At 46.3% G+C, this 142,201-nt stretch overlaps 1 pseudogene; it reads left to right on the top strand.

The window, feature by feature from the left end:
- Positions 1-87,160: 87,160 nt before the first annotated feature.
- Positions 87,161-88,048, top strand: LOC137381557 (N-myc proto-oncogene protein-like; annotated as a pseudogene).
- Positions 88,049-142,201: the final 54,153 nt, after the last annotated feature.

The raw sequence follows: 142,201 nt of genomic DNA, 5'->3' as shown, positions 1-142,201 counted from the left end.
TGATTCTCTCTCTGGGTGTCAGTGTGTCTGATTCTCTCTCTGGGTGTAGGTGTGTCTGATTCTCTCTCTGGGTGTCAGTGTGTCTGATTCTCTCTCTGGTGTCAGTGTGTCTGATTCTCTCTCTGGGTGTCGGTGTGTCTGACTCTCTCTCTGGTGTCAGTGTGTCTGATTCTCTCTTTGGGAGTTGGTGTGTCTGATTCTCTCTCTGGGTGTCAGTGTGTCTGATTCTCTCTCTGGGTGTAGGTGTGTCTGATTCTCTCTCTGGGTGTCGGTGTGTCTGACTCTCTCTGTGGTGTCAGTGTGTCTGATTCTCTCTCTGGTGTCAGTGTGTCTGATTCTCTCTCTGGGTGTAGGTGTGTCTGATTCTCTCTCTGGGTGTCGGTGTGTCTGACTCTCTCTCTGGTGTCAGTGTGTCTGATTCTCTCTCTGGTGTCAGTGTGTCTGATTCTCTCTCTGGGTGTAGGTGTGTCTGATTCTCTCTCTGGGTGTCGGTGTGTCTGACTCTCTCTCTGGTGTCAGTGTGTCTGATTCTCTCTCTGGTGTCAGTGTGTCTGATTCTCTCTCTGGGTGTCGGTGTGTCTGACTCTCTCTCTGGTGTCAGTGTGTCTGATTCTCTCTCTGGTGTCAGTGTGTCTGATTCTCTCTCTGGGTGTAGGTGTGTCTGATTCTCTCTCTGGGTGTCAGTGTGTCTGATTCTCTCTCTGGGTGTAGGTGTGTCTGATTCTCTCTCTGGTGTCAGTGTGTCTGATTCTCTCTCTGGGTGTCGGTGTGTCTGATTCTCTCTCTGGGTGTCGGTGTGTCTGACTCTCTCTCTGGTGTCAGTGTGTCTGATTGTCTCTCTGGGTGTCAGTGTGTCTGATTCTCTCTCTGGGTGTCGGTGTGTCTGACTCTCTCTCTGGTGTCAGTGTGTCTGATTCTCTCTCTGGTGTCAGTGTGTCTGATTCTCTCTCTGGGTGTAGGTGTGTCTGATTCTCTCGCTGGTGTCAGTGTGTCTGATTCTCTCTCTGGGTGTCAGTGTGTCTGATTCTCTCTCTGGGTGTCGGTGTGTCTGATTCTCTCTCTGGGTGTCGGTGTGTCTGACTCTCTCTCTGGTGTCAGTGTGTCTGATTCCCTCTCTGGGTGTCAGTGTGTCTGATTCTCTCTCTGGGTGTCGGTGTGTCTGACTCTCTCTCTGGTGTCAGTGTGTCTGATTCCCTCTCTGGGTGTCAGTGTGTCTGATTCTCTCTCTGGGTGTCGGTGTGTCTGACTCTCTCTCTGGGTGTCAGTGTGTCTGATTCTCTCTCTGGGTGTCGGTGTGTCTGATTCTCTCTCTGGGTGTCGGTGTGTCTGACTCTTTCTCTGGTGTCAGTGTGTCTGATTCCCTCTCTGGGTGTCAGTGTGTCTGATTCTCTCTCTGGGTGTCAGTGTGTCTGATTCCCTCTCTGGGTGTCAGTGTGTCTGATTCTCTGCCTGGATGTAGCTTTGTCTGATTCTCTCTCTGGTGTCAGTGTGTCTGATTCTCTGCCTGGATGTAGCTTTGTCTGATTCTCTCTCTGGTGTCAGTGTGCCTGATTCTCTCTCTGTCGCCAGTGTGACTGATTCTCTCTCTGGGTGTCAGTGTGTCTGATTCACTCTCTGGTGTCAGTGTGTCTGATTCTGTCTCTGGGTGCCAGTGTGTCTGATTCTGTCTCTGGTGTCAGTGTGTCTGATTCACTCTCTGTGTGTCAGTGTGTCTGATTCTGTCTCTGGTGTCAGTGTGTCTGATTTTCTCTCTGGGTGTCAGTGTGTCTGATTCTGTCTCTGGTGTCTGTGTGTCTGATTCTGTCTCTGGTGTCAGTGTGTCTGATTCACTCTCTGAGTGTCAGTGTGTCTGATTCACTCTCTGGGGGCCAGTGTGTCTGATTCTGTCTCTGGTGTCAGTGTGTCTGATTCTCTCTCTGGGTGTCAGTGTGTCTGATTCTCCCTCTGGGTGTCAGTGTGTCTGCTTCTCTCTCTGTGTGTCAGTGTAACTGATTCTCTCTCTGGGTGTCAGTGTGTCTGATTCTCTCTCTGGTGTCATATGTGTCTGATTCTCTCTCTGGGTGTCAGTGAGTTTGATTTTCTCTCTGGGTGCAGCTGTGTCTGTTTCTCTCTCTGAGTGTAGCTGTGTCTGCTTCTCTCTCTGGGTGTCAGTGTGTCTGATTCTGTCTCTGGGTGTCAGTGTGTCTGTTTCTCTCTCTGGGTGTAGCTGTGTCTGATTCTCTCTCTGGTGTCAGTGTGTCTGAATCTCTCCCTGGGTGTCATTGTGCCTGATTCTCTCTCTGGGTGTCAGTGTGTCTGATTCTGTCTCTGGGTGTCAGTGTGTCTGATTCTCTGCCTGGATGTAGCTGTGTCTGATTCTCTCTCTGGTGTCAGTGTGTCTGAATCTCTCCCTGGGTGTCATTGTGCCTGATTCTCTCTCTGGTGTCAGTGTGTCTGATTCTCTCTTTGGGTGTCAGTGTGTCTGATTCTCTCTCTGGGTGTAGGTGTGTCTGATTCTCTCTCTTGGTGTCAGTGAGTTTGATTTTCTCTCTGGGTGCAGCTGTGTCTGTTTCTGTCTCTGGGTGTAGCTGTGTCTGCTTCTGTCTCTGGGTGTCAGTGTGTCTGATTCTCTGCCTGGATGTAGCTGTGTCTGATTCTCTCTCTGGTGTCCGTGTGTCTGAATCTCTCCCTGGCTGTCATTGTGTCTGATTCTCTCTCTGGTGTCAGTGTGTCTGATTCTCTCTCTGGGTGAAGGTGTGTCTGATTCTGACTCTGGTGTCAGTGTGTCTGATTCTGTCTCTAGCTGCCAGTGTGTCCGGTTGTCTCTCTGGGTATCAGTGTGTCTCATTCTCCCTCTCGGTGTAGGTGTATCTGATTCTGTCTCTGGGTGCCAGTGTGTCTGATTCTTTCTCTGGGTGTCAGTGTGTCTGATTCTCTCCCTGGTGTCACTGTGTCTGATTCTCTCTCTGGGTGTCAGTGTGTCTGATTCTCTGGTGTCACTGTGTCTGATTCTCTCTCTGGGTGTCAGTGTGTCTGATTCTCTCTCTGGTGTCAGTGTGTCTGATTCTCCCTCTGCTTTTCAGTGTTTCTGATTCTCTCTCTGGGTGTCAGTGTTTCTCATTCTCTCTCCGGTGTCTGTGTGTCTGTTTCTCTCTCTGGTGTCATGTGTCTGATTCTCGCTCTGGGTGTAGCTGTGTCTGATTCTCTCTCTGGATGTCAGTGTGTCTGATTCTCTCTCTGGGTGTCAGTGTGTCTGAATCTCCCTCTGGGTGTCAGTGTGTCTGATTCTCTCTCTGGGTGTAGGTGTGTCTGATTCTCTCTCTGGGTGTCAGTGAGTTTGATTTTCTCTCTGGGTGCAGCTGTGTCTGTTTCTCTCTCTGAGTGTAGCTGTGTCTGCTTCTCTCTCTGGGTGTCAGTGTGTCTGATTCTGTCTCTGGGTGTCAGTGTGTCTGTTTCTCTCTCTGGGTGTAGCTGTGTCTGATTCTCTCTCTGGTGTCAGTGTGTCTGAATCTCTCCCTGGGTGTCATTGTGCCTGATTCTCTCTCTGGGTGTCAGTGTGTCTGATTCTCTCTCTGGGTGTCAGTGTGTCTGATTCTCTGCCTGGATGTAGCTGTGTCTGATTCTCTCTCTGGTGTCAGTGTGTCTGAATCTCTCCCTGGGTGTCATTGTGCCTGATTCTCTCTCTGGTGTCAGTGTGTCTGATTCTCTCTTTGGGTGTCAGTGTGTCTGATTCTCTCTCTGGGTGTAGGTGTGTCTGATTCTCTCTCTTGGTGTCAGTGAGTTTGATTTTCTCTCTGGGTGCAGCTGTGTCTGTTTCTGTCTCTGGGTGTCAGTGTGTCTGATTCTCTGCCTGGATGTAACTGTGTCTGATTCTCTCTCTGGTGTCCGTGTGTCTGAATCTCTCCCTGGGTGTCATTGTGTCTGATTCTCTCTCTGGTGTCAGTGTGTCTGATTCTCTCTCTGGGTGAAGGTGTGTCTGATTCTGACTCTGGTGTCAGTGTGTCTGATTCTCTCTCTGGGTGTCAGTGTGTCTGAATCTCCCTCTGGGTGTAGGTGTGTCTGATTCTGTCTCTAGCTGCCAGTGTGTCCGGTTGTCTCTCTGGGTATCAGTGTGTCTCATTCTCCCTCTCGGTGTAGGTGTATCTGATTCTGTCTCTGGGTGCCAGTGTGTCTGATTCTTTCTCTGGGTGTCAGTGTGTCTGATTCTCTCCCTGGTGTCACTGTGTCTGATTCTCTCTCTGGGTGTCAGTGTGTCTGATTCTCTCTCTGGTGTCACTGTGTCTGATTCTCCCTCTGGGTGTCAGTGTGTCTGATTCTCTCTCTGGTGTCAGTGTGTCTGATTCTCCCTCTGCTTTTCAGTGTTTCTGATTCTCTCTCTGGGTGTCAGTGTTTCTCATTCTCTCTCCGGTGTCTGTGTGTCTGTTTCTCTATCTGGTGTCATGTGTCTGATTCTCGCTCTGGGTGTAGCTGTGTCTGATTCTCTCTCTGGATGTCAGTGTGTCTGATTCTCTCTCTGGGTGTCGGTGTGTCTGACTCTCTCTCTGGTGTCAGTGTGTCTGATTCTCTCTTTGGGAGTTGGTGTGTCTGATTCTCTCTCTGGGTGACAGTGTGTCTGATTCTCTCTGTGGGTGTCGGTGTGTCTGATTCTCTCTCTGGGTGTCAGTCTGTCTGATTCTCTCTCTGGTGTCAGTGTGTATGATTCTCTCTCTGGGTGTCGGTGTGTCTGATTCTCTCTCTGGCGCCAGTGTGTCTGATTCTCTCTCTGGGTGAAGTTGTGTCTGATTCTGTCTCTGGTGTCAGTGTGTCTGATTCTCTCTCTGGGTGTAAGTGTGTCTGATTCTCTCTCTGGTGTCACTGTGTCTGCTTCTGTCTCTGGTGTCAGTGTGTCTGATTTTCTCTCTGGGTGTCAGTGTGTCTGATTCTGTCTCTGGTGTCTGTGTGTCTGATTCTGTCTCTGGTGTCAGTGTGTCTGATTCACTCTCTGGGTGCCAGTGTGTCTGATTCTGTCTCTGGTGTCAGTGTGTCTGATTCTCTCTCTGGGTGTCAGTGTGTCTGATTCTCTCTCTGGTGTCAGTGTGACTGATTCTCTCTCTAGTGTCAGTGTGTCTGATTCTCTCTCTGGCTGCTGCTGTGTCTGTTTCTCTCTCTGGGTGTCAGTGTAACTGATTCTCTCTCTGGGTGTCAGTGTGTCTGCTTCTCTCTCTGGGTGTCAGTGTGTCTGATTCTGTCTCTGGGTGTCAGTGTGTCTGTTTCTCTCTCTGGGTGTAGCTGTGTCTGATTCTCTCTCTGGTGTCAGTGTGTCTGAATCTCTCCCTGGGTGTCATTGTGCCTGATTCTCTCTCTGGGTGTCAGTGTGTCTGATTCTGTCTCTGGTGTCAGTGTGTCTGAATCTCTCTCTGGGTGTCAGTGTGTCTGATTCTCTCTTTGGGTGTCAGTGTGTCTGATTCTCTCTCTGGGTGTAGGTGTGTCTGCTTCTCTCTCTGGGTGTCAGTGTGTCTGATTCTCTCTCTGGTGTCAGTGTGTCTGATTCTCTCTCTGGGTGTCAGTGTGTCTGATTCTCTCTTTGGGTGTCAGTGTGTCTGATTCTCTCTCTGGGTGTAGGTGTGTCTGCTTCTCTCTCTGGGTGTCAGTGTGTCTGATTCTGCCTCTGCATGCCAGTGTGTCTGATTCTCTTTCTGGTGTCAGTGTGTCTGATTCTCCCTTTGGGTGTCAGTGAGTTTGATTATCTCTCTGGGTGTAGCTGTGTCTGCTTCTCTCTCTGGGTGTCAGTGTGTCTGATTCTCTCTTTGGGTGTCAGTGTGTCTGATTCTCTCTCTGGGTGTCAGTGAGTTTGATTTTCTCTGTGGGTGTCAGTGTATCTGATTCTCTCTCTGGGTGACAGTGAGTTTGATTTTCTCTCTGGGTGCAGCTGTATCTGCTTCTCTCTCTGGGTGTAGCTGTGTCTGATTCTCTCTCTGGGTGCAAGTGTGTCTGATTCTCTGACTGGATGTAGCTGTGTCTGATTCTCTCTCTGGTGTCAGTGTGTCTGACTCTCTCTCTGGGTGTAGGTGTGTCTGATTCTCTCTCTGGGTGTCAGTCTGTCTGATTCTCTCTCTGGTGTCAGAGTGTCTGATTCTCTCTCTGGGTGTCGGTGTGTCTGATTCTCTGCCTGGATGTAGCTGTGTCTGATTCTCTCTCTGGTGTCCGTGTGTCTGAATCTCTCCCTGGGTGTCATTGTGTCTGATTCTCTCTCTGGTGTCAGTGTGTCTGATTCTCTCTCTGGGTGAAGGTGTGTCTGATTCTGACTCTGGTGTCAGTGTGTCTGATTCTCTCTCTGGGTTTCAGTGTGTCTGAATCTCCCTCTGGGTGTAGGTGTGTCTGATTCTGTCTCTAGCTGCCAGTGTGTCCGGTTGTCTCTCTGGGTATCAGTGTGTCTCATTCTCCCTCTCGGTGTAGGTGTATCTGATTCTGTCTCTGGGTGCCAGTGTGTCTGATTCTTTCTCTGGGTGTCAGTGTGTCTGATTCTCTCCCTGGTGTCACTGTGTCTGATTCTCTCTCTGGGTGTCAGTGTGTCTGATTCTCTCTCTGGTGTCACTGTGTCTGATTCTCTCTCTGGGTGTCAGTGTGTCTGATTCTCTCTCTGGTGTCAGTGTGTCTGATTCTCCCTCTGCTTTTCAGTGTTTCTGATTCTCTCTCTGGGTGTCAGTGTTTCTCATTCTCTCTCCGGTGTCTGTGTGTCTGTTTCTCTATCTGGTGTCATGTGTCTGATTCTCGCTCTGGGTGTAGCTGTGTCTGATTCTCTCTCTGGATGTCAGTGTGTCTGATTCTCTCTCTGGGTGTCGGTGTGTCTGACTCACTCTCTGGTGTCAGTGTGTCTGATTCTCTCTTTGGGAGTTGGTGTGTCTGATTCTCTCTCTGGGTGACAGTGTGTCTGATTCTCTCTGTGGGTGTCGGTGTGTCTGATTCTCTCTCTGGGTGTCGGTGTGTCTGACTCTCTCTCTGGTGTCAGTGTGTCTGATTCTCTCTTTGGGAGTTGGTGTGTCTGATTCTCTCTCTGGGTGACAGTGTGTCTGATTCTCTCTGTGGGTGTCAGTCTGTCTGATTCTCTCTCTGGTGTCAGTGTGTATGATTCTCTCTCTGGGTGTCAGTCTGTCTGATTCTCTCTCTGGTGTCAGTGTGTATGATTCTCTCTCTGGGTGTCGGTGTGTCTGATTCTCTCTCTGGTGTCAGTGTGCCTGATTCTCTCTCTGGCGCCAGTGTGTCTGATTCTCTCTCTGGGTGAAGTTGTGTCTGATTCTGTCTCTGGTGTCAGTGTGTCTGATTCTCTCTCTGGGTGTAAGTGTGTCTGATTCTCTCTCTGGTGTCAGTGTGCCTGATTCTCTCTCTGGGTGTCAGTGTGTCTGATTCTCTCTCTGGTGTCAGTGTGTCTGATTCTGTCTCTGGGTGCCAGTGTGTCTGATTCTGTCTCTGTGTGTCAGTGTGTCTGATTCACTCTCTGTGTGTCAGTGTGTCTGATTCTGTCTCTGGTGTCACTGTGTCTGCTTCTGTCTCTGGTGTCAGTGTGTCTGATTCTCTGCCTGGATGTAGCTGTGTCTGATTCTGTCTCTGGGTGCCAGTGTGTCTGATTCTTTCTCTGGGTGTCAGTGTGTCTGATTCTCTCCCTGGTGTCACTGTGTCTGATTCTCTCTCTGGGTGTCAGTGTGTCTGATTCTCTCTCTGGTGTCACTGTGTCTGATTCTCTCTCTGGGTGTCAGTGTGTCTGATTCTCTCTCTGGTGTCAGTGTGTCTGATTCTCCCTCTGCTTTTCAGTGTTTCTGATTCTCTCTCTGGGTGTCAGTGTTTCTCATTCTCTCTCCGGTGTCTGTGTGTCTGTTTCTCTCTCTGGTGTCATGTGTCTGATTCTCGCTCTGGGTGTAGCTGTGTCTGATTCTCTCTCTGGATGTCAGTGTGTCTGATTCTCTCTCTGGGTGTCGGTGTGTCTGACTCTCTCTCTGGTGTCAGTGTGTCTGATTCTCTCTCTGGGTGTCAGTGTGTCTGATTCTCTCTCTGGGTGTCGGTGTGTCTGACTCTCTCTCTGGTGTCAGTATGTCTGATTCTCTCTCTGGGTGTCAGTGTGTCTGATTCTCTCTCTGGTGTCATTGTGTCTGATTCTCTCTTTGGGTGTCAGTGTGTCTGATTCTCTCTCTGGGTGTAGGTGTGTCTGATTCTCTCTCTGGGTGTCAGTGAGTTTGATTTTCTCTCTGGGTGCAGCTGTGTCTGTTTCTCTCTCTGAGTGTAGCTGTGTCTGCTTCTCTCTCTGGGTGTCAGTGTGTCTGATTCTGTCTCTGGGTGTCAGTGTGTCTGTTTCTCTCTCTGGGTGTAGCTGTGTCTGATTCTCTCTCTGGTGTCAGTGTGTCTGAATCTCTCCCTGGGTGTCATTGTGCCTGATTCTCTCTCTGGGTGTCAGTGTGTCTGATTCTCTCTCTGGGTGTCAGTGTGTCTGATTCTCTGCCTGGATGTAGCTGTGTCTGATTCTCTCTCTGGTGTCAGTGTGTCTGAATCTCTCCCTGGGTGTCATTGTGCCTGATTCTCTCTCTGGTGTCAGTGTGTCTGATTCTCTCTTTGGGTGTCAGTGTGTCTGATTCTCTCTCTGGGTGTAGGTGTGTCTGATTCTCTCTCTTGGTGTCAGTGAGTTTGATTTTCTCTCTGGGTGCAGCTGTGTCTGTTTCTGTCTCTGGGTGTCAGTGTGTCTGATTCTCTGCCTGGATGTAGCTGTGTCTGATTCTCTCTCTGGTGTCCGTGTGTCTGAATCTCTCCCTGGGTGTCATTGTGTCTGATTCTCTCTCTGGTGTCAGTGTGTCTGATTCTCTCTCTGGGTGAAGGTGTGTCTGATTCTGACTCTGGTGTCAGTGTGTCTGATTCTCTCTCTGGGTGTCAGTGTGTCTGAATCTCCCTCTGGGTGTAGGTGTGTCTGATTCTGTCTCTAGCTGCCAGTGTGTCCGGTTGTCTCTCTGGGTATCAGTGTGTCTCATTCTCCCTCTCGGTGTAGGTGTATCTGATTCTGTCTCTGGGTGCCAGTGTGTCTGATTCTTTCTCTGGGTGTCAGTGTGTCTGATTCTCTCCCTGGTGTCACTGTGTCTGATTCTCTCTCTGGGTGTCAGTGTGTCTGATTCTCTCTCTGGTGTCACTGTGTCTGATTCTCTCTCTGGGTGTCAGTGTGTCTGATTCTCTCTCTGGTGTCAGTGTGTCTGATTCTCCCTCTGCTTTTCAGTGTTTCTGATTCTCTCTCTGGGTGTCAGTGTTTCTCATTCTCTCTCCGGTGTCTGTGTGTCTGTTTCTCTATCTGGTGTCATGTGTCTGATTCTCGCTCTGGGTGTAGCTGTGTCTGATTCTCTCTCTGGATGTCAGTGTGTCTGATTCTCTCTCTGGGTGTCGGTGTGTCTGACTCTCTCTCTGGTGTCAGTGTGTCTGATTCTCTCTTTGGGAGTTGGTGTGTCTGATTCTCTCTCTGGGTGACAGTGTGTCTGATTCTCTCTGTGGGTGTCGGTGTGTCTGATTCTCTCTCTGGGTGTCAGTCTGTCTGATTCTCTCTCTGGTGTCAGTGTGTATGATTCTCTCTCTGGGTGTCGGTGTGTCTGATTCTCTCTCTGGTGTCAGTGTGCCTGATTCTCTCTCTGGCGCCAGTGTGTCTGATTCTCTCTCTGGGTGAAGTTGTGTCTGATTCTGTCTCTGGTGTCAGTGTGTCTGATTCTCTCTCTGGGTGTAAGTGTGTCTGATTCTCTCTCTGGTGTCAGTGTGCCTGATTCTCTCTCTGGGTGTCAGTGTGTCTGATTCTCTCTCTGGTGTCAGTGTGTCTGATTCTGTCTCTGGGTGCCAGTGTGTCTGATTCTGTCTCTGTGTGTCAGTGTGTCTGATTCACTCTCTGTGTGTCAGTGTGTCTGATTCTGTCTCTGGTGTCACTGTGTCTGCTTCTGTCTCTGGTGTCAGTGTGTCTGATTTTCTCTCTGGGTGTCAGTGTGTCTGATTCTGTCTCTGGTGTCTGTGTGTCTGATTCTGTCTCTGGTGTCAGTGTGTCTGATTCACTCTCTGGGTGCCAGTGTGTCTGATTCTGTCTCTGGTGTCAGTGTGTCTGATTCTCTCTCTGGGTGTCAGTGTGTCTGATTCTGTCTCTGGTGTCAGTGTGTCTGATTCTCTCTCTGGGTGTCAGTGTGTCTGATTCTCTCTCTGGGTGTCGGTGTGTCTGATTCTCTCTCTAGTGTCAGTGTGTCTGATTCTGTCTCTGGGTGCCAGTGTGTCTGATTCTGTCTCTGTGTGTCAGTGTGTCTGATTCACTCTCTGTGTGTCAGTGTGTCTGATTCTGTCTCTGGTGTCACTGTGTCTGATTCTGTCTCTGGGTGCCAGTGTGTCTGATTCTGTCTCTGTGTGTCAGTGTGTCTGATTCACTCTCTGTGTGTCAGTGTGTCTGATTCTGTCTCTGGTGTCACTGTGTCTGCTTCTGTCTCTGGTGTCAGTGTGTCTGATTTTCTCTCTGGGTGTCAGTGTGTCTGATTCTGTCTCTGGTGTCTGTGTGTCTGATTCTGTCTCTGGTGTCAGTGTGTCTGATTCACTCTCTGGGTGCCAGTGTGTCTGATTCTGTCTCTGGTGTCAGTGTGTCTGATTCTCTCTCTGGGTGTCAGTGTGTCTGATTCTCCCTCTGGGTGTCAGTGTGTCTGATTCTCTCTCTGGCTGCTGCTGTGTCTGTTTCTCTCTCTGGGTGTCAGTGTAACTGATTCTCTCTCTGGGTGTCAGTGTGTCTGCTTCTCTCTCTGGGTGTCAGTGTGTCTGATTCTGTCTCTGGGTGTCAGTGTGTCTGTTTCTCTCTCTGGGTGTAGCTGTGTCTGATTCTCTCTCTGGTGTCAGTGTGTCTGAATCTCTCCCTGGGTGTCATTGTGCCTGATTCTCTCTCTGGGTGTCAGTGTGTCTGATTCTGTCTCTGGGTGTCAGTGTGTCTGATTCTCTCTTTGGGTGTCAGTGTGTCTGATTCTCTCTCTGGGTTTAGGTGTGTCTGCTTCTCTCTCTGGGTGTCAGTGTGTCTGATTCTCTCTCTGGTGTCAGTGTGTCTGATTCTCTCTCTGGGTGTCAGTGTGTCTGATTCTCTCTTTGGGTGTCAGTGTGTCTGATTCTCTCTCTGGGTGTAGGTGTGTCTGCTTCTCTCTCTGGGTGTCAGTGTGTCTGATTCTGCCTCTGCATGCCAGTGTGTCTGATTCTCTTTCTGGTGTCAGTGTGTCTGATTCTCTCTCTGGGTGTCAGTGTGTCTGATTCTCTCTTTGGGTGTCAGTGAGTTTGATTATCTCTCTGGGTGTAGCTGTGTCTGCTTCTCTCTCTGGGTGTCAGTGTGTCTGATTCTCTCTCTGGTGTCAGAGTGTCTGATTCTCTCTCTGGGTGTCGGTGTGTCTGATTCTCTGCCTGGATGTAGCTGTGTCTGATTCTCTCTCTGGTGTCCGTGTGTCTGAATCTCTCCCTGGGTGTCATTGTGTCTGATTCTCTCTCTGGTGTCAGTGTGTCTGATTCTCTCTCTGGGTGAAGGTGTGTCTGATTCTGACTCTGGTGTCAGTGTGTCTGATTCTCTCTCTGGGTGTCAGTGTGTCTGAATCTCCCTCTGGGTGTAGGTGTGTCTGATTCTGTCTCTAGCTGCCAGTGTGTCCGGTTGTCTCTCTGGGTATCAGTGTGTCTCATTCTCCCTCTCGGTGTAGGTGTATCTGATTCTGTCTCTGGGTGCCAGTGTGTCTGATTCTTTCTCTGGGTGTCAGTGTGTCTGATTCTCTCCCTGGTGTCACTGTGTCTGATTCTCTCTCTGGGTGTCAGTGTGTCTGATTCTCTCTCTGGTGTCACTGTGTCTGATTCTCTCTCTGGGTGTCAGTGTGTCTGATTCTCTCTCTGGTGTCAGTGTGTCTGATTCTCCCTCTGCTTTTCAGTGTTTCTGATTCTCTCTCTGGGTGTCAGTGTTTCTCATTCTCTCTCCGGTGTCTGTGTGTCTGTTTCTCTCTCTGGTGTCATGTGTCTGATTCTCGCTCTGGGTGTAGCTGTGTCTGATTCTCTCTCTGGATGTCAGTGTGTCTGATTCTCTCTCTGGGTGTCGGTGTGTCTGACTCTCTCTCTGGTGTCAGTGTGTCTGATTCTCTCTCTGGGTGTCAGTGTGTCTGATTCTCCCTCTGGGTGTCAGTGTGTCTGCTTCTCTCTCTGTGTGTCAGTGTAACTGATTCTCTCTCTGGGTGTCAGTGTGTCTGATTCTCTCTCTGGTGTCATTGTGTCTGATTCTCTCTTTGGGTGTCAGTGTGTCTGATTCTCTCTCTGGGTGTAGGTGTGTCTGATTCTCTCTCTGGGTGTCAGTGAGTTTGATTTTCTCTCTGGGTGCAGCTGTGTCTGTTTCTCTCTCTGAGTGTAGCTGTGTCTGCTTCTCTCTCTGGGTGTCAGTGTGTCTGATTCTGTCTCTGGGTGTCAGTGTGTCTGTTTCTCTCTCTGGGTGTAGCTGTGTCTGATTCTCTCTCTGGTGTCAGTGTGTCTGAATCTCTCCCTGGGTGTCATTGTGCCTGATTCTCTCTCTGGTGTCAGTGTGTCTGATTCTCTCTTTGGGTGTCAGTGTGTCTGATTCTCTCTCTGGGTGTAGGTGTGTCTGATTCTCTCTCTTGGTGTCAGTGAGTTTGATTTTCTCTCTGGGTGCAGCTGTGTCTGCTTCTGTCTCTGGGTGTCAGTGTGTCTGATTCTCTGCCTGGATGGAGCTGTGTCTGATTCTCTCTCTGGTGTCCGTGTGTCTGAATCTCTCCCTGGGTGTCATTGTGTCTGATTCTCTCTCTGGTGTCAGTGTGTCTGATTCTCTCTCTGGGTGAAGGTGTGTCTGATTCTGACTCTGGTGTCAGTGTGTCTGATTCTCTCTCTGGGTGTCAGTGTGTCTGAATCTCCCTCTGGGTGTAGGTGTGTCTGATTCTGTCTCTAGCTGCCAGTGTGTCCGGTTGTCTCTCTGGGTATCAGTGTGTCTCATTCTCCCTCTCGGTGTAGGTGTATCTGATTCTGTCTCTGGGTGCCAGTGTGTCTGATTCTTTCTCTGGGTGTCAGTGTGTCTGATTCTCTCCCTGGTGTCACTGTGTCTGATTCTCTCTCTGGGTGTCAGTGTGTCTGATTCTCTCTCTGGTGTCACTGTGTCTGATTCTCTCTCTGGGTGTCAGTGTGTCTGATTCTCTCTCTGGTGTCAGTGTGTCTGATTCTCCCTCTGCTTTTCAGTGTTTCTGATTCTCTCTCTGGGTGTCAGTGTTTCTCATTCTCTCTCCGGTGTCTGTGTGTCTGTTTCTCTATCTGGTGTCATGTGTCTGATTCTCGCTCTGGGTGTAGCTGTGTCTGATTCTCTCTCTGGATGTCAGTGTGTCTGATTCTCTCTCTGGGTGTCGGTGTGTCTGACTCACTCTCTGGTGTCAGTGTGTCTGATTCTCTCTTTGGGAGTTGGTGTGTCTGATTCTCTCTCTGGGTGACAGTGTGTCTGATTCTCTCTGTGGGTGTCGGTGTGTCTGATTCTCTCTCTGGGTGTCGGTGTGTCTGACTCTCTCTCTGGTGTCAGTGTGTCTGATTCTCTCTTTGGGAGTTGGTGTGTCTGATTCTCTCTCTGGGTGACAGTGTGTCTGATTCTCTCTGTGGGTGTCAGTCTGTCTGATTCTCTCTCTGGTGTCAGTGTGTATGATTCTCTCTCTGGGTGTCAGTCTGTCTGATTCTCTCTCTGGTGTCAGTGTGTATGATTCTCTCTCTGGGTGTCGGTGTGTCTGATTCTCTCTCTGGTGTCAGTGTGCCTGATTCTCTCTCTGGCGCCAGTGTGTCTGATTCTCTCTCTGGGTGAAGTTGTGTCTGATTCACTCTCTGTGTGTCAGTGTGTCTGATTCTGTCTCTGGTGTCACTGTGTCTGCTTCTGTCTCTGGTGTCAGTGTGTCTGATTTTCTCTCTGGGTGTCAGTGTGTCTGATTCTGTCTCTGGTGTCTGTGCGTCTGATTCTGTCTCTGGTGTCAGTGTGTCTGATTCACTCTCTGGGTGCCAGTGTGTCTGATTCTGTCTCTGGTGTCAGTGTGTCTGATTCTCTCTCTGGGTGTCAGTATGTCTGATTCTCCCTCTGGGTGTCGGTGTGTCTGATTCTCTCTCTAGTGTCAGTGTGTCTGATTCTCTCTCTGGCTGCTGCTGTGTCTGTTTCTCTCTCTGGGTGTCAGTGTAACTGATTCTCTCTCTGGGTGTCAGTGTGTCTGCTTCTCTCTCTGGGTGTCAGTGTGTCTGATTCTGTCTCTGGGTGTCAGTGTGTCTGTTTCTCTCTCTGGGTGTAGCTGTGTCTGATTCTCTCTCTGGTGTCAGTGTGTCTGAATCTCTCCCTGGGTGTCATTGTGCCTGATTCTCTCTCTGGGTGTCAGTGTGTCTGATTCTGTCTCTGGTGTCAGTGTGTCTGAATCTCTCCCTGGGTGTCATTGTGCCTGATTCTCTCTCTGGGTGTCAGTGTGTCTGATTCTCTCTCTGGGTGTCAGTGTGTCTGATTCTCTCTTTGGGTGTCAGTGTGTCTGATTCTCTCTCTGGGTGTCAGTGTGTCTGATTCTCTCTTTGGGTGTCAGTGTGTCTGATTCTCTCTCTGGGTGTCAGTGTGTCTGCTTCTCTCTCTGGGTGTCAGTGTGTCTGATTCTGTCTCTGGGTGTCAGTGTGTCTGTTTCTCTCTCTGGGTGTAGCTGTGTCTGATTCTCTCTCTGGTGTCAGTGTGTCTGAATCTCTCCCTGGGTGTCATTGTGCCTGATTCTCTCTCTGGGTGTCAGTGTGTCTGATTCTGTCTCTGGTGTCAGTGTGTCTGAATCTCTCCCTGGGTGTCATTGTGCCTGATTCTCTCTCTGGGTGTCAGTGTGTCTGATTCTCTCTCTGGGTGTCAGTGTGTCTGATTCTCTCTCTGGGTGTCAGTGTGTCTGATTCTCTCTTTGGGTGTCAGTGTGTCTGATTCTCTCTCTGGGTGTAGGTGTGTCTGCTTCTCTCTCTGGGTGTCAGTGTGTCTGATTCTGCCTCTGCATGCCAGTGTGTCTGATTCTCTTTCTGGTGTCAGTGTGTCTGATTCTCTCTTTGGGTGTCAGTGAGTTTGATTATCTCTCTGGGTGTAGCTGTGTCTGCTTCTCTCTCTGGGTGTCAGTGTGTCTGATTCTCTCTCTGGGTGCAGCTGTGTCTGATTCTCTTTCTGGGTGTCAGTGTGTCTGATTCTCTCTTTGGGTGTCAGTGTATCTGATTCTCTCTCTGGGTGTCAGTGAGTTTGATTTTCTCTCTGGGTGCAGCTGTGTCTGTTTCTCTCTCTGGGTGTAGCTGTGTCTGATTCTCTCTCTGGTGTCAGAGTGTCTGATTCTCTCTCTGGGTGTCGGTGTGTCTGATTCTCTCTCAGGGTGTCAGTGTGTCTGATTCTCTGCCTGGATGTAGCTGTGTCTGATTCTCTCTCTGGTGTCAGTGTGTCTGATTCTCTGCCTGGATGTAGCTGTGTCTGATTCTCTCTCTGGGTGTAGCTGTGTCTGATTCTCTCTCTGGTGTCAGAGTGTCTGATTCTCTCTCTGGGTGTCGGTGTGTCTGATTCTCTCTCAGGGTGTCAGTGTGTCTGATTCTCTGCCTGGATGTAGCTGTGTCTGATTCTCTCTCTGGTGTCAGTGTGTCTGATTCTCTGCCTGGATGTAGCTGTGTCTGATTCTCTCTCTGGGTGTAGGTGTGTCTGATTCTGTCTCTGCGTGCCAGTGTGTCTGATTCTCTTTCTGGTGTCAGTGTGTCTGATTCTCTCTTTGGGTGTCAGTGTGTCTGATTCTCTCTCTGGGTGTCAGTGAGTTTGATTTTCTCTCTGGGTTCAGTGTGTCTGATTCTGCCTCTGCATGCCATTGTGTCTGATTCTCTCTCTGGGTGTCAGTGAGTTTGATTTTCTCTCTGGGTTCAGTGTGTCTGATTCTGCCTCTGCATGCCAGTGTGTCTGATTCTCTCTCTGGGTGTCAGTGTGTCTGTTTCTCTCTCTGGGTGTAGCTGTGTCTGATTCTCTCTCTGGTGTCAGTGTGTCTGAATCTCTCCCTGGGTGTCATTGTGCCTGATTCTCTCTCTGGGTGTCAGTGTGTCTGATTCTGTCTCTGGTGTCAGTGTGTCTGATTCTCTTTCTGGTGTCAGTGTGTCTGATTCTCCCTTTGGGTGTCAGTGAGTTTGATTTTCTCTCTGGGTTCAGTGTGTCTGATTCTGCCTCTGCATGCCAGTGTGTCTGATTCTCTCTCTGGGTGTCAGTGTGTCTGTTTCTCTCTCTGGGTGTAGCTGTGTCTGATTCTCTCTCTGGTGTCAGTGTGTCTGAATCTCTCCCTGGGTGTCATTGTGCCTGATTCTCTCTCTGGGTGTCAGTGTGTCTGATTCTCTCTCTGGGTGTCAGTGTGTCTGATTCTCTCTCTGGGTGTCATTGTGCCTGATTCTCTCTCTGGGTGTCAGTGTGCCTGATTCTCTCTCTGGGAGTCAGTGTGTCTGATTCTCTCTTTGGGTGTCAGTGTGTCTGATTCTCTCTCTGGGTGTAGGTGTGTCTGCTTCTCTCTCTGGGTGTCAGTGTGTCTGATTCTGCCTCTGCATGCCAGTGTGTCTGATTCTCTTTCTGGTGTCAGTGTGTCTGATTCTCCCTTTGGGTGTCAGTGAGTTTGATTATCTCTCTGGGTGTAGCTGTGTCTGCTTCTCTCTTTGGGTGTCAGTGTGTCTGATTCTCTCTCTGGGTGCAGCTGTGTCTGATTCTCTTTCTGGGTGTCAGTGTGTCTGATTCTCTCTCTGGGTGTCAGTGAGTTTGATTTTCTCTGTGGGTGTCAGTGTATCTGATTCTCTCTCTGGGTGTCAGTGAGTTTGATTTTCTCTCTGGGTGCAGCTGTGTCTGATTCTCTCTCTGGGTGTAGGTGTGTCTGATTCTCTCTCTGGGTGTCAGTCTGTCTGATTCTCTCTCTGGTGTCAGAGTGTCTGATTCTCTCTCTGGGTGTCGGTGTGTCTGATTCTCTCTCAGGGTGTCAGTGTGTCTGATTCTCTGCCTGGATGTAGCTGTGTCTGATTCTCTCTCTGGTGTCAGTGTGTCTGATTCTCTGCCTGGATGTAGCTGTGTCTGATTCTCTCTCTGGGTGTCAGTGTGTCTGATTCTCCCTCTGGGTGTAGGTGTGTCTGATTCTGTCTCTGCGTGCCAGTGTGTCTGATTCTCTTTCTGGTGTCAGTGTGTCTGATTCTCTCTTTGGGTGTCAGTGTGTCTGATTCTCTCTCTGGGTGTCAGTGAGTTTGATTTTCTCTCTGGGTTCAGTGTGTCTGATTCTGCCTCTGCATGCCATTGTGTCTGATTCTCTCTCTGGGTGTCAGTGAGTTTGATTTTCTCTCTGGGTTCAGTGTGTCTGATTCTGCCTCTGCATGCCAGTGTGTCTGATACTCTTTCTGGTGTCAGTGTGTCTGATTCTCCCTTTGGGTGTCAGTGAGTTTGATTTTCTCTCTGGGTTCAGTGTGTCTGATTCTGCCTCTGCATGCCAGTGTGTCTGATTCTCTCTCTGGGTGCAGCTGTGTCTGATTCTCTTTCTGGGTGTCAGTGTGTCTGATTCTCTCTTTGGGTGTCAGTGTATCTGATTCTCTCTCTGGGTGTCAGTGAGTTTGATTTTCTCTCTGGGTGCAGCTGTGTCTGTTTCTCTCTCTGGGTGTAGCTGTGTCTGATTCTCTCTCTGGTGTCAGAGTGTCTGATTCTCTCTCTGGGTGTCGGTGTGTCTGATTCTCTCTCAGGGTGTCAGTGTGTCTGATTCTCTGCCTGGATGTAGCTGTGTCTGATTCTCTCTCTGGTGTCAGTGTGTCTGATTCTCTGCCTGGATGTAGCTGTGTCTGATTCTCTCTCTGGGTGTAGCTGTGTCTGATTCTCTCTCTGGTGTCAGAGTGTCTGATTCTCTCTCTGGGTGTCGGTGTGTCTGATTCTCTCTCAGGGTGTCAGTGTGTCTGATTCTCTGCCTGGATGTAGCTGTGTCTGATTCTCTCTCTGGTGTCAGTGTGTCTGATTCTCTGCCTGGATGTAGCTGTGTCTGATTCTCTCTCTGGGTGTAGGTGTGTCTGATTCTGTCTCTGCGTGCCAGTGTGTCTGATTCTCTTTCTGGTGTCAGTGTGTCTGATTCTCTCTTTGGGTGTCAGTGTGTCTGATTCTCTCTCTGGGTGTCAGTGAGTTTGATTTTCTCTCTGGGTTCAGTGTGTCTGATTCTGCCTCTGCATGCCATTGTGTCTGATTCTCTCTCTGGGTGTCAGTGAGTTTGATTTTCTCTCTGGGTTCAGTGTGTCTGATTCTGCCTCTGCATGCCAGTGTGTCTGATTCTCTCTCTGGGTGTCAGTGTGTCTGTTTCTCTCTCTGGGTGTAGCTGTGTCTGATTCTCTCTCTGGTGTCAGTGTGTCTGAATCTCTCCCTGGGTGTCATTGTGCCTGATTCTCTCTCTGGGTGTCAGTGTGTCTGATTCTGTCTCTGGTGTCAGTGTGTCTGATTCTCTTTCTGGTGTCAGTGTGTCTGATTCTCCCTTTGGGTGTCAGTGAGTTTGATTTTCTCTCTGGGTTCAGTGTGTCTGATTCTGCCTCTGCATGCCAGTGTGTCTGATTCTCTCTCTGGGTGTCAGTGTGTCTGTTTCTCTCTCTGGGTGTAGCTGTGTCTGATTCTCTCTCTGGTGTCAGTGTGTCTGAATCTCTCCCTGGGTGTCATTGTGCCTGATTCTCTCTCTGGGTGTCAGTGTGTCTGATTCTCTCTCTGGGTGTCAGTGTGTCTGATTCTCTCTCTGGGTGTCATTGTGCCTGATTCTCTCTCTGGGTGTCAGTGTGCCTGATTCTCTCTCTGGGAGTCAGTGTGTCTGATTCTCTCTTTGGGTGTCAGTGTGTCTGATTCTCTCTCTGGGTGTAGGTGTGTCTGCTTCTCTCTCTGGGTGTCAGTGTGTCTGATTCTGCCTCTGCATGCCAGTGTGTCTGATTCTCTTTCTGGTGTCAGTGTGTCTGATTCTCCCTTTGGGTGTCAGTGAGTTTGATTATCTCTCTGGGTGTAGCTGTGTCTGCTTCTCTCTTTGGGTGTCAGTGTGTCTGATTCTCTCTCTGGGTGCAGCTGTGTCTGATTCTCTTTCTGGGTGTCAGTGTGTCTGATTCTCTCTCTGGGTGTCAGTGAGTTTGATTTTCTCTGTGGGTGTCAGTGTATCTGATTCTCTCTCTGGGTGTCAGTGAGTTTGATTTTCTCTCTGGGTGCAGCTGTGTCTGATTCTCTCTCTGGGTGTAGGTGTGTCTGATTCTCTCTCTGGGTGTCAGTCTGTCTGATTCTCTCTCTGGTGTCAGAGTGTCTGATTCTCTCTCTGGGTGTCGGTGTGTCTGATTCTCTCTCAGGGTGTCAGTGTGTCTGATTCTCTGCCTGGATGTAGCTGTGTCTGATTCTCTCTCTGGTGTCAGTGTGTCTGATTCTCTGCCTGGATGTAGCTGTGTCTGATTCTCTCTCTGGGTGTCAGTGTGTCTGATTCTCCCTCTGGGTGTAGGTGTGTCTGATTCTGTCTCTGCGTGCCAGTGTGTCTGATTCTCTTTCTGGTGTCAGTGTGTCTGATTCTCTCTTTGGGTGTCAGTGTGTCTGATTCTCTCTCTGGGTGTCAGTGAGTTTGATTTTCTCTCTGGGTTCAGTGTGTCTGATTCTGCCTCTGCATGCCATTGTGTCTGATTCTCTCTCTGGGTGTCAGTGAGTTTGATTTTCTCTCTGGGTTCAGTGTGTCTGATTCTGCCTCTGCATGCCAGTGTGTCTGATACTCTTTCTGGTGTCAGTGTGTCTGATTCTCCCTTTGGGTGTCAGTGAGTTTGATTTTCTCTCTGGGTTCAGTGTGTCTGATTCTGCCTCTGCATGCCAGTGTGTCTGATTCTCTCTCTGGGTGTCAGTGTGTCTGATTCTCCCTCTGGGTGTCGTTGAGTCTGATTCTACCTCTGCATGCCAGTGTGTCTGATTCTCTTTCTGGTGTCAGTGTGTCTGATTCTCTCTCTGGGTGTCGTTGAGTCTGATTCTACCTCTGCATGCCAGTGTGTCTGATTCTCTTTCTGGTGTCAGTGTGTCTGATTCTCTCTCTGGGTGCAGCTGTGTCTGATTTTCTCTCTGGGTGTCAGTGTATCTGATTCTCTCTCTGGGTGTCAGTGAGTTTTATTTTCTCTCTGGGTGCAGCTGTGTCTGTTTCTCTCTCTGGGTGTAGCTGTGTCTGATTTTCTCTCTGGGTGTCAGTGTATCTGATTCTCTCTCTGGGTGTCAGTGAGTTTTATTTTCTCTCTGGGTGCAGCTGTGTCTGATTCTCTCTCTGGGTGTCAGTGTATCTGATTCTCTCTCTGGGTGTCAGTGAGTTTTATTTTCTCTCTGGGTGCAGCTGTGTCTGTTTCTCTCTCTGGGTGTAGCTGTGTCTGATTCTCTCTCTGGGTGCCAGTGTGTCTGATTCTCTCTCTGGTGTCAGTGTGTCTGTTTCTCTCTCTGGTTGTCAGTGTGTCTGTTTCTCTCTCTGGGTGTCAGTGAGTTTGATTCTCTCTCTGGGTGTAGCTGTGTCTGATTCTCTCTCTGGTGTCAGTGTGTCTGATTCTCTCTCTGGGTGCCAGTGTGTCTGATTCTCTCTCTGGTGTCAGTGTGTCTGTTTCTCTCTCTGGTTGTCAGTGTGTCTGTTTCTCTCTCTGGGTGTCAGTGAGTTTGATTCTCTCTCTGGGTGTAGCTGTGTCTGATTCTCTCTCTGGTGTCAGTGTGTCTGACTCTCTCTCTGGGTGTAGGTGTGTCTGATTCTCTCTCTGGGTGTCAGTCTGTCTGATTCTCTCTCTGGTGTCAGAGTGTCTGATTCTCTCTCTGGGTGTCGGTGTGTCTGATTCTCTCTCAGGGTGTCAGTGTGTCTGATTCTCTGCCTGGATGTAGCTGTGTCTGCTTCTCTCTCTGGTGTCAGTGTGCCTGATTCTCTCTCTGGCGCCAGTGTGTCTGATTCTCTCTCTGGGTGAAGTTGTGTCTGATTCTGTCTCTGGTGTCAGTGTGTCTGATTCTCTCTCTGGTGGCAGTGTGTCTGATTCTCTCTTTGGGTGTCAGTGTGTCTGATTCTCTCTGGGTGTAGGTTTGTCTGATTCTCTCTCTGGGTGTCAGTGTGTCTGATTCACTCTCTGGGTGCCAGTGTGTCTGATTCTGTCTCTGGTGTCAGTGTGTCTGATTCACTCTCTGTGTGTCAGTGTGTCTGATTCACTCTCTGGTGTCAGTGTGTCTGATTCTGTCTCTGGTGTCAGTGTGTCTGATTCACTCTCTGGTGTCAGTGTGTCTGATTCTCTCTCTGGGTGTCAGTGTGTCTGATTCTGTCTCTGGGTGCCAGTGTGTCTGATTCTGTCTCTGGTGTCAGTGTGTCTGATTCTCTCTCTGGGTGTCAGTGTGTCTGATTCTGTCTCTGGTGTCTGTGTGTCTGATTCTGTCTCTGGGTGCCAGTGTGTCTGATTCTGTCTCTGGTGTCAGTGTGTCTGATTCTCTCTCTGGTGTCAGTATGTCTGATTCTGTCTCTGGTGTCAGTGTGTCTGATTCTCTCTCTGGTTGTCAGTGTGTCTGATTCTGTCTCTGGGTGCCAGTGTGTCTGATTCTGTCTCTGGTGTCAGTGTGTCTGATTCTCTCTCTGGGTGTCAGTGTGTCTGATTCTGTCTCTGGTGTCTGTGTGTCTGATTCTGTCTCTGGGTGCCAGTGTGTCTGATTCTGTCTCTGGTGTCAGTGTGTCTGATTCTCTCTCTGGTGTCAGTGTGTCTGATTCTGTCTCTGGGTGCCAGTGTGTCTGATGCTGTCTCTGGTGTCAGTGTGTCTGATTCACTCTCTGTGTGTCAGTGTGTCTGATTCAATCTCTGGTGTCAGTGTGTCTGATTCTGTCTCTGGTGTCAGTGTGTCTGATTCACTCTCTGTGTGTCAATGTGTCTGATTCACTCTCTGGTGTCAGTGTGTCTGATTCTGTCTCTGGTGTCAGTGTGTCTGATTCACTATCTGTCTGTCAGTGTGTCTGATTCACTCTCTGGGTGCCAGTGTGTCTGATTCTGTCTCTGGTGTCAGTGTGTCTGATTCTCTCTCTGGCTGCAGCTGTGTCTGTTTCTCTCTCTGGGTGTCAGTGTGTCTGCTTCTCTCTCTGTGTGTCAATGTATCTGATTCTCTCTCTGGGTGTCAGTGTGTCTGATTCTCTCTCTGGTGTCAGTGTCTCTGATTCTCTCTCTGGGTGTAGGTGTGTCTGATTCTCTCTCTGGGTGCCAGTGTGTCTGATTCTCTGCCTGGATGTAGCTGTGTCTGATTCTCTCTCTGGTGTCAGTGTGTCTGAATCTCTCCCTGGGTGTCATTGTGCCTGATTCTCTCTCTGGCACCAGTGTGTCTGATTCTCTCTCTGGCTGTCAGTGTGTCTGATTCTGTCTCTGGTTTCAGTGTGTCTGATTCTCTCTCTGGGTGTCAGTGTGTCTGATTCTCCCTCTGGGTGTAGGTGTGTCTCATTCTGTCTCTGGGTGACATTGTGTCTGATTCTCTCTCTGGTGTCAGTGTGTCTGATTCTCTCTCTGGGTGCAGCTGTGTCTGTTTCTCTCTCTGGGTGTCAGTGTGTCTGATTCTCTCTTTGGGTGTCAGTGTGTCTGATTCTCTCCCTGGTGTCAGTGTGTCTGTTTCTCTCTCTGGTGTCAGTGTGTCTGATTCTCTCTCTGGGTGTCAGTGTGTCTGATTCTGTCTCTGGGTGACATTGTATCTGATTCTCTCTCTGGTGTCAGTGTGTCTGATGCTCCCTCTGGGTGTCAGTGTGTCTGATTCTGTCTCTGGGTGACATTGTATCTGATTCTCTCTCTGGTGTCAGTGTGTCTGATTCTCCCTCTGGGTGTCAGTGTGTCTGATTCTGTCTCTGGGTGACATTGTATCTGATTCTCTGTCTGGTGTCAGTGTGTCTGATTCTCTCTCTGGGTGTCAGTGAGTTTGATTTTCTGCCTGGATGTAGCTGTGTCTGATTCTCTCTCTGGTGTCACTGTGTCTGTTTCTGTCTCTGGTGTCAGTGTGTCTGATTCTCTCTCTGGTGTCAGTGTGTCTGTTTCTCTCTCCGGGTGCCAGTGTGTCTGATTGTCTGCCTGGATGTAGCTGTGTCTGATTCTCTCTCTGGTGTCACTGTGTCTGTTTCTGTCTCTGGGTGCCAGTGTGTCTGATTCTCTCTCTGGGTGTCAGTGTGTCTGATTCTCTGCCTGGATGTAGCTGTGTCTGATTCTCTCTCTGGTGTCAGTGTGTCTGATTCTCTGCCTGGATGTAGCTGTGTCTGCTTCTCTCTCTGGGTGTCAGTGTGTCTGATTCTCTGCCTGGATGTAGCTGTGTCTGATTCTCTCTCTGGTGTCAGTGTGTCTGAATCTCTCCCTGGGTGTCATTGTGCCTGATTCTCTCTCTGGTGTCAGTGTCTCTGATTCTCTCTCTGGGTGTAGGTGTGTCTGATTCTCTCTCTGGGTGCCAGTGTGTCTGATTCTCTGCCTGGATGTAGCTGTGTCTGATTCTCTCTCTGGTGTCAGTGTGTCTGAATCTCTCCCTGGGTGTCATTGTGCCTGATTCTCTCTCTGGCACCAGTGTGTCTGATTCTCTCTCTGGTTGTCAGTGTGTCTGATTCTGTCTCTGGTTTCAGTGTGTCTGATTCTCTCTCTGGGTGTCAGTGTGTCTGATTCTCCCTCTGGGTGTAGGTGTGTCTCATTCTGTCTCTGGGTGACATTGTGTCTGATTCTCTCTCTGGTGTCAGTGTGTCTGATTCTCTCTCTGGGTGCAGCTGTGTCTGTTTCTCTCTCTGGGTGTCAGTGTGTCTGATTCTCTCTTTGGGTGTCAGTGTGTCTGATTCTCTCCCTGGTGTCAGTGTGTCTGTTTCTCTCTCTGGTGTCAGTGTGTCTGATTCTCTCTCTGGGTGTCAGTGTGTCTGATTCTGTCTCTGGGTGACATTGTATCTGATTCTCTCTCTGGTGTCAGTGTGTCTGATGCTCCCTCTGGGTGTCAGTGTGTCTGATTCTGTCTCTGGGTGACATTGTATCTGATTCTCTCTCTGGTGTCAGTGTGTCTGATTCTCCCTCTGGGTGTCAGTGTGTCTGATTCTGTCTCTGGGTGACATTGTATCTGATTCTCTGTCTGGTGTCAGTGTGTCTGATTCTCTCTCTGGGTGTCAGTGAGTTTGATTTTCTGCCTGGATGTAGCTATGTCTGATTCTCTCTCTGGTGTCACTGTGTCTGTTTCTGTCTCTGGTGTCAGTGTGTCTGATTCTCTCTCTGGTGTCAGTGTGTCTGTTTCTCTCTCCGGGTGCCAGTGTGTCTGATTGTCTGCCTGGATGTAGCTGTGTCTGATTCTCTCTCTGGTGTCACTGTGTCTGTTTCTGTCTCTGGGTGCCAGTGTGTCTGATTCTCTCTCTGGGTGTCAGTGTGTCTGATTCTCTGCCTGGATGTAGCTGTGTCTGATTCTCTCTCTGGTGTCAGTGTGTCTGATTCTCTGCCTGGATGTAGCTGTGTCTGCTTCTCTCTCTGGGTGTCAGTGTGTCTGATTCTCTGCCTGGATGTAGCTGTGTCTGATTCTCTCTCTGGTGTCAGTGTGTCTGAATCTCTCCCTGGGTGTCATTGTGCCTGATTCTCTCTCTGGCACCAGTGTGTCTGATTCTCTCTCTGGTGTCAGTGTGTCTGATTCTGTCTCTGGGTGCCAGTGTGTCTGATTCCGTCTCTGGTGTCAGTGTGTCTGATTCTCCCTCTGGGTGTAGTTGTGTCTGATTCTGTCTCTGGCTGCCAGTGTGTCTGATTCTCTCTCTGGGTGTAGGTGTGTCTGATTCTCCCTCTGGGTGTAGTTGTGTCTGATTCTGTCTCTGGTGTCAGTGTGTCTGATTCTCCCTCTGGGTGAAGGTGTGTCTGATTCTGTCTCTGGATGTAGCTGTGTCTGATTCTCTCTCTGGGTGACAGTGTGTCTGATTCTGTCTCTGGATGTCAGTGTGTCTGATTCTCCCTCTGGGTGTCAGTGTGTCTGATTCTCTCTCTGGGTGTCGGTGTTTCTGATTCTCTCTCTGGGTGTCAGTGTGTCTGATTCTCTCTCTGGGTGTAGGTGTGTCTGATTCTGTCTCTGGTGTCAGTGTGTCCGATTCTCCCTCTGGGTGTAGTTGTGTCTGATTCTGTCTCTGGTGTCAGTGTGTCTGATTCTCTCTCTGGTGTCAGTGTGTCTGATTCTCCCTCTGGGTGTAGGTGTGTCTGATTCTCCCTCTGGGTGTAGGTGTGTCTGATTCTGTGTCTGGTGTCAGTGTGTCTGATTCTCCCTCTGCGTGTAAGTGTGTCTGATTCTCTCTCTGGATGTCAGTGTGTCTGATTCTCCCTCTGGGTGTAGGTGTGTCTGATTCTCCCTCTGGGTGTAGGTGTGTCTGATTCTGTGTCTGGTGTCAGTGTGTCTGATTCTCCCTCTGCGTGTAAGTGTGTCTGATTCTCTCTCTGGATGTCAGTGTGTCTGATTCTCTCTCTGGGTGTAGGTGTGTCTGATTCTCCCTCTGGGTGTAGGTGTGTCTGATTCTGTGTCTGGTGTCAGTGTGTCTGATTCTCCCTCTGCGTGTAAGTGTGTCTGATTCTCTCTCTGGATGTCAGTGTGTCTGATTCTCCCTCTCGGTGTAGTTGTGTCTGATTCTGTCTCGGGTGTCAGTGTGTCTGATTCTCTTTCTGGTGTCAGTATGTCTGATTCTGGCTCTGGGTGGCAGTGTGTCTGATTCTCTTTCTGGTGTCAGTGTGTCTGATTCTCCCTCTGGGTGCCAGTGTGTCTGATTCTCTTTCTGGTGTCAGTATGTCTGATTCTGGCTCTGGGTGCCAGTGTGCCTGATTCTCTCTCTGGGTGTCAGTGTGTCTGATTCTCTCTCTGGGTGTCAGTGTGTCTGATTCTCCCTCTGGGTGCCAGTGTGTCTGATTCTCTTTCTGGTGTCAGTATGTCTGATTCTGTCTCTGGGTGCCAGTGTGTCTGATTCTCTCTCTGGGTGTCAGTGTGTCTGATTCTCTCTCTGGGTGTCAGTGTGTCTGATTCTCCCTCTGGGTGCCAGTGTGTCTGATTCTCTTTCTGGTGTCAGTATGTCTGATTCTGGCTCTGGGTGCCAGTGTGTCTGATTCTTTTTCTGGTGTCAGTATGTCTGATTCTCCCTCTGGGTGTAGGTGTGTCTGATTCTGTCTCTGGCTGCCAGTGTGTCTGATTCTCAGTCTGGTATCAGTGTTTCTGATTGTCTCTCTGGGTGTCAGTGTGTCTGATTCACCCTCTGGGTGTAGGAGTGTCTGATTCTCTCTCTGGTGTCAGTGTGTCTGATTCTCTCTCTGGGTGTAGGAGTGTCTGATTCTCTCTCTGGGTGCCAGTGTGTCTGATTCTCTCTCTGGTGTCATTGTGTCTGATTCTCTCTCTGGTGTCAGTGTGTCTGATTCTCTCTCTGGGTGCCAGTGTGTCTGATTCTCTCTCTGGGTGTCAGTGTGTCTGATTCTCCCTCTGCTTTTCAGTGTTTCTGATTCTCTCTCTGGGTGTCAGTATGTCTGATTCTCTCTCTGGGTGTCTGTGTGTCTGATTCTCCCTCTGCTTTTCAGTGCTTCTGATTCTCTCTCTGGGTGCCAGTGTGTCTGATTCTGTCTCTGGTGTCAGTGTGTCTGATTCTCTCTCTGGGTGTCAGTGTGTCTGATTCTCCCTCTGCTTTTCAGTGTTTCTGATTCTCTGTCTGGGTGTCAGTCTGTCTGATTCTCTCTCTGGGACTCAGTGTGTCTGATTCACTGTCTGGGTGCCAGTGTGTCTGATTCTCTTTCTGGTGTCGGTGTGTCTGATTCTCTCTCTGGGTGTCGGTGTTTGTGATTCTCTCTCTGGATGCAGGTGTGTCTGATTCTCTCTCTGGGTGTCAGTGTGTCTGATTGTCTCTCTGGGTGTAGGTGTGTCTGATTCTCTCTCTGGGTGTCAGTGTGTCTGATTCTCCCTCTGGGTGTATTTGTGTCTGATTCTGTCTCTGGAGTCAGTGTGTCGGATTCTCCCTCTGGGTGTAAGTGTGTCTGATTCTCTCTCTGGGTGTCAGTGTGTCTGATTCTCCCTCTGGGTGTAGGTGTGTCTGATTCTGTCTCTGGGTGACATTGTATCTGATTCTCTCTCTGGTGTCAGTGTGTCTGATGCTCCCTCTGGGTGTCAGTGTGTCTGATTCTGTCTCTGGGTGACATTGTATCTGATTCTCTCTCTGGTGTCAGTGTGTCTGATTCTCCCTCTGGGTGTCAGTGTGTCTGATTCTGTCTCTGGGTGACATTGTATCTGATTCTCTGTCTGGTGTCAGTGTGTCTGATTCTCTCTCTGGGTGTCAGTGAGTTTGATTTTCTGCCTGGATGTAGCTGTGTCTGATTCTCTCTCTGGTGTCACTGTGTCTGTTTCTGTCTCTGGTGTCAGTGTGTCTGATTCTCTCTCTGGTGTCAGTGTGTCTGTTTCTCTCTCCGGGTGCCAGTGTGTCTGATTGTCTGCCTGGATGTAGCTGTGTCTGATTCTCTCTCTGGTGTCACTGTGTCTGTTTCTGTCTCTGGGTGCCAGTGTGTCTGATTCTCTCTCTGGGTGTCAGTGTGTCTGATTCTCTGCCTGGATGTAGCTGTGTCTGATTCTCTCTCTGGTGTCAGTGTGTCTGATTCTCTGCCTGGATGTAGCTGTGTCTGCTTCTCTCTCTGGGTGTCAGTGTGTCTGATTCTCTGCCTGGATGTAGCTGTGTCTGATTCTCTCTCTGGTGTCAGTGTGTCTGAATCTCTCCCTGGGTGTCATTGTGCCTGATTCTCTCTCTGGTGTCAGTGTCTCTGATTCTCTCTCTGGGTGTAGGTGTGTCTGATTCTCTCTCTGGGTGCCAGTGTGTCTGATTCTCTGCCTGGATGTAGCTGTGTCTGATTCTCTCTCTGGTGTCAGTGTGTCTGAATCTCTCCCTGGGTGTCATTGTGCCTGATTCTCTCTCTGGCACCAGTGTGTCTGATTCTCTCTCTGGTTGTCAGTGTGTCTGATTCTGTCTCTGGTTTCAGTGTGTCTGATTCTCTCTCTGGGTGTCAGTGTGTCTGATTCTCCCTCTGGGTGTAGGTGTGTCTCATTCTGTCTCTGGGTGACATTGTGTCTGATTCTCTCTCTGGTGTCAGTGTGTCTGATTCTCTCTCTGGGTGCAGCTGTGTCTGTTTCTCTCTCTGGGTGTCAGTGTGTCTGATTCTCTCTTTGGGTGTCAGTGTGTCTGATTCTCTCCCTGGTGTCAGTGTGTCTGTTTCTCTCTCTGGTGTCAGTGTGTCTGATTCTCTCTCTGGGTGTCAGTGTGTCTGATTCTGTCTCTGGGTGACATTGTATCTGATTCTCTCTCTGGTGTCAGTGTGTCTGATGCTCCCTCTGGGTGTCAGTGTGTCTGATTCTGTCTCTGGGTGACATTGTATCTGATTCTCTCTCTGGTGTCAGTGTGTCTGATTCTCCCTCTGGGTGTCAGTGTGTCTGATTCTGTCTCTGGGTGACATTGTATCTGATTCTCTGTCTGGTGTCAGTGTGTCTGATTCTCTCTCTGGGTGTCAGTGAGTTTGATTTTCTGCCTGGATGTAGCTATGTCTGATTCTCTCTCTGGTGTCACTGTGTCTGTTTCTGTCTCTGGTGTCAGTGTGTCTGATTCTCTCTCTGGTGTCAGTGTGTCTGTTTCTCTCTCCGGGTGCCAGTGTGTCTGATTGTCTGCCTGGATGTAGCTGTGTCTGATTCTCTCTCTGGTGTCACTGTGTCTGTTTCTGTCTCTGGGTGCCAGTGTGTCTGATTCTCTCTCTGGGTGTCAGTGTGTCTGATTCTCTGCCTGGATGTAGCTGTGTCTGATTCTCTCTCTGGTGTCAGTGTGTCTGATTCTCTGCCTGGATGTAGCTGTGTCTGCTTCTCTCTCTGGGTGTCAGTGTGTCTGATTCTCTGCCTGGATGTAGCTGTGTCTGATTCTCTCTCTGGTGTCAGTGTGTCTGAATCTCTCCCTGGGTGTCATTGTGCCTGATTCTCTCTCTGGTGTCAGTGTCTCTGATTCTCTCTCTGGGTGTAGGTGTGTCTGATTCTCTCTCTGGGTGCCAGTGTGTCTGATTCTCTGCCTGGATGTAGCTGTGTCTGATTCTCTCTCTGGTGTCAGTGTGTCTGAATCTCTCCCTGGGTGTCATTGTGCCTGATTCTCTCTCTGGCACCAGTGTGTCTGATTCTCTCTCTGGTTGTCAGTGTGTCTGATTCTGTCTCTGGTTTCAGTGTGTCTGATTCTCTCTCTGGGTGTCAGTGTGTCTGATTCTCCCTCTGGGTGTAGGTGTGTCTCATTCTGTCTCTGGGTGACATTGTGTCTGATTCTCTCTCTGGTGTCAGTGTGTCTGATTCTCTCTCTGGGTGCAGCTGTGTCTGTTTCTCTCTCTGGGTGTCAGTGTGTCTGATTCTCTCTTTGGGTGTCAGTGTGTCTGATTCTCTCCCTGGTGTCAGTGTGTCTGTTTCTCTCTCTGGTGTCAGTGTGTCTGATTCTCTCTCTGGGTGTCAGTGTGTCTGATTCTGTCTCTGGGTGACATTGTATCTGATTCTCTCTCTGGTGTCAGTGTGTCTGATGCTCCCTCTGGGTGTCAGTGTGTCTGATTCTGTCTCTGGGTGACATTGTATCTGATTCTCTCTCTGGTGTCAGTGTGTCTGATTCTCCCTCTGGGTGTCAGTGTGTCTGATTCTGTCTCTGGGTGACATTGTATCTGATTCTCTGTCTGGTGTCAGTGTGTCTGATTCTCTCTCTGGGTGTCAGTGAGTTTGATTTTCTGCCTGGATGTAGCTATGTCTGATTCTCTCTCTGGTGTCACTGTGTCTGTTTCTGTCTCTGGTGTCAGTGTGTCTGATTCTCTCTCTGGTGTCAGTGTGTCTGTTTCTCTCTCCGGGTGCCAGTGTGTCTGATTGTCTGCCTGGATGTAGCTGTGTCTGATTCTCTCTCTGGTGTCACTGTGTCTGTTTCTGTCTCTGGGTGCCAGTGTGTCTGATTCTCTCTCTGGGTGTCAGTGTGTCTGATTCTCTGCCTGGATGTAGCTGTGTCTGATTCTCTCTCTGGTGTCAGTGTGTCTGATTCTCTGCCTGGATGTAGCTGTGTCTGCTTCTCTCTCTGGGTGTCAGTGTGTCTGATTCTCTGCCTGGATGTAGCTGTGTCTGATTCTCTCTCTGGTGTCAGTGTGTCTGAATCTCTCCCTGGGTGTCATTGTGCCTGATTCTCTCTCTGGCACCAGTGTGTCTGATTCTCTCTCTGGTGTCAGTGTGTCTGATTCTGTCTCTGGGTGCCAGTGTGTCTGATTCCGTCTCTGGTGTCAGTGTGTCTGATTCTCCCTCTGGGTGTAGTTGTGTCTGATTCTGTCTCTGGCTGCCAGTGTGTCTGATTCTCTCTCTGGGTGTAGGTGTGTCTGATTCTCCCTCTGGGTGTAGTTGTGTCTGATTCTGTCTCTGGTGTCAGTGTGTCTGATTCTCCCTCTGGGTGAAGGTGTGTCTGATTCTGTCTCTGGATGTAGCTGTGTCTGATTCTCTCTCTGGGTGACAGTGTGTCTGATTCTGTCTCTGGATGTCAGTGTGTCTGATTCTCCCTCTGGGTGTCAGTGTGTCTGATTCTCTCTCTGGGTGTCGGTGTTTCTGATTCTCTCTCTGGGTGTCAGTGTGTCTGATTCTCTCTCTGGGTGTAGGTGTGTCTGATTCTGTCTCTGGTGTCAGTGTGTCCGATTCTCCCTCTGGGTGTAGTTGTGTCTGATTCTGTCTCTGGTGTCAGTGTGTCTGATTCTCTCTCTGGTGTCAGTGTGTCTGATTCTCCCTCTGGGTGTAGGTGTGTCTGATTCTCCCTCTGGGTGTAGGTGTGTCTGATTCTGTGTCTGGTGTCAGTGTGTCTGATTCTCCCTCTGCGTGTAAGTGTGTCTGATTCTCTCTCTGGATGTCAGTGTGTCTGATTCTCCCTCTGGGTGTAGTTGTGTCTGATTCTGTCTCTGGTGTCAGTGTGTCTGATTCTCTCTCTGGTGTCAGTGTGTCTGATTCTCCCTCTGGGTGTAGGTGTGTCTGATTCTGTGTCTGGTGTCAGTGTGTCTGATTCTCCCTCTGCGTGTAAGTGTGTCTGATTCTCTCTCTGGATGTCAGTGTGTCTGATTCTCTCTCTGGGTGTAGGTGTGTCTGATTCTCCCTCTGGGTGTAGGTGTGTCTGATTCTGTGTCTGGTGTCAGTGTGTCTGATTCTCCCTCTGCGTGTAAGTGTGTCTGATTCTCTCTCTGGATGTCAGTGTGTCTGATTCTCCCTCTCGGTGTAGTTGTGTCTGATTCTGTCTCGGGTGTCAGTGTGTCTGATTCTCTTTCTGGTGTCAGTATGTCTGATTCTGGCTCTGGGTGGCAGTGTGTCTGATTCTCTTTCTGGTGTCAGTGTGTCTGATTCTCCCTCTGGGTGCCAGTGTGTCTGATTCTCTTTCTGGTGTCAGTATGTCTGATTCTGGCTCTGGGTGCCAGTGTGCCTGATTCTCTCTCTGGGTGTCAGTGTGTCTGATTCTCTCTCTGGGTGTCAGTGTGTCTGATTCTCCCTCTGGGTGCCAGTGTGTCTGATTCTCTTTCTGGTGTCAGTATGTCTGATTCTGTCTCTGGGTGCCAGTGTGTCTGATTCTCTCTCTGGGTGTCAGTGTGTCTGATTCTCTCTCTGGGTGTCAGTGTGTCTGATTCTCCCTCTGGGTGCCAGTGTGTCTGATTCTCTTTCTGGTGTCAGTATGTCTGATTCTGGCTCTGGGTGCCAGTGTGTCTGATTCTTTTTCTGGTGTCAGTATGTCTGATTCTCCCTCTGGGTGTAGGTGTGTCTGATTCTGTCTCTGGCTGCCAGTGTGTCTGATTCTCAGTCTGGTATCAGTGTTTCTGATTGTCTCTCTGGGTGTCAGTGTGTCTGATTCACCCTCTGGGTGTAGGAGTGTCTGATTCTCTCTCTGGTGTCAGTGTGTCTGATTCTCTCTCTGGGTGTAGGAGTGTCTGATTCTCTCTCTGGGTGCCAGTGTGTCTGATTCTCTCTCTGGTGTCATTGTGTCTGATTCTCTCTCTGGTGTCAGTGTGTCTGATTCTCTCTCTGGGTGCCAGTGTGTCTGATTCTCTCTCTGGGTGTCAGTGTGTCTGATTCTCCCTCTGCTTTTCAGTGTTTCTGATTCTCTCTCTGGGTGTCAGTATGTCTGATTCTCTCTCTGGGTGTCTGTGTGTCTGATTCTCCCTCTGCTTTTCAGTGCTTCTGATTCTCTCTCTGGGTGCCAGTGTGTCTGATTCTGTCTCTGGTGTCAGTGTGTCTGATTCTCTCTCTGGGTGTCAGTGCGTCTGATTCTCCCTCTGCTTTTCAGTGTTTCTGATTCTCTGTCTGGGTGTCAGTCTGTCTGATTCTCTCTCTGGGACTCAGTGTGTCTGATTCACTGTCTGGGTGCCAGTGTGTCTGATTCTCTTTCTGGTGTCGGTGTGTCTGATTCTCTCTCTGGGTGTCGGTGTTTGTGATTCTCTCTCTGGATGCAGGTGTGTCTGATTCTCTCTCTGGGTGTCAGTGTGTCTGATTGTCTCTCTGGGTGTAGGTGTGTCTGATTCTCTCTCTGGGTGTCAGTGTGTCTGATTCTCCCTCTGGGTGTATTTGTGTCTGATTCTGTCTCTGGAGTCAGTGTGTCGGATTCTCCCTCTGGGTGTAAGTGTGTCTGATTCTCTCTCTGGGTGTCAGTGTGTCTGATTCTCCCTCTGGGTGTAGGTGTGTCTGATTCTGTCTCTGGGTGCCAGTGTGTCTGATTCTCTTTCTGGTGTCAATGTTTCTGATTCTCTCTCTGGGTGTAGGTGTGTCTGATTCTCTCCCTGGGTGTCAGTGTGTCTGATTCTCTCTCTGGGTGTCAGTGTGTCTGATTCTCTCTCTGGTGTCAGTGTATCTGATTCTCTCTCTGGGTGTCAGTGTGTCTGATTCTCTCGCTGGTGTCAGTGTGTCTGATTCTCTCTCTGGGTGTCGGTGTTTGTGATTCTCTCTCTGGGTGCAGGTGTGTCTGATTCTCTCTCTGGGTGTCAGTGTGTCTGATTCTCTCTCTGGGTGCAGGTGTGTCTGATTCTCTCTCTGGGTGTCAGTGTGTCTGATTCTCTCTCTGGGTGTAGGTGTGTCTGATTCTCTCTCTGGGTGTATTTGTGTCTGATTCTGTCTCTGGAGTCAGTGTGTCTGATTCTGTCTCTGGGTTTAGGTGTGTCTGATTCTCTCTCTGGGTGCCAGTGTGTCGGATTCTCCCTCTGGGTGTAAGTGTGTCTGATTCTCTCTCTGGGTGTCAGTGTGTCTGATTCTCCCTCTGGGTGTAGGTGTGTCTGATTCTGTCTCTGGGTGCCAGTGTGTCTGATTCTCTTTCTGGTGTCAATGTTTCTGATTCTCTCTCTGGGTGTAGGTGTGTCTGATTCTCTCCCTGGGTGTCAGTGTGTCTGATTCTCTCTCTGGGTGTAGGTGTGTCTGATTCTCTCTCTGGGTGTCAGTGTGTCTGATTCTCTCTCTGGTGTCAGTGTGTCTGATTCTCTCTCTGGGTGCCAGTGTGTCTGATTCTCCCTCTGCTTTTCAGTGTTTCTGATTCTCTCTCTGGGTGTCAGTATGTCTGATTCTCTCTCTGGGTGTCTGTGTGTCTGATTCTCCCTCTGCTTTTCAGTGCTTCTGATTCTCTCTCTGGGTGCCAGTGTGTCTGATTCTGTCTCTGGTGTCAGTGTGTCTGATTCTCTCTCTGGGTGTCAGTGTGTCTGATTCTCTTTCTGGTGTCAGTGTGTCTGATTCTCCCTCTGGGTGTAGGTGTGTCTGATTCTGTCTCTGGGTGTCAGTGTGTCTGATTCTCTCTCTGGGTGTCAGTGTGTCTGATTCTCTTTCTGATGTCAGTATGTCTGATTCTGTCTCTGGGTGCCAGTGTGTCTGATTCTCTTTCTGGTGTCAGTATGTCTGATTCCCCCTCTGGGTGTAGGTGTGTCTGATTCTGTTTCTGGTGTCAGTGTGTCTGATTCTCTTTCTGGTGTCAGTATGTCTGATTCTGTCTCTGGGTGCCAGTGTGTCTGATTCTCTTTCTGGTGTCAGTATGTCTGATTCTCTCTCTGGGTGTAGGTGTGTCTGATTCTATCTCTGGGTGCCAGTGTGTCTGATTCTCTTTCTGATGTCAGTATGTCTGATTCTGTCTCTGGGTGTAGGTGTGTCTGATTCTCTCTCTGGGTGTAGGTGTGTCTGATTCTGCCTCTGCGTGCCAGTGTGTCTGATTCTCTTTCTGGTGTCAGTATGTCTGATTCTCTCTCTGGGTGCCAGTGTGTCTGATTCTCTCTCTGGGATCAGTGTGTCTGATTCTCCCTCTGCTTTTCAGTGTTTCTGATTCTCTCTCTGGGTGTCAGTATGTCTGATTCTCTCTCTGGGTGTCTGTGTGTCTGATTCTCCCTCTGCTTTTCAGTGCTTCTGATTCTCTCTCTGGGTGCCAGTGTGTCTGATTCTGTCTCTGGTGTCAGTGTGTCTGATTCTCTCTCTGGGTGTCAGTGTGTCTGATTCTCTTTCTGGTGTCAGTGTGTCTGATTCTCCCTCTGCTTTTCAGTGCTTCTGATTCTCTCTCTGGGTGCCAGTGTGTCTGATTCTGTCTCTGGTGTCAGTGTGTCTGATTCTCTCTCTGGGTGTCAGTGTGTCTGATTCTCTTTCTGGTGTCAGTGTGTCTGATTCTCCCTCTGCTTTTCAGTGCTTCTGATTCTCTCTCTGGGTGTCAGTGTGTCTGATTCTCTTTCTGATGTCAGTATGTCTGATTCTGTCTCTGGGTGCCAGTGTGTCTGATTCTCTTTCTGGTGTCAGTATGTCTGATTCCCCCTCTGCGTGTAGGTGTGTCTGATTCTGTTTCTGGTGTCAGTGTGTCTGATTCTCTTTCTGGTGTCAGTATGTCTGATTCTGTCTCTGGGTGCCAGTGTGTCTGATTCTCTTTCTGGTGTCAGTATGTCTGATTCTGTCTCTGGGTGCCAGTGTGTCTGATTCTCTTTCTGGTGTCAGTATGTCTGATTCTCTCTCTGGGTGTAGGTGTGTCTGATTCTATCTCTGGGTGCCAGTGTGTCTGATTCTCTTTCTGATGTCAGTATGTCTGATTCTGTCTCTGGGTGTAGTTGTGTCTGATTCTCCCTCTGGGTGTAGGTGTGTCTGATTCTCTCTCTGGGTGCCAGTGTGTCTGATTCTCTCTCTGGGTGTCGGTGTTTCTGATTCTGCCTCTGGGTGTAGGTGTGTCTGATTCTCTCTCTGGGTGCCAGTGTGTCTGATTCTCTTTCTGGTGTCAGTATGTCTGATTCTCTCTCTGGGTGTCAGCGTGTCTGATTCTCTCTCTGGTGTCAGTGTGTCTGATTCTCTCTCTGGGTGTCAGTGTGTCTGATTCTCTCTCTGGTGTCAGTGTTTCTGATTCTCTCTCTGGATGTCAGTGTGTCTGGTTCTCTCTCTGGGTGTCAGTGTGTCTGATTCTCTCTCTGGTGTCAGTGTTTCTGATTCTCTCTCTGGATGTCAGTGTGTCTGGTTCTCTCTCTGGGTGTCAGTGTGTCTGATTCTCTCTCTGGTGTCAGTGTTTCTGATTCTCTCTCTGGATGTCAGTGTGTCTGGTTCTCCCTCTGGGTGTAGGTGTGTCTGATTCTGCCTCTGGGTGTAGGTGTGTCTGATTCTCTCTCTGGGTGCCAGTGTGTCTGATTCTCTTTCTGGTGTCAGTGTGTCTGATTCTCTTTCTGGTGTCAGTATGTCTGATTCTCTCTCTGGGTGTAGTTGTGTCTGATTCTCCCTCTGGGTGTAGGTGTGTCTGATTCTCTCTCTGGGTGCCAGTGTGTCTGATTCTCTTCCTGGTGTCAGTGTGTCTGATTCTCTCTCTGGGTGTAGTTGTGTCTGATTCTCCCTCTGGGTGTAGGTGTGTCTGATTCTCTCTCTGGGTGCCAGTGTGTCTGATTCTCTTTCTGGTGTCAGTGTGTCTGATTCTCTCTCTGGGTGTCGGTGTTTCTGATTCTGCCTCTGGGTGTAGGTGTGTCTGATTCTCTCTCTGGGTGCCAGTGTGTCTGATTCTCTTTCTGGTGTCAGTATGTCTGATTCTCTCTCTGGGTGTCAGCGTGTCTGATTCTCTCTCTGGTGTCAGTGTGTCTGATTCTCTCTCTGGGTGTCAGTGTGTCTGATTCTCTCTCTGGTGTCAGTGTTTCTGATTCTCTCTCTGGATGTCAGTGTGTCTGGTTCACCCTCTGGGTGTAGGTGTGTCTGATTCTGACTCTGGGTGCCAGTGTGTCTGATTCTCTTTCTGGTGTCAGTGTTTCTGATTCTCTCTCTGGATGTCAGTGTGTCTGGTTCACCCTCTGGGTGTAGGTGTGTCTGATTCTGACTCTGGGTGCCAGTGTGTCTGATTCTCTCTCTGGTGTCAGTGTGTCTGATTCTCTCTCTGGGTGTCAGTGTGTCTGATTCTCTCTCTGGTGTCAGTGTTTCTGATTCTCTCTCTGGATGTCAGTGTGTCTGGTTCACCCTCTGGGTGTAGGTGTGTCTGATTCTGACTCTGGGTGCCAGTGTGTCTGATTCTCTCTCTGGTGTCAGTGTTTCTGATTCTCTCTCTGGTGTCAGTGTGTCTGATTCTCTCTCTGGGTGTCAGTGTGTCTGATTCTCTCTCTGGTGTCAGTGTTTCTGATTCTCTCTCTGGTGTCAGTGTGTCTGATTCTCTCTCTGGGTGTCAGCGTGTCTGATTCTCTCTCTGGTGTCTGTGTGTCTGATTCTCTCTCTGGGTGCCAGTGTGTCTGATTCTCTCTCTGGTGTCAGTGTTTCTGATTCTCTCTCTGGATGTCAGTGTGTCTGGTTCACCCTCTGGGTGTAGGTGTGTCTGATTCTGACTCTGGGTGCCAGTGTGTCTGATTCTCTTTCTGGTGTCAGTATGTCTGATTCTCTCTCTGGGTGTCAGCGTGTCTGATTCTCTCGCTGGTGTCAGTGTGTCTGATTCTCTCTCTGGGTGTCGGTGTGTCTGATTCTCTCTCTGGGTGTCAGTGTGTCTTATTCTCCTGTTGCCTTTCAGTGTTTCTGATTCTCTCTCTGGGTGTCAGTGTGTCTGATTCTCTCTCTTTTGTCAGTGTGTCTGATTCTCTCTCTGGGTGAAGGTGTGTCTTATTTTGTCTCTGGGTGCCAGTGTGTCTGATTCTCTCTGTGTGTAGGTGTGTCTGATTCTCTCTCTGGGTGTGAGTGTGTCTGATTCTCTCTCTGGGTGTCAGTGTGTCTGATTCTCCCGCTGGGTGTCAGTGTGTCTTATTCTCCCTCTGCTTTTCAGTGTTTCTGATTCTCTCTCTGGGTGTCGGTGTGTCTGATTCTCTCTCTGGGTGTCAGTGTGTCTTATTCTCCCTCTGCTTTTCAGTGTTTCTGATTCTCTCTCTGGGTGTCGGTGTGTCTGATTCTCTCTCTGGGTGTCAGTGTGTCTTATTCTCCCTCTGCTTTTCAGTGTTTCTGATTCTCTCTCTGGTGTCAGTGTGTCTGATACTCTCTCTGGGTGTCAGTGTGTCTTATTCTCTCTCTGCTTTTCAGTGTTTCTGATTCTCTCTATGGGTGTCAGAGTTTCTCATTCTCTCTCTGGAGTCAGTGTGTCTGATTCTCTCTCTGGTGTCAGTGTGTCTGATTCTCTCTCTGGGTGTTAGTTTTTTTCATTCTCTCTCTGGGTGTCAGTGAGTCTGATTCTCTCTCTGGGTGTCGGTGTGTCTGATTCTCTCTCTGGGTGTCTGTGTGTCTTATTCTCTCTCTGCTTTTCAGTGTTTCTGATTCTCTCTCTGGGTGTCAGTATGTCTGATTCTCTCTCTGGGTGTCTGTGTGTCTGATTCTCCCTCTGCTTTTCAGTGCTTCTGATTCTCTCTCTGGGTGTCAGTGTTTCTCATTCTCTCTCTGGTGTCAGTGTGTCTGTTTCTCTCTCTGGGTGTCACTGAGTCAGATTCTCCCTCTGCTTTTCAGTGCTTCTGATTCTCTCTCTGGGTGTCAGTGTTTCTCATTCTCTCTCTGGTGTCAGTGTGTCTGTTTCTCTCTCTGGGTGTCACTGAGTCAGATTCTCCCTCTGCTTTTCAGTGTTTCTGATTCTCTGTCTGGGTGTCAGTCTGTCTGATTCTCTCTCTGGGACTCAGTGTGTCTGATTCTCTGTCAGGTGTCGGTGTTTCTGATTCTCTCTCTGGGTGTCAGTGTCTCTGATTCTCCCTCTGGGTGTAGTTGTGTCTGATTCTGTCTCTGGGTGCCAGTGTGTCTGATTCTCTTTCTGGTGTCAGTGTGTCTGATTCTCTTTCTGGTGTCAGTGTGTCTGATTCTCCCTCTGGGTGTAGGTGTGTCTGATTCTGTCTCTGGGTGCCAGTGTGTCTGATTCTCTTTCTGGTGTCAGTGTGTCTGATTCTCTCTCTGGGTGTCGGTGTTTCTGATTCTCCCTCTGGGTGCAAGTGTGTCTGATTCTCTCTCTGGGTGTCAGTGTGTCTGATTCTCTTTCTGGTGTCAGTGTGTCTGATTCTCCCTCTGGGTGTAGGTGTGTCTGATTCTGTCTCTGGGTGCCAGTGTGTCTGATTCTCTTTCTGGTGTCAGTGTTTCTGATTCTCTCTCTGGGTGCAGGTGTGTCTGATTCTGTCTCTGGGTGCCAGTGTGTCTGATTCTCTTTCTGGTGTCAGTGTTTCTGATTCTCTCTCTGGGTGCAGGTGTGTCTGATTCTGTCTCTGGGTGCCATTGTGTCTGATTCTCTCTCTGGGTGTCAGTGTGTCTGATTCTCCCTCTGGGTGTAGGTGTGTCTGATTCTGTCTCTGGGTGCCAGTGTGTCTGATTCTCTTTCTGGTGTCAGTATGTCTGATTCTCTCTCTGGGTGTAGGTGTGTCTGATTCTATCTCTGGGTGCCAGTGTGTCTGATTCTCTTTCTGGTGTCAGTATGTCTGATTCTCCCTCTGGGTGTAGGTGTGTCTGATTCTGTCTCTGGGTGCCAGTGTGTCTGATTCTCTTTCTGGTGTCAGTGTTTCTGATTCTCTCTCTGGGTGCAGGTGTGTCTGATTCTGTCTCTGGGTGCCAGTGTGTCTGATTCTCTCTCTGGGTGTAGGTGTGTCTGATTCTATCTCTGGGTGCCAGTGTGTCTGATTCTCTTTCTGATGTCAGTATGTCTGATTCTCCCTCTGGGTGTCAGTGTGTCTGATTCTGTCTCTGGGTGCCAGTGTGTCTGATTCTCTTTCTGGTGACAGTATGTCTGATTCTCCCTCTGGGTGTAGGTGTGTCTGATTCTGTCTCTGGGTGTAGGTGTGTCTGATTCTGTCTCTGGGTGCCAGTGTGTCTGATTCTCTCTCTGGGTGTAGGTGTGTCTGATTCTATCTCTGGGTGTAGGTGTGTCTGATTCTGTCTCTGGGTGCCAGTGTGTCTGATTCTCTTTCTGGTGTCAGTATGTCTGATTCTCCCTCTGGGTGTAGGTGTGTCTGATTCTGTCTCTGGGTGCCAGTGTGTCTGATTCTCTTTCTGGTGACAGTATGTCTGATTCTCCCTCTGGGTGTAGGTGTGTCTGATTCTGTCTCTGGGTGTAGGTGTGTCTGATTCTGTCTCTGGGTGCCAGTGTGTCTGATTCTCTCTCTGGGTGTAGGTGTGTCTGATTCTATCTCTGGGTGCCAGTGTGTCTGATTCTCTTTCTGATGTCAGTATGTCTGATTCTGTCTCTGGGTGCCAGTGTGTCTGATTCTCTCTCTGGTGTCAGTGTTTCTTATTCTCTCTCAGGATGTCAGTGTGTCTGATTCACCCCCTGGGTGCAGGTGTGTCTGATTCACCCTCTGGGTGCCAGTGTGTCTGATTCTCTTTCTGGTGTCAGTCTGTCTGATTCTCTCTCTGGGTGTCAGTGTGTCTGATTCTCTCTCTGGTGTCAGTGTGTCTGATTCTCTCTCTGGGTGTCGGTGTGTCTGATTCTCTCTCTGGGTGTCAGTCTGTCTTATTCTCCCGTTGCCTTTCAGTGTTTCTGATTCTCTCTCTGGGTGTCAGTGAGTCTGATTCTCCCTCTGGGTGTCAGTGTGTCTGATTCTCTCTCTGGGTGTCAGTGTGTCTTATTCTCCCTCTGGGTGTGGATGTGTCTGTTTCTGTCTCTGGGTGCCAGTGTGTCTGATTCTCCCTCTGGGTGTCAGTGCGTCTGATTCTCTCTCTGGGTGTGGATGTGTCTGTTTCTGTCTCTGGGTGCCAGTGTGTCTGATTCTCCTTCTGGTGTCAGTGTGTCTTATTCTCCCTCTGGGTGTCAGTGTGTCTGATTCTCCCTCTGGGTGTGGATGTGTCTGTTTCTGTCTCTGGGTGCCAGTGTGTCTGATTCTCCCTCTGGGTGTCAGTGCGTCTGATTCTCTCTCTGGGTGTGGATGTGTCTGTTTCTGTCTCTGGGTGCCAGTGTGTCTGATTCTCCTACTGGTGTCAGTGTGTCTGATTCTCCCTTGGGATTTCAATGTGTCTGATTCTCTTTCTTTTGTCAGTGTGCCTGATTCTCTCTCTGGGTGTAGGTGTGTCTGATTCTCTCTCTTTTGTCAGTGTGTCTGATTCTCTCTGGGTGTCAGTGTGTCTGATTCTCTCGCTGGGTGTCAGTGTGTCTTATTCTCCCTCTGCTTTTCAGTGTTTCTGATTCTCTCTCTGGGTGTCAGTGAGTCTGATTCTCCCTCTGGGTGTCAGTGTGTCTGATTCTCTCTCTGGGTGTCAGTGTGTCTTATTCTCCCTCTGGGTGTGGATGTGTCTGTTTCTGTCTCTGGGTGCCAGTGTGTCTTATTCTCCCTCTGGGTGTCAGTGTGTCTGATTCTCCCTCTGGGTGTGGATGTGTCTGTTTCTGTCTCTGGGTGCCAGTGTGTCTGATTCTCCTACTGGTGTCAGTGTGTCTGATTCTCTCTCTGGGTGTAGGTGTGTCTGATTCTATCTCTGGGTGCCAGTGTGTCTGATTCTCTTTCTGGTGTCAGTATGTCTGATTCTCCCTCTGGGTGCCAGTGTGTCTGATTCTCCCTCTGGGTGTAGGTGTGTCTGATTCTGTCTCTGGGTGCCAGTGTGTCTGATTCTCTCTCTGGGTGTAGGTGTGTCTGATTCTATCTCTGGGTGCCAGTGTGTCTGATTCTCTTTCTGATGCCAGTATGTCTGATTCTCCCTCTGGGTGTAGGTGTGTCTGATTCTGTCTCTGGGTGCCAGTGTGTCTGATTCTCTTTCTGGTGTCAGTATGTCTGATTCTCCCTCTGGGTGTAGGTGTGTCTGATTCTGTCTCTGGGTGCCAGTGTGTCTGATTCTCTCTCTGGGTGTAGGTGTGTCTGATTCTATCTCTGGGTGCCAGTGTGTCTGATTCTCTCTCTGGGTGTAGGTGTGTCTGATTCTATCTCTGGGTGCCAGTGTGTCTGATTCTCTTTCTGATGTCAGTATGTCTGATTCTGTCTCTGGGTGCCAGTGTGTCTGATTCTTTCTCTGGTGTCAGTGTTTCTTATTCTCTCTCTGGATGTCAGAGTGTCTGATTCACCCTCTGGGTGTCAGTGTGTCTGATTCTCTCTCTGGGTGTAGGTGTGTCTGATTCTATCTCTGGGTGCCAGTGTGTCTGATTCTCTTTCTGGTGTCAGGATGTCTGATTCTCTCTCTGGGTGTCAGTGTGTCTGATTCTCTCTCTGGTGTCAGTGTGTCTGATTCTCTCTCTGGGTGTGAGTGTGTCTGATTCTCCCGCTGGGTGTGGATGTGTCTGATTCTCCCTCTGGGTGTCAGTGCGTCTGATTCTCTCTCTGGGTGTCAGTGTGTCTTATTCTCCCTCTGCTTTTCAGTGTTTCTGATTCTCTCTCTGTGTGTCAGTGTGTCTGATTCTCTCTCTGGGTGTCAGTGCGTCTTATTCTCCCTCTGCTTTTCTGTGTTTCTGATTCTCTCTCTGTGTGTCAGTGTGTCTGATTCTCTCTCTGGGTGTCAGTGAGTCTGATTCTCCCTCTGGGTGTCAGTGTGTCTGATTCTCCCTCTGGGTGTCAGTATGTCTTATTCTCCCTCTGCTTTTCTGTGTTTCTGATTCTCTCTCTGGGTGTCGGTGTTTCTGATTCTCTCTCTGGGTGTCAGTGTGTCTGATTCTCTCTCTGGGTGTAGGTGTGTCTGATTCTCTCTCTGGGTGTCAGTGTGTCTGATTCTCTCTCTGGGTGTCAGTATGTCTTATTCTCCCTCTGCTTTTCTGTGTTTCTGATTCTCTCTCTGGGTGTCGGTGTTTCTGATTCTCTCTCTGGGTGTCAGTGTGTCTGATTCTCTCTCTGGGTGTAGGTGTGTCTGATTCTCTCTCTGGGTGTCAGTGTGTCTGATTCTCCCTCTGGGTGTCAGTGTGTCTGATTCTCTCTCTGGGTGTCAGTGTGTCTGATTCTCTTTCTGGTGTCAGTGTGTCTGATTCTCCCTCTGGGTGCAGGTGTGTCTGATTCTCTCTCTGGGTGTCAGTGTGTCTGATTCTCTTTCTGGTGTCAGTGTTTCTGATTCTCTCTCTGGGTGCAGGTGTGTCTGATTCTCTCTCTGGGTGTCAGTGTGTCTGATTCTCTCTCTGGGTGTCAGTTTGTCTGATTCTCTTTCTGGTGTCAGTGTGTCTGATTCTCCCTCTGGGTGTAGGTGTGTCTGATTCTCTCTCTGGGTGTCAGTGTGTCTGATTCTCTTTCTGGTGTCAGTGTTTCTGATTCTCTCTCTGGGTGCAGGTGTGTCTGATTCTCTCTCTGGGTGTCAGTGTGTCTGATTCTCTCTCTGGGTGTCAGTTTGTCTGATTCTCTTTCTGGTGTCACTGTGTCTGATTCTCCCTCTGGGTGTAGGTGTGTCTGATTCTCTTTCTGGTGTCAGTATGTCTGATTCTCTCTCTGGGTGTAGGTGTGTCTGATTCTATCTCTGGGTGCCAGTGTGTCTGATTCTCTTTCTGGTGACAGTATGTCTGATTCTCTCTCTGGTGTCAGTGTGTCTGATTCTCTCTCTGGGTGTCAGTGTGTCTGATTCTCCCTCTGGGTGTAGGTGTGTCTGATTCTGGCTCTGGGTGCCAGTGTGTCTGATTCTCTTTCTGGTGTCAGTGTGTCTGATTCTCTCTCTGGGTGTAGGTGTGTCTGATTCTGTCTCTGGGTGCCAGTGTGTCTGATTCTCTCTCTGGGTGTAGGTGTGTCTGATTCTATCTCTGGGTGCCAGTGTGTCTGATTCTCTTTCTGATGTCAGTATGTCTGATTCTGTCTCTGGGTGCCAGTGTGTCTGATTCTCTCTCTGGTGTCAGTGTTTCTTATTCTCTCTCAGGATGTCAGTGTGTCTGATTCACCCTCTGGGTGTAGGTGTGTCTGATTCACCCTCTGGGTGCCAGTGTGTCTGATTCTCTTTCTGGTGTCAGTATGTCTGATTCTCTCTCTGGGTGTCAGTGTGTCTGATTCTGTCTCTGGGTGTCAGTGTGTCTGATTCTCTCTCTGGGTGCCAGTGTGTCTGATTCTCTCTCTGGGTGTCATCGTGTCTGATTCTCTCTCTGGTGTCAGTGTGTCTGATTCTCTCTCTGGGTGTCACTGTGTCTGATTCTCTCTCTGGGTGCCAGTGTGTCTGATTCTGTCTCTGGTGTCAGTCTGTCTGATTCTCTCTCTGGGTGTCAGTGTGTCTGATTCTCCCTCCGCTTTTCAGTGTTTCTGATTCTCTGTCTGGGTGTCAGTCTGTCTGATTCTCTCTCTGGGACTCAGTGTGTCTGATTCTCTCTCTGGGTGTCAGTGTGTCTGATTCTCTCTCTGGTGTCAGTGTGTCTTATTCTCCCGTTGCCTTTCAGTGTTTCTGATTCTCTCTCTGGGTGTCAGTGTGTCTGATTCTCCCTTGGGATTTCAATGTGTCTGATTCTCTTTCTTTTGTCAGTGTGCCTGATTCTCTCTCTGGGTGTCAGTGTGTCTGATTCTCTCTCTTTTGTCAGTGTGTCTGATTCTCTCTGTGTGTAGGTGTGTCTGATTCTCTCTCTGGGTGTCAGTGTGTCTTATTCTCCCTCTGCTTTTCAGTGTTTCTGATTCTCTCTCTGGGTGTCAGTGAGTCTGATTCTCCCTCTGGGTGTCAGTGTGTCTGATTCTCCCTCTGGGTGTGGATGTGTCTGTTTCTGTCTCTGGGTGCCAGTGTGTCTGATTCTCTTTCTGGTGTCAGTATGTCTGATTCTCCCTCTGGGTGTAGGTGTGTCTGATTCTGTCTCTGGGTGCCAGTGTGTCTGATTCTCTTTCTGGTGTCAGTATGTCTGATTCTCCCTCTGGGTGTAGGTGTGTCTGATTCTGTCTCTGGGTGCCAATGTGTCTGATTCTCTCTCTGGGTGTAGGTGTGTCTGATTCTATCTCTGGGTGCCAGTGTGTCTGATTCTCTTTCTGATGTCAGTATGTCTGATTCTGTCTCTGGGTGCCAGTGTGTCTGATTCTCTCTCTGGTGTCAGTGTTTCTTATTCTCTCTCTGGATGTCAGTGTGTCTGATTCACCCTCTGGGTGCCAGTGTGTCTGATTCTCTTTCTGGTGTCAGTATGTCTGATTCTCTCTCTGGGTGTCAGTGTGTCTGATTCTCTCTCTGGGTGTCGGTGTGTCTGATTCTCTCTCTGGGTGTCAGTGTGTCTGATTCTCTCTCTTTTGTCAGTGTGTCTGATTCTCTCTGTGTGTAGGTGTGTCTGATTCTCTCTCTGGGTGTGAGTGTGTCTGATTCTCTCTCTGGGTGTGAGTGTGTCTGATTCTCCCGCTGGGTGTGGATGTGTCTGATTCTGTCTCTGGGTGCCAGTGTGTCTGATTCTCCCTCTGGGTGTCAGAGCGTCTGATTCTCTCTCTGGGTGTCAGTGTGTCTTATTCTCCCTCTGCTTTTCAGTGTTTCTGATTCTCTCTCTGTGTGTCAGTGTGTCTGATTCTCTCTCTGGGTGTCAGTGCGTCTTATTCTCCCTCTGCTTTTCAGTGTTTCTGATTCTCTCTCTGGGTGTCAGTGTGTCTGATTCTCCCTCTGGGTGTGGATGTGTCTGTTTCTGTCTCTGGGTGCCAGTGTGTCTGATTCTCTCTCTGGGTGTCAGTGTGTCTTATTCTCCCTCTGCTTTTCTGTGTTTCTGATTCTCTCTCTGGGTGTCGGTGTGTCTGATTATCTCTCTGAGTGTCAGTGTGTCTTATTCTCTCTCTGCTTTTCAGTGTTTCTGATTCTCTCTATGGGTGTCAGTGTTTCTCATTCTCTCTCTGGAGACAGTGTGTCTGATTCTCTCTCTGGTGTCAGTGTGTCTGATTCTCTCTCTGGGTGTCAGTGTTTCTCATTCTCTCTCTGGAGTCAGTGTGTCTGATTCTCTCTCTGGTGTCAGTGTGTCTGATTCTCTCTCTGGGTGTTAGTTTTTCTCATTCTCTCTCTGGGTGTCAGTGAGTCTGATTCTCTCTCTGGGTGTAGGTGTGTCTGATTCTGTCTCTGGGTGTCAGTGTGTCTGATTCTCTCGCTGGCTGTAGCTGTGTCTGATACTCTCTCTGGGTGTCAGTGTGTCTGATTCTCTCTCTGGTTGTCAGTGTGTCTGATTCTCTCGCTGGATGTAGCTGTGTCTGATACTCTCTCTGGGTGTCAGTGTGTCTGATTCTCTCTCTGGGTGTCAGTGTGTCTGATTCTCCCTTTGGGTGTCAGTGTGTCTGATTCTCTCTCTGGTTGTAGTTGTGTCTGATTCTCTCTCTGGGTGTAGGTGTGTCTGATTCTCCCTTTGGGTGCCAGTGTGTTTGATTCTGTCTCTGGGTGCCAGTGTGTCTGATTCTCTCTCTGGTGTCAGTGTGTCTGATTCTGTCTCTGGGTGTCAGTGTGTCTGATTCTCTCTCTGGGTGCCAGTGTGTCTGATTCTCTCTCTGGGTGTCATTGTGTCTGATTCTCTCTCTGGTGTCAGTGTGTCTGATTCTCTCTCTGGGTGTCACTGTGTCTGATTCTCTCTCTGGGTGCCAGTGTGTCTGATTCTGTCTCTGGTGTCAGTCTGTCTGATTCTCTCTCAGGGTGTCAGTGTGTCTGATTCTCCCTCCGCTTTTCAGTGTTTCTGATTCTCTGTCTGGGTGTCAGTCTGTCTGATTCTCTCTCTGGGACTCAGTGTGTCTGATTCTCTGTCTGGGTGCCAGTGTGTCTGATTCTCTTTCTGGTGTCGGTGTGTCTGATTCTCTCTCTGGGTGTCGGTGTTTCTGATTCTCTCTCTGGGTGTAGGTGTGTCTGATTCTCTCTCTGGGTGTCAGTGTGTCTGATTCTCTCTCTGGGTGTAGGTGTGTCTGATTCTCTCTCTGGGACTCAGTGTGTCTGATTCTCTGTCTGGGTGCCAGTGTGTCTGATTCTCTTTCTGGTGTCGGTGTTTCTGATTCTCTCTCTGGGTGTAGGTGTGTCTGATTCTCTCTCTGGGTGTCAGTGTGTCTGATTCTCTTTCTGGTGTCAGTGTTTCTGATTCTCTCTCTGGGTGTCAGTGTGTCTGATTCTGTCTCTGGGTGCCAGTGTGTCTGATTCTCTTTCTGGTGTCAGTATGTCTGATTCTCTCTCTGGGTGTCAGTGTGTCTTATTCTCTCTCTGCTTTTCAGTGTTTCTGATTCTCTCTATGGGTGTCAGTGTTTCTCATTCTCTCTCTGGAGTCAGTGTGTCTGATTCTCTCTCTGGTGTCAGTGTGTCTGATTCTCTCTCTGGGTGTCAGTGTTTCTCATTCTCTCTCTGGAGTCAGTGTGTCTGATTCTCTCTCTGGTGTCAGTGTGTCTGATTCTCTCTCTGGGTGTTAGTTTTTCTCATTCTCTCTCTGGGTGTCAGTGAGTCTGATTCTCTCTCTGGGTGTAGCTGAGTCTGATTCTGTCTCTGGGTGTCAGTGTGTCTGATTCTCTCGCTGGCTGTCGCTGTGTCTGATACTCTCTCTGGGTGTCAGTGTGTCTGATTCTCTCTCTGGTTGTCAGTGTGTCTGATTCACTCGCTGGATGTAGTGTGTCTGATACTCTCTCTGGGTGTCAGTGTGTCTGATTCTCCCTTTGGGTGTCAGTGTGTCTGATTCTCTCTCTGGTTGTAGTTGTGTCTGATTCTCTCTCTGGGTGTAGGTGTGTCTGATTCTCCCTTTGGGTGCCAGTGTGTTTGATTCTGTCTCTGGGTGCCAGTGTGTCTGATTCTCTCTCTGGTGTCAGTGTGTCTGATTCTGTCTCTGGGTGTCAGTGTGTCTGATTCTCTCTCTGGGTGCCAGTGTGTCTGATTCTCTCTCTGGGTGTCATTGTGTCTGATTCTCTCTCTGGTGTCAGTGTGTCTGATTCTCTCTCTGGGTGTCACTGTGTCTGATTCTCTCTCTGGGTGCCAGTGTGTCTGATTCTGTCTCTGGTGTCAGTCTGTCTGATTCTCTCTCTGGGTGTCAGTGTGTCTGATTCTCCCTCCGCTTTTCAGTGTTTCTGATTCTCTGTCTGGGTGTCAGTCTGTCTGATTCTCTCTCTGGGACTCAGTGTGTCTGATTCTCTGTCTGGGTGCCAGTGTGTCTGATTCTCTTTCTGGTGTCGGTGTGTCTGATTCTCTCTCTGGGTGTCGGTGTTTCTGATTCTCTCTCTGGGTGTAGGTGTGTCTGATTCTCTCTCTGGGTGTCAGTGTGTCTGATTCTCTCTCTGGGTGTAGGTGTGTCTGATTCTCTCTCTGGGACTCAGTGTGTCTGATTCTCTGTCTGGGTGCCAGTGTGTCTGATTCTCTTTCTGGTGTCGGTGTTTCTGATTCTCTCTCTGGGTGTAGGTGTGTCTGATTCTCTCTCTGGGTGTCAGTGTGTCTGATTCTCTTTCTGGTGTCAGTGTTTCTGATTCTCTCTCTGGGTGTCAGTGTGTCTGATTCTGTCTCTGGGTGCCAGTGTGTCTGATTCTCTTTCTGGTGTCAGTATGTCTGATTCTCTCTCTGGGTGTCAGTGTGTCTTATTCTCTCTCTGCTTTTCAGTGTTTCTGATTCTCTCTATGGGTGTCAGTGTTTCTCATTCTCTCTCTGGAGTCAGTGTGTCTGATTCTCTCTCTGGTGTCAGTGTGTCTGATTCTCTCTCTGGGTGTCAGTGTTTCTCATTCTCTCTCTGGAGCCAGTGTGTCTGATTCTCTCTCTGGTGTCAGTGTGTCTGATTCTCTCTCTGGGTGTTAGTTTTTCTCATTCTCTCTCTGGGTGTCAGTGAGTCTGATTCTCTCTCTGGGTGTAGCTGAGTCTGATTCTGTCTCTGGGTGTCAGTGTGTCTGATTCTCTCGCTGGCTGTCGCTGTGTCTGATACTCTCTCTGGGTGTCAGTGTGTCTGATTCTCTCTCTGGTTGTCAGTGTGTCTGATTCACTCGCTGGATGTAGTGTGTCTGATACTCTCTCTGGGTGTCAGTGTGTCTGATTCTCCCTTTGGGTGTCAGTGTGTCTGATTCTCTCTCTGGTTGTAGTTGTGTCTGATTCTCTCTCTGGGTGTAGGTGTGTCTGATTCTCCCTTTGGGTGCCAGTGTGTTTGATTCTGTCTCTGGGTGCCAGTGGGTCTGATTCTCTCTCTGGTGTCAGTGTGTCTGATTCTGTCTCTGGGTGTCAGTGTGTCTGATTCTCTCTCTGGGTGCCAGTGTGTCTGATTCTCTCTCTGGGTGTCATTGTGTCTGATTCTCTCTCTGGTGTCAGTGTGTCTGATTCTCTCTCTGGGTGTCACTGTGTCTGATTCTCTCTTTGGGTGCCAGTGTGTCTGATTCTGTCTCTGGTGTCAGTCTGTCTGATTCTCTCTCTGGGTGTCAGTGTGTCTGATTCTCCCTCCGCTTTTCAGTGTTTCTGATTCTCTGTCTGGGTGTCAGTCTGTCTGATTCTCTCTCTGGGACTCAGTGTGTCTGATTCTCTGTCTGGGTGCCAGTGTGTCTGATTCTCTTTCTGGTGTCGGTGTGTCTGATTCTCTCTCTGGGTGTCGGTGTTTCTGATTCTCTCTCTGGGTGTAGGTGTGTCTGATTCTCTCTCTGGGTGTCAGTGTGTCTGATTCTCTCTCTGGGTGTAGGTGTGTCTGATTCTCTCTCTGGGACTCAGTGTGTCTGATTCTCTGTCTGGGTGCCAGTGTGTCTGATTCTCTTTCTGGTGTCGGTGTTTCTGATTCTCTCTCTGGGTGTAGGTGTGTCTGATTCTCTCTCTGGGTGTCAGTGTGTCTGATTCTCTTTCTGGTGTCAGTGTTTCTGATTCTCTCTCTGGGTGTCAGTGTGTCTGATTCTGTCTCTGGGTGCCAGTGTGTCTGATTCTCTTTCTGGTGTCAGTATGTCTGATTCTCTCTCTGGGTGTCAGTGTGTCTTATTCTCTCTCTGCTTTTCAGTGTTTCTGATTCTCTCTATGGGTGTCAGTGTTTCTCATTCTCTCTCTGGAGTCAGTGTGTCTGATTCTCTCTCTGGTGTCAGTGTGTCTGATTCTCTCTCTGGGTGTCAGTGTTTCTCATTCTCTCTCTGGAGTCAGTGTGTCTGATTCTCTCTCTGGTGTCAGTGTGTCTGATTCTCTCTCTGGGTGTTAGTTTTTCTCATTCTCTCTCTGGGTGTCAGTGAGTCTGATTCTCTCTCTGGGTGTAGCTGAGTCTGATTCTGTCTCTGGGTGTCAGTGTGTCTGATTCTCTCGCTGGCTGTCGCTGTGTCTGATACTCTCTCTGGGTGTCAGTGTGTCTGATTCTCTCTCTGGTTGTCAGTGTGTCTGATTCACTCGCTGGATGTAGTGTGTCTGATACTCTCTCTGGGTGTCAGTGTGTCTGATTCTCCCTTTGGGTGTCAGTGTGTCTGATTCTCTCTCTGGTTGTAGTTGTGTCTGATTCTCTCTCTGGGTGTAGGTGTGTCTGATTCTCCCTTTGGGTGCCAGTGTGTCTGATTCTGTCTCTGGGTGCCAGTGGGTCTGATTCTCTCTCTGGTGTCAGTGTGTCTGATTCTGTCTCTGGGTGTCAGTGTGTCTGATTCTCTCTCTGGGTGCCAGTGTGTCTGATTCTCTCTCTGGGTGTCATTGTGTCTGATTCTCTCTCTGGTGTCAGTGTGTCTGATTCTCTCTCTGGGTGTCACTGTGTCTGATTCTCTCTCTGGGTGTCAGTGTGTCTGATTCTCCCTCCGCTTTTTCAGTGTTTCTGATTCTCTGTCTGGGTGTCAGTCTGTCTGATTCTCTCTCTGGGACTCAGTGTGTCTGATTCTCTGTCTGGGTGCCAGTGTGTCTGATTCTCTTTCTGGTGTCGGTGTGTCTGATTCTCTCTCTGGGTGTCGGTGTTTCTGATTCTCTCTCTGGGTGTAGGTGTGTCTGATTCTCTCTCTGGGTGTCAGTGTGTCTGATTCTCTCTCTGGGTGTAGGTGTGTCTGATTCTCTCTCTGGGACTCAGTGTGTCTGATTCTCTGTCTGGGTGCCAGTGTGTCTGATTCTCTTTCTGGTGTCGGTGTTTCTGATTCTCTCTCTGGGTGTAGGTGTGTCTGATTCTGTCTCTGGTGTCAGTGTGTCTGATTCTCCCTCTGGGTGTAAGTGTGTCTGATTCTCTCTCTGGGTGTCAGTGTGTCTGATTCTCTCTCTGGGTGTAGGTGTGTCTGATTCTCTCTCTGGGACTCAGTGTGTCTGATTCTCTGTCTGGGTGCCAGTGTGTCTGATTCTCTTTCTGGTGTCAGTGTGTCTGATTCTCCCTCTGGGTGTAGGTGTGTCTGATTCTGTCTCTGGGTGCCAGTGTGTCTGATTCTCTTTCTGGTGTCAGTATGTCTGATTCTCTCTCTGGGTGTCAGTGTGTCTGATTCTCTCTCTGGGTGTAGGTGTGTCTGATTCTATCTCTGGGTGCCAGTGTGTCTGATTCTCTTTCTGGTGTCAGTATGTCTGATTCTGTCTCTGGGTGCCAGTGTGTCTGATTCTCTTTCTTTTGTCAGTGTGCCTGATTCTCTCTCTGGGTGTCAGTGTGTCTGATTCTCTCTCTTTTGTCAGTGTGTCTGATTCTCTCTCTGGGTGAAGTTGTGTCTTATTTTGTCTCTGGGTGCCAGTGTGTCTGATTCTCTCTGTGTGTAGGTGTGTCTGATTCTCTCCCTGGGTGTGAGTGTGTCTGATTCTCTCTCTGGGTGTCAGTATGTCTGATTCTCTTTCTGGGTGTCAGTGTGTCTGATTCTCTCTCTGGTGTCAGTGTGTCTGATTCTCTCTCTGGGTGTCGGTGTGTCTGATTCTCTCTCTGGGTGTCAGTGTGTCTTATTCTCCCGTTGCCTTTCAGTGTTTCTGATTCTCTCTCTGGGTGTCAGTGTGTCTGATTCTCCCTTGGGATGTCAGTGTGCCTGATTCTCTCTCTGGGTGTCAGTGTGTCTGATTCTCTCTCTTTTGTCAGTGTGTCTGATTCTCTCTCTGGGTGAAGTTGTGTCTTATTTTGTCTTTGGGTGCCAGTGTGTCTGATTCTCTCTGTGTGAGTGTGTCTGATTCTCTCTCTGGGTGTCAGTGTGTCTGATTCTCTCTCTTTTGTCAGTGTGTCTGATTCTCTCTCTGGGTGAAGTTGTGTCTTATTTTGTCTCTGTGTGAGTGTGTCTGATTCTCTCTCTGGGTGTCAGTGTGTCTGATTCTCTCTCTTTTGTCAGTGTGTCTGATTCTCTCTCTGGGTGAAGTTGTGTCTTATTTTGTCTCTGTGTGAGTGTGTCTGATTCTCTCTCTGGGTGTCAGTGTGTCTGATTCTCTCTCTTTTGTCAGTGTGTCTGATACTCTCTCTGGGTGAAGTTGTGTCTTATTTTGTCTCTGGGTGCCAGTGTGTCTGATTCTCCCTCTGGGTGTCAGTGCGTCTGATTCTCTCTCTGGGTGTGAGTGTGTCTGATTCTCCCTCTGGGTGTCAGTGAGTCTGATTCTTCCTCTGGGTGTCAGTGTGTCTGATTCTCCCGCTGGGTGTGGATGTGTCTGATTCTCCCTCTGGGTGCCAGTGTGTCTGATTCTCTCTCTGGGTGTCAGTGTGTCTTATTCTCCCTCTGCTTTTCTGTGTTTCTGATTCTCTCTCTGGGTGTCGGTGTGTCTGATTATCTCTCTGGGTGTCAGTGTGTCTTATTCTCCCTCTGCTTTTCTGTGTTTCTGATTCTCTCTCTGGGTGTCGGTGTGTCTGATTATCTCTCTGGGTGTCAGTGTGTCTGATTCTCTCTCTGGGTGTTAGTTTTTCTCATTCTCTCTCTGGGTGTCAGTGAGTCTGATTCTCTCTCTGCGTGTAGCTGTGTCTGATTCTGTCTCTGGGTGTCAGTGTGTCTGATTCTGTCTCTGGTTGTAGTTGTGTCTGATTCTCTCTCTAGGTGTAGGTGTGTCTGATTCTGTCTCTGGGTGCCAGTGTGTCTGATTCTCCCTTTGGGTGCCAGTGTGTCTGATTCTGTCTCTGGGTGCCAGTGTGTCTGATTCTGTCTCTCTGGTTGTAGGTGTGTCTGATACTCTCTCTGGGTGTCATTGTGTCTGATTCTCTCTCTGGTGTCAGTGTGTCTGATTCTCTCTCTGGGTGTCAGTGTGTCTGATTCTCCCTCTGCTTTTCAGTGTTTCTGATTCTCTCTCTGGGTGTCAGTGTGTCTGATTCTCCCTCTGCTTTTCAGTGCTTCTGATTCTCTCTCTGGGTGTCAGTGTTTCTCGTTCTCTCTCTGGTGTCAGTGTGTCTGTTTCTCTCTCTGGGTGTCACTGTGTCTGATTCTCCCTCTGCTTTTCAGTGTTTCTGATTCTCTGTCTGGGTGTCAGTCTGTCTGATTCTCTCTCTGGGACTCAGTGTGTCTGATTCTCTGTCTGGGTGCCAGTGTGTCTGATTCTCTTTCTGGTGTCAGTATGTCTGATTCTCTCTCTGGGTGTCAGTGTGTCTGAATCTCTCTCTGGGTGTCAGTGTGTCTGATTCTCTCTCTGGGTGTAGGTGTGTCTGATTCTCTTTCTGGTGTCAGTATGTCTGATTCTGTCTCTGGGTGCCAGTGTGTCTGATTCTCTTTCTTTTGTCAGTGTGCCTGATTCTCTCTCTGGGTGTCAGTGTGTCTGATTCTCTCTCTTTTGTCAGTGTGTCTGATTCTCTCTCTGGGTGAAGTTGTGTCTTATTTTGTCTCTGGGTGCCAGTGTGTCTGATTCTCTCTGTGTGTAGGTGTGTCTGATTCTCTCTCTGGGTGTGAGTGTGTCTGATTCTCTCTCTGGGTGTCAGTATGTCTGATTCTCTTTCTGGGTGTCAGTGTGTCTGATTCTCTCTCTGGTGTCAGTGTGTCTGATTCTCTCTCTGGGTGTCGGTGTGTCTGATTCTCTCTCTGGGTGTCAGTGTGTCTTATTCTCCCGTTGCCTTTCAGTGTTTCTGATTCTCTCTTTGGGTGTCAGTGTGTCTGATTCTCCCTTGGGATGTCAGTGTGTCTGATTCTCTCTCTTTTGTCAGTGTGTCTGATTCTCTCTCTGGGTGAAGTTGTGTCTTATTTTGTCTCTGGGTGCCAGTGTGTCTGATTCTCTCTGTGTGAGTGTGTCTGATTCTCTCTCTGGGTGTCAGTGTGTCTGATTCTCTCTCTTTTGTCAGTGTGTCTGATTCTCTCTCTGGGTGAAGTTGTGTCTTATTTTGTCTCTGGGTGCCAGTGTGTCTGATTCTCTCTGTGTGTAGGTGTGTCTGATTCTCTCTCTGGGTGTGAGTGTGTCTGATTCTCTCTCTGGGTGAAGTTGTGTCTTATTTTGTCTCTGGGTGCCAGTGTGTCTGATTCTCTCTGTGTGTAGGTGTGTCTGATTCTCTCTCTGGGTGTGAGTGTGTCTGATTCTCTCTCTGGGTGAAGTTGTGTCTGATTCTCTCTCTGGGTGTCAGTGTGTCTTATTCTCCCTCTGCTTTTCAGTGTTTCTGATTCTCTCTCTGGGTCCCAGTGTGTCTGATTCTCCCTCTGGGTGTCAGTGTGTCTTATTCTCCCTCTGCTTTTCAGTGTTTCTGATTCTCTCTCTGTGTGTCAGTGTGTCTGATTCTCTCTCTGGGTGTCAGTGTGTCTTATTCTCCCTCTGCTTTTCAGTGTTTCTGATTCTCTCTCTGGGTCCCAGTGTGTCTGATTCTCTCTCTGTGTGTCAGTGTGTCTGATTCTCTCTCTGGGTGTCAGTGTGTCTGATTCTCTCTCTGGTGTCAGTGTGTCTTATTCTCCCTCTGCTTTTCAGTGTTTCTGATTCTCTCTCTGTGTGTCAGTGTGTCTGATTCTCTCTCTGGGTGTCAGTGTGTCTTATTCTCCCTCTGCTTTTCAGTGTTTCTGATTCTCTCTCTGGGTGTCAGTGAGTCTGATTCTCCCTCTGGGTGTCAGTGTGTCTGATTCTCCCTCTGGGTGTCAGTGTGTCTTATTCTCCCTCTGCTTTTCTGTGTTTCTGATTCTCTCTCTGGGTGTCGGTGTGTCTGATTATCTCTCTGGGTGTCAGTGTGTCTTATTCTCTCTCTGCTTTTCAGTGTTTCTGATTCTCTCTATGGGTGTCAGTGTTTCTCAGTCTCTCTCTGGAGTCAGTGTGTCTAATTCTCTCTCTGGGTGTTAGTTTTTCTCATTCTCTCTCTGGGTGTCAGTGTGTCTGATTCTGTCTCTGGTTGTAGTTGTGTCTGATTCTCTTTCTGGGTGTAGGTGTGTCTGATTCTCTCTCTGGGTGCCAGTGTGTCTGATTCTCCCTTTGGGTGCCAGTGTGTCTGATTCTGTCTCTGGGTGCCAGTGTGTCTGATTCTGTCTCTCTGGATGTAGGTGTGTCTGATTCTCTCTCTGGGTGTCATTGTGTCTGATTCTCTCTCTGGTGTCAGTGTGTCTGATTCTCTCTCTGGGTGCCAGTGTGTCTGATTCTGTCTCTGGTGTCAGTGTGTCTGATTCTCTCTCTGGGTGTCAGTGTGTCTGATTCTCCCTCTGCTTTTCAGTGTTTCTGATTCTCTCTCTGGGTGTCAGTGTGTCTGATTCTCTCTCTGGGTGTCTGTGTGTCTGATTCTCCCTCTGCTTTTCAGTGCTTCTGATTCTCTCTCTGGGTGTCAGTGTTTCTCGTTCTCTCTCTGGTGTCAGTGTGTCTGTTTCTCTCTCTGGGTGTCACTGTGTCTGATTCTCCCTCTGCTTTTCAGTATTTCTGATTCTCTGTCTGGGTGTCAGTCTGTCTGATTCTCTCTCTGGGACTCAGTGTGTCTGATTCTCTGTCTGGGTGCCAGTGTGTCTGATTCTCTTTCTGGTGTCAGTGTGTCTGATTCTCTCTCTGGGTGTCACTGTGTCTGATTCTCCCTCTGCTTTTCAGTGTTTCTGATTCTCTGTCTGGGTGTCAGTCTGTCTGATTCTCTCTCTGGGACTCAGTGTGTCTGATTCTCTGTCTGGGTGCCAGTGTGTCTGATTCTCTTTCTGGTGTCAGTGTGTCTGATTCTCTCTCTGGGTGTCGATGTGTCTGATTCTCTCTCTGGGTGTCAGTGTGTCTGATTCTCTCTCTGGGTGCCAGTGTGTCTGATTCTGTCTCTGGTGTCAGTCTGACTGATTCTCTCTCTGGGTGTCAGTGTGTCTGATTCTCCCTCCGCTTTTCAGTGTTTCTGATTCTCTGTCTGGGTGTCAGTCTGTCTGATTCTCTCTCTGGGACTCAGTGTGTCTGATTCTCTGTCTGGGTGCCAGTGTGTCTGATTCTCTTTCTGGTGTCAGTGTGTCTGATTCTCTCTCTGGGTGTCACTGTGTCTGATTCTCCCTCTGCTTTTCAGTGTTTCTGATTCTCTGTCTGGGTGTCAGTCTGTCTGATTCTCTCTCTGGGACTCAGTGTGTCTGATTCTCTGTCTGGGTGCCAGTGTGTCTGATTCTCTCTCTGGGTGTCGATGTGTCTGATTCTCTCTCTGGGACTCAGTGTGTCTGATTCTCTCTCTGGTGTCAGTGTGTCTGATTCTCTCTCTGGGTGTCGATGTGTCTGATTCTCTCTCTGGGTGTCGGTGTGTCTGATTCTCTCTCTGGGTGTCAGTGTGTCTTATTCTCCCGTTGCTTTTCAGTGTTTCTGATTCACTCTCTGGGTGTCAGTGTGTCTGATTCTCCCTTGGGGTGTCAATGTGTCTGATTCTCTTTCTGGTGTCAGTGTGCCTGATTCTCTCACTGGGTGTCAGTGTTTCTGATTCTCTCTCTTTTGTCAGTGTGTCTGATTCTCTCTCTGGGTGAAGGTGTGTCTGATTTTGTCTCTGGGTGCCAGTGTTTCTGATTCTCTCTCTGGGTGTGAGTGTGTCTGATTCTCTCTCTGGGTGCCAGTGTGTCTGATTCTCTCTCTGGGTGTCAGTGTGTCTGATTCTCTGTCTGGGTGTCAGTGTGTCTTATTCTCCCTCTGCTTTTCAGTGTTTCTGATTCTCTCTCTGGGTGTCAGTGAGTCTGATTCTCCCTCTGTGTGTGGATGTGTCTGATTCTCTCTCTGGGTGTCAGTGTGTCTGATTCTCTCTCTGGGTGTTAGTGTGTCTGATTCTCCCTCTGGGTGTGGATGTGTATGATTCTGTCTCTGGGTGCCAGTTTGTCTGATTCTCTCTCTGGGTGTCAGTGTGTCTGATTCTCTCTCTGGGTGTTAGTGTGTCTGATTCTCCCTCTGGGTGTGGATGTGTATGATTCTGTCTCTGGGTGCCAGTGTGTCTGATTCTCTCTCTGGGTGTCAGTGTGTCTGATTCTCTCTCTGGGTGTCAGTGTGTCTTATTCTCTCTCTGGGTGTGGATGTGTATGATTCTGTCTCTGGGTGCTAGTTTGTCTGATTCTCTCTCTGGGTGTCAGTGTGTCTGATTCTCTCTCTGGGTGTTAGTGTGTCTGATTCTCCCTCTGGGTGTGGATGTGTATGATTCTGTCTCTGGGTGTCAGTGTGTCTGATTCTCTCTCTGGGTGTCAGTGTTTCTGATTCTCTCTCTGGGTGTTAGTGTGTCTGATTCTCCCTCTGGGTGTGGATGTGTATGATTCTGTCTCTGGGTGCCAGTGTGTCTGATTCTCTCTCTGGGTGTCAGTGTGTCTGATTCTCTCTCTGGGTGTCAGTGTGTCTGATTCTCTCTCTGGGTGTCAGTGTTTCTGATTCTCTCTCTGGGTGTTAGTGTGTCTGATTCTCCCTCTGGGTGTGGATGTGTATGATTCTGTCTCTGGGTGCCAGTGTGTCTGATTCTCTCTCTGGGTGTCAGTGTGTCTGATTCTCTCTCTGGGTGTCAGTGTGTCTTATTCTCCCTTTGCTTTTCTGTGTTTCTGATTCTCTCTCTGGGTGTCGGTGTGTCTGATTCTCTCTCTGGGTGTCAGTGTGTCTGATTCTCTCTCTGCTTTTCAGTGTTTCTGATTCTCTCTATGGGTGTCAGTGTTTCTCATTCTCTCTCTGGAGTCAGTGTGTCTGATTCTCTCTCTGGGTGTCGGTGTGTCTGATTCTCTCTCTGGGTGTCAGTGTGTCTGATTCTCTCTCTGGGTGTAGGTGTGTCTGATTCTGTGTCTGGGTGCCAGTGTGTCTGATTCTCCCTTTTGGTGCCAGTGTGTCTGATTCTGTCTCTGGGTGCCAGTCTGTCTGATTCTCTCTCTGGTTGTAGGTGTGTCTGATTCTCTCTCTGGTTGTCAGTGTGTCTGATTCTCCCTCTGCTTTTCAGTGCTTCTGATTCTCTCTCTGGGTGTCAGTGTTTCTCGTTCCCTCTCTGGTGTCAGTGTGTCTGTTTCTCTCTCTGGGTGTCACTGTGTCTGATTCTCCCTCTGCTTTTCAGTGTTTCTGATTCTCTCTATGGGTGTCAGTGTTTCTCATTCTCTCTCTGGAGTCAGTGTGTCTGATTCTCTCTCTGGTGTCAGTGTGTCTGATTCTCTCTCTGGGTGTTAGTTTTTCTCATTCTCTCTCTGGGTGTCAATGTGTCTGATTCTTTCTCTGGGTGTCAGTGTGTCTGATTCTCTCTCTGGGTGTAGGTGTGTCTGATTCTGTGTCTGGGTGCCAGTGTGTCTGATTCTCCCTTTTGGTGCCAGTGTGTCTGATTCTGTCTCTGGGTGCCAGTCTGTCTGATTCTCTCTCTGGTTGTTGGTGTGTCTGATTCTCTCTCTGGGTGTCAGTGTGTCTGATTCTCCCTTTGCTTTTCAGTGCTTCTGATTCTCTCTCTGGGTGTCAGTGTTTCTCGTTCCCTCTCTGGTGTCAGTGTGTCTGTTTCTCTCTCTGGGTGTCACTGTGTCTGATTCTCCCTCTGCTTTTCAGTGTTTTTGATTCTCTGTCTGGGTGTCAGTCTGTCTGATTCTCTCTCTGGGACTCAGTGTGTCTGATTCTCTGTCTGGGTGTCTGTAAGTCTGATTCTCTCTCTGGGACTCAGTGTGTCTGATTCTCTCTCTGGTTGTCAGTAAGTCTGATTCTCTCTCTTTAGTTGTCATTCTGTCTGATTCTCTCTCTCTGGGTGTATGTCTGTCTGATTCTCACTCTGAGATTAGCTGTGTCTGATTCTCTCTCTGGGACTCAGTGTGTCTGATTCTCTGTCTGGGTGTCAGTATGTCTGATTCTCTCTCTGGGACTCAGTGTGTCTGATTCTCTCTCTGGTTGTCAGTAAGTCTGATTCTCTCTCTTTAGGTGTCATTCTGTCTGATTCTCTCTCTCTGGGTGTATGTCTGTCTGATTCTCTCTCTGAGATTAGCTGTGTCTGATTCTGTCTCTGGCTGTCAGTGTGTCTGATTCGCTCTCTCGGTGTCGGTGTGTCTGATTTTCTCTGTGGCTGTCAGTGTGTCTGATTCTCTCTCTTGGTGTTGGTGTGTCTGATTCTTTCTCTTTCGGTGTCATTGTGTCTGAGTCTCTCTCTGGTTGTCGGTGTGTCTGATTCTCTTTCTGGGAGTTTGTGTGTCTGATTCTCTCTCTGCTTTTCAGTGTGTCTGATTCTCTCTGGGTGTCAGTGTATCTGATTCTCTGTCTGGGACTCAGTGTGTCTGATTCTCTCTCTGGGTGTCAGTAAGTCTGATTCTCTCTCTGGGTGTTGGTGTGTCTGATTCTCTCTCTTTAGGTGTCATTGTGTCTGATTCTCTCTCTGGGTGTCAGTGTTTCTGGTCCTTTCTTTTTGTAGCAATGCCCCTCTGACTCCATTCCTTCCTCTAATCTCATCCCTTGTCTTGTATTCACGATACCCTCCAACCTTCTCCTCTCTGATCCCGAAAGATCTGTCCTTCGCAAAGGCCTACCCTTCTTCCCCTTACCACCCACCCACCTCAGTGTATTTTTAATTCGTCCTAACACTGAGCCTTTTTCCCATCGCCTTCGCCTGCTCAGCCTCTTCATTGGCCGGGAGTCTTCTGCCTGCTCAGTGGACATTTTTCCCAGCTCCAGTATTCTCCTTCCACATGGACCCCTCCTTCTGATCACTTACGCTCTATAGATCTTTTCTTGAGAGCAGGAAGTGTGACATTGGCACTCACAATTTCTCTCCTCCCCTCACTCATGCTACCCTATCTCCCTCTGAACCTGCCGCACTTTGTTCTCTCTGATACAACTCCAATATTGTCAACAAATCTGTTGACAATGGTGGTGCTGCTGTTGTCTGGCAAACCGTCCTCTATCTTCCAGAGGCTGATCGCCAACTCTCTGATACTTCCTCCTTCCCCACCTTGTCCACAACCCCACTACCAAATATCATTGCTTTTCAGATGGTCACTGACCTCATCTGCTTTGAAGATCTTCTCTCCATGACCTCCAACCTCATCGTCCCCCAACCCCATACAGCCCCCTTCTCCCTCCTTTCCAAAATGCACCAACAGGAATCCCTGGTAGACCTATCATTTCAGGCTGTTCTTGTCCCACTGAATTGATTTCTTCTTCAATTTCAAATCTTTTTTTTGCTCCACTTGTCCAATCTCTTCCCAACTACATCCTCGACTCGTCAGATGCCCCCCATCACTTTAACAGTTTTCAGTTTCCTGGCCCGAACAATCTCCTTTTTACCATGGACGTCCAATCGGTCTACACCTCCACTCCCCACTAGGACAGTCATAGTCATAGAGAGATACAGCACCAAAACAGGCCCTTGGCCCACCGAGTCCGTGCCGACCATCAACCACCCATTTATACCAATCCTATATTAATCCCATTTTTCCCTCTCACATCTCCACCTTCCCTCAATTCTCCTGCCACCTACCTGCACTGGGGGTAATTTTTTACAATGGCCAATTTACCTATCAACCCGCAAGTCTTTGACATGGGGGAGGAAACCGGAGCACCCGGAGTAAACCCACGCGGTCACAGGGAGAACTTGCAAACTCCGCACAGGCAGTACCCAGAACCGAGCCTGGGTCGGTGGAGCTGTGAAGCTGCAGTGCTAGCCACTGCACCAGTCTGAGAGCTCTCTACTTATTTCTTGAACAGAAACCCAACCAGCCCCCATCCACCACCACCCTTGTCCGCCTGGCTATTGTTATTCTCACATTGAACAACTTCTCTTTCAATTCCACTCACTTCCTCCAAATAAAAGGTGTTGCTATGGGTACCTGCATGGATCCTAGCTATACCTGCCTTTTTGTGGGATATGTGGAATGTTCCTTGTTCCAGTCCTACGTAGGCCTCCTTCCTCACCTCATTTTCTGGTACACGACGATTGTATCGGTGCCATTTCCTGCTCTTGCCCTGAACTGGAAAATTTCATAAATTTTGCTTCCAATTTCCACCTTCTCTCACCTTCACATGGTCCATCTCGGACTCTTCCCTTCGCTTCCTCGACTTCTCTATCTCTATTTCTGGGGATAGGCTATCAACGAATATTCACTATAAGCCCACTGACTCCCACAGCTACCTCGACTACACTTACTCACACCCTGCTTCCTGTAAGAATTTATGCCATTCTCCCAGTTTCTTTGTGTCCATTGCATCTGTCTGATGATGCAACCTCCATACCAGCACTTCTGATACGTCTTCCTTTTTCCTCAACTGAGGATTCCCCCACTGTGGTTGGCAGGGCCCTTGACCATGTCTGTCCTATTTCCTGAACTTTTCCTCTCACCCCTTCCCCTGCCTCCCAGAAGCATGCTAGGGTTCCCCTGGTCCTCACCTTCCATCCTACCAGCCTTTGTATCCAATGGCTTATCCTCTACCATTTCCGCTACCTCCAGCATGATGCCACAACCAAACACATCTTCCCATCCCATTACAGCATTCTGGAGGAATTGTTTGCTCCACAACACCTGGTCCACTCCTCAATCACCCCCAATATCCACTCCTCTTCCTATTGCACTTTTGCATGCAAGCACATGCGGTGCAACACCTGTCCTTTTACCTCCTCTGTCCCCACCGTCCATGGCCCCAAACATTCCTTCCAGGTGAATCAGCAATTTACGTGTAATTTTTTCAATTTAGTATACTGTATTTGTTGCTCCCAATGTGGTCAGTCTGCAATGGGGAGACCAAACGCAGATGGCTGATGGCTTTGCAGAACACCTCTGTTTAATCCGTAAGTATAACCTGTCATTTTAATTTTCCACCTTACTCTCTTGCTGACCTCTCTGCCCTCAACTTCCTGCAGTGCTCCAATAAAGCTCAAAGCAAGCTTGAGGAACAGCACCTCATCTTTTGATTAGGCATTTTAAAGCCTTCCAGACTCAACGTTGAGTTAAACAATTTCAGACCATAATCGCCACCACCATTTTATTTCCTTTCTCTTTGCAGGCTTTGGTTCAAACTCATTTTTGCTTTAAAAGGCAGTGGTTCATTATTCTGCCATTCACACTACCTTTGGACATAAATTTACTTCCTTTACTTGTTTCATTACAGCTCCCTTTGGCCCTACACGATCAATTCTTTTGTCATTTAATCTTTCCTGTCTCCACCCCATCACAGACCTTTCCTTTTGTTCTTTTTACACCTCCCCCTTTTCACTTGCTTAAACTTATTTCACTTATTTCTAACAACTCTCATTTCTGATGAAAGGTCATTGTCCTGAAACATTAATTCTATTTCTCTCTCCACATATGCTGCCTGACTAGTATACCAACTAAATGCATACTTCAGTTCTGTCTCCACAAAGGAGGACACAAATATCATACCAGAAATGTTGGGGAGCACAGGGCTTAGTGAGAGAGAGGAACTGAAAGAAATCAGTATTCGTAGAGAAATGGTGTTGGGGAAATTGATGGGATTGAAAGCTGATAAATCCCCAGGGCCTGATGGTATGCATCCCAGAGTACTTAAGGAGTACTTAAGAGCCCTAGAAATAGTGGATGCATTGGTGGTCATCTTCCAAGATTCTATAGACTCTGGAACAGTTCCTACAGATTGGAGGGTAACTAATGTAACCCCACTATTTTAAAAGGGAGGTAGAGAGAAAGCAGGGAATTATAGACCAGTCAGCCTGACGTCGGTAGTGGGAAAAATTCTAGAGTTCATTATCAAAGATTTTATAGCAGAGCCCTTGGAGAACAGTGGGAGAATCAGGCAGAGTCAGCATGGATTTACGAAAGGGAAATCATGCTTGACAAATCTACTAGAATTCTTCAAGGACGTAATTATTAGAGTTGATGAGGGGGAGCCACTGGATGTGGTTTATTTGGACTTTCAGAAGGCTTTCGACAAAGTCCCACGTAAGAGATTAGCGTGTAAAATTAAAGCGCATGGGATTGGGGGTAGTGTATTGGGATAGAAAATTGGTTGGCGGACAGGAAACAAAGAGTAGGGATAAATGGGTCTTTTTCCAAATGGCAGGCAGTGACTAGTGGGGTACAGCAGGGATCGGTGCTAGGACCCCTGCTATTCACAATATATAAATGATTTAGATGAGGGAACTAAATGTAATATCTCCAAATTTGCAGAAGACACAAAATTGGGTGGAAGGGTGAGTTGTGAGGAGGATGCAAAGAGGCTTCAGGGTGATTTGGACAAGTTGATTGAGCGGGCAAATGCATGGCAGATGCAGTATAATGTGGATAAATGTGAGGTTATCCACTTTGGTAGCAAAAACTGGAAGGCAGATTATTATCTGAATGGCTAGAAACTGAGAGAGGGAAATATGTAGCAAGACCTGCGTGTTCTCGTATACCAGTCGCTGAAGGCAAGCATGCGGGTCCAACAGGCGGTAAAAAAGGCAAATGGTATGTTGGCCTTCATAGCAAGAGGATTCGAGTATAGGAGCAGGGATGTCTTGCTGCAATTATACAAGGCCTTGATGAGGCCACACCTGGAATATTGTGTGCAGTTTTGGTCTCCTTATCTGAGGAAGGATGTTCTTGCTATAGACTGATTCGTGGGATGGTGGGACTGACGTATGAGGAGAGATTGAGTTGGTTATGATTATATTCGCTGGTGTTCAGAAGAGTGAGGGGGGATCTCATAGAAACCTATAAAATTATGACAGAACTTGACATGGTAGATGCAGGAAGGATGTTCCCAATGGTGGGGGATTCCAGAACCAGGGGTCATAGTCTAAGGATTCAGGGTAAACCTTTCAGGACTGAGATGAGGAGAAATTTCTTCACCTAGAGAGTGGTGAACCTGTGGAATTCGCTACCACAGAAAGCAGTTGAGGCCAAAACATTGAATGTTTTCAAGAAGGAGTTAGATATAGCTGTTGGGTCTAAAGGGATCAAAGGGTATAGCGCAAAAGCGGGATCAGGTTACTGAGTTGGATGATCAGCCATGATCATAATGAATGGCGAAGCAGGCTCAAAGGGCCGAATGGCCTACTCCTGCTCCTATTTTCTATGTTTCCATATTTCTGACCTGCTGCATATTGACAGAATTATTTGTTTTTATTTCAGATTTCCAGCATCTCGGTGTGTCTGGTTCTCTAGCTACAGGTGTGTCTAGTTGTTTCTGGGTGTGCCAGATTCTTAATGGAACAGGAATGGAATATCACGTCACAGGACTCGTGATTACCTTTTAATAATGCACAATGAGCACTGAAGACCCTGCCGGATGTCTTTCACATTTACTGCCTATTCTGAAAGGCAGTAAATAGCTCATTTACAGACTATTATTTTCTGTTTACAACTAATAGCTTCATTTATTAATATGATAATTACACAGAGGCAGAGGATCTCTGCAAGGGACCAGCAGTACAATACTCAATTTACATAAATTCTAAACTGTTGCAACGCAATTGAAAATCTAATGTCTTTGTCATTCCTTTCAATAACTTTCAAAATCCTTAGTAAAACTGAGACAATGCAACTATTCAATATTTCTGCTGTTTGCTGTGATTTATTTTCCTCTGCTCAAACTTTCATAAATATGTTGATCATATATGTATATCTTTCTACTGACATTGGTGTGCATAGTTCTATTTAGATACAGGTGCACCTCTCGGTTCAGATGTGTCCTGTTCACGCTAAATACAGGTGTGCCTTCTTCTCTCTCTAGGTACAGGGGTGTCCTGTTCACTCTAAGTACAGGTGTGCCCATATCTCTCTAGGCCCTGGTGTATCTGGATCTCTCTAGATACAGATGTGCCTCTTTATGGAACATGCACCTTCATGTTTAACATGGATGGGATAGCATGTCACTGGACTGGACATTAACACTGGAGACCATGTCGGATACCCTTCACATTTACTGCTTATTCTGAAAGGCAGTAAATAACTTATGCACAGATTATTATTTTCTGGTTACTACTTGTACATTTATTTACTAACATGATAATTATGTAGAGGAAGAAAATCCCAGCAAGAGACAAGCAATACAACTCAATTTACATAAATTCTAAACTGCTGCAGAGTAATAAATGTCTGAAGTCTTTGCCATTCTTTTCAGTAGCTTTGACTGTGTCTCTGATGAAACATTGTGTGGATTGTCATGCGGACCCCCACCTGCCAAGAATGAGGCATATTAATTTTGTCATATGAGCATTGATTTTAAACCATTGCTGGAGTAAAGAAAGGACTTGTTAAAATAAATCACCAGACACTTGGCTGGAAAAACATTTGCATGCTAACAGACAGTACTTGTGGAGACAAAAGACTATTCCCTGCGCCAATTAACCCAAATGAATTTTGATCACCAGACATTGAAGGCAAAGAAGCACATTTCAGGCCCTGCTAAGATGATACAATCCACAGAGCCAGAACTGGTTAAACCAGCTGGTCACATGACTAACTGGTTGGCTCAGGTTTTTTGAGCTAGCCACAGGACTGTTTGAATTGAGAAGGCAGTTTGAACTGGAACCTGGAGCAAGGAAGCCTCTCTCTCTCTTGCTTTCTCCAAAGCCACTGGACCCATGGAAGACACATAAACATCAAGAGAGAAAAGATTCTGACCTCGAAACAAGTTGAAGCATGCACTGGGCCCCAACAAACTGCAAGTCTGAACGGCAACTAAAGACTTGACAGCAAACTCAAAGGACAGTAAAATAGAAAATCACCTATTGCCTCAAACTTTTCCCCTTTATTCTTTTCTGTCTCTATCTGCGTGTGTGTTTATCACGAATGCATGCTAGCGTGGTCGTGTTGCATAGTCGTAGTCAGTATGTTTAAGATTAATAAACTTCTACCTTTCTCGTTTAAAATCTAAGAAAACCTGTCTGAATTGATTTCTTTGCCTTATAATTGGAAAATGATGAACAAGGATTCACTAAGGAGGAGCTAAAACACAGTGTCTTTTAAAAATTAAACCCTGTTATGGTTAAACCAGGCAAAGACTAAGAGGGAACCCTAGACCCCTTCTCACCTGGTCGTAACAGGATGATAACTCAATAGACCACTTCATTGCTTCTTATCATGGAAATTGCAGTGCAAAATGGGAACTCAAGATAAAACCATTGCTCATCTCTCCTACAATGTTATGAGACTCCAAAAGAGAGGTTTCATCTGAAGATAGATTTCACAGATTTTCTCTTTCTTTCACTCTGCAGAGATCAAATGATATTTTGATGCAACTGACGTAAATCTAGACAAAAACATCAAACACGGGAAATCATATATACCGGATGACTCCCATGGAGAAGCAGATATGGCTTGACAGTTTTGCACATTTAATACCCTCAGTCACCAAGTTATATTTAAAGATGAACTTAATCTGAAGCCAATCTTTAATTCACATTATTCTACTTAGTGTCATAGAGAGATACAGCACTGAAACAGGCCCTTTGGCCCACTAAGTCTGTGCCAACTGACAACCACCCATTTATACTAATTCTACATTAATCCCATATTCCCTACCACATCCCCATCATTCTCCTATCATCTACCTACACTAGGGGCAATTTACAATGGCCAATTTACTTATCAATCTGCAAGTCTTTGGCTGTGGGAGGAAACCAGAGCACCCGACGGAAACCCAAGTGGTCACAGGGAGAACTTGCAAACTCCTGAACCTGGGTCATTGGAGATGTGAGGCTGCGGTGCTAACCACTGTGGCACTGTGCCACCCAAAGTCATATAAAAATATAGAAATGTTCCTTTTTGAGAGTCTGCATCCATCATACTGCTCTTATAGGCTACATGTATCTCACATCAGTCCTCAATAATAGGACCTCCTCAGATTCATTTATTGTGCAACTTGGTTGGAGAGCAAGACCCATAGCACAATCTCATTGGAGATGGTAAAATTAGATGAATAAAGAAGTAGTGAATAGGTGGGATCAATATTGGGTTTTAAAGGCCTTAGGTTATAGATAGAAAGGAAAGTAGGAGAGGAAACAAATCGTCATGTTTAAAGTTCTGAGAGTTGAATTCAGATTTCTGTTTTTGCCAATGTAATCCTCGGTCATCCACTGGCTGGTGTAGGAAAGTGGCTCAGTACAGCTAATTTATGAATTTCCAAACTATCACAGAAATGGAGGAAACTGGATGCAACTGCAGAAGGCTAATTTGGCTCCCATTTAAATATATTTGAGTATTGCTGAAAATAGAGACATGTTGTTGAAGCTTTTTGTCTTGTACTCATCAGGACAATCCGCAAGAATACCAATGTAAGGGAAAACAACAACTTTATACTGTATGAGAAGACAGTGCTGATTGGTTGGCAAGTGAACTCTGATTGGTAGAGGCATTGCAATGGAGAATGCACCAGTTAACAGTGACTGACAGTTAACTGTCAAGCTTTGTTTGAAATTTAAACCAAGCAGCTTGACTCTGATTGGTCAAGGCATTGCCTTGAGGAATGAACTAGTAAATGGCTGTCACTTATTTTGTTTAGCTGAAACAGGTGCAATATGTGTACATGGTCTTTCTGTCTGCAAAGAACAGGGCCCTGTGTATTAATATATGTAGCTTCCAGTACGTGAAAATTCGCCACACTGCGAGCCCTACCGACAATCTTAAATTGGTTGTCAGCATAATTTTTAGCACACTGAGAATTATTTAGAAAATGTTGTCCAATCACAAAATCACATCTAATGTTGGACACTGTGTTTTCAGTTTTGCAAGCTCGGGTTGGTTGCAAACTGCAGAAGGGACATGTTGTTTGATATGATCCACCATCTTTGGGACATACGGCTTATATACCTAGCATCACACTGGCATTGAAATTCATATATCACATTACTCATTTGTGTGATAGGCAGGATATCTTTTTGGCTTGACAGCAGCATCCTGTCAGTGGTGCACATTACACATGTTGCGACTACATAGTAGCAGCGTGAAACAGCTAGCTTTACCTGTTGCTCAAATTTTTTGGGATACATTGTCCTTCCAGGGTAATTTGAGGTAGACTGGGCACTTCTCAGGGCCGAAATGACGGCCTTAGGCCTGTTCATAAGTTTGCGCGATATGCAGCGAGGAATGATCGGATCAGGGTAGCCACTGTCACGCAGGATGCCTTTGATTCGCCCTATTTCAGCATCAAGCTTGCATGAAGAGCAAATGGCTCGGGCCCTATTTATGAGGTTGTCAATAAGGCCAATCTTATTTTGCCATTCCGCTGACTTCAACCCATTTTGGGCAGAAGTCAAAGATAACCCCTGGGTTATCAATTTAGTACCAAAGAAGAAACAGGAGAGGATGTGTGCAGAATAATCATGCCTGCCTTTTATTGAAGTGTGATACATCCTGAATCTCTGGATTCTAATTGTGCTATTGGAAAACCAAGAAAAGATAAAGGCTGAGACAGCCGAGGTGCCTCAGGTTTACAAATGCAAAAAGCAGACAGATGTCACAGGAAGACGTTTGCTTTGAATATTCAAACCCCAAAGCAGTTTACATTCAATGTTGCATCAGAATTCAGAAATATGGTCATCATGATTTTTTTATGAGTAAATTTGAAATATAATGTGGCTGAATATAATGAAGCCCAAAGTGCTGAAGCACACAGCAGCGGCGTTTTCCAGATTTGCGCAGCCAGCCAGCAGACATTGCTGCCTGTTCTGGCAGTGAACACGATGCCACCATATTGAGACCTAGCCCTCATTTGATCCTGTGCGGTCTCTAAATGGGCACTCTGGGGCAGCCAGCTGATTTCAAGGCACAGGAATGTTGGCTGGCTGGGACACTGGTGGCAGCTGCAGTTGGACTCGGGGGCATGGGGAAGGAGATGGGGTTGAGGGGCTGGAGTAAAGGAGAAATGGGGACTGGCAGAGCCCATGCAGCCAGCGGCCCACAGTATTGTTGTTGTAAGGCCCGGAGGAGCACACAAAAATATTTTGGCTCTATTGGCAATTAAACTGATCATAGAGTGAACAGCACACAACCAGTTCTGAACTAAAAGGGCAACCAGGGTTGAAAGAGCCCCGACTTGCAAATTAGAAGGTACCTACCATGCAGAAACAGGCTGTGCAGCCCAAGAAGTCTATGCTGGTAGTCAAGCTCCATACAAGCCTCCTCCTATCCATCTTAACTAACACTATTATCTAACCTTCTACTCCTTTATCCTTCATGTACATGTCAAGCTTTCCCTTAAATGTATATGTACTATTTACCTCAACTTCTCCAAGTGCTATCAGGTTTCATATTGCAACCAATCTCTGGGTAAAGAAGTTTCTTCTGAATTTCCTATGGGATTTATTCATGACTATCATATTTCTGATCCTTAGTTTTGGTCTCCCCACAAGTGGAAACAACTCCTCTATGTCAATTCCCAGTCTGTTCAATCTTTCCTGATAGGCTTACCCTTTCCATTCTGGGATCATCTATACAAATCTTTTTCACACCTTCTTCAATGTTTCTATATCATTTATTATCATATGAAGTTGAGAACTGTTCGCAGTACTCCAAGTGTCGTCTAGCTAAGTTTTGATTCAAGTTTAACATAACATACGAACATAGAAACATAGGAGCAGGAGTAGGCCATTCAGCCCATCGAGCCTGCCCCGCCATTCAATATGATCATGGCTGATCATACACTTCAATGCCTTTTTCCCAGACTATCCTCATATCCCCTTATGTCATTTGTATTTAGAAATCCATTAATCTCTGCTTTAAACATACTCAATGACTGAGCTTCCACAGCCCTCTGGGGTAGAGAATTCCAAAAATTCACAACCCTCTAAGTAAAGAAATTTCTCCTCATCTCTGTGCTAAGTGGCTTCCCCCTTATTTTAAAATATTGTCCCCTGGTTCTAGACTCACCAACCAGAGGAAACATCTTACCTGCATCCAATCTGTCTATCCCTTTAAGTATTTCGTAGGCTTCAATTAGATCATCTCTCATTTTTCGAAACTCTAGAGAATAAAGGCCCAGTTTCCCCAATCTCTCTTCATAGGACAGTCCCGCCATCCCAGGAACAAGTCTGGTGAACCTTCGTTGCACTCTCTCTTCCTAAGGTAAGGGGACCAAAATTGAACACAATATTCCAAGTGCGGTCTAACCAAGGTTCTATACAATTGAAGCAAGACTTCACTACTCCTGTACTCAAATTCTCTTCCCATTAGCCTTCCTAATTGCTTGCTGCACCTGCATGTTAGCTTTCAATGATTTATTGACAAGGACACCCAGGTCCCATTGTACATCTACACTTTCTAATCTCTTACCACTTAAGAAATACTCTGCACATCTATTCCTCCAACCAAAGTGGATAACCTCATATGTTTCCACATTATATTCCATCTGCCACGTTCTTGCCCACTCACTATGTCTGTCCAAATCCTCTTGAAGCTGCTTTGCATCTTCCTCACAACATGCATTTCCACCTAGTTTTGTGTCATCCGTGCACTTGGAAATATTACATTTGGTCCCCACATCCAAATCATGGATATATTGTGTGAACAGCTGTAGCCCAAGCACTAATCCCTGTGGTCACTTTTCACACACTTCCAATCCGAGAATGACCCATTTATTCCTACTCTCTGATTTCAGCCTGTTAACCAATCCTTAATCCATGCCAGGATATCACCAATGTATCCACTATCTCCATAGTTACCTCTTTCAACACACTGAGATGTAGAATATCAGGTCCTGGGGACTTATCAACCTTCAGCCCCATTAATTTCACCAATACAACCTTCTTATTAACACTAATTTCCTTCAAATCCTCATTCCCCCTAATCTCTTGGATCTCTAATTCTGGGAGATTTCTCATATCTTCCTCAGTGAAGACAGACACAAAGTAATCATTTAGCTTCCCTGCCATTTCTCTATTCCCCATTATAAATTCTCCCGACTCTGCCTGTAATGGACCCACATTTGTCTTAGCCAAACATTTCCTTTTAACATAACTGTAGAAGCTTTTACAGTCCGTTTTTATATTTTTTGCTAGCTTACATTTATATTCTATTCTCCCTTTATCAGTTTTTTTGTCATCCTTTGCTGTATTCTAAATTCCTCCCAATCCTCAGGTTTACTACTATTTCTGGCAACTTTATAGGCCTTTTCTTTTAATCTTATACAATCATTAACTTCCTTTGTTATCCACAGTTGACTGCCTTTACTTTTGAGGTTTTTGTGCCTTGAAGGAATATATGGTTGCTGCAAACTAGGTAATATTTCTTTAAAGACTATCCACTGCCTATGTACTGTCATCCCTTTTAATGTATTTTCCCAATCCACCTTAGCCAATTTGCCCCTCATACCTTCATAATTTCCTTTGTTCAAATTTAACACCTTGGCTTCTGATTGACCAACTCACTTTTAAACATAATGTAAAATTCGATCATATTATGGTCACTCATCCCTAAAGATTCTTTTACAACAAGATTATTAATTAGCCCTTTCTTATTACATAAAACTAGATGTAAAATAGCCTGCTCTATAGTTGGTTCCTCAACATACTGTTATAGAAAACCATCCAGAAACACATCCTCCACAGCATTAGTGCTCATTAGGTTTACCCAGTCTATATGCAGATTGAAGTCACCCATGATTACTGTATTACCCATGCCACATGCTGCTCTAATCTCCTGATTAATACCGTGGCCCACACTACCACTACTATTTGGTGGCCTACGAACAACTCCTACCAATGATTGCTGCCCCTTGCTGTTTCTTAGCTCCACCCAAACAGATTCTACATTTTGTTCTTCCAATCTGAAATCCTCCCTTACTAATGCACTGATCCCATCCCTTATTATCAGCACAATACCACTCCTTTTTCTTTTGCCTGTCCTTCCTAAATGTCGAATATCCTTGAATATTCAGTTCCCAGTCTTGGTCACCCTGTAGCCACATTTCCATTATGGCAATTAGATCATACCCATTTACCTCTATTTGGGCCTATAAATCATCTACCTTGTTGCAAATGCTGCGTGCATTCAGGTAGACTGCCCTTAACCTTGTCTTCTTGGCATTATTCTGCATTCTAAGCCAAGTTGATACTCGCCTTTGATTCACCTGCCTTCTAATGTCACTTGCTACTTCTCTACTTCCTGTTACCAGCTTTACATCCTTCCAATTTGAGTTACCCTTCAGGTTCCCATCCCACTGACAAGCTGGTTTAAACCCTCCCCTACAGCAATAGCAAATCTCTCGGCGAAGATATTAGTTCGGGTTCTGTTAAGGTGTAGTCCGTCCGTCTTGTACAGGTCCCACCTGCCCCAAAACTGGTCATAATACCTCAGAAATCTGATGCCCTCCCTCCTACACCAATTCTCCAGCCACGTGTTCAATCAATCAATCCTCCTATTCCTATGCTCACTAGTATGTGGCACTGGGAGTAATCCTGAGATTCCTGCTTTGGAGGTCCTGCTTTTTAGTTTCCTTTGTTTTTCAATTCTATCCTTCTATAAATGAACCCCAGTGCTTTGTTGGCTTTTGTTATAGTGTTATGACCAAGGCAGGAGTAATGCATTGTTAATTCAGTCCCACTACTCCACAGATCATTGCATATCAAATAAAGTTTCCCAGCTACTGAAGAATAGCCAAATTAAACACTCTATTTGTCCCCCAGAATAAAGCACACCAAACCAGGTTTCTTTAAACAACAACATTAACTAATTATTGGAAAATAAATAATAAGTCTTAACTACTAATGAGATAAATATATTTATATATGAAAAACTCCTTATTTCCTCAACCCTCATGCACACCCACATACATTCGAAAAAACTGGTTAACTGGGCAAAAGGATTTTTGGTTTACAGCTGTTTCTTAAGAATAAAAAGGAAAAAGGAAAATGGTGAGCTGTCCCAGAGTCGAATAGTTGGATGGCACTCGAAGTATCTCCAGGTGAGGTTGGTGAACAGTCTGTGATGGGTAGGCATTCAAGGCAATTTGTCTGCAGCAGGCGTCTCACAGGTCTTTTAGCAAAGGTGTAACAACAGGTCTGCTTGGGTTGTGAAGCAGCAGCCTAACAATAGAAGCTTTCTTGAGATTTTAGAATCTCGCAAAAAACAGGAAACAAAAGGAACCACTCTTGAGGCAGGGATTCTTCAGAGACTGGAGACAGCAAGAATTTGCCACCTTTCAAATACAGGGTTTCTTCTCAAAAGATGTAGAATTCCTTTACAGAGAGAGGTAATGCTTCTCTGGGTCTTCCTCTCTTGCTCCAGGCAGGTCAAAACAAAGATTTTAAATGCCTGCTCTTTGTCCAACCCACTGGCTTTTTAAAGTGTCCAAAGTGAAAAAAACCTTACTGAACATCGTCACATGTCCAGTCACAGAGTTTCCCCCTGCCACTCAAAAAAGCTGCTCTGAGGATGGTCAAACCCCTCTGGTTTCCTTAAAATTGCTTGCTTTCCTGATCTTGTACAAGTTCAACTTGCTTTCAAAGCACCCATAAGGTTCAGCTGTTATGAGCTTCCTTTCAAAACATTGCAAAGATTTCAACTATTTGCAGGTATCTTCCACTGAGGAAAAATTCTATTCTCAGTTTTTAAAACATACAGAATTCTAAGTTCTGAGTACAAAAATAAAACCCTTAAGCAAAAGCCTTATTAATCTGTGTCGCTACTTTTCGTGATTTGTGTATCTGTTTCTAATTGCCCTTGAAGTGCAGGATCAGTGAATTCACCTCATATTCCTGAATCCCTAAAGTAAAACAGGAAGCTGTAAATGCTGCAAATCTGTAAGAAAAAAGTAGAAAATGCTGGAACCATACAACAAGCCTGTCAGCATCTCTAAACAGAAAAGGCAATTTAACAGTTTGGGTGTAATCCATTGTCAGAATAATTGATGGAGATACTGATGGGCTTTCTGTGTATTTGCAGCATTTTATGTTTTCTCTCAATTCCTGTTCTCTTGAGAAACATGGCCAAATGTGTTTCGAATCCAGTTATACCCTCTGAATAATATTCCCTGCTAACTTGTCCCACAGCTCTCTGTTTCTCTCTAATTGCTAACTCAATCCGTGGTGATGGCATTTTTCACCATCATACAATTCTCTGGATTAGTTTCTTTCAGTGAAGCTTGAAAACTTCAATTCAACCACTTTTTTCTAAAGACAAAAATCCCGATGACCGTACATCTCTGAAGTGCTTGAAGGGGTAAGCAATTTGTGGATTGAAGCAATGTTTTATAGACTGTTTGATGAATGATAGACAGAGGCAACCATCACAAGTAAATCAAATACATGTCCAATAATCTAATTGGTTCTTGGAGGCTTTCGACAAGAACAAAGGCTGGGATTTCTCTTCCGCTGAGTTTTGAATGAAAATGGGAGTGAGGTTCAACCCATCCTCATAAAATTGCACTTACTGTCAAGAATATTTATCAGAAATTGACTTTGTAACTGAGGATAGGGAACAATAAATGATGGGTAAAAGAAAAGAAAAGTACTGCAGGTGCTGGAAATCTGAAATAAAAACAGCAAGTGCTGGAAATACTGAGCAGGTCCGGCACCATTTGTGGAGAGAGAAACAGAGTTAATGAGAGGAATTTTATGTTCTCTCCACAGCGGGTTTGGAGGCAGGGAGAGAATAAAACTGGGTGGGATGGTGGTGGGCGCCCCGCCTCCTTTCCGCCTCCATTAAAATTGTCTAGGGTGGCCTTCCCGCTTAGCCTCCAATTGCGGCCCTTAACTGGGTACTTAATGTCTTATTAAGGGCCTCATCCCACCACTGTTGCAATTAGCTTTGCAGCGGGCGGCCCTGTCATAGCACGGGAAGTATGGCAGGAGGAAGTGTGTGGGCTGCTTTCTGGCTCCAGAGGGGAGGGGATGGGGGGGGATCCTTCATTAAAAGGAACTTAGTGCCTGAACGAGGGACTCGGCATTGGGAAGGAGGTGGGGCCCACTGAGAGCCACATCTCTGCCCGTGCTACCGACCCCCTACATTCCCCTCCCTCATGAACTCCACCCCACAAGACCCCTCCCGCCTTGACCTATCTGTGGCCTGGGTCCAGCGCGGCTCATGGGCCTCGGGGAGGTTCTCCACTGGCAGCAGCCACCGCCTCTGTGGTGGCGCTGCTCATTGAAACAGCTGCCAGTCTCTGATTGGCCGGCAGTTCTCCGATGATGGGATTCCCATTGCGGGGTACTCAATCCCACAGAAAGCCTGGCGCTGTCTACTTAAGTGCCTAATTGTTATTAGAAGAGGCGACGCGGGGGTTCTCAGCATCACTTTTTCCGGACATCGAGACCTTGTTGCCAGGATAAAATCCTGGCCAATGTCTCAGGTCAAGACCTGCTGAGTATTTCCAGTGCTTTCTGTTTTTATAGCACACAATGGCTTCCTGATTTTTAAATGTCTGAGGGAAAAGGAAGACATATCAGAAGTGCTGTTGTGGAAGGTTTCTTCATCAGAGCAAATGCGTCGGAGACGGAGAAACTGGGAGAACGGAATGGAGTCCTTACAAGAGACAGGGTGTGAAGAAGTGTAGTCGAGGTAGCTGTGGGAGTCGGTGGGCTTATAATAAATAATAGTGGACAGCCTATCCCCAGAGATGGAGACGGAGATGTCGAGGAAGGGAAGGGAAGTGTCGGAGATGGACAATGTAAAGGTGAGAGAAGGGTGGAAATTGGAAGCAAAGTTGATAGTTTTCCAGTCGGGGCAGGAGCAGGAAACGGCACTGATACAGTCATCAATGTACCAGGAAAAGAGTTGGAGGAGGGTGCCTGAGTAGGACTGAAACAAGGAATGTTCGACATATCCCACAAAAAGACAGGCATAACTAGGACCCATGGCAACACCTTTTAGTTGAAGGAAGTGAGTGGAGTTGAAGGCGAAGTTGTTCAATGTGAGACCGTTTGGCCAGGGCTGTTCATTATTCTGTCATTTAACACCCTCTCTGCACTAATGCTTTGTCATTCACCACACCATTAGCACTTTCTTTGCCTTTGCCCCATGACCTCCTTGTCAGTTAATCTCTCTGACCCCCTGTCCTATCAACACCCTCCCTTTTTTCTCTTTTCCCCCACACCTACTTTATTTTCTTAAAACCTATGACATTTCTAACCTTTGCCAGTTCTGATGAAAGGTCACTGACCTGAAACGTTAACCCTGCCTCTGTCTCCACAGATGCTGCCAGGCCTGCTGAGTATTTCCAGCACTTTTTGTTTTTATCACATGCTCATCAATGATCTGCACACCGATGCAGTTTGGCTTCTGCCAGGACCACTCAGCACCTGACCTCATGACAGCCTTGGTCCAAACATGGACAATACAGCTGAATTCTAGAAGTGAAATGAGTGTGACTGAGCTTGACATCAAGGCAGAATTTGACAGAGTTTGTCATCAGGAATACCTGATGAAAGTGAAGTCAATGGGAATCAGGTGGTAAACTCTCCATGATTGGAGTCATACCTAGAACAAGGGAAGATGGTTGTGGTTGTTGGAGGTCAATCATCTTAATCCCAGGACATCACTGCAGGAGTTCCTCAGGGTAGTGTCCTAAGCCCAACCATCTTCAGCTGCTTCATCAATGACATTTCCTCCATCATAAGGTCAGAAGTGGGGATGTTCGCTGATGATTGCACAGTACAATTCGTGGCTCCTCAGATACTGAAGCAGTCGATGTGTGCATGCAGCAAGACATGGACAATATTCAGATGTGGGCTGATAAGTGGCAAGTAAAATTCACACCAACAAGTGCCAGGCAATGACCATCTTCAACAAGAGAGAGTTGAACCACCTCCCTTTGTTATTCAATGGTATTACCATCACTGAATCCGCCACCATCAACATCCTGAGGGTTACCATTGACCAGAAACTTACCTGAAGCAGCCATATAGATACTGGCTACAAAAGCAGATCAGAAAATGGGAATTCTGCAGCAAGTAACTCACCACCTGCTTCCTAATCCACTACTTTAAGCATTCTCTCCCTCCTCCACCACTGGCACATAGTGGCAGTGGTGTGCACTGTCTACAAATGTGCTGCAGCAACTCACCAAGGCTCCTTTGACAATACCTTCCAAACCTGCGATCTCTACCACCTAGAAGGACAAGGGCAGCAGACACATGGAAACACCACCATCTGTAGTTCCCTTCCAAGTCACACATCATCCTGACTTGGAACTATAACGGCATTCCTTCACTGTCACTGGGTCAAAAACCTGGAACTCACTTCCTTGGAAAACTGTGGTTGTATCTGCACCAGATGGACTCCAGCAGATCAAGAAGGCGACTCACCACCACCTTCTCAAGGGCAATTAGGGATGGGCAATAAATGCTGGCAGATCACCTATATCCCATGTGAATAAAAGAGAAGCCATCCCGTGGCATCTCCTGCTTGAGATTGCTGATTTCATACAAGTCACTGCTCAACTTGAAGCAGTTTTGTACTGTGGACCCATGTTCACTATGACCTGCCTTGTGACTGATTTTGTATCCATAAAGATGTTTGATATTTTTGCTTAAGGTTTGGAAATCTTCCCTACTTCTTATATCCAATCTCAGTGTCTCAAGATCTCCCAGGATAGGCATAGCATAAGTTAGATACAGAGTAAAGCTCCGACACACTGTTCCATTAAACACAAGCAGGCTACACTGTCTCAGCAAACACTCCAAAATCAGTGATTCAGATTGTATCATAATATTACAAATGTACAGTACAGACACATCTGCTTTTCAGTTTTTTCCTGAACTCAGTTCGACATATGACAGACAGGTCAGGTACAGCAGGATACGGAATAACATTTTCTAAACTTTGCTCCACCAATACATCTTTAATCGTGTTGCCAACGTTGTCCTGGAGTCTGTAGAATTAAAGATGAATCTCCAGGGCACTATTGCAGGCAACTCAGGAGAAAAATCATGCAGAATTTCCAAAATTAATATTGAATGATGAATCAGATTTATCCCGTCATCAGCCATTCATTAGTCTCATACATTCCTGGAGACTCTAAAGACCAGCTGGTATTTGAAATGTCAAGGCAACATGCTTGGTCTCTCTCAACCATCTTATTGGTATCCTGGTATAGTGACTTACGACACTACCGTAGCTTAGTCCTTAAAGACATTACATCATGTGATGAAGCCACCCAGAATACATTCAACCAGAGTTGGCAACTCTCACCTTTAATTCCGAGCTTAGTCAAGCATCCTTAATATAACCCATGGCGTAGCCCATAATTAAATTACGAGATTAGCAGTAAATCACACCAAGAAAGATGGGTGGTGTGTGAAATTATTGTAAATACCATGCACAGAATGCTTTATGGGTCAGAGAAATAGCATGAGGTTTTATCCTGACAAATGCATATCACAGATATATAATGCATATTGCACATTGTAAGAAAAAAATGAGCCACACAGGCATAAAATGAAGGGAATGGAATTAGGACAAGTTATTTTGAAAAAGGCGTGGGAGTGACAGTGGACTCAGCAAGACAAAATAACGAAATAGTTAAAAAAGCAAATGTGATGTTCAAATAAATAATCACATTGGTGGTAATAACGGGATACTTTTCCAGACCCTCTAGGATATTCCTGTCAAAAAATAACAAAGGAATGCAAGAGAAGTGTAATTGCGAAAATGTGCTTATTCCCATTAAGGGGCCATCTGGTTTTCAGTTAACAAAGTACTAGACAAATCAGTAAAATGCTGGGATACATAGCCAGAGCAGTAGGTATAGGTCCAATTTTTGATTATTGATGTTATTTAAATCGGTGGATATAAAATTGTGGAGAGCAGCCCTGCACCATTCTGATATATGCTGGCTGCATGTGAGCCATCGTTAATAACGGGTGGCTTCAGAAAATTTGCCATTAGGCGCTAAGAACCACAGGAGTTAGAAAGCTATCAGGAAAAAGACATCAAGCCTCAAGAAATATGTTAAGGCATAGGCAGGCAATGCTGCTTTACATGAGAAACCAAGCCCAGGTACTGCGACCAAGGAATAACAACCTCCCACCTCACTGTGCTGTCTATATGACCATTGTGTTGCCCTCACACGAATTGCCACCTCAGGCTCCCCATGGGCTTGAATGTCTGCGAGGATCTTGGGAAAGGCTGAATATCAGAGGATAGCACTCTTCGGACTTTTAAACCCTCTATTCCACCCCCACCACAACAATCTTTATATCTCGCCAGCTGTCGGCAGCCCAAGGCACAGCTCCAAACCAGAGAGGCCAGATGTTTCGTCCATGATTTTCAAGGTCATATCTAACCATGAAAATGGTCTATAATGTGAGAATCGCATCCCATAACTGCAATCACAGGCAGCACAGTGGCGCAGTGGTTAGCACCGCAGCCTCACAGCTCCAGCGACCCGGGTTCAATTCTGGGTACTGCCTGTGTGGAGTTTGTAAGTTCTCCCTGTGTCTGCGTGGGTTTTCTCCGGGTGCTCCGGTTTCCTCCCACAGCCAAAAAGACTTGCAGGTTGGTCGGTAAATTGGCCATTATAAATTGCCCCTAGTATAGGTAGGTGGTAGGGAAATATAGGGACAGGTGGGGATGTGGTAGGAATATGGGATTAGTGTAGGATTAGTATAAATGGGTGGTTGATGGTCGGCACAGACTCGGTGGGCCGAAGGGCCTGTAATCTCTAAACTAAACTTTGCCTATCGGGGACAGAGGAAAATTGGCCCTGAGGTTTCAGATGAACAATACAGTAGCACAGCACTCAAAACAGCCGAGCAAGCAGACTCCAACTTCACCAGAAATCCCAGATGAATATGAAACTAAGCATCACAGTGATGTGTTCTCACAAAAATGGTGATTTCCATTCCAATAATTATGTTGGTGACAATAATTTTTAGCACGACAAAGAAACCTTTTCCTGGATGGCAATTTTGCAGCCTGTGATAATGGCCAGGCAGTGAGCACTAAATGTCACTGCTGGAATCACTTTTCAACAACCCACCAGTGTTCACAGCTTTAGGGTTAACAGTGACAAGAACTTCCTACAGAAGCAAAAGAACGTTGAATAAGATGATTTTACAGTTTTACACCATGTGAATTTGCTCTGAAAAGAGCAGTTGTTTCCTTGAAAAAAAGTGTTCTTCGAAAAACTGTCAGGCCTCGATGTTTCAGGCAGTGTAAGCTGCCTGTCGTCTGGAGGAATAACTGGAACAGGTAGAAACAGTAGGTTTATATATGTACAAGAACATGTATTGACTTATCATCAGTAAGATCCCACCCACATTTCCATTCTCCGACTCTTCCTTTACCTTCCTCGACTCCTCTCTCTCTATTTCGGAGAATAGGCTATCAACAAATATTCACTATAAGCTCACAGACTCCCACAGCTACCTGGCCTACACTTCCTCACACCCCAATTCCTGCAAGGACTCGATTCCATTTTCCCAGTTTCTCCGCCTCTGTTTGGAAGATGCAACCTTCCACACTAGCACTTCCGATATGTCTTCCTTTTTCCTCAACCAAGGATTCCCTCCTACCATGTTGACAGGGCCCTCAACCGTGTCCAATCACTTCTGCTCTCATCCCTTTCCCTCCTTTCCAGAACCATGATAGGGTTTCCCTTGTTGTCACCTCCCACCCTACCAGCCTCCATATTCAGTGGATCATCCTCTGCCATTTCTGCCACCTCCAGCATGATGCCACCACCAAACACATCTTCCCCTCTCCTCCCTATTAGCATTACAAAGGAAATGTTCCCTTCCTGACACACTGGTCCACTCCTCAGTCACTCCCAACACCTCCCCCCTTTCCTATGGCATCTTTCCATGCACGTGCAGGAGATGTAACACCTGGCCTTTTATTTCCTTCTCACTGTCCAGGGCCCCAAACACTCCTTCCAAGTGCAAAAGCAATTTACATGTACTTCTTTCAATTTAATATACTGTATTCGCTGCTCACAATGTACATTGGGGAGACGAAATGCAGACTGGGTGACCGCTGTGTGGAATACCCCCATTCAGTCTGCAAGTGTGACTGTGAACTTCCTGTCACTTGTCATTTCAATTCTCCACCTTGCTCCCACTCTGTCCTCTTTATTCTTGGCCTGCTAGAGTCTTCCAATGAAGCTCAATGCAAGCTTGAGAAACAGCACCTCATCTTTCAACTGGGTATTTTACATCCTTCTGGACTCAACATTTAGTTCAATAATTTTAGATCCCTTTGACCCCTTTTTTGTTTTTCTGTGTTTTCTTTGCTGGTTCTTTCCCCGCATCCACCTCCCCCCGCCCCCCCCTCCACCCACCACCAACTCCCCACCGCCCCCCTAGTTTCTTTCTTAATCTCTTTACATTGTGTTCCGACTATCCTGCCATTTACACCTCATCCAGACGCATCTTATGTTTCTTTACTTGTCGCATTGCCACTCCCTTTGGCTTTGTACCATGACATCTTTTCTCATTTAATCTCTCCCGCCCTCCACCCTCTCACAGACATTCCCTTTTGTTCTTCTTCCCCCTCCCCCCTTCTCTTGCTCAAAACCTATTATATTTCTAACTTCTGACAGTTCTGATGAAAGGTCACAGACCTGAAACGTTAGCTCTGTTTTTCTCTCCACAGATGCTGCTTGACCCGACAAGAATTTCCTCGCTTTAAGTACAAATGCAGAGTTGACGCCTTTCAACAACAACAACTTGCATTTGCATAGCACCTTTAACGTAGTAAAACATCCCAAGGCGCTTCACAGGAGTGTTATCAAACAAAGATTTGACACCGAGCAGCATAAGGAGATATTAGGTCAGGTGACCAAAGCTTAGTCAAAAAGTTAGGTTTTAAGGAGTGTCTTAAAGGAAGAGCAAGAGGTAGAAAGGGAAGGAAGTCCAGAGCTTAGGGGCAAGGCAGCTGAAGGCATGGCCACGAATGATGGAACTATCGGGTGTGATCAAAGGTCCGCAATTAGAGGAGCTTGTTAAGCAAGTATGTTCGAGTTAGGACTGAGCCTTTTCAGTCTCCAGTATTTGGGTCTTACTTTGGTACAGGGGAAGAAGCTGATTTACCAGTCACTCACCAGTTATTCTACTTATTCCACTAACAATAATTAGTTTGTAAAGTGAAGCTATGGCAGGACAGCTCGGCCGAGTGAAATGTGCCTCCTGTGGTATGTGTCCTTGACAAACACATCTGCAGGAACTGTCACCAACTGCAGAAGCTTGAGTTCTGGGCTTCGGAACTCGAGTAGTGGCTGGAGACATTGTGGTGCATCCGCGAGACAGAGACCAACATGGATAACACATTTAGGGAGGTGGTCACACCGCAGATTAAGAGTGTGCAAGCAGAGAGGGAATGGGTGATAGCCAGGCAGATAGTGCAGGAGTCCCCTGAGATGATCTCACTCGCTAACCATTTTCCATTTTGGATACTAGTGAGGGCAATGGTCCCTCAGAGAAATGCAGCGAGAGCCAAGTCCATTGTACCATGGGCGGCTCAGCTGCACAGGAAGGGAGAAAGAAGGGTGGAAAGGCAACAGCGATAGTGGATTCGTTAGTTAGGAGAACAGACAGGTGCTTCTGTGGCTGCAGATGTGACTCCAGGATGGTATGTTGCCTCCCTGGTGCCAGGGTCAAGGATGTCACAGAGGGGCTGCAGGGCATTCTTTTGGTGGAGGGTGAACAGCCAGAGGTCATGGTCCACATTGATAATAACGACAAAGATAGAAGAGGAATGAGGTCCTGAAAGCAGAGTTTAGGGAGTTTGGACAGAAATTAAAAAGCAAGGCCTCAAAAACAGTAATCTCAGGATTACTCCCAGTGTCACGTGTTAGTGAGCATAGGAATAGGAAAATTAAGTAATTGAACAGATGGCTGGAGAATTGGCGGAGGCGGGAGGGCATCAGATTTCTGAAGCACTGGGACCTGTTCTGGAGTAGGTGGGACCTGTACAAGATAAATGGTTTACACCTAAGCAGGACTGGGACTAACATCCCCGCAGGAAGATTTGCTAGTGCTGTTGGGAAGGGTTTAAACTAGATTGGCAGGGGGTTGGGAGTCTGAAAGGGAGCTCAGATTGGAGGGAAGCAAAAATGGTAACAGGAAATAGAAAAGTTGTGAGCGAAATTAGAAGGCAGACGAAACAAAGGCAAACATCAGATAGGATCTAAATGACAAATAATGTTAACACAAAGTTAAGGGCACTCTATCTGAATGCAAACATCATTCGCAACAAGGTAGATGATTTGAAGGCACAGATAGAGGTAAATGGGTATGATTTAATTGCCATTATAGAGACGTGGTTACAGGGTGACCAGGACTGCGAACTGAATTTTCAGGGATATTCGTCACTTAGGAAGTATAGGCGGAGGGGAAAAGGAGGTGGGGTAGCGCTGTTAATAAAAGGGACGAGATTAGTACATTAGTGAGAGAGGATCTTAGATCGAAGGAGCAAGGTTTAGAATCAGTTTGGGAGGAGCTAAGAAACAGCAAGGGGCAGCAGACATTGGTGGGAGTTGTTTATAGGCCACCAAACAGTAGTGGTAATGTTGGGCATGGTATAAATCAGGAAATTTGAGCCACATGTAGCATGGGCAATACAGTAATAATGGGCAACTTCTATTTGCAAATAGACTAGGTAAACCTAATTAGCACTAATGCTGTGGAGGATGAATTCCTGGAACATGCATGAGATGAGCGGCGAGAGCAGTATGTTGAGGAACCAACCAGGGATAGGCCTATTTTAGATGTAGCATTATGTAATGAGAAAGGGCTAATTAATAACCTTGCTGTAAAGGAGCCATTAGGAAATAGTGACCACAATATAATAGACTTTTACGTTAAATCTGAAAGAGATATAGTTCATTCTGAAACTAGGGTCTTAAATCTAAACAAAGGAAACTATAAAGGTATGAGGAGCAAATTGGCTATGGCAGATTAGGAAAATACATTCAAAAAATCTGAAGGTAGGCAGGCTAGTATTTAAAGAAGTATTCCACAATTTACACCAAATGTTCATATCTCTAAAACACAAAAACCCAACAGGAAAGGTGAATCAACCGTGGCTAACAATAGAAGTTAAAGATTGCATTAGATCAAAGGAAGTGGCTTACAGGTGTTGTATGATTGCCTTAAGAGTTATGTCCCTTTAAGACCTCAGTATGCTAATGAGCTAAGTGCCAGGATGCAGTCATGTGCCAGAAGCCATAGTCACTCTGCAACTGTAACACCCTAGACAAAGGTTCTGTATATAGTTTGCTTTGTATTGTATATACTAGTTTAACTGTTAATAAACCCTCTTGAGATCTTCAACAAACTGGAATCCATGTACCTCATTGTGTTGCTTAAGATAAAACAAAGATATCATGATATGGTGGCAGTGGTGGTGAAAAGACAAGATATAAGCTCGAACACCACGGGTAAAACAGCTGTGAAAGCAATTTACAGCCAAAAGAAAGAAAGTTCAAAAGAAATATTGGCGCAAACAGTGGAAAGAAGAAAAAAACTTACCTCCAGCTGTCGGAGACAGAGCACTGCACAACAGGCTACAAATAAATTCCTGTGATCGGGTGGGTCATTGTGCCGATGATCGAGGAAACCCAGTTTAACAAAAAGGCTTTGAAGTGTTTTAAAAATTGATTTTTTTAAAGCCTCTGTGGGAGACAGAAAAAACAGGGAAAACCCAATTCCTCTTTCAGGCTAATCAAGGTTAGTGCCATTGCAGGAAGCATCCAAAAAAAAAGTGCAGGTAACCCCCGAACACAGCAGAGTCTCCATTCACGTAGCCAAAGCTGAAAAATCATTAAACCAGTCAAGTATGAAGGAGGTAAATAAGCTCCAGCAAATAAAAAGCAAAGGGGAAAATTCTATCGAACAGTTGTGTACACATACAAGCAAAGGCTAAAATAGAAAAAAGAGAACACTGTCAAGCACCCTTTACAGCTCATCAAAGCAGCTAGATTAGAAAAAAATTATTTCTTAAAGGGGGAACAGCGCAGAGATAATAAAACAAGTTTTAAGCCACAAATAGAAAAGCGATAATACTTACAGTGCTGAAGTCATACACAGAGCTGAACAAAGTTAAATATAGAGCTGAAAGCAAAAGAACAGCAGAAGGATGGATATCAAATTTCCCAGCATGAACTAGAAGGACATTGATATCCTATCGAAGTTCATTTTTTAAACAAAAAATGCAGTTATGCTTCACAGACGAAGTGGTTGCAGAAGCAGAGAATCAGGCTGTGAAAATACTGATAGCAGTTGGAAATGATGGAATATACAGAGTCAATACCTTTGGCTTATCTGAAGAGGACCAGAAAGATCCCACAAAGATATGGAAAGTGCTAGAAGATCAGCTTCTGATAAGCATGAATTTTAGAACTCATCATCTGGAATTATTGTCCTACAAGCAACAGCCACATGAACCAATAGATCATGTTAGTAGATGCCGTAGTAAGGGCAACGAATACGATTTTTCAGAAACTGAGCTGTCGGTGCAAATAATGGAGCTTGTGATTGTCTCAACACCTTTGAAGACATCTTGGGGAAAAAGAAAGGTCACAGCATTGATGTGCTGCTAGAAGATGGCAGGAAATATGAAGCCATTGTAGCTACACAACAGAATCTGCAAGTATTAGGTGAAGCCAACAGTATCAGCATGATAACCAGATTGTAAAAAGCAAGCAAGCTGTGTGGTAAGTGTGGTTTGTCCCACTCACCGCAAAGTTGTCTTGTGTTTCAAGATCTGTGCAAGGCATGCAGTGCAAAAGGACACTGGGCCTGCCTCGGCAAGAAATTTGGCTCCAAAGACGCAGTCAGAAGTCACAATAGGACACAAACAGAAGACAGGCGCAGCAACATGGCAACAGCAGCAACCAGAGCGCCAGAGGCTTGTGTAACTGCAAGCCGATACACGAAGTCCACAGCGAAATAGACCCGAGACAAGGCTCAGAGGGGTGTGATTCTCAGCCAGAAGGCGAGCAGGCATTTCACGTTGTGAGCCTGACATATTGGGTTAGATTGATCGGCGGCGAGCTTCAAAAATGTTGAGGTACATGCGTGAGATCTTCTCCGCGGAGCCGCCGCGATAGTTAGTGCAGCGGCTCATCTACATGGCTGCGTGGAGTGGGTGAGTGCTGCATTCCCAGCAATGGTTTCCGGCACCACAGCACAGGCACTGGCGCCATTTTTAAAGGGCTTCCACCCTTTCTGTTTAATTTAATTTTTCAAAGTTAAAAAGAGAGATAAAATTAAAGTGCAAAATTGAATAAAAGTTTCAATCCCCTCTTTCACCCTCTCATGACTAAATAATTTATTAATTGCCCTCTCCCCAACAAAAAAAATTACCTAGCGACCCCGACCTTACCTTCCAAATTTTATACCCTTTTACCATCAACCACTTCCTACCATCCCCTCCACCAATCCCAATGGATTTCTCCGTTCCCCCGCCCTGAAAACTTACCTGCTCCCCCCTGCCAACCAGTGTTTTGCCGGTAGTTCTGGCAACCTGCCGGTATATTGCAATGGGATGGCTGGTGCAACGAGGTAAGTATTTATTCATTAATTTAAATAGATTAACATATTTTAATGATGTTCCTATCGCCGAGCAGCGGGGGAGCCGCCACAAGGCCTTGCCGTCGCCAGTATTATGGGGCAGGGCCTTCCTGGCCCCCCCCACCATGACCCCCAACATCGGGGGGCCAGTAAAATTCAGCCCATTGTGTTGCTGAAGTCAAACAACTGGACGTTTTTGTTACTATTAACATCATGTGGCCAAAGAAAGTTGGTAAACACACACTCTGGATTAAGATTGACACCGGAACTAGTGTAAATACTCTATCAGTCCGAATCCCAACACAATGGACTGAAGTTTACTGGCCCCCCGATGTTGGCGGTCATGGCGGGGGGGCCAGGAAGGCCCTGCCCCATAATACTGGCGAAGGCAAGGCCTTGTGGCGGTCCCCGGCAATGGGAACATCATTAAAATATGTACCGGGGTCGTTGGAAATTAATGATACAACCGACAACTGCCAAGTTAACTGCATACAATGGGTTACCCATCCCTTGCACTGGCACACAAACAATGCAATGCAGATATGGCAAGTCAACATGGAAACCACAAATATTTTAGCTGGTAGATACGAACTGACCAACAGTGGCCGGACTACCAGCCTGTAATGACCTCAACATCGTGACTATCCACGAGATCACCAAAGTACCCATTAGAGCAGAAGAGACCAAGGGTACCCGCATTGAGTCAGTCCGGGGCTTACAACAAATGTATCCAGACAGGTTCAACGCCATGGGAGATTTCAAAGGCGATGGCGTACTCTACACCAGAGAGGATGCACTCCATGGGCTGGATTCTAAGAGTCCGCCGCCAAAGTAGGCGGTGGACGTAAAAAAATGTGCCCTGTCTGCCCGGACACTACGTCACGGAGCCGCCGAAATTTCAAACGTGGTGGCTCATTTGCATGGCCGCGGTGCCCGCTCCCCCCTCACCCCCGCGTTCACGTGGAGGGGGTGGGCAAGCCCTTGCAGGCAATGCCATCTGGCACCAATGCACAGGCGCCAGTGCCATTTTTAAAGGGCTTACAGCCCTTACTGGAGATTTTTAAATTAAAAGGCCAGGTCAATACCATGACCGACAAAAAGAATTAAGTTTTCATTAAATTCATTTTCCCACCCCCGCAATGGCATTTCAAAACATTCCTGTCCTTTCCCCCCAGAATTTATTTATTAACAATTCGATCTTACTCACCCCCAAAATTCAGCACCTTTGCTCTTTACCCCTTCCCATCACCCCCCACCCAATCTGCAGCGATGTCATCCCACTGCCCACTCCCAAACAAATAAACAATCGTCCTCTCCCTCCCCACAGGTGTCGTGCCACATCATATACGCGAAGGCACGGCATTGTTGGCCGCCCAAATGAAGATTGGTGCGGCGATTAAGGAGGCGACAGGACCCTCGTTAAATCAGGTATGTAAATTACTTTACATATTTCAATGGGGGTCCCGCTGCTGAGCAGCAGGGCAGCCACCATTTGGCCTCACCGCCGCCACCGAGATCGGCATGGGGCCTGTCGCCGTCGGGGGCGGTGGCAGTCCTCCGCCGCACCAATCTTCATTGCCCTCCGCCAATGTTCCCAATGGCAAAGGGGCTTTAAAATCCAGCACCATGCATCCAGCCCCCTGATGTTTGAGATTGAGTCACAGTTCTTCCAGGATCTCAGTGGTCAGTGGATCTGGTTTGGAGAGTTTCAACCCCTTTCAGAGATGCCACACCAAGAAAATGAAGATCCAAATTCAGATAGTGAAAGTTCTTTGTCAACAGGAAGTGTTTCTTCACCCTCCAGAGACTCAGAAGAAAATATTGATGTTGTAACCATTTCGAAGCAAAGGATAGCAGTAGGGAGCATTGCTAAGGGGAAATCGCCAAGGACTGGAGCCCACTCGGCAACTCTGGCCAGCACCAAACGGCAGAGTCTGGAAATCCAGCAACAGAGCAACTATGCCACGCCCTCACCTCTGCTCTCTAGAGAACCGTCAGCACCAAAACGAGCCAGAATGGATAGGTACCTCCACGAAGCCAACTACCCCTCCCCCAACAAGTCCTCGACCTTGAGCCCCGGGACTTCAGATGCAGAGGATGAGGAGAGGCGAAGGGCACACAATGTCCTGAAGGGACAGAGGAGGAATGAGTTGAAACATTGTCTGTTGGCTCTTTGAGTTGAGGTGCTGGAACTTTCCAAGAATGACAAGGCCTCAACAGTGGTCATCCTGAGAAAAGCAACAGAGTATCTAAGCAGGCTGAAGGCAGAGCCACAGAAACTGAATGCAGAGAGGGAGTAATTTCAGAAAGAACAGCAACAGCTTAGACGCAAATTCTCCTAGATGCAGGAGACACTGCTCGAAAAACAAGGGTGAATGAAGATGGTGCATAACTGACATGCAGTGACAGAACAACAGGACAACAAGACAACAACCAACACATTGACAACATGTCTATGAACCAAAAACAGCCAAGGATGAAATCCACATCCCCAGAATGTTATACTGTAACAAGATCTGGAAGAGTTGTCATACCACCGAAACAATATATGGACTCTTAAGCTTCTGACTCGTAAATTTCACAATCCTTATCTTTATACTTGTAAATTTTATAATCTCTGTCCCTGTATAACTAATTTTGATATTATCCAATTTTATGTGTTTTTACTTGCAGCATATGAGACTTATCTTTGGAAAGAAAGGGGTTGTTGTATGATCAACTTTAATAAATCAGTATGCTAACAAGATAAGTACCAGGATGTAGTCATGTGACTAGAAGCCATAGTCATGCTGCAACTGTAACACCCGAGACAAAGGTTCTGTATATAGTTTGCTCTGTATTGTATATATTTGTTTAACTGTTAATAAACCCTCTAGAGATCTTCCAAAACTGGAACCCACGTATCTCATTGTGTTGCTTAAGATAACACAAAGAACTCATGATAATAAGGTCAGCAGAAAAAGTGGTAAGCCCAAGCATTGGGAGCAATTTAGAATCCAGTAAAGGAGGACCGCGAATCTGATAAAGAAAGTGAAAAGAGAATATGAATGCAAGTTAGCTAGAAACATAAAGGCAGACTGTAAAAGCTTCTTTAGGTGTGTGAAAAGGAAAAGATTAGCAAAGACAAATGTGAGTCCATTACAGGCAGAGACAGAAGAATTTGTAGTGGAGAATGGGGAAATGGCAGGGATACTAAACAATTACTTTGTGTCTGTCTTCATGGAGAAAGATACAGAAAACGTCCCAGAAATATTAGGGAACCAAGGGACTTATAAACATGAGGAACTGAGAGAAATTAATATCAGTAAAGAGGTTGAACTCAAAAAATTAACTGATTGAAAGTTGATAAATCCCCTTGACCAGATCAGCAACATTCCACAGTATTGAATGAGGTGACTATAGAGACAGTAGTTGTATTGCTGATTATCTTTCAAAATTCTATAAATTCTGGAAAGGTTCCTGCAGACTGGAAAGTAGCAAATGCAACCCAACTATTTAAGAAGGGAGCAAGAGAGAAAACGGAGAACTCCAAACCTGTTATTTTGACGTCAGTAGTACGTAAAATGTTAGAATCTTTTATAAAGGATAATAAAGGATTATAACTGGACATTTGGAAAATAATGATATGATTCGGCAGAGTCAACATGGATTTATGAAAGGGAAATCATGTTTGACAAACCTGTTGGAGCTTTTTGAGGATGTTACTTGTAGCATAGACAAAGGAGAACCAGTGGATGTGGTGTATTTGCATTTTCAGAAGGCTTTTTTCAAGGTCCCACACAAGAGGTTAGTGAACAAAATTATAGCACATGGGATTGAGGGTAATATACTGCAATGGATTGAGAATTCATTAACAGACAGAAATCAGAGAGTAGGAATAAACAGGTTATTCTCAGATTGGCAGGCTGTTACTAGTGGGGTACCGCAAGGATCAGTGCTTGGGCCACAGCTGTTCACAATCTAAATAAATGGTTTGGATGTGGGGACCGAATGTAATATTTCCAAATTTGCTGATGACACAAAACTAGGTGGGAATGTAAGTTGTGAGTAGGATGCAAGGAGGCTTCAAGGGGTCTTGGACAGGCTAAGTGAATGGGCAAGAAAATGACATATAGACTATAATGTGAATAAGTGTGAAGTTATCCACTTTGGTAGAAAAAACAGAAAGGCAGAGTATTTCTTAAATGGTGAGAGATTGGGAAGCGTTGATGTCCAAAGGGACCTGAGTGTCCTTGTTCATGAGTCACTGAAAGCTAGTAAGCAGGAGCAGCAAGCAATTAGGAAGGCAAATGGTATGTTAGCCTCCATTGCAAGGGAATTTAAGTACAGGAGTAAAGATATCTTGCTACAATTGTATAAAGCATTGGTGAGACAGCACATGGAGTATTGTGCACAGTTTTGGTCTCCTTATCTATGAAGGATATACTTCCCAGAGAGGGAGTGCAGCAGAGGTTCACTAGACTAATCCCTAGGATGGTAGGATTGTCTTATGAGGAGAGATTGAGAAAACTGGGCCTATATTCTCTTGAGTTTCCAGGAATGAGAGGTGATCTCATTGAAACTTACAAAATTCTTACAGGGCATGACTAGATGTGGATAAGATGTTTCCTCTGGCTGGTGAGTCTAGAGCCAGGGGACACAGTCTCAGAATAAGGCCATTTAAGACTGAGATGAGGAGGAATTTCTTTACTCAGAGGGTGGTGAATCTTTGGAATTCTCTACCCCAGAGGGCTGTAGAAGCTCAATCATACAGCATGTTCAAGACGGAAATCAATAGATTTCTGGATACTAATAACATCAAGGGACATTGGGATAGTGGGGGAAAATGGCACAGAGGTAGATGATCAGCCATGATCTGTTTGAATGGCAGGGTAGGCTCGATGGGCTGATTGGCCTACTTCTGTTCCTATTTCCTATGTTCCTATGTCCAATATTCATTCAAGTTAATTTTTAAAGTTTTGCAGAATGAACTTCCCATGAAGATAGATCACAACACTGCCTTGTGTTGTATGGAGGCAGACAGAGCAGAGGGTAATAAGATCAATCCCTACTCTATGTTGAGTTAACTAGAGCAACAATTGGGCTGCAATTCTCCCTTGAATTAGAAAGGGGAAATCACTCCAGTTTCTACTCCTAGTTGTAATCCAGTGACCTGCGTTGGAAAGTCTATTTGTGGAAATTAAGTGAGAACAGCCAGTGATGATAGAATTTCCAGACATTCACCATCAACTCACACATGAACATTGGGGCTTGAGGTGCATAGCGCCACTGGTTTTTCGGAAACTGTAATCCCACCAGGTGTCAGTGACTCCAGAAGAAGCAGGGTGAGAAGAAGAAATTTAAGTATCGCAGATGTTTGTCAGTATTGATGTATGAGACCAGCACTCAATGTTTTATCATGGACTTGGCTCGGTATCCAGTGAGGGAATGATCCTGAGTACATGCAGCAGAGATTGATAGCACAATGATTCCACAACTAACTCTGGCACAAATCAATCCACTGCTCCATTACAATGAAGGTACTTTATTAAATGCTTCAAATTAACAGACTAATGAGTCCCAAGGCAATGCTTGTATTTGACACTCAATGTGACAAGCCTTGGTGAATGGATGTAAGATTGGTGTATTACAGATATTGGTATTAAAGGCAGCTTGAGAGCATGGATAGGAAGTTGGTTAGGGAGTCATTTATATTTATAAAGCACCTAACGCAACCTCACAACATCCCAATGTATTTTACAACCAATGGTGTACTTTTCAAGTGTAGTCACCATTGTAATGTAGAAACGTTGCAGCCAAATTGCATACAGCAGGCTCCCACAAACAGCAATTAAATAGATTTATCCTGGGCGAGGGATAAATGTTGGGCAACAACAATGACGACAACAAATAAAAACAGAAAATGCTGGAAATACTCGGCAGGTCAGGCAGTATTTATGGAGAGAAAAACTGAGTTAACGTTCCAGGTCAATGACCTTTCATCAAGTCATCATCCTGAAAAGTTAACTCTATTTCTCTCTCCACCGATGCTGCCAGACCTGCTGAGTATTTCCAGCATTTTCTGCTTTTATTTCAGAATTCGAGCAGCCGAAGTAGTTTGCTTTTACAACAACAACTTGCATTTATATTGTACCTTTAGCGCTGTAAAATATCCCAAGGCACTTCACAAGAGTGTTATTGACAAAATACATCACTGAGCCACATAAAGAGGTATCAGGACAGATGACCGAAAGCTTGGCCAAAGAGTAAGGTTTTAAGGAGCATCTTGAAGGAGAGAGAGAGGTGGAGGGGCGAGAAGCTTAGGGAGGGAATTCAGAGGTTAGGGCCTAGGCAGCTGCCTATGGTGGAGATATTAAAACTGGGGATGCTCAAGAGACCAGGATTTAAGTCATGCAGGAAGCTTGAAGGCTTGTAGAGCTGGAGAAGGTTTCAGAGATAGGGAGGGGCAAGGCCATGGAGAGATCTGAAAGCAGGGAAGAGAATTTGCTCACAAGAACAGGGGTTATGGGTGAATGGGACCGAGCTAGAGTTAGGATACAAGCGGCAGAGTTTTGGATGAGTTCTAATTTACATGGGTGAAAGATGGGAGGCCGAAGAGGAAAGCACTGCAGCAGTCAAGTCCAGAGGTAAAAAAAGCACGTGGTTGGAAGCTCAACTCAATAGAAAGTACAATACCAACATTGCAACTGTTTTGGTTCCGTTGCCAGGGAAAGTGTTGGAGTCGGTGGCTCAGAGCTTGTGGCGGGGACTGAAGGCAATGGCTCTGGTCTTCTCATTATTTAGTTGGCGATAATTTCTGCTCATCTAGTACTAGATGCCAGACAAGCAGTATGACAAATCAGGGATAGTGGAGGGGTCAAGAGAGATGGTAGTGAGGTAGAGCTGAGTTTCATCCGCACACGTGCAATCTGATGTGTTTTCTACAATATATTCGGGTGGCACTAGCAGAGACAATGGACAGCAAGCTTGGGCAATTCAAGGAAGGGTTTATTTATGTCATTCTGCCATCACGTCATTACATCATTACCATTATATATGAATATATTACGCTGCTTCCCCTTTCAAAAGAAAAGTATTTTTCTTCTTGCTTCTCAACAATGAACTATATTTACAAATCACATTTAATAACCAGGTTACAAAGTCTTTCGGATCTCTTTACAGATTTTAGTGTGGAGTCAGGTTTTGGACTGCTCGGTTTTGATTCAGTACTTAAAGAAGATTTTGTTTCTTTCTCAGGCACTGAAGTCTGAACTGGTTCAAACTCCGGCATGACCTCGTGATCAAACAGATTGGGCTCATGTTTTGGTTCATCCCTTGCCAGTATCATGTGATCTACATGAACGTTTCTCACCTTTACGTCAATTTCAACCAACTATCTTTTGATCCCACACACTCATACTACATTTCCCACATCCCACTTGTGTGACGAGTGAGGGGTCTCAAAGCATGAAAAAGCTGAATTTGCCTGAAACTGCATTCTCACTTGTTTGTGTCATACTGACGTTTTTAACTGAACTGTTTGAGTTCAACTTTAGTGGTCAAGTTTGGTGGATCAGATTCAAATGTGTCCTGCACCTTCTCTTCATCAAAAGCTCAGCAGGTCTGTACCTTGTAGCGAAATAAGGGGTTGTCCTATACTTAAGCAAGAAATTAGCCAACCACTGTTTTATACTAAAATTTGAACACCATATAGCGCTTGTTTCTTGAGTGCTTCTTTAATTATCCTAACATATCTTTCAGCTGCTCCATTTGATGCCGAATGATAAGGAGGAGTGAGAGTATCTTTGATACCATTTTGCTTCATGAAATTTTGGAACAGGGTACAATGAAATTGAGGACCACCATCTGAGACAAGCTCCTTTGGTAAACCATGACAAGCAAAAATAGACCGTAAGTCGTCTACTGTTTGTTCAGCATTTTGTTTTGACCTATGTGCTTGACTTTGATCCACTTCGAGTGGTTATCAATGAATATTAAGAAAGTGTCATTTTCCTTCTCACAGAAGTCTCCATGAACTCTTTGAAATGGTTGAGTCGGCCATGGTCACGATTGCAAAGGAGTTTTAGGCAGCTTATTTCTACAGTTTTGGCAGGTGATACACTTGCTAACCAATGATTCTAGGTCACTGCCTAGATTAAGCCAATAAACAAAGACTCTTGCTATGGATTTCATACTCACTATTCCTGTGTGTTCAGTATGGAGTTCTGCCAGAATAGCATCTCTCAAAGAACTAGGTACCACTACTCTATGACCCCACTTAATGCAGCCCCATTTACATAACAATTCATTGGGATGATTGTGGAACGGTTTCAGTTCCTCGTCTGTACACTGGTCAAATTCTGTCCATCCATTCAATGTCTGTTTATAGACTCTTTTCAACACTGAGTATGAGTTTCAGCTGCAATTCCAGTTGCAATAATTGGAACGTTGTCACCTGCTACTCCCATTGTGAAGATTGCCCATTTACCGCCTCTCTCCTCACTATCCCAGGCCCCAAACACTCCTTTCAGGTGAAGCAGTGATTTACTTGTACTTCTTTCAATGTAGTATACTGTATTCGCTGCTCACAGTGTGGTCTCCTCTGCATTGGGGAGACCAAGCGCAGACTGGGTGACCGCTTTGCGGAACATCTCCGTTCAGTCCGCAAGCAGGACCCTGAGCTTCCGGTTGCTTGCCATTTCAACACTCCCCCCTGCTCTCATGCTCACATCTCTATCCTGGGATTGCTGCAGTGTTCCAGTGAACATCAACACAAGCTCGAGGAACAGCATCTCATCTACCGATTAGGCACACTACAGCCTGCCGGACTGAACATTGAGTTCAATAATTTCAGAGCATGACAGCCCCCCATTTTACTTTCATTTTTAGTTGTTTTTTCTTTTTTCTTTTTTCATTTTTACATTTTTTACAACCTTTTTTTGCATTTATTTAATTTCATCTTAGTTTGTTCAGTTTGCTTACCCACTTTTTTTTTCATGTTTGCACTTGCTGCTGTTCAATATTCAGTCCGTTAACACCTTTTCTGTACTAATGCTTTGTCTTTCAACACACCATTAACACGTTGTTTGCCTTTGCTCCATGACCTTTTGGTCAGCTATGTGGCCTTGTCCAATCTACACCTTCTCCTTTGTTATCTCTTGCCCCACCCCCACCTCACTTGTTTATAACCTGTGACATTTTTAATATTTGTCAGTTCCGAAGAAGGGTCACTGACCCGAAACGTTAACTTTGCTTCTCTTACCACAGATGCTGCCAGACCTGCTGAGTGGTTCCAGCATTTCTTGTTTTTATTTCAGATTTCCATCATCCGCAGTATTTTGCTTTTATTTTAGTGTTTAATTCACTGCCACTTCTCTTCCAGGAATGCCTACCTTGAAGAAGTTCTGCTCTCCACTCGGACGGGATTCTCGTTTGTCTCTTTTACCTTGTTCGCCTTTATTGCTTTTTTTTCCCTCCTGGTGTTTGATAAAGTTTCTACCAAAACTCATTTTCACAGTCACATCTCCTTCCTCAGTGACTGCCATCGGCTCCGACTTATTCCACGTGGATTCCAACTGCAGTTTCGTCCATCGTGTTTTGAATCCACCCAGGACGACAGGTATCTCCGAGAAATACAACGTTCCTCGGACTGCTACTCTCTCCGCATCCTGAGATCCACACTCAGTGCTATGCGCTGCCACATGCACACACTTGACCTCTCTCTCCAGCAGCACCGCCTCACCTTATCTCAAAGCTGTTCTACTCCGCAGTTTCATTTCATCCTTCGTCTCATCCGACGCATTAACAAAAAACTTTTTTTCTTCCTTTCAGGTGTCAAGGAACGCAAGCTTCAGCAGCTGATGGGGATGAATGCTCCTCCACATCCTCCTTCCGCTTCACTTCCCTCTGACCCCACCCCTTCTGATCTGACCCCTTGCCGTGTATTCACTATACCCTCTGACCTCCCCCTCTCTGATGCTGAACGTTCTGGACTCAGCAAAGGTCTCAGTTTTATCCCCTTACGCCCCCACCTCAATGAATTTCGTGCTCGGCATGACGTTGAGCTCTTCTTCTGTCGCTTCCGTCTCCGGGCTCACTGACCAGGAGTCCTCCTCCCGACCAGCAGACCCATTCACCCGCTTCCAGCATTCTCCCTCTACCTGGACCCCTCCCCCTGGCCACTTAACCGCTCTTGATCTCTTCATTGAAAACTGTCGGCGAGACATTGGTCATCTCAATTTCTCTGCCCCCCTCACTCACTCTAACCTGTCCCCCTCTGAACTTGAGGCACTCTGTTCTCTCAGGTCTAACCCCGACATGGTCATCAAACCTGCAGACAAGGGTGGTGCTGTTGTTGTATGGCGTACCGACCTCTACCTTGCAGAAGCTCAACGCAAACTCACAGACACTTCTTCCTACCTCCCTCTGAACCATGACCCCACCACCGGACATCAAGCCACCGTCCAAAGGACTGTCACTGACCTCATCTCCTCTGGAGATCTTCCCCCTACAGCTTCCAACCTCATGGTCCCGCAACCCCGGACAGCCCGCTTCTAGCTCCTTCCCAAAATCCACAAACGGGACTGTCCCGGCAGACCCATTGTGTCAGCCTGCTCCTGCCCCACTGAACTTATTTCTTCCTATCTTGACTCTATCTTTTCTCCGCTGGTCCAGTCTCTTCCCACCTACATCCGTGACTCTTCTGACGCCCCACCTCATTTTGACAATTTCCAGTTTCCTGGTCCCAACCGCCTCCTCTTCACTATGGACGTCCAATCGCTCTACACCTCCATCCCCCACCAGGATGGTTTGAGGGCTCTTCGCTTCTTCCTGGAACAGAGGCCCAATCAGTCCCCATCCACCACCACTCTCCTCCGCCTGGCTGAACTTGATCTCACATTGAACAACTTCTGCTTCAACTCCACGCACTTCCTTCAAGTAAAAGGTGTCGCTATGGGTACCCGCATGGGTCCTAATTATGCCTGTCTTTTTGTGGGATATGTCGAGCATTCTTTGTTCCAGTCCTACTCAGGCCCCCTCCCCCAACTCTTTTTCCGGTACATTGATGACTGTATCGGAAAACTTTATCAACTTTGCTTCCAATTTCCACCCTTCTCTCAACTTTACATGGTCCATCTCTGACACTTCCCTTCCCTTCCTCGACTTCTCTGTCTCCATCTCTGGGGATAGGTTGCCTACAGCAGTTATTATATCCATTTTAAGCCCACCGACTCCCACAGCTACCTCGACTGCACTTCTTCACACCCTACCTCCTGTAAGGACTCCATTCCATTCTCCCAGTTTCTCTGTCTTCGACGCATCTGCTCTGATGATGCTACCTTCCATGACGGTGCTTCTGGTATGACCTCCTTTTTCCTCAACCGAGGATTCCCCCCCACGGTTGTTGACAGGGCCCTCAACCGTGTCCGGCCCATTTCCCGTACCTCTGCCCTCAACCCTTCCCCTCCCTCCCAGAACCGTGACAGGGTTCCCCTTGTCCTCACTTTCCACCCCATCAGCCTCCATATCCAAAGGATCATCCTCCGCCATTTACGCCACCTCCAGCGTGATGCCACTACCAAATGAATCTTCCCCTCCCTTCCCCTGCCAGCATTCCAAAGGGATCGTTCACTCCGCGACACCCTGGTCCACTCCTCCATTACCCCCACCACTTTGTCCCCGTCCCATGGCACCTTCCCCTGCAATCACAGGAGGTGTAATACCTGCCCATTTACCTCCTCTCTCCTCACTATCCCAGGCCCCAAACACTCCTTTCAGGTGAAGCAGCGATTTACTTGTACTTCTTTCAATGTCATATACTGTATTCGCTGCTCACAATATGGTCTCCTCTACATTGGGGAGACCAAGCGCAGACCGGGTGACCGCTTTGCGGAACATGTCCGCTCAGTCCACAAGCAGGACCCTGAGCTTCCGGTTGTTTGCCATTTCAACACTCCCCCGTGCTCTCATGCTCACATCTCTGTCCTGGGATTGCTGCAGTGTTCCAGTGAACATCAACGCAAGCTCGAGGAACAGCATCTCATCTACCGATTCGGCCGGACTGAACATTGAGTTCAATAATGTCAGAGCATGACAGCCCCCCATTTTACTTTCATTTTTAGTTGTTTTTTCTTTTTTATTTTTTTCTTTATTTGCATTTATTTCATTTCATCTTAGTTTGTTCAGTTTGCTTACCCACTGTTTTTTTTTTCATGTTTGCACTTGCTGCTGTTCAATATTCAGTCCGTTAACACCTTTTCTGTATTAATGCTTTGTCTTTCAACACACCATTAACACATTGCTTGCCTTTGCTGCGTGACCTTTTGGTCTGCTAGGTGGCCTTGTCCAATCTACACCTTCTCCTATGTTATCTCTTGCCCCACCCCCACCTCACTTGTTTATAACCTGTGACATTTTTAATATTTGTCAGTTCCGAAGAAGGGTCACTGACCCAAAACGTTAACTCTGCTTCTCTTTCCACAGATGCTGCCAGACCTGCTGAGTGGTTCCAGCATTTCTTGTTTTTATTATAGGTTTGCAACTGTTAGTTAGAGGTACTCAGTTAAAGATACTTCAATGAATTTGCTCTCGTACCTATCTCTACTCATAACAGAGCAATCTGCGGCCGTAGCGATGCATATGCTGATGTACTGCTGATTTACCAACACCTTTGTGCAAAGGTCTTTGTCATTTGAATGCTTGCTAATAGCATAAATGCTGTAGAGCCCTCGCTGTTCTTAGGCACTGTAGAATCACTTCAAGATTTTGAACTCCACCCTTGTGACATCACTGTTTTCCATTACCACTGTAATGAGTTCCTATTCCTGCTGTGGCCTTCGCTCAATAAGCAGTTGCAATATGGGGTTGGATTTTCTTTACAGAGGCAGGAAACAGGAGCTGGGTCTGGTTTTGGGTCAGAAACCCGTCTCCAGTGGGAAACTTATTCAGATTTAGATTTTCAAATGGGTAAACCCTTAATTGGTATGGAGATGAATTTCCTGTCCAATTAGAGCTGGTGGAGCAGGGAATGGAGGTGAGTCAGATTAAGTGTAGGGCTCAGGTACACATCCATGGCAGCCACCTCTGAGGCCGCTGGCTATCGTGAGGGAGAGATCCGCCTTCCACAGTATCAGAGGAAAAGGAGATATCACAGTGGAGCTGGAGGCCTGGCACTAGGGACAGGGCAGACCATTGCTTCATCGATGCCGACCTGGATCTAATGCTGGAGGCCATGAGGGAGAGGAGGGAGGTCTTCTTCAAAGAGAGTGGCAGGAGCAGGACAGCTTGTCGTGCAGCAGAGACACATCTCTGTTTGGGATTTATCCCCTGCCACGTCCTCTTCCTCCTCCTCACTTACCACCTGTTCCTCCTCTGATGAACTTTCTCCTTCCAGGGCCTCACTGTCCTCAAGGTCCACACCTTCCTGGAAGGTCATGTTATGGAGAGCACAGCAGACCACCACAATGACCGAGAGCATTGCTGGAGGGTATTGGAGGGTGCCAACTGACCATTCCAGACACTGGAATTGCATCTTCAGAAGCTGGTGTCTTCCTCAGCACTTGGCCTGCTGAACAGATGGCATTAGTTGTTTAACCTCTGACTGGGGCTCCCATAGACAGATCTCTTCAAAGGAATTCCCTTATCCTTTTGAATCCATCCACGCATTTTGGGAGTTGGAATGATGATCCAAGGAGGCCTGTACTGGCAGAAGATGAAGGAGTCATGGCAGCTGCTGGGAAAGAGAATACAGACATGGAGGAAACTCTTGTTGTGATCGAAGACCAGCTGAATGTTAAGGGAGCGGAAGCCCTTCCTGTTGATGGATCTTACTGGCCGGTCACTGGGTGCCATTCACCAGCATCATCTACAGACCTAGGTGGCATCTCACAGTTGGCAGCTTATTACACCATCAGGCAGGTGACGGATGCCATATTCAGGAAGGCAGGGACTACATCCACTTTGATCGATGGCCCCCTGGACCTGAGGGAATCCATCGATGGTGACAAAGTCCAAAGTCTTCTGTCCCTGCACTGGCCCATCTGTGTCACTAGACTGGTAACCCAGAGCCCCAGGCTTATGTTCTGGGGGAATAAAAACAAGAAATGCTGGAACCACTCAGCAGGTCTGGCAGCATCTGTGGAAAGAGAAGCAGAGTTAACATTTCGGGTCAGTGACCCTTCTTCGGAACTGACAAATATTAAAAATGTCACAGGTTATGTTAGCGGGAATGAATCTAGAAGAATCACTTGACACTCAGGTCTGCTCCAATGTCAAACAGTTTATTACGCCAGCGGGGAGCAGGTCACTGGTCTGTCCAGATGCCTCTCCACCGAACAAAGGAAAATCCACAACAGATATACAGTTACTCAGCCCATCCCGGCTGGACATAATCCAATCATAACGGTTATTTATTACATACATTACACATATTACCAATTAGATTACTCATTAGGCATCATGTGGCTACGTGATCAGCTCATAGTAAGCCCCCTGATCATCTTGTGGTGTTTCCCAGACCCCCTTATCAACTATCCTTGAGTCTTCACAATGAATCCTTTTACCTTTATCAAGCTTGCATTCCTGATTGCTTCGTGCAGTCTGCAGTTACACAAAGCAGCTGTCTTATACACTGATATGAGGGGCCCTCCTTGGTCAGGCTAATTGCCTGTGCTAAGCAGTACCATGCTCAAGGCTGCAAGCTAACTAACGTTTCCCACAATGCCTTGGGTAAATACTCCATTATGTAACAATATGTGGCTATACTTTCAATATATATATAAAAGTGCATTTATTTAGCTGCATCAGCCACAATTATTTCCTTCCACAGGTTATAAGCAAGTGAGGTGGGGGTGGGGCAAGAGATAACAAAGGAGAAGGTGTAGATTGGACAAGGCCACATAGCTGACCAAAAGGTCATGGAGCAAAGGCAAACAATATGTTAATGGTGTGTTGAAAGACAAAGCATTAGTACAGATTAGGTATTAATGCACTGAATATTGAACAGCAGCAAGTGCAAACATGAAAAAAAACAGTGGGTAAGCAAACTGAACAAACTAAGATGAAATGAAATAAATGCAAAAAAAAAAGGTTGTAAAAAATGTGAAAAAAAGAAAAAAAGAAGAAAAAAGAAAAAACAACTAAAATTGAAAGTAAAATGGGGGGCTGTCATGGTCTGAAATTATTGAACTCAATGTTCAGTCCAGCAGGCTGTAATGTGCCTAATCGGTAGATGAGATGCTGTTCCTCGAGCTTGCGGTGATGTTCACTGGAACACTGCAGCAATCCCAGGACAGATATGTGAGCATGAGAGCAGGGGGGAGTGTTGAAATGGCAAGCAACCGGAAGCTAAGGGTCCTGCTTGCGGACCGAGCGTAGGTGTTCCACAAAACAGTCACCCAGTCTGCGCTTGGTCTCCCCAGTGTAGAGGAGACCACATTGTGAGCAGCGAATACAGTATACTACATTGAAAGAAGTACAAGTAAATCACTGCTTCACCTGAAAGGAGTGTTTGGGGCCTGGGATAGTGAGGAGAGAGGAGGTAAATGGGCAGGTATTACACCTCCTGCGATTGCAGGGGAAGGTGCCATGGGATGGAGAGGAGGTGGTGGGGGTAATGGAGGAGTGGACCAGGGTGTCGTGGAGGGAACGATCCCTTTAGAATGCTGGCAGGGGAAAGGAGGGGAAGATGCGTTTGGTAGTGGTATCACGCTGAAAGTGGTGGAAATGGCGGAGGATGGTCCTTTGGATATGGAGGCTGATGGGGGGAACCCTGTCACGGTTCTGGGAGGGAGGGGAAGGTTTGAGGGCAGAGGTACGGGAAATGGGCCGGACACGGTTGAGGGCCCTGTCAACAACCGTGGGGGGGAATCCTCGGTTGAGGAAACAGTTCTGGAGGCATGGGTTTGAATCCCACTGCAGCAGATGGTGGAATTTGAATTCAATTAATAAATCAAGAATTAAAAGCTAGTCTAATGATGACCATGAAACCATTGTCAATTGTTGTAAAAACCCATCTGGTTCACTACTGTCATTTAGGGAAGGAAATCTGCTGTCCTGGCCTGGTCTGGACTACATGTGACTCCAGACCCACAGCAATGTGGTTGACTCTTAAATGCCTTCTGAAATGGCCTAGCAAGCCACTCAGTTGTATCAAATTGCTACAAAGTCTCAGAAAAGGAATGAAACCGGACGGACCACCCGGCATCGACCTAGGCACCGGAAACGACAACTACAAACCCAGCCCTGTCGACCTGGCAAAGTCCTCCTTACTAACATCTGGGGGCGTGTGCCAAAGTTGGGAGAGCTGTCCCACAGACTAGTCAAGCAACAGCCTGACATAATCATACTCACCGAATCATATCTTGCAGGCAATGTCCCAGACACCACCATCACCATCCCTGGGTATGTCCTGTCTCACCGGCAGGACAGACCCACCAGAGGTGGTGGCACAGTGGTATGCAGTTGGGAGGGAGTTGGCCTGGGAGTCTTCAACATTGACTCTGGACTCCAAGAAGTCTCATGGCATCAGGTCAAACATGGGCAATGAAACCTCCTGTTGATTACCACCTACCACCCTGCCCCCCAGCCCCCCCTCTGCCCCTCAGCTGATGACTCAGTACTCCTCCATGCTGAACATCAATTGGAAGAAGCACTGAGGGTAGTAAGGACACAAAATGTACTCTGGGTAGGAAACTTCAATGTCCATCACCAAGAGTGGCTCGGTAGCACCACTACTGACCGAACTGGCCGAGTCCTAAAAGACATAGCTGCTAGACTGGGTCTGCAGCAGGTGGTGGGGGAACCAACACGAGGGAAAAACATACTTGACCTCGTCCTCACCAATCTGCCTGCCGCAGATGCTTCTGTCCATGACTGTATTGGTAGGAGTGACCACCGCACAGTCCTTGTGGAGATGAAGTCCCGCCTTTACATTGAGGATACCGTCCATCGTGTTATGTGGCACTATCACAGTGCTAAATGGGATAGACTCAGAACAGATCTGACAACTCAAAACTGGGCGTCCATGAGGCGCTGTGGGACATCAGCAGCAGCAGAATTGTATTCAACCACAATCTGTAGCCCCTTGGCCCGGGACATTCCCCACTCTACCATTACCATCAAGCAAGGGGACCAATCCTGGTTCAATGAAGAGTGTTAAAATGAGGTGTTAGCCTGGTGAAGCTACAACACAGGACTACTTGAATGCCAAACAGTGGAAGCAGCATGCAATAGACAGAGCTAAACGATCCCACAATCAACGATCAGATCTATGCTCTGCAGTCCTGCCACATCCAGTCGTGAATGGTGATGGACAAGTAAACAACAAACAGGAGAAGGTGGCTCCACAAATATCCCCATCCTCAATGATGGGGGAGCCTAGCACATCAGTGCAAAAGACAAGGCTGAAGCATTTACAATAATCTTCAGCCAGAAATGCCAAGTGGATGCTCCATCTCGGCCTCCTCCTGAGGTCCCCAGCAGCACAGGTGCCAGGCTTCCGCCAATCCGATTCACTCCACGTGATATCAAGAAAAGGCTGAAGGCACTTGATGCTGCAAAGGCTATGGGCCCTGACAACATTCCAGCAATAGTACTGAAGACTTGTGCTCCAGAACTAACTGCACCCCTAGCCAAGCTGTTCCAGTACAGCTACAACACTGGCATCCACCCAGCAATGTGGAAAATTGCCCAAGTATGTCCTGTACTCAAAAAGCAGAACAAATCCACCCAGCCATTTACCGCCCTACCAGTATACTCCTGATCATCAGTAAAGCGATGGAAGGTGTCATTGTCAGTGCTATCAAGCAGCACTTGCTTAGCAATAACCCGCTCAGTGATGCCCATTTTGGGTTCCACTGGGGCCACTCAACTCCTGACCTCATTACAGTCTTGGTCCAAACATGGACAAAAGAGCTGAACTCCAGAAATGAGGTGAGAGTGACTGCCCTTGACATCAAAGCAACATTTGACCGAGTATGGCATCAAGGAGCCCGAGCAAAACTGGAGTCAATAGGAATCGGGGGAAAAATCTCCACTGGAGAGTCATACCTGGCACAAAGGAAGATGGTTGTGGTCGTTGGAGGTCAATAATCTCAGTGCCATGACATCACTGCTGGAATTCCTCAGGGCAGTGTCCTAGGCTCAACCATCTTCAGCTGCTTCATCAATGACCTTCACTCCATCATAAAGTCAGAAGTGGGAATGTTTGCTGATGATTTCACAATATTTAGCACCTTTGGCCACTCCTCAGATACTGAAGCAGCCCATGTCAATATGCAGCAAGAACTGGAAAACATCCAGGCTTGGGCTGATAAGTCGCAAGTAACATTCGCACCACACAAGTGCCAGGCAATGACCATCTCAAACAAGAGAGAATCTAACCATCTCCCCTTGACGTTCAATAAAATTACCATCGCTGAATCCCCCACTAGCAACATTCTGGGGGTCACCATTGACCAGAAACTGAACTGGACCAGCCATATAAATGCTGTGGCTACAAGAGCAGCTCAGAGGTTGGGAAATCTGTGGCGAGTAACTCACGTCCTGTCTCCCCAATGCATGTCCACCATCTACAAGGCACAAGTCAGGAGTGTGATGGAATACTCTCCACTTGCCTGGATGGGTGCAGCTCCAAAAACATTCAAGAAGCTCGACACCATCCAGGACAAAGCGGCCTGCTTGACTGGCACCCCATCTACCACCTTCAACATTCACTCCCTTCACTACCAATGCACAGTGGCAGCAGTGTGTACCATCTACAAGATGCGCTGCAGCAATTCACCAAGGTTCCTTCGACAGCACCTTCCAAACGCCCAACCTCTACCACCTAAAAGGACAAGGGCAGCAGATGCATGGGAACACCACCTGCAAATTCCCCTCCAAGCTGCACACACCATCCTGACTTGGAACTATATCACTGTTCCTTCACCGTCACTGAGTCAAAATCCTGGAACTCCCCCCGTAACAACATTGTGGGAGTACCTGCACCCCAAGGACTGCAACGGTTCAAGAGGTGGCTCACCACCACCTTCTCAAGGGCAATTAGGGACAGGCAACAAATGCTGGCCTGGCCAGTGACGCCCACATCCCAGAAACAAATAAAAAAAAGCTGTGCTCTTCTGAGGTTGGAGCTGAGATACTCTTTATTGGGACAGAGTAGAAGGAGATCTGATCTGCATTGAAATGTTTTCTCCAACACAGAGTGCCTGATATGCAAAGTTTGCATTCCTCAGCACAAACATCCTTCACTTTGAGCAGCTTAGATTCACAAGACAGTTATTGCCTTATATACAGTACCCAGTTTTTTTTGAACTTACAATAAGTGATGTAGTCTGTCTGTGGGATTAACCATTGGCATTATGATGATGTTTCACAGATTGTAGCTACTGTTAGAACATGTGACATGGTGAATGGTCAATGATATGGCCAAATTCTTTTCTGCAATGACACTGTGAAACTGCACCACGTGTCTGTGTCTGTCTGTGCCTGTGTAGTACATACACATCTGTATTAAAAGGACTACGTGGTACAGTAGGGTAACCAGCCTGGACTAATGGAAACAAGCCTCCTCTCTGCTGGTTGCTTCGTTCAAAGTTTCTATTTGGTAGAAGGCCACAGAGCAAAACTAAACACTTTTGTTCACAAATGGCCATTAAACCTGTCAATGATTGCATAAGGCTGGTTCTTTTGGGTAAGTACATGGGCAGGGGCTGTTCTCAGTTCTGAATTAAGGCACTTTATTGGGGCTGCATAGAGGAAGCTTCGATCTGCATTGACTCCACATCATTCCTAAACTGGGACTGTTTGTTACTCACGCAGGGAGAAAAAAGTGGAAAAATGATTACTTCCCTTGGCCTTGTGGAAACCCAATTCATCTTTAGCCCGCAGTGCACCAAGAAACTCAATAATAATTCAACAAAATATACATTATAAGCTTTTTTTGTGATCCAACGAAACTGAGCTGTTTTATGTCAACATTTGTCCTGCCTTTCTCCTTTTAGTGAATTTAGTACAAATCTGAGGCTTTATTTATAAATGGGAACATTACTCGTTGATTAATTTGCCTCTTCCAAAAACAAATGTCTGATGCTACATCCATATATATACAATATATTCTTTTCTTTTTTTTTCTTTTGGGCCTCCTTATCTCGAGAGACAATGGATACGCGCCTGGAGGTGGTCAGTGGTTTGTGAAGCAGCGCCTGGAGTGGCTATAAAGGCCAATTCTGGAGTGACAGGCTCTTCCACAGGTGCTGCAGAGAAATTTGTTTGTTGGGGCTGTTGCACAGTTGGCTCTCCCCTTGCGCCTCTGTCTTTTTTCCTGCCAACTACTAAGTCTCTTCGACTCGCCACAATTTAGCCCTGTCTTTATGGCTGCCCGCCAGCTCTGGCGAATGCTGGCAACTGACTCCCACGACTTGTGATCAATGTCACACGATTTCATGTCGCGTTTGCAGACGTCTTTATAACGGAGACATGGACGGCCGGTGGGTCTGATACCAGTGGCGAGCTCGCTGTACAATGTGTCTTTGGGGATCCTGCCATCTTCCATGCGGCTCACATGGCCAATATACAATATATACAGTGATACAATTAATTCCACTGCCAATGTTCTAGATGGCTCTGCAGCAGTAGACAAAAGCTAACCTACTTCATCTAAGCAATTCACCTTATGAGAGCACTGATACATGGCATGATGTATGGAGGATACATATTGTATATCACCAGGGATAAAAAGGGTTGCAGGGACTATGTCTTGAAGCATCTAGAGATATTTACAAGCAGGAGATGGCCATTAGATCCAGCAAGCTCGTCCCTGTTTGATATTTTTCAACCTCTCCTACTTACACTGTCACCATATTCCCTCAGTCCCTTGTCTCTCCAGTAACACATCCATTTCAGGATTTTGCCTGGTAACACCTTCCACTGCTCTATTGTCATTACAAATCAGTTCAGGTTCTGTCTTAGCTTTGCTAAAGTTCGTTGGAAACTGGAGGATGACATGGAATCGGCGGCACAGCTCTCCGTTGCTTCCTGGAGATGTTGGCCAACACTGTAGGGAATGGAACTTCCCTTTACAAGGCAAACAACACTAAGAGGCAGCTCCTGGAGATTTGGCATGCCAGCAGTTGCATCTTTCCAAATTCAATTGAGAACCATCATTAGACAGGAGGCTGGAAAACCCAGTGAAATCTCCCACCAGAGAAATGATCTGGACCCATGAAGAATGGCCACCTTTTTTTCAGATTAATGTTGGCCCCTTACAGAGGTCTGAGAGGGGTGTGGGGGCAGGAGGTTGGGCAAACTGACCAATGGCAGGGCAATGGCTGCATTGGGTTGCAAATGTAAACTGATGCCATCCTTGCTGATCCTCTAAATACTGAGAGCTGGGGAGCAATGGCAGGCACAATCCTGGTGTGATCAACAGATTCACTGGGCCCTTACATCCTGCATGAGAAAACCTCACCCATGATTACCCGTGACTACCCTTCTTATTCCTAACTTTCTCATTTCTAATTCATGTCCTCTGGTATTTCACTCCTTCACCATTAGTCTGGATCAATGCTCCCAGTTCCCGTCCTAGTCAATTAAATCATTTCATGATTGCCTTTCTTCCAAAGAGAACAAGGCCACCTTGTTTAACCTTTTCTCATAACTTAAAATTTCTCAAACCTGGAATCATCTTCATTGCTCCTCTGTGTACTCTCTCAAGGTCACAGACATCCTACCGCTGATAGGCAACTGGAAATGGGCACAGTATTCTGGAGAGCCTGTAACAACAGGCCTGTCAACGATTGATTTCTGTGTGCATGTATATATAAAAATTGCATATAATTTTGCAATTATGACTGTGAAAAGCATCATTACAAATTGCGATCAAAGATATCGCTCCCTTGAATGAAAGGGCATTTCTGTTAATGTCAACTGGCTTAATAAAAGAGCTGGCAAATGAATCTGTCGACATTGAGCCTGACAGTCTGATAAAGAGACAGCAAAGCAGTCCTGACAAGCTCAATGAACTATGTTCGGCAGATTCTCCTTCATCATTTGGTATTCAGACAACTCAACCAACGCCCCAGATCTTTTGTAAATGATGGGCATTTTCCCGAAGCAAGGTTACCAACAGATGAGGGTCAAGCATTTTGTGAAATCAGTGTTTAGAAAAATACATATCAGCAGATAGAAAAACAGTTTGCAAATAGAGCTGGACAAGCAGGTGATTAAACTGTACGGATTTTATTCTCATTAATGGCATGTTTAATGAAATTAAATCGGTGATTCACAGTTACAAAGAGCAGTTGCACTATGGACACACCATAATCAGCATTCCCAAAACATGGATCGAAGATCGAAAGAAATACATGGAAACATCATACTGAAGTCCAACTTTAGGTTGTACGGATCCTTTTTTAAAACTCAGCATCAGACTGAAGGGTGTTCTAGAGTGGGTCCTCCACAGATCAATACTAAGTCTTGTGCTTGGTACTAGGTCCCTTGCTTTTTATGCTATATATCAATGATTTGGACTTGAATGTATGGGATGAAGAAGTTTACAGACGATACAAAATTGCTGGGTATTTGATAATGAAGAAGGAAACTGTAGACTGCTGCAAGATATCAATTGACCAGTTAGGTGGGCGGAACAGTAGCAAATGGAGTTCAATCTGGAGAAGTGTGAGGCAATGCATTTGCAGAAGGGGAACAAGGCAAGGGAATACACAATAAATAGCAGGCTACTGATAAGTATAGAGGAACTAAGGGACCTTGGAGTGCATGTCCACAAATCCATGAAGGTGGATGGACAGGTAGATAAGGTGGTCAAGAAGGCATACGGGATACTCGCCTTTCTTAGCTAATGTATGGAATGTAGGAGCTGGGAGGTTATTCTGGAACTGTATAAAATACTAGTTAGGCCATAGCTGGAGTACTGCATACAGTTCTGGTCACTGCACTATAGGAAAGATATGATTGCACTAAAGAAGGTACAAAGGAGATTTACTAGGATGCTGTCTGGACTGGAGAATTTTAGTCATGAGGAAAGATTGGATAGATTTTCTTTGGACAGAGGAGGCTGAGGGGAGACCTAATAGAAGTGTATAAAATTATGAGGGGTCTAGATAGAGTGTATAGGAAGGCCCCATTCCCCTTAGTTGAGTGGCGCATAACGAGGGGTCATAGATTTGGGGTAAGAGGTAGGAGATTTAGAGGGAATTCGAGGGGAAATGTTTTCACCCAGAGGGTGGTGGGGATCTGGAATTCACTGCCTGAAAGGGCAGCAGAGGCAGAAAGGGAGGTAGGAATACTCGCAAATATACAGCACCTTCCGTATCCGCACAACCTCCTAAAATATTTGAAAGGCAATGAATTACTTTTTCACTGTCTCTACATTAGTAAATGCAGCAGCCAATTTGTAAACAAAAATTAGTAACAGTAAATGCGATGAATAATCAGTTAATGGGCTGAATTTCCTTGGCAGGTCTGCCAGTGGACTGACTCGGGAAAAGATTGACCCAGATACCCAAGATACTAACTTTAGTTTGGAGATCTTGGACAGCCTTGTAAAGGGGTGAATTCTCTGCCTGGTCCTTACAAAGCCAGCTATGTCAGAAGGTGCAAGGTAAGGCAATTCAGAATAATCCGGTCAACATGTAAGGGGATAGTAGCATGGTGGGGATGTTAATCCAGAGGGCTGGATTAATGCTTTGGAGACATGAGTTCAAATGGCAGCTGGGGAAATTTAAATTTAATTCATAAATCTTGAATAAAATGCTAGTCTCATTAATAATGATCATGACACCCATCTGGTTCACTCATGTCTTTCACCCTTACATGGTGCGGCCTAAACGTAACTCCAGATCCACAGCAATGTGGTTGACTCTTAAAATGCCCTCTGAAATGACCGAGCAAGCCACTCTGGTCAAAGGCAATGAGGGATGGTAAATAAATGCTGGCCTAGCCAGCGACACCCACATCCCGCAAATGAATAAAAATTACCTAAAAAGCCACTCAATTGTATCAAACTGCTACCATAAGTAGACCAGATGGACTGCTGCGGTTCAAGAAGCTGGATCACCAACACCTTCTCAAGGACAATTGTGGATGGGCAATAAATACTGGCCTGTTCAGTGACACTCACATGCCAAGAATGAATTAAAAAAAAATATATATGAAGAAAAGCAGTGGTTCTGGTTCTGATCCTGGTTCTGGCCCCAGATCTTTTGTAAATGATGGGCATTTTCCTGAAGCAAGGTTACCGACAAATGAGGGTTCTGACCCTGGTTCTGATCCTGGTTCTGATCCTGGTACTGACCTGGATCTTTTGGGAAACACGACTATATACCTTTCTGCAGTCACAAAAACAACCTTTCACCACTACTGTCTGTCTCTTGTCACTTAGTTAATTTTATATCCATGTTGCAACTGGCCCCTTTATTCCATGAGCTTCAATGTTGCTGGCAAGTCTATTAGATGGCACTTTATCAAATGCCTTTTCGAAGTCCATGTACTCCACATCAAACGCATTATCCTCATCAACCCTCTCTGTTACTTCATCAAAAACTCAATGAACACAATTTGCCTTTAACATCTGTGCTGGCTTTCCTTAATTAATCCATACTCGTCCAAGTGACTGTTAACTTTGTCCTGGATAATTGTTTCTACATCGTTTCCCACCACCGAGGTTAGACTGGCGTGTAGTTGCTGGGTTTATCCTTACATCCTTTTTTTTAACAAGGGTGTAACATTTGTAATTCTCCAGTCCTCCGGCACCACCCTTGTATCTAATGAGGATTGGAAGATTAAGGCCAGGACCTCCGCAATTTCCACCCTTACTTCCATCAGCATCCTCGGATGCATATCATCCTGTTCTGACGACTTATCAACTTTAAGTACAGCCAGTCTTTCCAGTACCTCCACTTTATCAATTTTTATCATTTATTTATTTTATCTAGAGATACAGCACCGAAACAGGCCCTTCGGCCCACCAAGTCTGTGCCGACTAACAACCGCCCATTTATACTAACCCTGCAGTAATCCCATATTCCCTATCATATTCCTATATTCCTTTTAGCCCATCCAGTATCTCAAATACATCTTCTTTTACTATGAATTTGGCAGCATCTTCTTCTTTGGTAAAGACAGATGCAAGGTACTCATTTAATACTTCAGCCATGTCCCCTGCCTCCATGCACAGGTCTCCATTCTGTCCCTAATTGGCCCACCCCTCCTCTTACTCCCATTTTACTATTTATATGCCTATCGAAAACTTTTGGATTCCCTTTTATGTTAGCTACCAGTCTCTTCTCATGCTGTCTCTTTGCTTCTCTTATTTCCTTTTACACTTCCCCTCTGAACTTAATATTTTCAGCCTGGTTCTCACTTGTATCACTAACCTGACACCTGTCATATGCTCCACATGCAGTATTCAGCATCATTTCAATACTTCACCATCTTGCCATTCCCATGACTTTGTTTCCACTTCGTTCTTGGTCCCTCCAATCTGATGGGGCTGGGTGCAAGTGTTGGTCCGAGTTGTTGCAGCCACCCCAATGTTTGGGCCTATATGAGACTCAGGAGATGTGGTCACATCGCTCCCACCTCAATTCCATGCCGCTTGCAACTTGTGCCAGGTGAAAGTGCATCTCTTGCCCCTACAAGGAAAGCCCTGGGGGAGCTTGTGTTGTGCAAAGGGAACAGTGCCTACAGGACAGTCACTAACAGTTTCCTCTGCATTGTGCTCTAGGTTCCAAACATAAGAAATTTGATCCCCTTTTTACCAGGACTGGATTTAAATGGACAGACACTATACAAATGACATAAGGGGATATGAGGATAGTGCGGGAAAAAGGCATTGAAGTGTAAAATCAGCCATGTTCGTACTGAATAGCAGGGCAGGCTCGATAGGCTGAATGGCATACTCCTGCTCCTATGTTCCTTAGACAAACACAAGGCAAGTCTCCCAGCCGACAGCATCACTCAGTGGGAGACAAGGGATGCCGGGTCAGTGTGCCTGATATATGATGCTCTCAATCTTCTATTGATTACAATTATTGGAAAATTGAAGCATCATGAATCAATTTCTCTGACCTCTGTAATCAATAGGCCAATCAGTGATCCATTTCAGCAAAGCTTATTATTTATCCTTAGATATTTTTGAAATATTAATTCAATCCATCATATCATATAGTTTAGTGACAGTGTGGTGTGAGCTTCATCTGTCTGAACATTTCTGGTTCTGGCTTTGATTGTTTTATTGGCTTCTCACATCAGCAGACTTGGGGAACAAACCCCTCCGTTTGCTGCATATTCTATCATTCCTGTTGGAATCTGACAGACTGTCAGCCATTAGAGCTCCATCAGTGGTTGGTTGTATGTTAATATATAAGCACATGTTGTTGTCATTCTTGGTTCTTGTTATTGTTATTCAGGTTGCTGTTCTTGTCGTTTATTCCAGTTAAAACTCCCTACCTGAGGGCTCTATTGGATCGGGGCTGCACTCCAGCTGTCATTTTCTAACTACAACAGTGACAGGGAATCTATCCTTCGGATCACAGATCAGAATGTCATGGCTGAGTTACATGTGATTTTCTGATATGCATAGCTGGCAGATGAGAACCTCCTCTCCCCGCACATACCCAGAACATTACGCAGTCAGACACCCATGGACACAATGAGCCACATCTTACTGAACAGCTACTGGCATATGAATGATGCACGCCATTATCAATGTGCAATCGGCCAGCAAGCTCAGGGAGCTCCGAGATACACTGTGAGTTGCGAATCTCCAGAACTTGCGTGTCTATTTACCTTGTCCCCCTGTACGCTTCACAAAAATGCCATCTTGCCCTTAGCTTCCTCATTACTTAAAAAAATTTGCTGGATTTGCACGTTAATTGCTCATTAAACTTGGCACAAAAAGGTAATTCTAGTAGTTAATAACATAGGTGCCTTTTTTAGCAACATAACTGTAATTGACTGTCGATCAAGCGCTGTGGATCAGAAAGTGAACAATTTAAAGTATGCAATCTCATTCCTTCAAGTAACAAATTGTTGTTTGTTTTTTCATTTTTTTCTTGCTTTCCCTATCTCTTTCTTCCCTCTCTTTCTCTTAATCTAGTCTTTCTTTCCCCCTATGTTTCTTATTCTGGTCTTGATGTGACTCTAATCCACCCTCCTTCACCATCCTTCCTCTGTTTATTTCTCAATCCTTAAATCTCATTAGATAAGATAAAGTTTCGTCCTGCCATTCACCAAGGTCTCAGATGCCCCATTGCCCTCTCCATGCTATTATCAGTTCACACTTCCAGCAAGTTACTGCACAAAAATGTTTTGAGCTGAAAGGTAGAGGAAAATGTCTAAGTAATGGGTCACACTGCGAGATGTCCCATTCCAGAAGATCCGACCCAATATTTAACATTTGCTAATAATGCAGTTGTTAACGTAAGCCCGAAATTTGCTGCATTATCAGTGCTATAGGTTAGTGTGCTGCATTTGCTGATCATCCAGAGGTGAATTCACTGCACAATTTTCTGGGAAAATAATGAGGATTTCCCAGCTTTAACTTTGCTGTGAATGAGGAGCAGTGTGGCCAATGGCTATCTCCTTAGCAACAGGAAAGGGCAAAGATATCAAGTATTCTCTCCGAAGAGGTTCACCTTGAAAAGTATTACAGTGAAAGGAAATGCTTTGTGTAATCGTTGAACTAACACGTATTAACTGTACTCTACTTAGGATTTAATAAACAACAAATTACCTGATAAAATATGCATTGCATTACTATTGAAATTCAATGGACTGAAATTTGCTACAATATTCTTGCACTGTTTTGACGTTTAATCAGTATTTACAGGTCTCTGATTGAAACAAGTAAAATTTAGCAATATAAATCAATACAACTGACAAGTCATACTTAAAAATAAGTAATGCAATAATAATGTGATAATAATAGCAACTTCCGCTAGGAGGCAGGTTACATCTGTGTGCATATGGTTAATAATCAAACTGACCAATGAAAATTTGCACCTAGTTTTTGGCAATGATACAATGGAACATTCACAAAATGTTTTGTCTGGTGGACTATTTGGATCCTTCTGGAACTCACCTCTTCCTTAAGCAGTTCAGCCCTTTTACAGCATAACTGTAATTGACTGTCGATCAAGCTCTGTGGATCAGAAAGTGAACAATTAAAAGTATGCAGTCTCATTCCTTCAAGTAGCAAATTGTTGTTTGAGATTTTAAAAACTTTTTTCCACTTGTGGCAGAGTCCAAAACTACAGCCCATCATTATAAATAGTCACTAATGAATCGAATAGAGAATTCAGGAACAACTTCTTCACCCAGAGCGTGGTGAAAATGTGGAGTTCGCTACCACAGGGAGTAGTTGAGGTAAATAGCACAGTGGGGTGGGAGGCTTGTGTGGACCATAGGCCTGTTGGGCCAAATGGTCTGTTTTTCTGCTGTACATTCTCTATAGTTCTAGGAATACATGAGCAAGGCACTGTTTTGGGAAAGATGCCACATCAACAATATTCCCTCTAAATAGAAATGTCAGTAGTTCTTAGTATATCAATGGGATTTCTATATTAAAATCAGTGCTAATTTAATCCACGAGTATATGGATCAGTCACCTTGTTAGAGAGACAGCTTCTGATTGACCCGAGAAATTGCTGATGTGCAGCCAGGTCAATCGACCACCTTTGTGCCTACGATTGGCTGCAAAAATCGGCTTTTAAAGTTGGTTTTCAACTAATGAAAAGTAAAATTTCTCAAGAAGCTTCCAACTTCCAAACCAGAGTTCAGAAATAGAATGAAGCACTTTTTAAACAGTGATCTCCCCCAGAGAGATGCCTCCTGCTTAAGTGTTGACACAACTTAATGCAAAAAAATTTTTCATTGTTTGTCTTGCAGCATTCTCCTCCGCTAGTCTTATATAACAGGATTCCTCTGAAATCATTTACCCACTTACACTATTTCAATTATTTAACCTCTGCTGCATCTATGCTTGGTGAAGGAATGATTTGAATTGGATTTCTGGCTGAAATTGAAAACCACCTGTGATACAATACAAGCCAACAATTCCCAAAAGCACTTTTCCGAGGCAGAAATTTCAACTGCTACTAAATACAAACAAAAACTTTCTCAAATGAAATCTCATGTCCCTTTGTGTCATTCCAAAACTCCTGTCACAGAATTAAGAAGTGGAGGCCAGTTAAATGGGAATGCTCAGTGTCTCAAACATTTAGGTGTTTCAAGAGAACAAGTCAATGTCAGTTTAATTTCAACATTTTAAACAAGAACCCAGTCCCAGTGAAACCACAACATGGAATTTCAAATCCTGTGACTATAACGTCAAACCTGTGATTAGTTCTGATTCTTTGATTTGTTTTATGGAGCAGAAATTTCAAAACCACTCAAAAGGTTAGCTGTAAAATCATCCAAAAAAGGGCTCAAATTTGGGCCAAAAATTAAACGTGAAATCGGAAGCCTTGCTTAAAATGAAAAGGACCTGTGGTTGTAAAATCACAGATTAGTCAAATAATCTACCAATTTCTGCAGAATATTTGAGGTGCAAGGGATCCCCTGTTTTAGGTGAGTGTGTGGGATGTGGTATGAAGGAGGGAAGGGGGCAATATTTCTCAATGCAGCATTTGGAGCCAGTTTGCTGAAAAGTTTATGTGGAGAACACCACCATCTAGTGGAGGATGGATGGACTACATTATCCACTTGTCAAAACCCAGGTCAGGATCTCAATTTTGATTTTATCAGCAATGAATAGAATGGCCATTGCGCCTGCCTCGTGCTGGGGCAAGTTCCTTCCATGGGATTCTGCTTACCTTACCTGCAGAAACTTCCCTGATCAAGACTTGCCTGAGGTAACGCTAACCTTTCAGATGGTTTAATAGCCAAGGACATTAATCTAGCTCCAGTGAGCAGTAAACTTCAGGACATTAAGCACAGCAGTGAATTTAGTACAGCCTGATTCACTAACATGGACATTTCTGGATTTTCAAAGGTTGCTTTGTAGATTTGAAATGTTTCCTTTTATGTGCATCATTAACCTGATCTTTGAAAACAGCAGTAAGGAGTAAATGACATGGCTGAGTTTTCCAACTGAATAATCCCTACAAGGAATGATGCTTGCAGGAAGTACCGAATGGGAAATAATGGCCTCACAGTCCCTGCTTTCTGATCCATTTATTTAAATAGAAGAAGGAAAGTGCCTGCATTTATATAGTGACTTTTACATCCTCAGAATAGCACAGCATTTTAAAGTGTAGTTGCTGTTGCATTGTGGGAAAATACTGCAGCCAATTTGCACATAGTAAGATCCAATAAACAAAACATGAAATGAATTTCCAGTCAATTAGTTTTTTGGGGATGTGGGTTGGGGGAGGAATATTGGTCCAGAACTCCCTGCTGTTCCACCAATAGTGCAATCCTGTACATCCAACTGAGAGGGCAGACAGGGCCTCCGTTTAACACTTCATTAAAACAGAGCCCCTCTGAGAGTGCAGCACCCCCTCAATACTGCACTGAAGTGTCACCTGAGATTACAAGCTCAAACTGCGGAGTGGGCTTGAACCCACAATCTTTGGAGTGAAGAAGGAGGGTGGTACCAACTGAGCCAAGCTGACATGTGAAAATGGAAGAAAACAGATGAAAATCAATGGCTGTGGACTGTCAATTTCTGGACTGGCTGTCCCTGTGAGTTCTGTTCACTGCAAATCAGTCCTTACAATTCAACTTCCGAAAATTATTTACTTCCTCTACCTATTGACTTTGATTTCTAAATTATAATTCACTTTGATTCTTAACTTGTTCTTTTTCTTTCTGATTATTTAATATAACAAACAAATCATGAGAGTTTTGATTTCCAGTGAGAGGACACTGGGGGATGTTGAACCTCAAATACCAGAGAAGAGTGCAGTAGACAGTTTATCAACTCTTGTTAGACTGCAGGCATTTCTCCAGTACTTTCTGTATGTCTAGACAATGCTTTCCACAAGTAAATGGAGTCTGTCCTGAACTGAAATCTGCTCCCTAATTCTCTGCTGTGTAAGGGTGAAAGTAGATGACCAAACCTCGGAGGGGTCATGCAGCGAGGCAATATGGGTAGAGCTCAGGAATAGGAAGGGTGCAGTCACGATGTTGGGGGTTTACTACAGGCCTCCCAACAGCCAGCGGGAGATAGAGGAGCAGATATGTAGACAGATTTTGGAAAGATGTAAAAGCAACAGGGTTGTAGTGGTGGGTGATTTTAACTTCCCCTATTTTGACTGGGACTCATTTAGTGCAAGGGGCTTGGAAGGGCAGAATTTGTAAGGAGCATCCAGGAGTGTTCTTGAAACAATATGTAGATAGTCCAACGAGGGAAGGGGCTGTACTGGACCTGGTATTGGGGAATGAGCCCGGCCAGGTGGTCGAAGTCTCAGTAGGGGAGCATTTCGGGAACAGTGACCATAATTCCGTAAGTTTTAAGGTACTTGTGGATAAGGATAAGAGTAGTCCTCGGGTGAACGTGCTAAATTGGGGGAAGACTAATTATAACAATATTAGGCAGGACCTGAAGAATTTAGATTGGGGGCGGCTGTTTGAGGGTAAATCAACACCTGACATGTGGGAGTCTTTCAAACGCCAGTTGATTAGAATCCAGGACCAGCATGTTCCTGTGAGGAAGAAGGATAAGTTTGGCAAATTTCGGGAACCTTGGATAACGAGGGATATTGTGAGCCTAGTCAAAAAGAAAAAGGAGGCATTCATAAGGGCTAGAAGTCTGGGAACAGACGAAGCCCTTGAGGAATATTAAGAAAGTAGGAAGGAACTTATGCAAGGAGTCAGGAGGGCTAAAAGGGGTCATGAAAAATCATTGGTAAACAGGATTAAGGAAAATCCTAAGGCTTTTTATATGTATATAAAGAGCAAGAGGGTAGCCATGGAAAGGGTTGGCCCACTCAAGGACAGAGGAGGGAATCTATGCGTGGAACCAGAGGAAATGGGCGAGGTACTAAATGAGTACTTTGCATCAGTATTCACCAAAGAGAAGGACTTGGTGGATGATGAATCTATGGAAGGGAGTGTAGATAGTCTGGGTCATGTCATTATCAAAAAGGAGGTGGTGTTGGGTGTCTTGCAAAGTATTAAGGTAGATAAGTCCCCAGGGCCTGATGGGATTTACCCCAGAATACTGAGGGAGGCAAGGAAGGAAATTGCTACGGCCTTGACAGAAATCTTTGCATCCTCATTGGCTACAGGTGAGGTCCCAGAGGACTGGAGAATAGCCAATGTTGTTCCTTTGTTTAAGAAGGGTAGCAAGGATAATCCAGGAAATTATAGGCCGGTGAGCCTTACGTCAGTGGTAGGGAAATTATTGGAGAGGATTCCTCGGGACAGGATTTACTCCCATTTGGAAACAAATGAACCTATTAGTAAGAGGCAGCATGGTTTTGTGAAGGGGAGGTCGTGTCTCACTAACTTGATCGAGTTTTTTGAGGAAGTGACAAAGATGATTGATGAAGGAAGGGCAGTGGATGTTGTCTACATGGACTTCAGTAAAGCCTTTGACAAGGTCCCTCATGGCAGACTGGTACAAAAGGTGAAGTCACATGGGATCAGAGGTGAGCTGGCAAGATGGATACAGAACTGGCCCGGTCATAGAAGACAGAGGGTAGCAGTGGATGGGTGCTTTTCTGAATGGAGGGCTGTGACTAGTGGTGTTCCGCAGAATAAAAACAAGAAATGCTGGAACCACTCAGCAGGTCTGGGACGATCTGTGAAAAGAGAAGCAGAGTTAAAGTTTCGGGTCAGTGACCCTTCTTCGGAACTCCGATCAGTGCTGGGACATTTGCTGTTTGTAGTATATATAAATGATTTGGAGGAAAATGTAGCTGGTCTGATTAGTAAGTTTGCGGACGACACAAGGTTGGTGGAGTTGCGGATAGCGATGAGGATTGTCAGAGGATACAGCAGGATATAGATTGGTTGGAGACTTGGGTAGAGAAATGGCAGATGGAGTTTAATCCGGACAAATGTGAGGTAATGTATTTTGGAAGGTCTAATACAGGTGGGAAGTATACAGTAAATGGCAGAACCCTTAGGAGTATTGTCAGGCAGAGAGATCTGGGCGTACAGGTCCACAGGTCACTGAAAGTGGCAATGCAGGTGGATAAGGTAGTCAAGAAAGCATACAGCATGCTTGCCTTCATCGGTCGGGGCATAGAGTATAAAAATTGGCAAGTCATGCTGCAGCTGTACAGAACCTTAGTTAGGCCACACTTGGAGTATTGCATGCAATTCTGGTCGCCACACTACCAGAAGGATGTGGAGGCTTTGGAGAGGGTACAGAAGAGGTTTACAAGGATATTGGAGGGTATTAGCTATGAGGAGAGGTTGGATAAACTCGGATTGTTTTCACTGGAACGACGGAGGTGGAGGGGCGACATGATAGAGGTTTACAAAGTTATGAGTGACATGGACAGAGTGGATAGTCAGAAGCTTTTTCCCAGGGTGGAAGAGTCAGTTACTAGGGGACATAGGTTTAAGGTGCGAGGGGCAAAGTTTAGAGGGGATGTGCGAGGCAAGTTCTTTACACAGAGGGCAGTGAGTGCCTGGAACTTGCTGCCGGGGGAGGTGGTGGAAGCAGGTACGATAGCGACGTTTAAGAGGCATCTTGACAAATACATGAATAGGATGGGAATAGAGGGATACGGACCCCGGAAGTGCAGAAGGTTTTAATTTAGACAGGCATCAAGATCGGCGCAGGCTTGGAGGGCCGAATGGTCTGTTCCTGTGCTGGACTGTTCTTTGTTCTTTGTTCAAACAGAATTGTGTTTTTGGGACAGAGTTGGAAGGATGTAAGGCCAGAGGGATTAAGGAAAAGACTTTCATTGTTATTGTGCTTTTTTATTGCCTCAGGATGCCAGCAAATGAAGCACTTTTGAAATGCAGACACTGTCGCAATGTAGGAAACTGTTGTACATTGTTGCCAGCATTTCAGATACTAGTTTGAGCTTGGTTTACAGAGATCTCAGAGTCATTGCAAATCTAAACAGGAACTCAGTTATTATATTTACATAGACTATATACACTTTCCATAAGCCTAGCTAGCTGCTTCTACTCATGATGCTTCTTGTTTCTACAAGGCCTATCACATATGTCATCACAGTGTTACTCTCACTATCCCAAACATTAACCCTTTCAGACCCTTATACTGCAGAAATGTGGGAGACAATTTGTGCACAGCAAGATCCCTCAAGCAGCAATAATGTAAATGACTAGATAATCTATTTTAGTGATGTTGATTGAGATATAAATATTCACAGAACTCGTCCTTGGCGATTTCAACGCCGGAGTGGTCTGGCATGGAAGGGAGTGCTCGGAAACCATGGAGTTAGAAACTGTAATGAAAACGAACGTTTACTCTTGAAACTCTGTGCAGAAAAGCAGCTGTCCATAACCAACACCTTCTTTCAACAAAAAGATTGCTTCAAGACCACATGGATGCATCCCCGCTCTAAACACTGACACCTGATAGATTACATCTTGGTGCGTCAGTGTGACCTAAAGGACGTCCTGCATACTAGAGTCATGCCCAGTGCTGACTGTCATACAGACCACCAGGTCGTTCATTCAAAGCTGAACTTCCACTTCAAACCTATGGGAAAGGAGATGGTGGATCCTGTCGGATGATTCCCCGAACAGACCGCCAAAGTCATTTGGTGGAATGCCTCAACACCAGAACTTTCAAACAAGCACCAACATGTAGCTTGGCTGGTGGTGAGAAGAGCCCTCCCTGTCAGATCCTTCCTGCATGCCCGAAATCTCACCCCCTCCGCACAATGCCCCCGCGTTGGCTGTGGTGGGGAAGAGACGGTTGTCCACCTCCTTCTGGAATGTGTCTTTGCAAAGCAGGTGTGGAAAGAGATGCAGTGGTTTTTGTTGAGGTTCATCCCAAGCAGCTCTGTAACACAGGAGTCTATGCTCTGCGGGCTGTTCCCAGGGACGCACACCGAGACAAACATCAACTGCTGCTGGAGGACTATCAATTCGGTGAAAGACGCCCTTTGGTCTGCCCGAAACTTGCTGATCTTCCAGCGCAAAGAGTTGTCCACCACCGAATGTTGCAGACTGGCACATTCCAAGGTCCAGGACTACGTGCTGAGGGACGCACTACAGCTTGGGGCAGCCGCAGCAAAGGCTCAATGGGGAAAGACCACAGTGTAAGGTCCACCCACCAAGCTGAATGGAGGGGCTGGATCCATGGGAAACCCCTCGAACTGTATCGGGAAAATTTTGTCTGCTGTAAAATGTAAAAATGTATCTGGCACGACAAATGTGAAATGGAAGGGTTGTGAGGCAACTCATGATTGTATTGAAGCAAACGGACCTCCTTTGCACTGTTTGTAATTTTTGACTTGGTGCTGTTTGAAACTGTTTGGTAATGTATCTTTTTACAGATTTTTATGAATAAAGTATATTTTGGAAACTAAAAAAAAACTTCAAACCTAAGCACAAGAATAGGCCTAGAGACAACCCATCAAATAAGTTTCGAGTCAGCAACCTGCAAACCTCATCTTGCAGAGATAATATCAAACAACCTTACAGACTAGACTGGAGCATCCTGATTTCACTGCTGATTACACTTCAGAAGAACTCTGGGAACACATCAAAGCTGCAGTACTGGATAGTTCCAATGAGCTCATCAGACCCAGCACCAAGAAAAATAGGGACTGGTTTGATGAAAATAACAAGGAAATTCAAGTTCTGCTAAAAATAAAAAGTCAGCTCAACGGGCTCAAATGGCAAGTCAAAAGAAAAAGACAGCCTATCGTCAAGCATGCAGCACCCTTCAATGTAAACTGAAGGACATCCAAAATGACTGGTGGATCGCACTTACGGAAAAAAACGTAACTGTACGCTGATACTGGCAACATAAGAAGTTTCGATGAAGCACTAAAATCTGTCTATGCACCAGCATATCAAACCCAAAACCGCTTGAGGAGCACCGATGGCAAGACCCTACACACCAACAAAGAGTCAGTCCTGGATCACTGGTCAGAGCACTTTGAAACTCTCTTCAGCACAAAGTGCACAATGCATGATACTGCCATCAATCACATCCAACAACAGCCTGTCAAAGAAGAACTGAATGAGAGCCCAACTCTGGAGGAAACTGTGACTGCCAGCAACCAGATGAAGAACAGCAAAGCCCCCAGAGCCAATAGAATTCCACCCAAAGCCTTGAAGCATAGTGGCCCTGCCCTAAATACCAAGCTCCATGAGTTTTTCATGGCCTGCTGGGAACAGGGCAGGATTCCATGGGATCTCCATGATGCCGTTATCATCACCTTGTACAAAAACAAAGGAGAAAAATCAGACTGCTCCAACTACCCTATTGCTGGGAAGATCCTGGCTAGAATACTTCTGAACAGGCTTGTGCCTACCATTGCGGAAGAAAACTTCCCAGAGAGCTAGTGTGGTTTCAGAGCAAACAGAAGCACCATAGTCATAAAGTCATAGAGTTTTACAGCACAGAAACAGGCCCTTCGGCCCAATGTGCCTGCACCGACCATCAAGCACCCGTCCAATCTAATCCCATTTTGCCACACTTGGTCCGTAGCCTTGTATGCTATGGCGTTTCAAGTGCTCATCTAAATACTTCTGAAATGTTGTGAGGGTTCCTGCCTCTACCACCCCTCCAGGCAGTGTGTTCCAGATTCCAACCACCCTCTGGGTGAAAAAATCTTTCCTCAACTCCCCTCTAAACCTCCTGCCCCTTACCTTAAATCTATGACCCCTGGTTATTGACACCTCCGCTCAGGGAAAAAGTTCCTTCCTATCTAACCTATATATGCCCCTCATAATTTTGTATACCTCAATCATGTCCTCCCTCTGCCTTCTCCGCTCCAAGGAGAACAACACCAGTCTATCCAGTCTCTCTGCATAACTGAAATGCTCCAGCCCAGACAACATCCTGGTGAATCTCCTCTGCACCCTCTGCAATCACATTCTTCCGATAGTGTGGTGACGAGAATTGGAATCTGTACACAGTACTCCAGCTGTGGCCTAACTAGCGTTTTATACAGCTCCATAATAACCTCCCTGCTCTTATATTCTATGCCTGGCTAATAAAGGCAAGTATCCCATATGCCTTCCTAACCACCTTATCACCTTCAGTGATCTATAGACAAGCACCCCAAGATCCCTCTGACCCCTATGGTCCTACCATCCATTCTATATTCCCTTGCCTTGTTAGTCCTCCCAAAGTGCATCACCTCATGGGTCCTATACCACCGTCATGTACGCCTTCTAGAGTGCTTCCATTAGCGCTGCCTCCGCAGCATCCTCAAGATCCACTGGCAGGACCACATCACAAACATTGAAGTCCTGGAAACAGCCAACGTCACCAGCATTGAGGCCATCATCCTGCAAAGCCAACTGCGTTGGGCGGGTCACGTTGCCCAGATGGATGACAGTCGCCTGCCCAAGATCATGTTGTATGGAAAGTTGACCACGGGTAAAAGGAACAGAGGGGCCCCTTGCAAACGTTTCAAGGACTCCCTGAAGAAGTCCCTCTCTCTGTATGCCACATCAATCATCACCAGTGAGAAGCGCAGGCCGTAGATCATGATGCCTGGAGATGCTACATCAGCAGGGCTACAGACCCCTTTGAGACTGAGCGAAGAGCCAACATGAAAGAGAAAAGGAGGAGAAAGTTAGATCCAATTGCCCCCAGCAGCAACTACACCTTCACTTGAACCCGCTGTGGGAGAATCTGCCGGTCACAGATAGGCCTGACTAGCCACCAGCGGGCCTGCAACTGATGGCTACAATCTTCCCAAAATCTTAGTCCGTGAAGAACTGCCAAGAGATTCACAGAACTCCCCTGCTCTTCTTTGAGATCATGCCACAGGACCTTTTACACCCACCTGAGAGAGCAAATAGGGCCTTGCATTGAAGTCACATCTGAAAGACGACACCTCTGACAGAGCAGCACTCATTCAGTACAGCACTGGAGTGTCAGCCTAGATTGGGTGTTCAAGTCTCTGGAGTAGAATTTTAACCCACAATCATCTGGCCCACAGGTGTGAGATTAAGAGATAATTCTTTTTGAGTTTGAAGGAATAAATGTCTCCTTTCTCTGCTGACTGAAAGGATGATAAAAAAATCTTTAGTCTGGGTACCCCTGTTACTTTTAGCAAATAGTGTGTGAATGTATTTTATGTAAATATCACATTCAGCAGGAATGATATGTAGATCTTGTAGGCACACATAGTTGAGGCTCATGTGAGGGTTCAGATGAGACACATTGGCAGAATTTTCCCGGCGCTATGGCAGTGGGAGTGGAGGCGGGAGGGGAGTTGGTAAAATGACAAGGTCTAATTTTACCAGATGTGGCTATTGGGATGGATCAGTAGCAAACACATCAGAGGTGGGCAGGTAATTATTCATTCATGGGATGTGGGCATCGCTAGCCAGGCCCGCATTTATTGCCCATCCCTAATTTCCCTTGAGAAGGTGGTGGTGAGCTGCCTTCTTGAGCCGCTGCAGTCCGTGTGGGATAGGTACACCCACAGTGCTGTTAGGAAGGGAGTTCCAGGATTTTGAACCAGTGACAGTGAAGGAACGGCGATATAGTTCCAAGTCAGGATGGAGTGTGGCTTGGAGGGGAACTTGCAGGTGGTGGTTTTCCCACGCATTTGCTGCCCTTGTCCTTCTAGGTGATAGAGGTTGCAGGTTTGGAAGGTACTGTCTAAGGAGTCTTGGTGCATTGCTGCAGTTAACGTCATTAAACAGGCATTTTCCTACCTTTTTCTGATTTTACCAATGATGCACGGGATGCACAGAAGCTCAGAGTCTTGGCTACTCAAATGAGGCAAGATCTCTACAGCAGCTGAGTTGTGGAGGGAACTGACAGCTATTCTGTAAAGCTGCCTGCAGGCTGAGTGTTCAAGAAGTGATGCTATCCAGTTGGGAGGCACTGCAGAGGGTCAAAGTGAAGTGCTGTTAGTGCAGGCAGGACCAGGTTCTTGAGAGACTCACCACAGTGACTATGTGGGGTCAATGCTTTCAGACTTTAACTCCTCCAGAGAGGAGAGTGGCACATAGATGGGGATGCAGCCTCATGTTAGCAGAATGCATTACCCAGCTCGAAGGCTGTACCGTCAGAGGCTCAGCTTCATCGAAATGTCCGAATACCAATGTCTACAAAGATTGTGGCTCTCCAGGCAGGTGATGACGGAGCTGCATGGTATGCCTGGGCAGGAGTTGACGCCATTGGGAAGTGGCGGACACCCAATGCCTATAGCCCTAAAGGTGACATTGACTCTCAACTTTATTCCAGGGATCATGTGGAGATCTATGTGGCGTCTCTCAGTCAGTGGCACATTGCTACATAGAGGAGGTCATGGATGCCATGTACCATCAGGCATGGCCTATAATATCAAGTTCCAGTGATCAGGCCAGTCAGGCTGAGAGGGCAGATGGCTTTGGGACCATGTCTGGATTTCCCCAGGTGCAGGGGGTCATTGACAGTACTCATCAAGGCTCCCTCACATCAGCCAGGCACCTTTTTGAACAGAAAGGGTCTCCACTCCCTCAATGTTCAAGTCGTCTGCAACTACTGTAAGCAGTTCATGCAGGTTTTCAGGCAGCTGCCACGACTCCTACATCCTTAGATAGTCCCAATTGCCTCAGTTTTTCACTCCACCTGAAAGTCTTTGTGGCCTCTTCCTCCCGTCTGCTGGAATCAGGACATCTCGCCTCTCTCTAACTGCCTGCAGCAGCTCCTCCAGGGAGGCATCACTGAATTATTGAAGCCATTCCTCCACTGCCTCCATTGATATAAACTCCCCCCATTGCAGCCTGTGCCTGCCGCCTGCCTGAATGCAGTACATGAGCATTAAAAAATGGCACCTCGCAGCGAGCAGCTATGACCGGCCCACTGCACTTAATTGGCCAGATTCCATGCCTGCGGGCCCTTCATTGGCTCTTCCTCAAGTCTCATGCCCACCCGTCCCTGCTGCTAACTCAAATACCCCCACCCCACCACGAGCGTGGGTCATCTGCCCGATTGGCAAAGTTCAGGCCATAGAGGTGAGTTTAGTTTACAGATACAGCACTGAAACAGGCCCTTTGGCCCACCGAGTCTGTGCAGACCATCAACCACCCATTTATACTAATCCTACACTAATTCCGTATTCCTACCACATCCCCACCTGTCCCTATATTTTCCCTACCACCTACCTACACTAGGGGCAATTTCTAATGGCCAATTAACCTATCAACCTGCAAGTCTTTTGGCTGTGGGAGGAAACCGGAGCACCCGGAGGAAACCCACGCAGACACCGGGAGAACTTGCAAACTCCACACAGGCAGTACCCGGAATTGAACCCGGGTCCCTGGAGCTGTGAGGCTGCGGTGCTAACCACTGCGCCACTGTGCCGCCCCCTAGTGAGATCTACTCCTGGAATAGTGCAGAGTGGATGGAGCAAAGAGCAGCAATACTGTAAGAACACAGTCGCAAATATTCTGAAACTCACACTGACCACAATCAAAGTTCTGCACAGATCCACAGAACTTGTTCTGTAATTTCTTGAACAAAGGGCCATCTTTGAAAAATGGGGTAATTATAAATGGTTGTGCACTGAGTGTGGAAACGAACAACAGGATCAGAGAAATTCAGTAATTCCAGTGAAAAGTTTTCAAACGTGATGAAAAACAGGCCTGGGAAGATATGGAATAAATTGACATGAGCTTAACTGACGTCTTTAAAAGGGAACTGGATTGACGTCTGTCAATAAGACTGAATCTGTGTTAGAGAAAGATTAGCAGCACTGCTTGTTTTTTCAGGGAACATGGGAGCAGCAAATCAGACGAAGATTAATAGGTGGTGATGGAAGGAGAATTCTGCGATGGAATATGACATATAAGGCTGGATTTTGTGCTGGAGGCGGGGCCCCTAGCACGGGCCGAAAAGGTGGCGGAGCCCCACCTCTGCCTTTTCATGCCCCCCCTCCCAGAACGCCCCTCCAGCCTTTTCGAGTCAAGGTTTTAGGAGGAGGGATCCCTGTCCCTTTTGAAGACTTTAAAAGGGGGTAAAGTTGTTCCTGGCGGACATCCTCTGTGAGCCACAAATTGTCCGCAAAGGAGGGACCCCCCCCCCCCCACTCAGCCCATAGGGAGGGCACCTCATTTTACAAGGCATCCTCCCCATGTAGTGGTAGCCCTCCCACCACTGGTAAGATCCCAGCTGCGGCGGGAATAGGCCCTTAATGGGACACTTAAAGGCCTCAATTGGCCTCTGGGTGGGAAGGCCATCATCAGCCGATCATGCCTCTGGGAAGATTGCTGGGTAATGGGCCCTCTGCCCCGCCACAACGCCACCAGTCACGATTCTCTGTGCCCCTCTGACCCTGCCTCAGGGGAGCCCGTAAAATCGGGGCCACGGATTCTGAATGGAGCAACATTAATAGGCAGGACGTTTCCCAATCCAGACCTTCCTGTATCCTGCCCCAAAAAGGACATTGAGGTGGACATTCCTTTCAGAGATCAATTGGAAGTGTGAATGATAATGGTGAGAAGGTGGGGAAATGAAGTTGAGGATTGTGATGAGGTTAGATAGATGGAGGTATTGGATATGGAGAGAAGTGGGGTTGAGGGATATGGCGGGGGGGGGATGTTGGGTAGTTGGGGATGGGGGATAAGGTGAGTAGGTGGGAATAGGAGTGTAGTTGAAGATGAGGGGTAGGGGGGTGGGGGAGGGCTGGTCGTATGGTGCAATGGATGCACTGACTCCCTGAAAAAGCAGTGGGCACTAATGGGTGATTTGAGGGGTGCTGATCATACAGCGCTGTGGAACCAGTCATGGGACAGTCAGAAAATCTTTCAACCTGACAGGTGTTGTTAATCGAGGGAAAAGACGTCGGCTTTTTAATCCTCCTCTGAATTCCGCTGCCCACATGCCCTGTTCCTGGGCCGAGCTGCTCATCTACGCTCTACTGTGTACTTCTGTTTTTTGCAGTTTGACTGCCCATCGATGGAAAAGGGTAAAATCTTATTGATGGCTTGATGAGTATTTAATTACTGAAAAATGTACAAATTGAAATAATGGCAGTCTTGTGCACAAGATAAATGTCCTGTCACAGGTAATTAACTCTGATTGATAGTTGTATTGTGAATGTAAGATGCTGCTGTTGATTTCGAAGTTGCTCATCAGAATGAGGGATCTCAGTGTTGGGAACACACTTTTTCTTTTATTATTTCAGTACCGTTTTCAAGCTTCACAAGTCAGGCACTGCAGAGTACTGGCAGAATGTAATGTCTTCACACTCAGAGTACTTTAGACTAGAAATCCGCAGGCAACAATCCTGGAAGAGCTGTTGGGGCATCTCACTTGCACTGTGCACCTCTGTCACCACACTACATCTCGGGAACGCACCCCATGGCTGTCTTGGAGCTCCAGTATCGTCACCTGCTGGAGACCCCTATTAGAGCCCCCTTCAGCTGCCTGTGCAAGAGCTGATGCAACTACTTTAGGAAATAAAGTTGTCCTCCAATGTTCAGCTGCTCCCCTTGATTGGACCATGTGAACAGGCCCCACAACCACATCTCGAGGCCGGCAACATCTCATTTCACTTGTTTTGCTCACCTCCAGGCTTATGTTGGGTCCATCTGGCCAGGGCAGCAGGAAGTTCCAGCATTGGGAGTCCCCACATCAGACAAACCCCCTCTAACATGACTAGCCTTGTATGGGATGAACATAGGAACAGTAGTAGGCCATTCACTCCGTCGAGCCTGTGCCGTCATTCAACTTCCATGCCAGCTAACTATTAGCATCATCACAGACTTGAATATACTATTCTCTAATCTTTCATCCAAGTTCTTTATAAAGCTGCAGCCCCAGTGTAGGACCCAGGGGGATACCACTGGTCACATCCATTATCCCCACTCTTTGTCTCTTACCTTCTAAACAATTTCCTATCCATGTCACTTTCATTTTCCACTGCTTTCAGAGTTGTATCCTGTTTGGAACCTTATTGAATGCCTTCTGGAAATCAGTATAAATAACATCCATTGTTACTCTCTTATCTATGTGTGGCACTTCGACTAGGTGAGGCATCACTCTCACAGTTTCACAGACCCCTAGAGGTCTTTCTTTGTATCTGCAGGTTCCTGTAAATGCTGTTAGCAGCTCTGGTGCAGTGCTTGTAGTGTCTGCATTTATGTAGGAGGATGTGGGGTCTAGTTTTTCACATTTTCCAGGGTTGGCTGACTGGACAGTAAGGGTTTTCATCCGGGATTCCTCCCAGATTTCCTCTAACCTGTCCTCTTGGTCACTTTTTCCCCTTCCCTTTCTAAACTTTTGCCAGCCATGCGCCTGCCTGTCCCCTTTTGTTCTCAGCGGGGGTCCCTTACAGTTCACCAGCTCTCTGCTGGAGGGTTCTCCTAACACCAGTATGGGACTTAGGGGTGCAGGTTTCACTGTAGTTTGGGGTTTCCCCTCAACCTGGCACATGTGGCAATTCCTGCAGTACTCTAGCACATCTTTGTGGAGTTTTGGCCAGTCAAATTGCTGTCTTATGCGGGCTTTGGTCTTTCGTATATTGACATATACAGCCACTGTAGTCTCGTGGGCCATTCGTAATATCTCTCTCTGGTACCTCTGTGCCATCACTAACTGGTGAACTACTGTCCACTCCTTGCCCTCAGGTCTGTGAGGAGAACTCCATTTCCTCATCAGTACTTCATTCTTTAAATAGTAGCAATCAAGGACTCCCTCTGCTTCACTTTCAGATTGGGCAGCCTGTGCAAACTCTCACAATACTGGGTCAGCTCACTGAGCCTCACCTAGGGAAAATCCATTTAATTCATTCCCCGGATCTCCTAACTTTCCAGAGGAAGTCTCAGACAGACAGACCTGGTCATCTGCCTGCAGCGCCAATTCAATCTCCTCTGGGGAAGCTGGTTTGATCATGGCCTGATCCACTACACATTCAGGGAAACTGCAGGGGTCTGTCTCCTGTCTCTCTGACCTCCTGTGGTTTTTCTTTCACTACTGGGGGGGTCTACCTCCTTCACCCCCACCAGATCATTACTTAGGAGCAGGTCAACCCTGTCCACAGGAAAACTAGGGAAAATCCCTACGGTCACTGGTCCCGAAACTAGGTTGCACTCCATCTGGTGCATCTGGTGTACAGGCATGCACTGCCCTCCAATACCATTCACCACCATTCTGGTGTTCATTGCCCTCTCTGGGGGAAAGTTCAGGCCTTTTCCCAGTAAAAGGGATCTAGTGGCCTCTGTGTCCCTGAGAATTACTATGGGCTTGATTTCCCCACTCGAGGGTACAGGGTTACTTTTCCTTCAAACACAAAACGCTTATGACCTTCAGGAATTCTATTAAATTTTCCTGCACTTGCAGCCATAATCTTCCTGGGTCCCACTCTTACTACAGTTAAAGCCACAACTTGTTCTGTTGTGCTTTCCATCAGGTTCCCATCTTCAATGAGCGGGTGTGCCCTGATTAACCCTACAGGTTTTCCCTTTAGTTTCCAGCAGTCAGCTTTTAAATGCCCTGCTGTATTACCGCACCTCCCTTTTTGGCTAAAGGAGGGCCCTCTGTGTCTCCTGCTTTCTTTTCTCTCCCAGCAGTGCTTGGGCTCCAATCACTTTCCCACCCTTTGTCCTTTTTGGATTTGTGGGGGTGATTAGGAAAGGTTCTCCCCTGGGAAACCAACCTATAAATTAAAGCAAACTCAACAGCCAGAACGGCCGCTTGCCGGGCTCTCTGAACCCGTTGCTCCTCTACCTGGGTCTTCATGGAGAGTGGGAGAAAGTGTTTAAATTCCTCGAATGGAATTACTTCTCTGAGATTCTGATAGCTGAGCTGTACTTTAAGAGCCCTCAGCTACTGGTTATAAGCCAGCTGCTTACTTCTTTCAAACTCCAGATAGGTTTGATTAACTTGCTTTTTGAATGTTCTAAACTTTTGGCGATAGGTTTCAGGTACTAATTCATATGCCCCGAGGATAGCATTTTTGGTCAGTTCATAATTTGACAAATTCTCATCTGGCAGCAGGGAATAAACCTCATGGGCTTTTCCAGTTAGCTTGCTTTGTAGTAAAAGAGGCCAGGTCTCAGCTGGCCATTTTAGCTGCCTTGCCAATTTCTCAAAGGACACAAAAAATTATTCAACATTTTCCTCATTGAATTTTGGAATTAATTGAGTTAGTTTTAAAAATTTTGTACCCAGCCCTGAATTACGCTCCTCCATATTGGCCTTGCTTTCACTGGGTTTACTCTGTCGCCCCTAGTTAACTCAAGCCGCTTCAGCTCTCTTTCTTAGCATTCTTTCAGGAATATTCTTTCTCTCTCTCTCTCTCTTCTCTTTCTTTCACTTCACATTTCTTCTGGAAAGCTCTCTTTTTCTCACTTTCTCTTTCCTTAAATTCAAGTTTCCTCTGTTCCAATTGTATCTTTGCTAGCAATACCCTGTCTGGGTCTGCTTCTAACGTTGTTTCTGGTTCTTCAGATTCAAGGGAGAAATGGCTGGCCACTGGCCTTAGGAGTTCAGACTTCCTAGCCTTGCCACATACAGTGATCCCACACTGCTCCTCAACTCCTACATAGACAGGGCTTTTAACTTATCCCAAGTTACTGCACCCTGGCTTGGGGAGCTACCAGCTCCAGTTGCAGACATGTTCGTATTCAATCACACACAACCACAAGAAAACCTGTATTGAAATCTTGCTCTCTTTTGATTGGGAACAATTTGGCTTCCTACTTCCAATTTCTCTCATTTGTCTTTGGGTAAAATCCAGGACAGTAGCCCCCAAATTTCTGTTACGACTGGCTGAGAAAGGTGTCCAGGGTTCCCTCTCAGCCTTCACCTGGCCTTACCGTAACAGGATTTAATTTTAAATACACCATGTTTTTAGCTCCCCCTTTCCAATTATAAGGCAAAGAAACCAGCACAAACAGGTTTTCTTAGATTTAAAGAAGAATAGTTGAAATTTATTAAACTTAAACTCTAATTCGGTTGACGCCTACAGATACACAACGTGCCCATGCTAGCATGCAATACGCGATACACACATGCAAATAGAGACAGAAAAGAGCAGAAGAAAAAATAAAGTGAAATGTTTGAGGCAATATCTGAACAGTTGTTGTTACAGTTCTTCGAGCTCACTGTTGCGTCCTTGATTGCAGGTAGTTCTTGCTTTTCGTTGGGGCCCAGTATTCTTCTTAAACCTTGTTCGCTTTAGTAGATTTTCTCTCTTGGGGTTCATGTGTCTTCAGTGGATTCAGAGGCTTGTGAGAGAAAGATGGGAGCAGACAGGAGAGATCTTCTCAGTCCGGGAGCAAACAGACACTCTGAGTTCAAACTGTTTGTACAATTCAGAAAAACCCAGGTTGCCAAGCAAGTTAGTCATGTGACTAACTGGTCTGACCACATCTTGGATTGTATCATCTTAGCAGTCTTTGGAATGCTCCTCTTATACACAAAACTGATGATCAAGGTCCATTGTGGGTTGAATATGTCAGGGAATAGTCCTTTGTCCTTCCAAGCACTGTCTGTTAATAAGAAAATGTCTTTTTCAGCCACGGCTGATCTGTTTAGCAAGTCCTTTCTTCACTCCAGTAAGTCTAAAATCAATGTTCATGACAAAATTAATGTGCCTCATTCTTGGCAGGTGGGGTCTCAGCATGACAACTTTCTCTGTATCCCTTTGCTGCTCTTAAATCTCTCCCAGTCTGTGGGATCTCTCATGATCTTTGCTTTTGAATAAACCCTTTTACTTTTATACTACCTCTCACTTCTATTTTTAACCAGTGTTGTTTAATTATACATGTAGAACTTTTGCCCTTTACTGGTACGTACAGGTTTTGTATTTGACCAAATACTTCTTTGAACATCTCCCACTATTCATCACGGCGAGCAGACTCTGGCCCTTACAAGGGCAAGTGGGGATTTCCCAGCTGAGGTTGGACCCAGTGTAGGGTCCCAGGCTGTTCCTCCAGCCTCCTGGTAGAGTTATGGCAGGGTAGAATGAATAGGGGATTCAGCCCCTCCGGGTCTCCAGGCTGTGCCAAAGTTCTTGATACAAAGGGCTGTGTGAGGCTCAGAGTAGCAGTCCTTTAAAAGCTTAACTAGATTGCATGCCTGTTCTTGCAGACACATGGGCAACTGGTCAAGTTCTCCTGTGCCCATTTACCATGGACAAGGAGCCTTGTAAAATTAAAAGGATGAGCTAAGCTTGCAGACAGCATGGAGGCTGGTCCTCTTCATGGTCAAGTGCAGCTTCCATTGAGCTCACCATTCTAAATCTTCTATCCTTCTCCAAAACTATAAAGGGATTTGTGAAATTATGGCCTCAAGTTTAAAAGGAAACAGGAATGGTCCATGAGTCGCAACTCAGGCAGTGAACCCAAGGAATTCTGATATATGGAGGTTTGGTCGATCTTAACAGCCAATATTCATTTAAATAAAACCCCCGATCCCCCTGAATCTGGCCACATCCACAATCTGTCCGGCAAGCAGGAGTTTTGCAGCAGGAGGGCACAGTGGGTATGTTGATTGGGAATCAGGAGGCAGGGGCTTACACCATGATTGGGGGTGGGAGGGAATGTCTAAAGACTCCTTGCAGGGCCTGCGAGGAGTATTCCTGACCCACAGGTAGGTCTGCCAGATGTAACTTTTTGTAACTTAACTGGACCTCTTCTGACTGACACCTCCCCACATGGTTTTGCTGCCGGTTTTTGGACAGCTACAACTCCCCCTGACTTTTAATTAAGAATACATCATGGTACCAATGATATCATCAGGTCTTAGCTTTTAAAAGTTCAGGAGGTCTCCACCTACCTGTAGCGGGAGCGTCTGACATCCTTAAAGTCAGCGAAGGTATGACGTGCCAGGCAGGAATGGAGAGACCACAGGTCAGTAAATTGACTCAGCTTAATGTTAACCCCACCGCACACCATTCTCACTGGGTGGGGGGTGGGGGGGCAGCACGGAGGTGGGGCGGGGGGTAGTGGTGGTTTACAATTCTGGCCGCTGTGTTAACTATTAGTACAATTACACATCAATAAACAACTAAATAGGAAACAGTTATCCTATAATTACAAAGCCCCAATCACTGAAGACATGGCCCACTTTACCACATTTCCCAAGTGCCTGTTTTTTTCTACATCATTCTCCAGTTTAACTACTGCTAACTACCTTCATTCAGCAAAAAAATCATTTTCTCTCAAAGCCTGTGCTGAGTTTAGTAATGGAAACTAAATAGATGAATTTTCATCTGGCGCTGACTTCAATCTGTCAGCTAACACCCCTACCGATAGACCAATAAATGTTGCATATCCCTGATTTTTATCACCCCACCATTGCCAGACATGCCTTCAGCTGCCGAGGCCCTAAGTTCTGGAATTCCCTCCCTGAACTCTGTGCCTCTCTACCTCCTTTAAGATGCTTATAAAAACCTTTGAAACCTCCTTAAAACTTACCATTTTGACAAAGCTTTTGGTCACCTGTCCAAATGCCTCATGATGTCAAATTTTGTCTGCTAATGCTCCTGTAATGTGTCTTGGGATGGTTTTTATTTATTTATTTATTTAGAGATACAGCACTGAAACAGGCCCTTCGGCCCACCGAGTTTGTGCCGACCAACAACCACCCATTTATACTAACCCGACAGTAATCCCATATTCCCTATCACCTCCCTACACTAGGGGCAATTTACAACGGCCAATTTACCTATCACCTGCAAGTTTTACTATGTAAAAGCACTGCATAAATACAAGTTGTTTGGTGTTCTTACTGAAACTGTTACAGCAGATCCAGCACAAGTTTGTTGCTTCATCTTCAGAACTATTTGTTGAAGATTCAGTGCTATTATTTTTGGTGCATGCTAATCAGATCAATACTGAATCAGTTATCTTCTAATGAAGAGTGGGCTGTCAGGCTTTAATTTGTTTTTTACTCTCCCTGTAACTTCCCAACGATTGATCTACATTGATGGCTGGCATTGTTGAAAGCACATTTCCTGGTAACAATTTGATAAATTCTCATTTCAAATAACAATCTGCATTTCAAATGCCTCCTCATACATATTTATAGAACTTATTGATTCATTCACAGTGTCATAATAAATAATATCAGTCTCTGTGTGTCTGATCATTCCAGGAGCGATGATTTAGCCAATGAACTATGTGGAGCAGTAAGTGTATTTCGAAAGCATCCTTATCTTTTTCCTGTTCCTAGGCATTTTGCAGGTGTTTTGAACATTGCTGAGAAAATGCCGCATTGCTGAAGATTTTGTCTTTCGGTTGAGACATCTGCTCTCTCAGATGGATGTAAAAATTCCCACTATTTCAAAGGAGAGCAATTAAGTTTTCCCCGGTGTCCTGGTCAATATTTATCCCTCAATCCACATCACTAAAACTGATTATTTGGTCACTATCACATTGCTGTTTGTGGGAGCTTGCTGTGCACAAATTGGCTGCTGTGTTTCGTATATTACAACAGTGACAAATCAAAAGTAACTCATTAGTTGTGAAGCATTTTGGAATGTTCTTAAATCATGAAAGGTGTATATAAATGCAAGTCTTTCAGTCATTCTTTCTTCCTTGCTCACCCCTCCAAAAAGAAAGGAAACAGACAAATCTCACTTATTAAGGCATTGTTAAAGGGCTCCATCTGCAGAGCCAAATTAAAAATAGACGTTGGGAATTTCCTCAAGGGACTGTCAGAAGTCTCCACCCATTTTTGTGTCCCATTACACACCTCATTTGCACCCATTCATGGGGTGCATGGAGACAGAAATCAAAACTAGTGCACATTACAAATTAAAATATCACCATAGCAATGAAAGAACTTAGTGCAGGACATGATACGTGTGCTAGAGTTTTAAACAAGAACAGAGCACAATTGTGTCTGTGGGTATGGGTGCTGAAGCTGTTTCCAGCCATACCACAAAGGAGGAGAAAGGGGAGGTGAAGCAAGAGGTAAAGTAGGGGAACTACTCAAAGGAAATACTATCCTAATCAGAAAGTATTCTATGTAATAGTCAACTGGTAGACATGCCTTCAGCTGCCTAGGCCCCAAGTTCTGATCTGTCGAGCAGCTGTGCATGATGCGAGACAGCAACAACGAAGACTCCAGGTCAGTCAATCAACATGGAAGAATCAACCTTAGGCTTTCAGGTATTGGCTAAATTTCAGCCTCCTAAGGCTCTATACAGACATTCAAGAAGAAGTACTTTGGTCAGAGTATAGAAGTTTAAGGGGAGCTATAAATGAGGTGTTTAAGATGATTAATGGATTTGATAGGATGGATAGAGTAAAGCTAAGAGAAACTCTAGACAGTCCAAAACAAGGGAGTAGATCCTTAATATTAGAGGTAGGCCATTCAAAGGCAATGTCAGGAAGCACTTCTTCACACAAAAGGTTTGCCTGTTAAAAATCTTCTATAGTTTGCTTTTAAAACTCCCCTTGCACCTTCATCAGCTATGATTGTTTAATACAGACACTTCTTTGAAGGGCAGAATTGAAGGTGAAAATTACAGAATTTGAGATGGATGATTTCATCCTGTTTTAAATCCATCAGGAATGCGCATGTTTCCTTCCCATGAATTAGTGGATCAAAAATAGCAGGAAACATTCATTTGAAGAACAACAGCATGCATTTATATAGCTCCTTTCGCTTAGTAAAACATCCCAAGGTGCTTATCAGAATTGTTCATATCAAGTGAGGATCTACAATGGTTTCAGTAAATTTTCCACGAGCATCTTACAGATGTGTAAATTGTGTGTTATTGGTGCTCTTTATGACATACATTACATTAAGTCGATACCTACACAATCGTATAATTTAATCGTTTCATGTCAGTTTTAAAAGAAATCTGAATACAGTCAAAGTGATCATGAAGCTGTCAGATTGTCATAAGTATCCAACGGGTTTTCTAAGGTGCTTTAGGGAAGGGAAGTGGCTGTCCTGGCCTATATGTGAACCCAGTCCCACACCACTGTGGATGGCTCTTAACTACATTCTGAAGATGTTTAGCAAGCCATTCAGTTGTATTAACTGGCTATTTTAGAGAAATCAGGAATGCACAATAAATGCCAGTCTTGCCAATAACACCCACGTCCTGAGAATGAATTAAAAGAAAACAAAAATTAATCCTCACAGGCTTCAAATACTTGTAACTGCATAAAATTTCATATAGATAATTAAATAAGTTGAACTGGGGAGAAAAGGTAACACCATACAAAATTACTGATGACACCAAATTGGGGAAAATGAATAAGTGTGGAAAGGTTTGTGAGAGGTTGCAGGAAGGTTTAGAAACTGGCAGATAAGTGGCAGGTGCCATTAAATGTAGGAAAAGGTGAAATAATATATTTTTGACTCAGAAGGAAAAGAATATACACTATAAATGTGTGATTTTTAAATGGAGTAGAAGAGCAGAGGCATTTTAGTGAGTAGCTACGGCCAAAAAACAGCAAAGGGATCTTTGATTTTCTATTCGGAGTCCTATAAAAGCACAGAGGTAATGTTGAACTTAGGGCTACAGCTGGCATTGGTGTGAATTGTTTTTGTTCCCACATCACATGAAAAAATAGAAAAACAGTGGAAACAGTACAGCATGCAATCACTAGAATATTGTCTGGGATCAGGAGTCACAGTCATGGAGAGATTTGAGAAATTGCATTTTATTTATTGGAGCTGAGGAAGTAAAGGGGTAAACTGACAGAGGCTTTTCCAAAATCATGAAGGGTTATGATAGGGTAAATAGTGAGACATTGAGGTAATTTTAACCCCAAAACAGGTGGGTTTGGGTTCAGTGAGATTTAAAAATCTAGAACAGCCCAAACCTGAACCAAAAGTGCCCACTTCTGATTTTAATAGGAATGGGAAGACAAGACAACCAAGCAGGTGGGCTGCTCATTTAAATATTTTAGTGAGGTTTTGTGCCTCAGATTTTATCTGTCTTCCAGGTTTAACCCTGGCCAGCATGTTTTCCCGGCCTTTGGAAACTCGGAGAGGTGAGGACTGCTGAGTTGAAGCGTTAAATGTTTACAGCACTGCTTGTGGGCCAAGAGAAGCAGAAGTACTACCCCCACCCACCCCCCCCCCCCCACCCCAGTCTCCCCAGTGAACCTGCTTTCCTCCCCCGCAATCAGATCCCCCCCCCAACCATGATCATACACCCTCCACTATCACCAACTGCTCCATCTTTAACCCACTCTGTCTTTGACAACCCCTACCTACTCCTGGGCTGCGACTCCTTCTCCAGCACTCTCTGCCCGATTGTCAATCAGGCTGGTTTCCAAGGTGGGGGGATTCCTGTTGAAGAAAACCCAGGTTTTCTGAACCAGAATCCCTCCTCCTCACTGCTTGGAAATCCTGTCCCAGTAAAGATTGTTGCCATTGTTTACGTTGGTTGGTGATCTAGAGACAAATGGGCCATTTTTAAGAAACATATACAGACAATTTAAGGGGAGGTTGCAAAAAAATCTTAATGTAGTGGGCAATTAGAATTTATTGTCACAAAGCATTGTTGTGGCAGAAGTTATACATTATTTTGAAAGGGAATTAGGTTGTAGCTTAAAAAGAGGTATACTAAAGGGTATGGGAAGCAAGGAGGCAAATGATGTTAGACTGTGTGGGATATAAAAGGGTATGGGAAGCAAGGAGGACAGTGGATTTAGAACTGGTGGCTCATATGAAGGAAAGCATCTGTGCTGACTTGATTGGTCAAAAGGCCTGCTTTTGGCTTGTGACTCTGATTTATGATTCCATCTATAGCTGCCAGTGGCTCCAGTCCTAGTACCCACAGAGACTTAATTTATTAAAAACAAATTTCAAGGCACTTACAGAAAAACTTGCATTTCTACAGCACCTTTTGTGACCACAGGATGTGCCAAAGTGCTTTACAGCCAATGAAGTACTTTTGAAGTGTGGTCACTGTTGTAATGTAGGATATATAGGTATCCAAAAGTGATAAAGAGCACCAACAGAAAGGGATGGCCATGGAAGCTGATCACCCTTTCCTTCAGATGTGAAATTCTAAGGAAGTAATGTAGACAGTGAAGACCTATGGGCAAGAATGTAGCAAAGAACAAATTACCTGTTATTGTCCAGCCAGCACAATGAAATGCTCAACCTCAAAGGTGTAGTTTGGCCATTCACACGACAGATGTAAGGTTCCATTGTCGGATTTATCGGTGATTCAAATTCAATTTCTCAGTGTGTTGTACTCTTGCCGCTGAGTCATAAGATTGTGGATTCAATTTGCACTGAAAAGACTTGAGTATGTTAGTTTAGTTTAGTTTCGAGATACAGCACTGAAACAGGCCCTTCGGCCCACCGAGTCTGTGCCGACCGTCAACCACCCATTTATACTAATTCTACACTAATCCCATATTCCTACCACATCCCCACCTGTCCCTATATTTCTCTACCACCTACCTATACTAGGGGAAATTTATAATGGCCAATTTACCTACCAACCTGCAAGTCTTTTGGCTTGTGGGAGGAAACCGGAGCACCCGGAGAAAACCCACGCAGACACAGGGAGAACTTGCAAACTCCACACAGGCAGTACCCAGAATTGAACCCGGGTCGCTGGAGCTGTGAGGCTGCGGTGCTAACCACTGCGCCACTGTTCCGCCCACATGTTATCCAGGCTGACACTTCAGTGCAATACTAAGGACTGTTGCACTGTCAGAGGTGCCGTCTTTTGGATGAGATGTGGACAAGGCCCCATCTACCATCTTCGATAGATGGAAAAGATGCGGCACAGTGGCGCAGTGGTTAGCACAGCAACCTCACAGCTCCAGGGACCTGGGTTCGATTCTGGGTACTGCCTGTGCGGAGTTTGCAAGTTCTCCCTGTGACCGCATGGGTTTTCGCCAGGTGCTCCGGTTTCCTCCCACAGCCAAAGACTTGCAAGTTGATAGGTAAATTGGCCATTGTAAATTGCCCCTAGTGTAGGTAGGTGGTAGGGAATATGGGATGACCGTAGGGTTAGTATAAATGGGTGGTTGTTGGTCAGCATAGACTCGATGGGCGGAAGGGCCTGTTTCAGTGCTGTATCTCTAAATAAATAAAAATGAAATAAATAAATATTACTACTTGAAGAGTAAGGAAATTCTCCCCAGCCTCCTGGCCAATATTTAGTCCACAACCAGCATCTCTAAACCAGATTATCTGCTCATTGTCACATTGCAGTTTGTGGAACCTTGCTGTATGCAAATTGGATGCTGTGTTTCCAACATTACAACAGCTATTTTTTTTTTTAAGTACTGTATTGACTGTAAAACATTTTAGGACATCCTGAGGTTGCGAAAAGTAACATCTAAATGCAAGCATTTTGTTTCTTTCAAAGGCCCTTACTGCAGACTTCACCTTAGAGTAGCTGAGAGTGGGACTGTGGGCCTGGCCTTTTTTATTGGGAAACCCAGCTGAAAGGCCAACACGAAAGTAAATGAGATGCAGCAAATTTAAGCACTACAGGTAAAGGGAAAACTTAAAGACAGAAACATAGAAAATAGGAGGAGTAGGCCATTCAGCACTTTGAGTCTGCTCCGCCATTCAAAAAAGAACATGGCTGATCATCTAATTCAGTACCCTGTTCCCACTTTCTCCCCATATCCCTTGATCCCCTTGGCAGTAATATATCTATCTCCTTCTTGAATATATTTAATGACTTGGCCTCCACTGCCTTCTGCAGTACAGCATTCCACAGGTTCACCACCCTCCGAGTGAAGAAATTTCTCCTCATCTCGGTTCTAAATGGCATACCCCATATCCTGAGACTGTGACCCCTGGTTCTGGACTCCCCAGCCTTTGGGAACATCTTCCCTGCATCTAGCCTGTCTAGTCCTGTTCGAATTTTATAGGTTTCCATGGGATCCCCTCTCATTCTTCTAAACTCTAGTGAATACAGGCCTAGTCGAGCCAATCTCTCCTCATACGTCAATCTTGCCATCCCAGGAATCAGCCGAGTAAATCTTCTCTGCGCTCCCTCCAAGACAAGAACATCCTTCCTTAGATAAGGGGATCAAAACTGCACACAATGCTCCAGATGTGGTCTCACCAAGGTCCTATATAACTGCAATAAGACATCCTTGCTCCTGTACTCAGATGTAAAGAGAGACACAAGAAAAGTGTGAATAAAACATTTGAGCAGAAGGACTGGTTAGGGTGCATGGCCCAAATAAGTGTCCTTTATCATAAGAACTATAAGAACATAGTTCAACATTTATACGAACATAGAGAGTAAAAGGAACAAATTGAATGAATTGCAGGGTATGAATTAGAGGGTATGACGTAGTAGCCATTACTGAGACATGGCTGCAAGATGATCAGGACTGGGAACTAAATATACCAGGTTATAAGGTCTGCTTGAAAGATAGAGAAAATGGTGGAAGGGGAAGAGTAGCCTTAGCGATTAAGGCTGAAATCATGTCAATGCTAAGAAAGGATATAATGAGAGGTAAGCAGGCAGTGGAGACTTTATAGGTAGATTTAAGAAATACAAAAGGATTAAAGACTTCAGTGAGAGTTGTGTTGAGGCCCCCTGGTAACAGTTGTGAAATGTTAGATTGTATAAATGCAGAAAGTAGACGAGCATGTAGCAAAAGCAGAGTGGTTTTAATGGGAGATTTTAAATTCCATATAGATTGGAATAAGCAGTCGAGCATATGTCAGAAAAGTAATACATTTCTGAAAGTGTGTCAGGGATTGTTTTCTGCAACTCTGTCCTAGAAACAACAGGCATGAGTTTGTGCTGGAGGTGGGTCTCCCGGCGCCGGGCCGAAAAGTGGGGGGGGACCCCCACCTCTGCCTTTTCGTGCCCCCCTCTCCTCACCCCCGGAGCGATCATTCGGTTTTTTTTGAGTCAAAGCTTTCGGAGGCAGGATCTCCATCCCTTTAAAGTCTTTTCAAAGAATCAGCAGCTAAGCAGTATTGGCAACACCACTGGGAGCAGTGGCCATTGCTGGTACTACAGAGGCCAAGGACCCAGGCCCAGTGGTGGAAGGGGGGGGTGGTCATTCAGTCCAGGGGGAGGGGTTCCCAAGGGGTAATGTGGCTCGGTGAGAGTCCTCCATTGACCACAAATTGTTGGCCACAAATTGCCCACAGAGGAGGGAGCACCCCCCCCCAACCCCCGAGCCCGCAGGGAGGGTGCCTCGTTTTACAAGGCATCCTCCCCACATGGCGGAAGCCCCCCACCAACTGGTAAGATCAATTGGCCTCTGGGCGGGAAGGCCATCATCGCTCTATCCTGCCCCCGGCAAGATCGCTGGGTGACAAATGCATGACGGGCCCTCTGCCCGACCCCCGCCACCCATTGTGATTCTCCATGCCCACCCTTCACCCCCCCTGACTCTGACCCTGCCTCAGGGGGGGCCATACAATCCCGGCCAACAGTAAACTGGGCAAATCTATTAATGAGTAAAATGTCAGAAGATCAGTGGGAGGTGTTCTATGGATGACAGAGGTAAGGAACATCATA

This window comes from Heterodontus francisci, chromosome 22 (assembly GCF_036365525.1).
Source record: "Heterodontus francisci isolate sHetFra1 chromosome 22, sHetFra1.hap1, whole genome shotgun sequence".
NCBI classification, from domain to species: Eukaryota; Metazoa; Chordata; class Chondrichthyes; order Heterodontiformes; family Heterodontidae; genus Heterodontus; species Heterodontus francisci.
The sequence above is the reverse complement of the archived record's forward strand: the minus strand, read 5'-3'. Positions and strand labels throughout refer to the sequence as shown.